Below are 103132 nucleotides of genomic sequence, written 5' to 3'. Positions count from 1 at the left end.
TCAGCTGCCAGGCTTTTAACCAGAACAAAGAAATATGACCACATCACCCCTATTTTAGCTTCATTACACTGGCTCCCAGTATGTTTTAGAATTGACTTTAAAATTCTATTGATCATTTTTAAGGCTCTTCATGGCCTCTCGCCTTGTTATATTTCTGACCTTTTAGTCCCATACACACCAGCACGCACCTTGAGATCCTCGGGCAGAGGTCTGTTGTCTGTTCCAGAGTCTCGACTGAAAACTAAAGGGGACAGAGCGTTTGCTGTCAGGGCCCCGAGGCTCTGGAACAGCCTGCCCGAGGAAATCAGGTCGGCTGAGTCAGTAAACTCTTTTAAGTCCCTTCTTAAAACATACTTTTATAGGAGAGCCTTTCCCGATCTTATTTGACTTTATTTTATCCCTTTTATTTTATTGTATTTTACTAATTTTATATTTATCTTAAACGTGTATTTTAGTCTTTTCAATGTTTTTCATGCTTTTATCTTGTATTGTTTTTGTATTATTGTCTCTTGGGTATTATTGTCTTTACACTTGTTAAAGCACTTTGTAACTTGTTTTTGAAAAGTGCTCTACAAATAAAGATTATTATTATTAGTTCTCAATCCTGTTATTTGTAGTCCCTTCTGTATCTGTTATTTCGTCTGTGTTTTGGTTCCATGTCTTAGTTCTCAGTAAGGTGTTCATGTCTTAGTGTTTACTTTTGGTCTGTGTACTTCTGTGTTATTTTGCCCTTGTCTGCTCTGTGTTCTCTTTAATCCCAGCTTCAGTCTGTTTTCATTGTTGGTTGTAGTTCTTGGTGATCTGTCTGCTTGTGTCTTTATTAGTTTATTTTTATTCCTCTGATCTGTTATGTGTTCAGTAACCTGTGTCATATCTGTTCCCTCCAGTATCCCTCTGCCTGGCTGTCTCACTGTTCTCCCCTGCTCTCTCCCTGCCTGCCTGTGTCTCGTTAGTCTCATGTCTGTCACCTGTGTTGCTCCCGCCCTGCTCGTCAGTCGCTGTGTGTGTGTGTGTGTGTATGTATACCTGGTGTTTCTGTCTAGTCTTTGTCTGGTCATTGTCGCATGCATATGCTCTGTCTCGTGTTGTCGTGTTTAGCCTGCCCTGCTCGACTTGTCACCCTGTTTCCTTGTATTGCTGTTTGGATCACCTTGTTTTTGGACTCTGTTAATCAGCCACTCTGCCATTAAGTGTGCTCGCCTTTTGTTTGTTGGTTTAATAAATCTCTTGAACTGAACCTGCCAGCCGTGTGTCCCGCATTTGGGTCCTCCAACCTGCCTCACCATACACACCTCTGACAGTTTGGCTTTGGGATTTAAAACAGGGGCTAGCTAAATTTAGCATGTTGTTATGGATATGCAATGCATTCTCGCACAATAACATTTTACCCTTTTTTAAAAAGAGAACATTAAGATCAGTGGTGTAAGAGTACTCAGATATTTAACTAAGTAAAAGTACCGTAGTAATACCACAGTGAAGAATAAGTAAAAGTCCGGCATTCAAATATTCCCTATTCCCTTAGTGAAGAAGAAGTATAAAGTAGTGGAAAATGGGAATACTCATTCATACTCAAATAAAGTACAAATACCTCAAGGCTGTACATACAGTATTTACAGTACTGAATGTACTTAGTTACTTTCCACCACTGATTAAGATTTAGCATTAGCTGTGTACAATTCATTCTCTCACCATACCTGGAGTAGCAGGCCACGCTGGTGCAGAAGACAGTGTTGAGCACAGCGATGGGGATGTAGCACTGGTGGAAGAAGCTGTTCACCCACTTGTCCGGGAATACATAAGCTGAATAGATGATTGCTGATCCTGCAGCAGGACACATTAACAAAGTTGTAATTTTAACAGTGTAGGTTTTCTATCAGACAAAATTATCTCTACACTGATGTCAGAGAGATAGTACAGAAGAGATGTTACAGAGAATATTACAAACAGGACAATATTTCTCTTATAAATGCATGTGCAGAAAAACGGTACAGTTAAAAAGTTGGGATTGGCTTCACCACCACCACTAACTACTGCTTTACAACAGAGATTTAATCAGTACCTAACACTGAACTTGAGTTGAATATTATAACCATTCACACCAAAGTGTCACTATTGAGGATGTCTAATTAATTCATGTTGTGATGTGTATTATGATAGACCACCTCTGCTGCTGTGTTTTTCTGAATTATTTGAGATGCTGAACTTTGTTACCTTTAAAATCTTTACACATAAATACAGAATGTTTTGATTTAATTTGTTTTCACTTTTATTGTCAGTTTCCCTAAAATTTGACTTGCACCACAAGGCGTACACTGTTTCACATAACTAAGCACAACATCTGAAGACATTCCTGCCTTATCTACATGCCATATCTGGTTGAGCTACAAATAAAGTTAAGGAACACACCTAGAGATCTCCACTCAACACCATTTCTCACTCTGAGTCCCAGTGAATCGAGTGACAGTGAACCTCATACACTTACCCAGGCTGTAGAAACTGAGGGCACCATAGTCGAAGAAGAAGCAGATGTGGCGTGCCCGTGCTGACATGGTGCTGAAGGTGTGAGCACAACTCGACGCCAGCGGATAAATGCAACAGGAGAGCAGAAAGATCACCAGAGGCCAGGTGTAGGAGTCCTGCCATGCTCTCGTTACTAGCACCACCGTTACTAGTTTCCATAGGAAGTACCTGTCAAGAGAAACAGGTTGCATTAAGTTAATTAGATTGGGTTGGATGCAGCAGATCATTTGATAATATTTTCATCTGAAGAAGAGCAAAATTAAGTTCAATCTTCTAATAAAAACAGGTAATACATGTGGATCGAATTATTAGGAGTTTCTTTAGTTTCTCTGGGCCCAGGACCGGAAGACTTTGCCAGGTGATTAAAACTGCTCAACCGCTATCAGACTTTTCTACTCAAATTCATCCTCAGCACTGCTCCACTGAAAATAGTTTTTTAATGTTTACTATTTTTATAATTGCTTTTGTATTATTGTGTATTGTCTGCTATGTAGCAGAAGGGAGTTACAAACTCAATTTCACTTTACAACCTGTTGTAATGTGACATATAAATCTACCTCGTACCTTGTACCTTTAGCCACACAAACCTAATGACTTAGTTTTGGAATCTGATCATCATATCAACAGTCAAGCAACTGACAGCATACATAATACAAACAGGAGCAGCAAATGAGTGTATAAACATACAGAGGACTGACATATTAAAAGGAAAAATTGTATAAATGAGTGGAGAAACTTGATAAATGGAGATACTTCCAGTCATGAGGGGCCACTGAATGGTTTCAAGCATACATTTTGGAGTATAACAGAGATATAAACCCAAATGAACACCTTTGAGAAATTTTGGAACTTTTGGGAGTTTTTCTTATAATTTGTCACCAATCTGTACATTTATACAGTTAAAGTGTTAACTCTACCCAAAATGGTAACATCCTTAAAGGGGTGGATACAGGAGTAAAACACTGTTCAACGAGATAATTATTACTTTATAAGTCTAGTATCATGAACTCATTAAGAAGTATGAGTAGTCAAAGTAACATGAGAAGGTATCTTGTCAGTGAAATCACTGCTTCAGTACTGAGTTACTGAAGCTAAAACAAGCACCTAACTGAACAGCCTAAACTGATCAGTTCATTTCTCATTAATGTAGGCTGCATGAATGATTATGCTTGATTCATTGCGAAATACGATCACACTGGTTGTACAATAGTAGGCCTATCGCTGGAATATTTGAACATGAGTGAGATAATATAGGTGTAGCTGAAAATGTGGGCGTAAGTACAGGGTAACCTTTTCCCTCCAGAATTCCAAATGCTGACAGAGGAATGTTTACAGCATGTAACTTCTTGTAAAACCACAACTTGTCATTTTTGTATTTCTGTTTGTTTATGGATCAACCAACATGTTAATAACTAAAATTTAGAGCTGTTTGTATTTGTATCTCTGACCTGTAGAGAGAGCCATGCTAGCAGTTTTCTGCTGCTTCCAGTCTTTATGCTAAGCTAAGCTAAGAGCCTCCCAGCTGAACTCCATAGCTCATGCTCATATTTCCCAAAATGTAATTTTTTTTTAACTAACCAAAACAAACTGGAACATGTAAACAGCTCCTTGCTGTGAGCTGACCATGAACACTGAACCATTAAGCCAGTCAGAGAGAGGCTTATTAATGAGCAAAACCACAAAATAACAGAAATGTATAAATCTCCTGTATAAAATCCAGTTACCATCTCTAGCAGGCTTAAACAGAATGCCAACAATGTGATGTAAAGTATGTGTGTATGCCCTACTGTATAACAACGGAGACAGACATTTAATTACTTGCGTTCATGGCATTCAAAAGACATACACTGGGCTTGTCATCTGCGTATCTGTCAGTACCTGTCAGATGTTCATAATCATGTATCATGTAAAGTTTCGCTCAATTAAATCATACTTTTGTCTGCAATTGTCAGCTAGCAGTCTTATCAGGAGGCTATAGTTTGGCTTGTGTGTGTATTCACAGCCACTGTTTCCACGTCTCAGTGCACACCATTAACGAATCAACATAATTTGGGCTTTTCCCCGTCACTGAGCAGTTAACTAATTGTGGCGACTCATATGAAAGCCTTAAGCATAGATCTGATCATTAGTGGCTGCCCTGCAGGTCTACGCCAAGCCCCATGACACAAACACCTGTGTGCCCTGAACATTATCTTCATCATACACCCATCCACACCCATCCACACACACACACACACACACACACACACACACACACACACACACACACACACACACACACACACACACACACACACACACACACACACACACACCATGCAGTCAAAGCAACTGGCATCTCAGTAGGGAGGAAGTGCAGCATGACAAGTGGGAGCAGTGATTTCTGTAGTATCTTTAAATAGTGAGATGTGCTTACGTGAACAATCAACTTTTGTTTAAGAACTTCAATCGACTAGTTAATTCACTTTATCACACGTTCTTCACTTTTTTGTTTAGATAAACTGAAAGTCAAACTTAAGAAACTGAGTTGAGCCAATAAGTGATTAGTTACTATTGTCAATAGTTGTTGTTGAAGTTGTTATCCTGTTTTTAAAATTTTTTATTTTTTTTTATCAAAGATAAGACCATGTGTGCCATCTGAGACACATAAACAAACATACCAAACATCCATCATAACTTTCCTCAAACTTGTAAAAACAATGCTGTCTGAGGATTTTTAAACCAAATGCCAGAAGTTGTGCTAGTAAGCTTACAATGTTTTTTTTTAACAACTTGATTTAAGGAATTACTTAACCGATCAGCTGGACATCCATTTATTGTATAGCAAAAAATTCATGTTGACATTTTTACAGTGTATAGGACAGAGCTGAGGGAATGTTTGAATTGAATAAAGGATAAATACACTGCATAAATGCAACTGTAATATGAGAGTTTAGGCTTGTTGCACATAAAAGGCTGTTGACAGGGAGGCACTGTGAGACTGCAGGTCTATAGAACCCACATGGTTGATGGGATGTATGTCTTCAAAACAAACCCGTTTGTATGTGCAACCCTTCACATATTACTTGAGTCAATCCAGAATGATGGCATTAAGTCCTGTAAGTGATTTGGCATTTACTGTTGGTATCCTGTGACAACTGTGTACAGTATCCACAACAAAGTAAACTGTTCTCCTGGCATCTGTTTAATTTCTTGAAGAGTGCATCCATGGTAATGAATATATATGCATTCAGTGAACAATAATAGGAATGTTAAGTGGACAGATACTGTAAATGGTAGTCTTTAGTCAGTAATATGCAAGAACTGATCTGATAAATCCTCTGTCAGCTACGACTTTAGAAAATGTCATTATGTAAGAATATTCAAGTTCAACAAGCTGTGCAAGATTACCTTTAACATGAAGCAGGCCAAAGAATGCTTCCTGATTCTTAAGAAAGCAGAAGAGAAGAACTCTGATTTGCTTCAGCGAGTATTTGGAAAATCTTTTTTAAAAATGCTTTAACATAAATTTGACCTTGACCTTTAAGTTACTTAACTATCCTATAGGGAGTAGTCCATTTTGATATGCGGTGATAATCCTTTTCCTCTCTGAGTAAAATAAGACTGTACATGTTTGGTGAGCTGTGACCTCTTGCACAAATGAGGCCACTTGCCACAACGACAACTGTATGTAAATGCATTCAAGTCTGTCACATGTAAGTCTGTATTGCAGAAAAAAAACATTTTTCAGCTGTACCAGGTGGGAACAAAGTGTGTCCAGATGTTGAGCGTCTCATTGGTCAGCTGGAAGAGGCTGAGGACGCAGTCGGTGGCTGAGCTGCGGGGGTGTCGGTAGCCGGAGATGATGCCGTCCTCATGGAAAACCTTGAGAAAGAAAACTCTTGGTAAACTTTTGGTAAGTCTTGACAATTCAGTCAGTTTGACAAGTTTGTGAAACTTTTTTTCTCCAACAATGGAACAACAACAAAATACACAAGACTAAGGAAATTCTAAGTCGATCAAGTGTTGCATGTTTAACGTGAAATACCCCAGTGGTCTTTTAAGATAAGATAATAAGAGAGTTATCTGTAATGTTTATTTCATGTAGTGAAATATGAAAATGTAAATCAGTCTGAATGTGTGAGCAAAATGACACTTTTGACTTAAAGTCTTCTTTAAAATAACAACGGGCATTTTATTTAAATTTCTCAACATTCAACATTCAACACTCATTCTCCTACTTGAGTCCAGCTCAGTTTGATTGTGTGAAACCTGAAATGTCCAGTGAAGATACGGTGAAGATGAACTTACTTTGGGAACTTGATTGATAGTGAAGACTCGTGGTAATTTGAAGAGGCTGAGCATGACTACTGCAAGTGGTTCTGCTGCTGCTGCTGCTGTCGGGGAGGAGAGCTGAACTGAGGCCGTCTGCAGGGAGTGCCTCTTTATATGGTTGTGTTGCCATGCTGTCCTCAAGGTTTCTCTCCCTCATCTCCTCCCTCTTCACGCCCAGCGAGAATATCCAGTATACCTGTGCCACTCCTCCTCCTCCTCCTGCCATCTCTCTGTGGTAACAGGGTTTGTGCACACAGGTGTATAATCACACACACAAAGGCATGTACACACACACAAACACAACTGCTGCTTGGCCACAAGAAGTCTAACATTTTTCAAGATTAGACCAAAATCATGGCCACTCTTCTCACATAAGAGACTGTTGTTTGCAAAACAAAGCTGCTCTTCTTGTAATTGCATAATCCTCTCACAAAGAGATGACGGTCTAGCCAGTAAGACAGGTTTCAGTAAAAACAATGTCCCTTCAGTGTACCCCCCCCCCCAGCCCAGCTATGATTGACATGTATGGTCTGCAACTGAAGCTAATATTTTCATCCATTTACCTGCCAAACAACTCTCAGCAAGTGCAGCAGAAGAGGAGTGCTATTGGAGTTTCAGCTGGTCCAGATAAGGCTGACATAATGAATGAAGGATGTGAATTGGTCTGGCTGAAAAGTCAACAGAGGTCCTTTCATGCCACCTTCTTGCACATCTCTCGGTTATGCCTGACATGTCACCATCTGCCCTCATAATGACGACAGCCGTCACACCCAGCAGAGATGGCAGAGCCCAGTCAGAGCGGGCCTGTTATCTTGTTTAAACTCTGAAGCAATGAAAGCAAACACGTCTCACCGCCGCTGCAGAATTAGGAAGTGGAAAGTGGGAAATGTTTTTTGTGGTTTGTTTGAGTTTGCTTGAAAAATCAATTACATTTTGTTGCTGTGCCATATTTTATGTCTTTTGTTTTGAGCTCAGCCATCTATAACAAACCGTCGTGCTTGCTTAAGTTTAAAAAAGAAGTTAATGCTTTATCTCAGGCTTGATGGAAAACCTGAACTATTAAATCCCTAATCCTCTGTACCAAGCTTCTGTTTACAAGTCTATCCAAATTATTGTAGACCAAGTATGTTTAAAGTACATACATTTAATCCGGATCAGCTCTAAATTTAAGTGCAATCTCCAAAACCATCAGCCTTTGCTTTGAAACCACTTTTAGTAATCCACCATGTTGCTGCAATCCCAGCAGCTCAGTGTGATAAACTAATGCACTGCGGCAGAGCACCTTGGGATTTCATTCCACTTTCTCTCAGAGGAGTTGAGCTGCAGTCAGAACCAGAGCAACACCACAGGTTTAGAGCAAAAATAATTAAACAGGAGATGTATGTCTGACTAGAAGTCAGTTCAGTTTGGCTTGGAGTCAGTGAGCGCAGTTAATATGTAAGTTAATACGTAAGTGATTAAGACTTCAGTGGAAACAGAATAAACAAAGCCAAGTGCCTAGAGTTATACCCCTGGAGAGCTGGATGATGAAAAAAAGACAACAACAAAAATATTTGTAGGGACATGGTGAAAAAAAATTTGTCTCTGGAGAGGAACAGATTAGCACACCTTCCTAATTTTATAGTTATGCTAAAGTTGACTGTTTTTTTGTTTTAATATTTTGGTAGTACCATTTATGCTCACCACACTTCCTGTAATGAGTAACTTGACACCAGGCTAAAAACAGTGTATCACTACCCTCTCTGGTTGAAAGTTTCAAGACTGTTGTGCTTCTGATCACACCCAGCCACACCCATCCAGCATTACTGACGTTCAGGAATGTGCTCTGTGGGTGTACTACAAAACCTGATTCGGCGTGGGTTCCACTTCATTTCAGTTCGGACCACAAAACGGCATCACTGTGTACAATTTAAACAAAGCACCATGTGTAGCAACAGCATTGTGAACAATACAGATAAATTAAAACATTTCTCAACATCATACCTGCCACTTCATACACATCCTGCACTCTGTTCATCCAGGTTGCCTATGGAAGATTTTATCGGACTGGTTGTCTCCTGCTGATGACCCTGGGTTCTGAAGTGGATATTCTTACAACTCATGGGAGGCAATGTCGCTACCGCCACCTGCTGGTGTGTAAACTGCTCTCACACTTGCAGATCAGATGTTTACAGATCTCTGTGGTACAGATTCCACAAATGCATAAAAAGGAAGTCACAAATGTAGCGTGACCCACAAATTGACAGGAAAGTATCCACAAATGTGCAAAAACGGTTAGGTGTGTAAAAATAGATCCACAAATGCCTAACACTTTGTATGTGAAATTAAAATACATGTGTACAGAGTAAATTATACATTTTTGAAAATTGTACAGTTTTTTGTGGAAATGATTTTCCAAAACACAAATGTAAAAATACATGTTTTGGGTAGTGAGATCACATTACAACACAGTAATAAAATGAAATGTGTTTTATAACTCCCTTCTGCTACATAACAGACAAAATACAGTATACAAAAACAATCATAGAGTAGTAAGCAGGAGCAAACTGTAAACTATATTCCATGGAGCAGTACCAAGGATGAATTTGAGTTAGTTTCCTTTAATTTGTGACCCATCTGCAGTGTTGGGCAGTAATGCGTTACTCAAGTGAAAGTAATATAGCAATGTAAGGAGTAACGTAACTAGTTACTTTTATACACCAGTAATAAGTAAAGTAATATTAAAACTTTTTTAAGGAGTAATTAGTAACTTATTACAATGTTTGTGTCACGGTCCTGTCCTGAGCTTGTCTGGATTATATTATTTTGGCCATGTCTTCTCTGTGTTTTGATTTTGGTTCCTCTGTGTCTGGGTTTCAGTCCTGTCTGTGTGTCTTGTTGGGGAGTCTGGGTTTTAGTCCATGTCTTTGTTCTTAGTCCTGGTCCTTAGTTCATGTCTTGGTATTTGCTCCTAGTTCTTGTGTACATTAATTTGGTTTAGTCTGCACTGTACTCTGTGTTCTAGTTCTGCGTCCTTGTTTAGGTTCTGGTACTTTGTAATATGTGTTCTGTCTGTGTTTATTTATTTTGCCCCATGTCTGCCTGTCAAGTGTTCTGTCTGTTTCCTCAGTTTTCACTCTGCCTGCCTGCCTCTCTATTTTCCCTGCTGTCTCTCTGCCTGCCTCGTTAGCCTCATGTCCCTCACCTGTGTTGCTCCCGTCCTGCTCCATAGTCCCTGTGTGTGTATATATACCTGGTGTTTCTGTTTAGTCCATGTCCGGTTATTGTCGCATGCATGCTCAGTTGGCTGTTGTATGTACTACCAGTTGCTGCTTTTTTAGATGTTACTAGTTCCTGTACCCATGAGTTCTATTCATGCCTGTTTGTCGTGCCTGGGATAAATAAACCCTGGAACTCAATCTCAGCTCACAGTGTCTTGCGTTTGGGCTCTCACCCCCTCTGCGCACCCCCTCAGCGCACCCAGCGATCCTGACAGACTGAGTAACTTGCCCAACACTGCCCATCTGCATAAATTAAATATTAAAATGAGTGAATATAATCTATTACTGCAACATCCAACGAAGGTTAAAATCAAGGGCAACTGGACTTGCCCTTGATTTTAACCTTCGTTGGGTAACTATGACCTGGATGACTGAGAATCTTCATAGACATATTACTGCAACAGTTTTTCTTGTAAGCAACTGAAGTATTTCTGATCCAGTACCTGCTGATTTATACTTGTACTATCCCATCTCGCCACAAAGTGTCAGTCCTCCCAAACAGAAGCTACACAAGTTTGGGCGTGAACAGGTACTGCGGTTGATTAATAAGATGTATGAGGAGCAAAACCACTGAAAGGTGTTTGCCCACGCAGTTTATTTTTAGCCTGAACTAAATGTTTTCTCAGTGTCCTCAAACATTGTCCTTTGTTTGTATTTCTTATTAATACATTTATTACTTAGTGACCTCAGACTACAAAGCAATTTTTTTTGGAAACATCACATGGAAAATAAAGTGCATCACTGCAGGGACAGAAAGGTCTTGGGGCTCTGCTTGTTTATTTTATGGACTGTTAATGAGAAACAGTAACAAGTTCGCTTCAGGCCAATGCTCTACCCCTCTCTCCCATGTAAGCCAACCTGAGCCTCTTGTGGCAAGCCCTGAATGTTTGTGTAACGTCAGCACTCATTAAGCATTCATTGAGTCATTGTTGCAGATGCAAACGTTGCTTTTAAGAACTTTGTTTTTTGTACTTCAGATGACTGTAAAATGGCCCAAAGGCTTACAGCAAAAATATCAAATTTTGACCTCAAACTTAGATTAAAAAATGCAACAAACATTTCAATTCAAATATATACAGTGGTATATATATATAAGGTAACTTGTGCTTCACTTGAGCATATTCAATTTCTAGTACTAGTACTTTCTAGTACTAGTATGTTGTCATTATATAATTACTATTTCACTACATTTCATGGTAATTATGGTAATAAGAAAATGGTAGTAGTATTCACATCCTGTAATTAAGTAAAATTAGCAATACTGCAATATAAAAATACTCCGTTATGCAAAAGTTCTGAACTGTAAAAACTTAAAGTGTTTCAGAAGTAATTCAGAAAAAGTGACTGTTGATGATTTATGGATTACTGTAACTCTCCAAAGTAACCAGTAACAACAGCTTTCAAAGAAGTGTAGTAGAAGTATTTTCATACAAACTTCTACTCCACTACATTTCAGAGGGAGATATTGTACTTTTTACTTCACTACACTTCAGAAGAAGGAAGAAGGAGCTTTTATATGTGTAAAACACTACTTGGCAAAAAGTAGTTCTTCCTTCTTCCTTCTTCTGAAGTGTAGTGAAGTAAAAAGTACAATATCTCAATATGAATGAAAATACTCAAGTAAACCAGACGTAGGCTACTTAAAATTTGTACTTAAGTATGTGATCATAAATAAGAAAAAACATTAAATGTACACTAACATTTCAGGTGCAAGCACAATTATACTCAATCACGTTATTTGTTTTTTTCTAGCATTCCTTTACATTTGCCATTTTTAATAATAATAAAAATAATGATCTGCCGTGTTTGTGTTGTGATCTGTCGTAGGGACAGATGGGTGGTAGACTTCACTGAACCAGGCTGCTGTGCTGCAGCTGCTCAAAGTGTTGGTGCCTCCCTGGTGTTTTGGTTGATGAAGTGTAGTTTGTGTCTCCAAATGAGAGGCGTGCGTGGCAGACGCCCCCCTGATACATTATTAATAGTTGTTAGACTCCAGATGCTCTTTTCCCTTCTCTGTTGAATTTGAGACCTTTACAGCTTTTTCTCAATCTAATCAAGTCCCCCCACCACAGACGTGCCTTCTGCCTATATCATTTTTTTATTTACTCAAGCACCTACTGCTGCTCTGTCTCCTCATCGTTCTCTTCCAGCACCATCATCATCATCTCTGACTCGGCTGGTGAAACGCTATTAAAGACTTTTATCATCTATACCATGTAAAAGTGTGCTCATGAATGACCAAAAAGCAGCAATTACCAGGTTTGGAAACTGAGACAAAAGATTTATTTAATTTTGGTGTAATGGCTGTTTCTCTGTCTTTGGTGTTCATTTAGAAGAGATGATGACACTGGGCTGAATTTGATAACACTGTTTGCTCAGTAGCACAAATTAAACGAGATAAGAAGTGAAGTTTGAAAAGGATTTTGCAGAGCACAAGGAACGGATTCCTGGATCATTTAGAAAAGCTTTACAGCACACTGCTGAGGTACATGATCTGTTAGTAAGAGAATAGAGTTGGATGGGATGATCCTATTTAATATCAAGCTACAGCCAGCAGCCAGTGTGCTTAGCAAAAAGACCAGATGTAAACAGGCGTCTAGCCAAGCTCTGTCCAAATGTAACAAAATCCACCTACCAGCACCTCTAAGGTTCACGTTATACAGTATTTCATTTGTTTAATCCGTACAAAAACCCAAGTAAAAACTGATATGTAAAATCAACAGTTTGTCTGGCAACCAGCAACCGGTAAGATTCCAGGAAGTTATTGCTCAGAGCCAAGAAATCGACTGCTGAGATGTAACATGTTAATTAGTGAGCTTGTTCCAGTTCTTGTGCAAAGCTAAGCTAAGCCGCTGCTGGCTCCATATGGACAGCTGTATATTCAGCGGACAGATATGAGAGTGGTATTGATTTTCTCATCTCTCATCAAAAAGAGTGTATTTCTCCAAATACCAAACCTTTCCTTTAAAAAGGTCATATCATGCTCATTTTCAGGTTCAAAATTTTGTATAGGGGTTGTACCAGAACAGGTTTACATGGTTTCATTTTCAAAAAACACCAAAAAACTGCTGCAGCTCCTCTTTTCACCCTGTGTGTTGCACATTTCATTTTAGCTATGGAGTGATACATCTTGCCTGTACATGATCGTTGTTGGGAGTTGCACATGCACAATTCCTAGTTAAGGACTAGCCAATCAGAAGCAGAATAGGGCAGGTCCTGAAAAGCTGGTAAACACAGCTGTATATTTTCCCCTTACCAGCTTAGCAACATGGACTGGAGCAAGAGTTTCAGAGAGGTGAGTAATTAATTTGTAACAAATGTGTCTTTCATCCATAAAGTTTTAACTGAGCTCTGTCTACATCACAGTGACAACTTTATGTCCATTGACTGCCTGGAGGGTAGCTAGTGTTTGGAAGGGAGAGGAGAAGCAGCAAGTGACGTCTTGTCACTGTGTGCTGCAGCTCAGAGTGTTTTTCCACCTGTGTTTTTGAGGGCGTGTCTGACTAGTCGATAGGCGAGCCTTATGATGTGCATTTTGTTGTGACGTCACAAGAAAGCAGAAAAAAAGGCTGGACTACAAACGAGCTGTTTTCAGGCAGTTCAGAGCAGTGTTTTCTGTGGGAGATGGGAACTCCCTTTGGGCTGGATTTTGGACTTTTTACATGCACAAAAAAGATATATAACTCAATAAAGGAGAGGGAAAAAGCAAAAAAGCATAATACCACCTCTTTAAGATCAAAGCTTTAGAAGAAAGTCACCCATCAAGTTTAGCAGGTGTATTGTTTTGGTTTTCTTTTTGCTGGATGCCTCCACATTTCTCTTTTCCCACCTCCTCTGAGACCCCCAGACAATACACAACCACATCCAATAATACAGGGTTCAGCAGAGTGTTAATTTCATCAAGTGGGTAAATTTATGGGGACCATAAAGCCTCTGGACGCCGCAGTACCAAGGATTCACTGTAATGTTATCACAGCCATCTCAAAGGCATCTGAATGGCAGCAAAGGAGGTCATGAAGCGACTGAGCTTATCAGGTTTATGTAGGGCTAATTACAGGACTGGGAGACAGACTCACTGTCAGGAGGGACGGTAATATCATTAGCGTCGAGTAAAGGGAAGGAACGAGATGTGTGGGGCGAATAGTGCGGATGTGAGGGAGAAATCATGGCTGGATTGTATAAATGCCAGAAGGTAATGAAAAATGCAAACGGGTGGCGGGAGATACAGTCCTTCTCAGGTGTCTGAGCGTCTCACTGGATCAGAATAGCCTAATTAGGATAAATTATTAATCAGGATTGTTTTTCCTCTCTGCAGTTTCACAGAGACGACGTTCAGTATGAACAAACTGTTTCTCTACTGTAGTCAGTGTTGTTTAACACCGGACATGAGCAGCGGGACTAAAACAAGTACTCCACCTTCTCTTCAGAATTTAAAGTTTACAATGAATAAAATTCTGGGGATAGAGAAAACCTATCAAAGACGAGTAAATGGTTTAATTATGAGGCACACAGGTAAATGATACAGAAGGGTTTGTTATGGGCAGATAAAAACATAGCCTTGAAATTGTATTTACTTCAATACAGCTGATATTTTTATTTAAAAGAAGATTAATATTAATTTACGTTTTTATTCATTTAGCTGACGCTTTTATCCAAAGCGACTTACAATTGCCATTTATGTCAGAGGCTGCACGCCTCTGGAGCAACTAGGGGTTAAGTGTCTTGCTCAGGGACACAATGGTGGATGGGTCCAACGGGGGATTGAACCTGGGTCTCTCACACCAAAGTCATGTGTTTGGTTTCCTTTTTGGCTTTTGTATCGTATGTTTTTTGTTTTATTTTTTGATATAGATATAATGCAATGTAAACAATTTTTTGTGGTCTATTGGAATAAAGCACAGTGTAAAATAATACATCTAATGATTGTTTTTGAGTATCTATTAATTTGACAACTATTTTCTCTATCAATCTTCATATAACAAAAACTTCAAGGTGCCGTCTTCACATTACTTGATTTGTCCGACAAAAACACAAAGCTATTCAGTTTTTGATCACATAAAACAAAGAAACACTGGAAATAATTTCAACCGATAATCTGTTTTGCATATTTCCTACTAAATTAATAAAAAATAATCATTATTAAAAGTACTTGCAGATACATTTTCTGTCGATTGACTAAGCAATTAATTGTATCAGCTCTACAACGGATCTTCATTAAACGGCTGAGTCCCTTTTAAATGTTACAGATATTAAACCACGAGTTTGAGAAAAAATGCTTTTATTTTTTACACCTTTAAAAAGCACATTTTTAAAGCACAATTTACTCTGTATACAAACAACTCTCTTTCTTGGACTAAAAAAATGGTAGCATTTGCACATTGTGCTTTGATTGCAAAGTCTGTACAACCGCTCTGGATCTCCTGTGGTGTCATGACCCCAGTAAACATTTTATTGCATAAATCACATTTGACCTCAGCGGTCATATGTTCAGTCAAAAAGTCAAATAGTGGAAAAACAGAAACAAACCCCACTAAAATGATGAAAAAGAAGTTTCCATAGCTGTAACACAGTGAACAATAATAGCAGCTTCCTTATTGAAGGCGTTGCACATTGTCCTGAAAAGAAAAACAAAGCATGCCTAAAGAAATACAACCAAATCTTGTGACAATAAACGGCAGTTGTGCTTTTATCTATCTAGAAAAACATAGTATTCCTCAGCAAATTATTCCAACAAATGATGAATGATGCAAACAAAACACTTCAAAACAAAGACAAAAGTAAAACTTTCTAGGAGAATTTGCAGCTATTGTCTGCCTTTAACAGTAGCTGACTAAATGCTAATCTCTAGTTGCACACGTCCCCTTTATAATAAGCAAGTTTTACATATCTTAATTTTACTATAATCTATTCAACCTACATCTGAAAAACTAGCATTTCTCAAAAAGACAGTGTCTCTCTGTGACGTCTCCGAGGAGACTTAATGTCATTAAATGCTGAATGGAAATTTGCACAAAAATATACAAATTCCAATATACTTGAATCAATGGCTTTGGTATAAACAAAATGGAGATAGTTGTTCACACGCTTAACTTTCATTCCTGAATGTTCCCTTTAAACTACATATTTCCACGTGTCCTGTTAAAATGGCAAAGAATGAATTATGTAAGTATTCATGGGGAGAAAATGCCACCAGGAAAAGAACAAAGCAAGGTTCAGCAAGTGTACAAAAAAAAAAAAATGGGATTCTCAAAAAGTACACCCAAACCTCTTCTCTCAGAAACTCAATATAATTCCTTCCATCCAAAGTATAAACCTGGAGGAATAGCTCCACTGTTGAAAAAAAAATCTGAGATTTTGAGAATATAGTCAAAATGTTTTAAGAAAAGAAGTCATGATTTAGAAAAGGCGAAAGGCATAATGTTACAAGAAAAAGTCTAGTATTTAAGGAATAAAGTCAGAAACATTTTTAAGTCATATTTTGAGATACAAGTCGCAAGTCATATTATTAGAAAATAAGTCATAGTGGTTGCTTTGAAAACAAAATGCTGTCTATTATGATTAAACGTGGAAGATTGGATTACATGCACTTGTTTTATCTTTTCCTGAAATACAGTATAATGTGCACTATACACACACTGTATTGTAGTTACTATTTTTCCTTGCAAAATATAATGAATCACAATATCATGACTATTCTTGAAATATTACAACTTTTTTCACAAATTCTAAAAATTGTATTTGAGAATTTGTACTCTGTCGTAAATCCTCACTTATTACTTCTGAATGCAATGAGCTGAGTCACAGATGAAGCAAGCTCACACTACAATAACTTCAAGCAGAGCGCTTGGGTAAATGGTTTTATCTCAAAGTTTAGGCCAGTTTTAAGAAAATGAAAAATTCACCACCAACACATTCAGAAGAACAAACCAGCCTGACTCTCCTGCTTCCCATTAATAATCTTTAAGGTAGATCGATGAAAGCCTCATTAATGCCGAGGGATCCACTTTGTTTTATTTGTGAGGGCAATGCCAGTGAATGCTGACTCATCCCTGACTAGCGACTGTACTGTGTTCAGACTCTGCAGCCCATTAAGACAGTTGAATTGTTTGCGTCTTGGCGAGCCTCCGTCTCCTCGTTCAGCGGTCAACAGGGCAGGACGATTAAAAACAATCGGTTCATGCACCCACAACAGCTGACAGGAGCAATGAGAGCCTGCTGGGACTGACAGCCTCTTTATGCATGTCAAGAATTTACCTCAGCCTTCAGCACTCCTGCAATTGTCTATTTAAATGTTATAAATTGACATGTTAGTGAGACACAGCTGTGCCTCTGCTGCCCACACGTCTGTTTACATCTTATACACAACACATACATCTACACCACCTACACTTATATTCAGCAATTATCTGAAAGTGTGAGTTAAGAGTTAAGAAGTGAGTTTCCAAGTTAATATTCTAGGTCAAGAGGGGGCATGACAGTGAATGAAAATGTGGCTACAACTAATGGTGCTGGTGTTCAAACCAAGGGACATAAAAGGATATAAAAGATTTTAATATTTAACAGGCCAAGAGATTCATCAGAAGCTAAAGTTTGTCACTGAAAGAAAGTTTAATAGAAAAACAAGTATTAGTTAGAAAATCATTGCCACACTGTGTCCTGTGTACATTTCTTATGGGATGAAGGGAGCTTAAAAGTGACACTGCAGGGTCCCATTGCAAATGCATGAAGCTTTAATGGTCTACTTGTATTTCTTATTTATCAGAGACATGGCACATTAATTAACATTATTAAAAATGTGTCAGAGTAGGCCATTTGTAGTCTCTTGTCAGATTAGTAAATATAATAAAGATCTGAAGAAATTATTGATCGTTTTATCAGTAGTGGCTCATGTGTGTAGCATAGTCTGCACACTGGGAGTTTCCCATGTCCACTTCAAGGCAACACACCCACAAAAACGTTAAATATAGCTGACTGTGTAATTCCCAAATAGCTTTTCCCAAACGGTGCAAATGAGAAGAACAGAGGAAACGGCGACTCTTGATCAGAGACTCTTGAGGCTCATGTCTCAGCTGCCTTTTTTTTCTTCCAACAAATACTGAGATTCGTGAACAGCCGCGACCACATCGGAGCTGAAAATCACAATACAGCATCTCTGATATAGAAAGCTTAAGCATTACTAACTGAGCTGAACTCAAAGTGATGCAGAATTAACTATTTATAGCTGCACTGGCACATGAATTATTAAGTTTTTTGGGACCAACCGACAGACTGTAGTGGGTTTTGGTTACAGCTAAGATTCGTAGCGCACAGTTTTTCATCTTAAAACATCACATGAAGAAACCAGCTTTATAGAGGGTACCGCCCTGACGACTAATTAGGATAGGCCTGATCTTAGGGAATGTAACACGGACACTCATGTTATAGCAGCGTGCTAGCTGCAGCCGTCCGTGCCTCAACTGAAAACACAAACTGGTCCCCGTGTAAGTCACATTACCCATGATGCAGTCATGCAGACAACTCTGTCCAGATGTGCCTACACAGCAGCTCAGCTAAACACAGTGGAATTGTTGGTAGGAAGCAAAGAGACCTGCTGGTAGCAGAGCTGGTTTATCCATCTGAAATCAAATATGGTGGTTTGAGGTGTTTATTCCTCAGAGCTGATTTGAACTTTTTAAGCAGACACCTAATCCATGGCTTAAAACGGTTATTAAGAGGGAAAAAATATTACTCACTACAACAACATAACACCGCCAAAATTATTTGTAACTATTTAACTGTGGGGCTTCAGAAAACAACTTGGAAGCTGCCAGTTTGCAGGCATAAAGCATCGGACTTTTCAGCATTTCAATAAAATAATTTCTATCACAGCTGTATGGTATAAAAAAATTCTTGATTTAAAACTTATGTTTTGAGGTTTAAAGGATGTAAAAAAAAGTTTGAAGAGGAGAAATAAAATCCAAAATGTTTTAGTATTGTATATCGATAAGATTCATTAATTTTTGGCAAATAATTTATAATATATTCTGTTTTGTTAAAGTTTACTTGTTTAAATAAACTCGAAATGGTAAAAAAATACAATTGGAGAAGAGACCTGTGGTGGATGTGTGTCGGAAATGTGATCCAGTTTAAACACTTCAAGGAGTTTCATCCTACTCTAACGTCATATATTGTTTAACCCCACACACACACACACACACACACACACAGAAACTAGGTCTGTGCATAATTACAAACACTAGCTCAAGGGGAAAGAAAAAACAGGAGAAGAGAGCTACAGTCAGTGTTGCAGAAAATATAAAACCTGCAACAGAGCACACGAGAAATGTTAAGTGGTGAGAGCTGCAGCTGATAAACTCATCCAATAGATTATGTACCTCTAACAGACACACAATGTGAGCATCCACCTCACATTCAATCATCCATTAAGTTCTCACACATAGTATATTCAACTTTTCAGTCATCATTTCAGCTGTATGATATACGTGGGTTAAAGTTTCTCTAGTTGTGCTTGGCACGAATCCCTTTTAAGTAGTTTTTCCAGCGCTTGACCACATCCTTGAAGACGGGAGAGTTGTCTATGGATGCCACCAGCTGTAGCTGGTTAATGTGTGTGGTGTGATAGTCCCAGCGTGCCAGGTTGGGCGCAGTGCCCAACATGAAGTGACGCAGGTCATAGATGCTCCCAGACCCTGTGTCAAAGAGCGGCAGCATGGCCTTCAGTGACTCCATGCCGCGGCTGAACAGCTGCCCAGCCTCCCTGCCAAGCTTCTCTCCGGCTGTCTCAGTCAAGTCAAAGAGTCCCAGCAGGGAGTAGATGAAGCCGTTGAGGACAAAAGAACTGGGTGTGGTGGGGTATTCCTCATACCAGTCGTATTTGTTCATGAACACAGCTTTGACCCCGTGCTGTGCTGAAGGCACCTTGTAGGGTCCTACTGCCTTGAGGGCAGCATTGAGGTAAGCCTGGTCCTTGGTGAGGAGGTAGGCTCTCACAAGGGTGGACATGGCCTGGCCTTGAGCCATGGCAGAGTACCAACCGGGCTCCAGAGGCCGGAAGCCTTCGCCCAGTTTACGGGTGACCATGATGGGCCAACCGCCTCGCTCGTCCTGGTTGCGAAGCAGCCAGTCGCTGGCGGCAAAGAAGGCGGCCATGTGGGCAGTGGTGGAGATAGTGACGTTGTCAACAAAGCCACGGCCATGCAGGACTAATCGTACCACCCGTCTGGGCATGATCTGAGGAGGAAATCAGACGCAAAGGCAGACAAGATGATTAATGACTGGAATTATGATTTGGCATTAATTCATTATTGTTGTTTATCATCTCTACATTTAATAATTTAATGTCACAGCTCTCATAATGACATAACCTGGTTCAAAGTAAATATAATTAACTGAATTTGTTTTGTTCATACATAACAGAAATACAGCATTAAGATGGGAAATTAGTTTTATTAGATTAATTATGCATGGTCCAGTTTAGGGATAAAAAGATGATTATTTATTAATATGTTTATTATTTCCTCCATTAATCGATGAATGGCTTTGTTTATAAAATGTCAGAAAATATTAAAAAATGTCTTGCACAATTTGTTAAAACCCACAGGACATTATCAAATAATGCACATATTTATATGTTTATTCAGTTTACCATGACATAAGATGAAGAAGCAGCAATCCTCACATTTGAATTGTTATTCAAATAGGCATTTTTGCTTGAAAAATGACTTAAATACTCAGTTCATTCAAAATCATAGTTGCCGATTAATTTTCTCCTGATCAATCAACTAATTATTTCAGCTCTAGTGCAGTTACATAGTTATTAGAACACAGGTATTTTATCAAAAAGCTACTTTCAGTACTTAAAGTTTGAAACCAACCTTAGTGGCCTTCACAGCCTTAGTGTTGGACAGCCCAACGCCCTTCCTGAGGTCGGTGAGCAGATCTCGGGTCAGAGTGCTCCAGGCGGTTCGTGGTCCGACACCGTAGGTGATTTCACGGTCTTTGAAGGCAATGAGCTGCGTGCTGGTCACATAGTGGATAGTGAAGGGCGGGCCCTTCTCCGTGGTTTCGAGGATCACAGACACGCTGCCGTTGGAGATGAACTTGACGTCCAAGCTGAGGATGAAGTCTTTGGAGTTGCCCAGCGGGATGGACACACCTTCTGAGGACTCTGTGGTGAGGAGGGTGGGTGCAGCAAATAAATGGGGGAAATGTTAAAAATATGTATAATGAACTGGAATTGCAGGAGAAAGCAAGTTTTGTAGTGCTTCTCAAAGTGCATTTGGATCCTTTGACTGACTGAGAACTCCTGACAATTACCGGATGACAACGGGCTATTTTTAGCAGACTAACTGGTAGCCTTTTAAAGTGCATCTGTTCCCTTTCATACGCTCTCCTTTGATGATGCGTTTCTATGATAGAGGTATTTTTCCTCATCTTTCAAGATTCAATTCATGGTTACATTCACAGTGCAGCTCTTTGCCAGGTGTGCCCGAGTGCATGTGGTTGGAGGACAGAGAGAGCAAGGCAGTCTGTGTGTCCAGTGTGTATGCATGAGAGTAGTGGAATACAGGGGAGAATGTTTTTTTGTATGGTATAAGTTTTCTTATATAGATGTCTACAACGTTTTTAACAAAGTACTTTGTATTGTATAGTGTCTGATTTTTGACTTAATGGTATTGATTGGTATTGTAACCGAGAGTTCTGTGTAACCTAACTGAATTAACTTGATGAGGAATCAATAAACGGGATGAAGTTCAAACATCTGAATTTAGACCTTGTTAGTTACTTACAACAAAATGTTCTAAATAATTAACAATGTTCTAATACAACACACAAAATAAAACCCCTCCCTACCTACTTATCTTGTATCCCAAACAAAAAAGAGCTGAATCTCACTCAATTGTCCCTCCCTCCTTCCATACAGTTAAGATGGCTATAAGGTTAACAAAAACTGGGATATATTCATCTCGCATCGTGCCTACCTTTAGTGGATCGTATATATTGGGTATGGAATTAATCTGCAAATGCTCGGGTTTAAGATGAGACCAAACTTTTCTATGGATGTCCGTTTTTGAGCCACAACAACAGCCAAAATGTGGCCTGCAACAGGCTAGGTAAGACTTGTTTTTAGCCTAGCTATTGCAATGGAAATGTCGTAACGAAAAGCGAAATACTGCTGAAAAGACAAACGTCTAAGCTTTGTGATAGGCTCAGTCAATACAACAGGTTTTTCGAAAATTGTGAATCACCGCAACCACGAGAGGTCCTTACACATACAGTCGCCTGGAGGTAGGGCTGGGCAACAAAACAATAGTGATAATTATCGCAATATAATATTTCTCAATAACAATGTAACAAATGTTCAATATATCGTCAGTAAATGTTTGATTCAATTCATTTGAATCACTAACAATTTTGCATGTAATGTTTCTACTAAAATATTAATTTTGTTGAGGAAAAGGGACTGAAAAAAGTGTTTGTCACATTCTGACCATAAAGAAGTATGATTTCTTCAACTTTTCACTTAGAAACAAAAATCAGCCTTTAAACGTGAAAGAAATAATGATTTGACATTTATCGTGATAATTATCGATATCGAATGATGTGAAATGTTTTTATCGTTATAACATTTTTGGCCATATCTTCCAGCCCTACCTGGAGCAGATAATGATCAATAACAGTCAGATAACTTTAGAAAAATTCTGCACATAAAACTCTAGTCCTCATTACCAAAGAAGTAATTTTGTTAGTGACTGTCTGGTTTGCCAAAGCTGTGTGTGTGTATGAGAGAGTCTCAAACACACACAGGGACAGGCTTCTCATGGGATGTATATTACAGATGTGTCACTGCACACTGAGCTTAATTAGGAAGAGGACAAAAGGGAGGGAATAGAAGGAGGAAAAGAACAGAGTAGTAGGAAGATGGAAAAAGAGAATAAAAGAAGTTGATGCACTGCAGCAACTTTTCTATTTGCATCTCTTCCCTACAAAACTCAGTGAGGATACGAACTCAGATGATATTCAGTTTCCACACTGCCACCGCTCCTCTTACATTCTATCATCTCTATGCCAGGCACTTCAGTTGCTGTTCTGAATTCATTTCAACCCCCTAAAGCACTAACTGCCTCTGGAATGATCTCTCCTTTGGCCTTGTTACTTTGTCTGCACTGCAAAGAAAACCCAAAAAAGCTTTTCTCATCAAGGCTCCCCAAAGGATGAAGAGAAGAAAGGGTGTGGGAGTCAAGAAAAAAGCAGGGTAATGGAATGATGGGTCGCATAAGTGCCTTTAAAGCCTGCCAGAGACAGGAGAGAGTGAAAATGAGCCAATAGTGAGAAGACAATTGAGAATCAGAGACGGCAAGATCTTGCATGACATGAGCTGAAAAAGCAGAAGCAGACGAGGCCGTCTGAGACACAAAGACAGTCGATCACGAGGAGAATGAAGGAGAGAGACAGTCTGGCAGGGGCCTCTGCATGACTACGGCTCTTTAATGCACTCATAAATCCATTACTTAAGGCAATGCAGAGAGTAAGTGGATTTGTACTCTGGCCCCGTGATTACTCTGGCATCAATAAAGGATGGGAAGGGAATATAGACGAGTTTCTACCTCCTCTGCTCTGCTCTGCTCTCTGGCTGTTTAGCAATAAGGCAGGAGACAGATGACATGCAGCTCGAAATATGTCGGCGTAAAACCGTGCTTGTATAGATGAGTGAGCACGTTGAAGGAAGGCTTGAAATCACATGTACAGTAGGTGTTACACACGTGCGGACACAAACGATCCAAGTCACAAGACAACAGTCAATGCACGTATGATTATTAATCCACACCCTTCTGTGACTACATGAGTGTGTCGACAGGACGTACAGTGCCTATAAAAAGTATACACCCTTTTAGCAAGTTTTCATGTTTTAAGGGCCGCAAATACAATTTTTTTGTTACTGATTAATCAGATAATTGATTTCTTGATTAATCGTCAATGAAATGTAGTATTATGCCATATTATAATTTATAATTTCCCAGAGCCCAAGGTGACAAATCGAAATTGCTTGTTTTATACGACTAACAGTCCAAAACTTAAATATATTCAATTTACGATCATATATAACCACATTTAATGAGCTAAAACCATCACATTTTTGGCATTTTTGTTTGAAAAATATAACAATTATCGAATTAGTTGCAGATTAATTTACTGTTGCTCAACAAATTGATCAGTTCTACGTGTTTTATTGTCTTACAACATTGAATCAAAGTAGATTTAATGTGGCTTTTTGACAGTGGTGACTGTCTAAAGGTGGTCTAAATTAATAACAAGTTAATAAAAAGTTAGGCAGCAATTACAGCCACGAGACTGTGCGTTTAGGTTTCTGTTGGCTTTGCGCAAAAGATCTGTTCTCACTTTGACATTGAAGTTATAATTCTTAAAATGTTCATAAAATCAAACTCCATTTTGATACTATTGTATGGTCAGAATTTTCCTGCAATAGCAATTCAATGTATTTAGTAAACTAGAAATAATCGGTCTATATAGTTTTTATTGTCGCTGGATTCAGATTGACTTCCTAAACACAGGGAAATGGTGCATTCATGTAATCCAGTGTTAGACACTCTTTCCTGTTCTCTCTCCTACAGCCGTATCAGAGCTGTATTAAAAAGGTCGAGTGCAGGACCTTTACATATGTTACCTGTTACATTCAAGCCCTTGCCAAATCAGTTCACACAATGCTGATTAAGTCTTTCCCTGCCAGGTTAATCTCTCTGTATTCGTAGCACTGGGAGTGACCAATGTCGAGAACTCCATGGTCCGACACTGATGCTTGTCACTGCGGTTAGCGACGTCCGTGTTAGTTAATTAAAATAAGACTTTGGTCATTTTCTGTATTTTTCTCCAGTGGAGAAATGTTTGCTAGCAGCAGCCACATAGAACTGATATATGAAGAGCTGCAGGCAACAGGCTGCACACCTCCAACTCTTCAGCAAGTTCACCAACTTTAATGTTTCCTGCTGTTGTGTGGAAAACTACTTGCTACGTGCGCAGCATGAAATCAGATCACGGTTGCAATTATTATTGACTGACATCTTTAATCAAACAATGTGAGTTTATTTGGTTGCGTTCTGTTTCTGACACAGGAGCTGCTGAAGGAGTGTGTAGTATTAAATCACTCTTGCTGTTACCCACGACAGGTGTTGTAAAATCAACCTGGACTAAAATCTTTAGACTTACTACATTAAAGTTTCCTTTTCTGTTTATCGGTGTCAAAGAAACTTTAACTCTACTCTGATTGAATCTTGAAGACAATAAAAACAACTCCCAAGGTTGGTGAATACGTTTTAAAGGCATTGTGGCTGGTGACAGCTGTTTCTCCACCGTATCTCCGAACACAGATCACCTTGCTAATTCTGGCAGGGTTTGGTTTGTACAAACTGCATTTCTATCAACTATCACTATCTGAAATATCAACTGACCTCGAGGGGATTCAGAAAATAAAGGTGCTCAGTGGCGGACAGTGTTCGCGCAGGAATGGACAGATGCTAGATGGCAGGTTATTATCAGGGGACAGACAATTGATCCACTTGTCAGAGAATTTGAGAGGCCGTTCAACACCAGTGCCCTAGATACAGTAAGGAGGAAAAAAGGCCCAAACAGAAAGAAGGGAGGAGGAGGAAGTGGAGGGAGGCAAAAGACAGAAAGAGAAACTGACAACAGAGGAAGAAAACAAGAAAAGTTTGGATGAGAGCGTAGAATAAGGCGTTAAAATGGATAGAGGTATTATGATTGCAATGCTTAGGAAGCGCAAGAAGGCTGAGAGGTGATAAGTGGGTGGAAATGAGTAAATAGAAGTGCAAGTCTGACTGAAATCTAGGGATAGACGAGGAAGATTAATGGAGAATGAAGACTGCCGAGGGAGGGCTGAGGAGTGATGATGAAAACATGATGATGTCGAGGAAAGAGAGAGCTATGGTGGCGACTTTGAAGCTGTTAGGTAAGGTGAGCGAGTAGCAGGGAGAGAGAGAAAGAAAAGTGACGAGCAGTGAAATGAAAAGAAATTGTTGACGATGAGGGGTTGAAAGCGTGGGATTTAGGAGGAGGTGATAATTACAGCAGAGGCAGCAGCTCGAGAGAGAGAGAGAGAGAGAGAGAGAGAGAGAGAGAGAGAGAGAGAGAGAGAGAGAAAGAAAGAAAGAAAGAAAGAAAGAGAGAGACAGAGAGAGAGAGAGAAAGAGAGAGAGAGCGAGAGAGAGAGAGAGCGAGAGAGAGAGAAAGAGAGAGAAAGAAAGAGAAAGAAAGAGAGAGAGAGAGAGAGAGAGAGAGAGAGAGAGAGAGAGACAGAGAGAGAGAGAGAAAGAGAGAGAGAGCGAGAGAGAGACAGAGAGTGTGTGTGTGTCCTGGAAATCTCAGCAGGAGATCAAAAGGAGAATAAAAGACAGCTCACAGTGCAAAAGATTTTTACTTCTCCCAATTCCAAAAATAACTATCTCGTGGCCTTGGTCATTTTACATCTGTAAAAACAGGTCAAATTTCCAGTCTCTATTTTTAATAAATAGTCTGATTATATTTATAATTTACATAATTAGACCACTCACAGATATGCACTCATTGCATTTCTAACAACACGACAGAACACAATCTGTTACTCTACGGCTGAACAACAAAATATCTAAAATCAAATTGCAATTATTTTCTACAAATTTAGCTACAGGCCTGTATTTGTGGTCTACATAGTATGAAACAAGAGATCACAAGAATTATAAAACTTATAAATAGAATCATAAAATATGGCTGCTGTTTGTTACTGAGGTCCTCCAAGGTTCAGTTCAGTTAGAGAAAAGTCCACTTCTATGTAAAAATGGCTACATTTTATTAAATTCACAACCTTAAAAGTTGAACTGGTATATTCCAATAAATCTGTTCACCAGCTGTCTTTAGCATTACACTTGACAACTGCAGAGCTAAACGGTAGCTAGTCTGAAATTACTGTGAGGCAATCGCCCAGACTGTTAATGTGGAACAAAAGTTGCCACTCTGTTGGACCTTATTTTTTCAAAAATGACACAGAGTGGTGTTTCTTCTTCCATGCAGAGTGAGCATATTAACCAGGCAGCAGCCACTGTTTTTTTGTTGTTGTTTAACCAACTCACAGAATCAACATTAGTTGACAACAGCTGAGTAAATTTGCCAGAGACAGTTGCAGCTGCTGAAACAAACGGTCACTGGATGAAACTTTAACAAACTCTTGTAATTTAAAAATTCTTTAGACTTTATCATCCCCACCACATACTGCAGCTCCCAATACAATTCTGTTGCATAATGAAAAGGACAATAGGAGTGTAGAGCGGGACAGGTTATTTTTTTCATCTTTTCCTACTTTATAGATAACTTTTTAGATTCATAAAGGAGAAGAGGCTGAACACAATAAACGACTATGCAGTCTGAAGAAGGCTGGAGCAGTGTTTCCTCAGTACCAAATGAGTCTTTGACACAAAGCGAGTGACGTGAATAAAATTAGATTCCTTGGCGTTGAAATAGTACAAAATGGCACTAAGAACCGAGCCATCCTTCAGTCAGTTTAATGTGAGGAGCAATAATCCCCATTTTCTGAAGGCCTATAAACTACGCACAATTAAACAGATAATACGGTGACGATTGATTTGTAAGGATGTCTTAAGTTCTTACTGCAATGTTCAAATCTCAACAAATAAAATAAAAACAACAACAACAAAGGTTTTACTCTACTGACTGCCATCATCAGAAGTCGATTATAACAAGTACATGGTTGGTTAAATATCAAACTTCTTGTAACAGTGATAAGATTACAGATAAATGCCTTTTGATATTATTAAAACTAATGATATCTGACTGATGACCACCAAATGACACTGTTGAGTGCTCTCCACTGTAGCATAACGGGCTAACATTAGCTTTGCTGCTTCACAGCTCTGAATCCTGGAGAACCCGATACAGAGCTATTAGGTTGATTTGCGTTAAATATAAATATAATTAATATGATATGCTTAAAGAAATGATGTGGTGATATTCAATACAACATACAAATACCATGCAAAGACCAAAACTGAATTTATCCTATGCAGCCATCGCAGTCTCCTCTTAGCCATATGCCTTTATTGTTGTCGTCGAACAATTAAAAAAACAGAACTGAGCTACACAGTTGCCATGGATTCCTACATGATAGTGAAAATGTAGTTAATTTTTTAAGACATTCCCACACACACTGTCCTGCAGCTGTAAATTCTCACTAGACCACCAAATGTGTATTAATCAGCAGCTTAAAATAGTCAGAAAAAAAAAAAACACCATTTACTCCATTTGCTGAAATTATTATTTAGCCTTTTTAAAAAGTGAAAGTACATATTTTTTCCCTGTTTTTAACGATTTATAACTCAAGTACGTGACTACCTGACTGAAAATGTGACTTTCCTTACAAGAAAAAGGCACTAGTTATCTACCTTTCATTAAAGCCCATATGGCACATAAGGTACAACGGCTTTCAAAGAGCACACTAACCAGACAACAGCCTAGAGCTTTATTTTGAACAGAATTCAAGGTAATTGGCTACAGCTGATAACATCTGGAGACAACAGTAATGAGTTCATCCACTCATGCTCTGGATAAAAAGAAGACGTCTATAGTGAAACCATAGGTGTTTCTTTCTGCAGCATCAGTGGGAATTTTCACAATGTATTTAGACAGAATAAATGTGACAATGTCTGACTAAGTGAGCTGAACAGGATTAAATGTGTGATGTTGTGTCTGCTGGTTCTTTAATCATCATCATTTTTAGGAATGTGTCATAATGTGGTGGGTCCACTGTAAACCAACACAGTCTGCCAGTATTCTCGCACTGTGGCTGTGACTCACTGCAGACTATTATCCTGTCCTGAGGGCGTAGTTGCATATCGAGCTTCCTACAGCCACAGTTAACAGGAGATAAGCTCCTTGCCCTGAAGCCATCTGGGCGCATGGAAGGCTTACATACCTGGAGCACTGAACTGACGCACGGAGGTACCTCGGGTCCTGTCGTGGACACGGCTGAGACCGCAACCTTTCGGCACACTCCAGGGCGCTGTGCTGGCCCGATTGTCTCTCTCCTCGGCTGTATCATAGATCTCCACGTGGGGAGGGCGCTCCGTCAGGTTTTTGCTGTAATGGCTCAAGCCATACTGAGCAATCTGGATGGCGTAGAAGTAGCCCTGAGGGCCCCACTGAGTGGACAAAGGCACACCTGGGTGGAAAGAGGGGGGTTGAGAAGACAGATAAGAACAGTAATGTTACATAAATACAGAAAATGCCCTCCTTATATGCAAGAGACCATCAACATTGCATTTGTGCGTTGGTTGTCTTTTAGTGATTGCTGTGTACTTTTGTGTACTTTTATTTTAAGTGTATTGAAATGCTTCTAAATTGTGTGTTTACATGATCAGCTTGTAAATGTAAATTTTTAGATGGTAGTTGTCATAACAGTCTGTGGTGTCACACTGATTTCATAACTGTCGTAGCAATAAAACGGGTCCAAAATTAATCATTGATACCAAACCAAATCTGGGCCTATTTTGTATATGCAGACAAAGAAGACAGAAAACAGTCACTGCAAAAAAGAAGCAGAATAAAAGGTTAGAAAAAAAATTCCACCAGCTTTGGTAAATGATTAGATGCTGTGGTGAAATTCAAGCTAAGCTACTGCATTTTACTGGAGGCGACCTTCCCTGTTGATGCAGCCAAAAATAGCACAGGCAGGAGAATCACTCTGATTAACAGATAGTTCACTTAAAGACCTTGTGACAGAGAGAGCATGTGTGCGACCCAAACCCCCTTCGGAGAAGAAGAACATAATATACTCAGATTAGGGCTGCGTGATAATGTGCCTCCTCCTTTCAAACTAATCACCACTGCATATATAGCAGATCTTCTGTTGATGTTCAACTTCGCTTATTGCCATCTGCTCTGCTTTCCCAATAGGACACATCTTGCACAAAAGACTCCATTTTATTATTTGCTATTCTCCAATATACGGGTCCAGTTGCTGACCAAAACTCAGTCAGTCAATGACAGAACACAGAAAGAAAGCTTATCTTTCTTTTTATGACAGAAAAGAGTGTAAATGGGTTTTTATTCTAGCCAATGTGTGTGAAATTCAAAATGGAGGTGAAGAATGAACTAATGGAGATTATGTTCAAGTTGGAAATTTTTCCTGGTCTCTTGTTAAACTGTTTAGGGACCATAAAGCTAGTAATGGTGGGTCAAATAATCATTATAATAATAATCTTAATTTATATAGCACCTTTCATATATAGAATACAGCTCAAAGTGCTTTACAAAACAAAAACAACAGTCAATGTGACAGTAAAAATGACAATGATTGACAATTAATGGCATAAGCATTTACTAACTTTTTGAAAACTAACTTGTGAAAAACAAAATGTGCAGACTCACACTGCAGGGTAAAGTAACTCCCAAATGATGCCATGACTCTTTCAGTTCTTACTAGCAATATTTTTATTTACTTATTATAACAGTTGAACAGCGAAATTCATAGAAATGATCTTATTATTTTCGCATTTTTTCACCAATTTGAAACGTCTAACATCTACTTTTGATCTTCTCATTGTTAAAACATGAAGTAACTTTTCAGCTTCATTAATACCCTCCATCCACCCTGATAAGCTGAGTGCAAAGGACTCCTAAACAACCACAAAGGTAGGAGTCGATGCAGCGACAAGGGCATGATCCCTTACTGATGTCCCATCACTGGTAATTTGTATTCAATGGCTCGGCCAACCATAGCTAGAAGCACTATCACTGAGGATTGAACCCAGCTGCCTGTAGTGGTGGATGTGTGGTCTGCACATCTACACCACCTGGGCAACCCTATTCTACTACTGATATACTAAAGTGGTTAATAGACAGCCGATAATTTTATTTGCATGGACTGTATGTACATTAATGGGATGAACAAAACTAAAACAATTACAGCTTCTTAACAGTAGAGTTGCAGTCACACTGACAAGCAGAAGTAGCACATTTTCCAACTCCTCTCTACCAGTGTTTCCAAAGCAGAGAGCCCATCCAGATAGATTCACTCAAAACCACAAAGATTTTCCATGTGTTTGTATTGATTTGCATTCAAGTGACATACATATCCGTATCAATAAGTTATGTGAGCAGTCGCTCCTCTCTGCACTCTACTATGAGGCGAGGCAGAGCTTAAGTTTAAAAAAACAAAAAAATAAATAAATCTGCACCAGTTACTTGCATGATTTCTCAACGCATGGTTAAGCACCGGGCAGCCTGCTCCATGGCAAACATTCCCAAGTAATGCATTTTCGTCAGTGTGATCACCATTACTAATGGGGCATGAATTCACGCCCCATTTTAATGTTTATTTTTAAAAAGGGACAAGTACATAGCATGGACCAATGCCACATATCACATTAAAGTAGCAAAGTCGTGACAAATTGACACATTTGATTAATGTGTTCATAAAAGAGCACAAAAAATAAATGAAATGAACACACTCATACAGTGCCACACACACACTTTCCAATCTCTTGCCAGACTTTTCTCCATGCCCGTCTTGTTACTGGCATCTCCCTTGACAACTTAAGTCAAATGACTGTCAAAATCCAGACACTGTAACGCTGTGCTACTCTCTAAATAACACTAAAGTAATATACTGTTAAGCCTCCAGATATTTTAATGACTCCAGAGAGTGGACTTTTCCAGAAATCTGAAATACTACCTCTTCTGCCAATTAAAGTACACCCTAATCCTACAGAAGTTAGCGCTGGGGTAGGCAATGTTGGAGAAACTAGTGAGAAAAGAGAAGGGGAATTTTAAACAATTAATTTTATAACAATTATAAATTATAACAAAAAATATTTCCTTTTTATTCATTTATTTTTTACCTCCAGCACGTCAGGAAATTTCTTGAGATCTGGAAGAATATGAGCTGACATTAAAACTCCATTAAGTAATATTTTTAAATATGAACCTTAAACCACATGACTGTAATGTGTCATGTGAAAGGTTCGCTTGTAGTGATGAACCAACTAAGAATTATGACCCAACTCAGTAGATCTTTCAGCTTTTTTATTCAAAAACAGTTTATCTAAAGGAGGCTAAAAGCTGCAGACAATCTCACTGTGAAAGACCAAATTAAATCAGTGGATAAAGTTCAGCTCGTTGCAGCTAAAGGCCCGGATGTTTTCCCTCAGCAGATGGTGGGGGCCAAAGACGAGCTAAAAGCCCACTGAATATTAGACAGACATGTCAGGTGATCCGAAATATGATCCCATGAAATGGATGTATAAGTAAAGTTAGCAATTGTTTGCTAACACATTATCCATAAATAGCAACTTCAACTTTTTTTAGTCTTTCTGCTTCCTAGTGGCCAAAATAGTTTAATGCAGCTTTTACTTTTGCTTTGGGGGTAGGTATTCCAGCTGGGGATACAATGAAACACTTTGGGGGAATAATACTATATTTATTTAGCTGGATATACAACTTAAAAAAAAAAGTTTTTCACAGAGTACAGGTATTTAACAAACTGGCGGTAATCCAGCGGCAGAACGGGTGTAATTATACACAAATCACATGTACTGTTGGTGCAAACCTGTTGGAAGACAGCTCATATGGAAATAGCCTGCCTGCACACTGACTACAAACCACAATTTTATTCAGTTTTTCAGAATTGGGTCTATTTAAATTAATTTGCGGTATAACGTCATTGTAAAGTGGCTGTAACCACAATGGTTTGCTGTAGGTTGAGTGTTAAAAGAGATCGAGATGTGTGTTTGCATCGAGAGTTAACGTGAGAGTATGTGTGTTTTTATCAAGCACTTAAAAGGTTGTAATATGTTTTTTAAAAGAGTGTGTGTGCATATGTGTTTTTGCAAATCTTGATCGTGGTGTGCAATAGATCCCGGAGTGAAGGCAAAGATGGTTCAAGATAAAGAAAGAGACATACAAAAATGAGACATATTGTGATTTAAGATGGTGTTGTTAGAGAGGATTAACTACTTCCACTAATGATATCTCCACAGCTGCTGAAGCTTCATTATTCTCAGCTTTTGTTCTTGATCTCATTGAAGCTCTGGTGCAACAATGAAAAGTTAGAGCTCAATTTCTACAATACAAACACAGCCCTACAGGAGACATGACAAGTAAAGGAATGTTGTAGTGCTGTTTGTATCGCTGTCTAATAATAAAAATATTAAGAAAATACATTTGCATGGCTGATTGTGAATTTCAGTCTAACTAAAATGTTCTCAATCTAAAACACTTTTTAATCCTAATATTATCACAGTTGAAAAGGAGCAAGTGACTGTGTGAGTTTAAGATATCAGTACAATCTGGGTGTGTGTTCAATGCTATACTTTAAGTCTTGACACAAGTTAAATCCCAGCAGAATATGGCAGAGGCTAGAGCGATGTAAAAGGACAATCATGACTTTTAATGATCATTGCTGAGGGTCTTGTTAAATAACTTATCTATGGGTAGCAGGGTGTGTTGGGAGAGAAATGCTCCCATGACCTTGTTTAAGCCCTGCAGTACTCAGACTGTGACAGGCTAATTAATGAACTGCTATTTTCACCTATAAAAATATGCCAAGTTGAAGAGAGATGTGTATGCCTGCACATGTAGAGTGCTAAATAGCAAGGCGCCTTGGGCTTAATTAATGGACCTTAGTAAATTGTGTGCGTTTCCTCTATTTTGCACTAAAATAAACAGTCTACTGAAAATGAGAGGGTGAGAATAACATGGTTCCCAACTGCTCAGCTCAAAAGTACTAGAAGATTTGGCTTGATTCCTGTCTGATCCATTTTCCACTGTTGCATTGTTTGCATTGCATGTTCCCTCCCATACATGAGTTGTAGTGGAGCAGAATTACAATAAAGTGGTAATTTGTCACACAACAAGGTCCTTAAGTGGGACTGCAGTTCAGATAAAAAGTAATAAGAACTTTAAAAATATATATATTACATTTTATTAAAAATCAACCAAACTCTTTGGAACTAATCAACCAAATATGTTACCATGCTTTCTAACCTTCCTCAAAATTTGGTATTCTCTGCATCCATGCGAGTATGCACAGCATCCATGTATGACAGAAAGACACACATGCTTTGTGCAGATTTGAATATAAACACAACTACTCTATTGTTCTATTTGTGTGATTAACAGGAAAGCAGGTTTGTGTCACAACGTGAAAGAAAAAAAAGCCAATGTGGGACACTGAACTATCCATCTCAGCAAAAATGCCTATTGACTGCTGGCAAATTGCTCTTACAGACACTGTCTATGATTATTTTTCAAGTGAACCTCTGCAACTGACATTTTGTCAGTTGCAGAGGTGAATATATCATCTTTTATCACATCTCCCCACCAAAACATAGCTTGCTTCTTGAGTGGAAAAGAACTTCAACTTCGAATCACATCACTTCTGCCATTTTTACTGATCACTGAACACTTTTTAAGCAACTATATTTTGTGTCTAGTGTCTGTTTTCTTTTACTGGCGTATCTGCCTATCTGACAATAAAAGAATGATAATGAATATCTATTTTTGTAATTTACACAGTACACAGGGCCACTCCTTCAAGTGAGCGGGGCGCGGAACTATATTGATGACAATGTGGTTTGAACTAATAGCCTTTTAAAATGAGCTATTGATCATTCCTGGTAATTATTCTTAAAGGAACCTTGTCTGAGTGACTTGACACAAATCACATTTGGTAGTGTACAGTGGGTACGGAAAGTATTCAGACCCCTTTAAATTTTTCACTCTTTGTTTCATTGCAGCCATTTTCCAAAAATCAAAAAAGTTCATTTTATTTCTCAGTAATGTACACTCAGCACCCCATCTTGACAGAAAAAAACAGAAATGTAGAAATTTTTGCAAATTTATTAAAAAAGAAATACTGAAATATCACATGGTCATAAGTATTCAGACCCAAACTGTGTAGGCATGGTTGGCTGAGATTGAGTAGGTGCTTTTAAAATCTGATCTATCTTGTTAATCAAGTTTTCATTCACTTTCTCACAGATCAAATAGAGAATTTACAATGAATCACTCACTTAAAATAGATCTCATTAAGTAAATTATATATTTTTCAGGGCCACTGACTTTATTAAAACACCAAAAGAAACGAGTAAAGGTTTTTCATCAAATACATTGTACGTATTTGGTCTCCATACCATAAATCTATAGACATGGATAAATTAAAGGAAAAAAACAGAATGAAAGAGTGGAGAAACATTTAAAATGGAGAGGCTTCCATGTAGCAAGGCTCACAGAAAGGTTTGGTGAGTATGAAAATGATGTGAATAAAATGCTACGGCTATTTTGGACCACACAATGCTATCCACCACCATCTCCATAAGACCAAATGCTACAATATAATCTTTAAATCTATTTAGTTATGTCTGTTATGTATCTTGTTCTCAATGAGATTACCTGATTAAATACATGTGGCATACATAAATGAGGGAATATATCTTGTGGAGGAACAGTGTTCATCCCTCCAACAGGGTTCCAAAGATTTGGCGAGGAGCAATGAAGCTGTTCCGCATGCTCATGGTGGCCTGACTCCATGCTAAGGTCGCGTTCAGCCTGCAGGCCAAAGTGACCCCAATCTGATTATTTTGCTCATATGTGACTCAGATTTGTTTTGTTTTTTATAACAGTGCAAACAGCCGAGTCACATTGTATCAGATTTTTTTCCAGTTCGATTTGGGCTACTTTCACATGTGAAATGCGACCTCAGTCTGGATAGTCACATCCAAATTCATACAACTCTGACGTCACTCTATAGACTCAGTCGTCACCAGTCAGCGCTACTGGAAGTACCAGGCATCACTCCACAAAATTAAAATTTGGCTTTCTTTCTACTCTTCCTTTAATTCGTCTCATACATTGATGGCGTATTTAACAGAATCAGCGTAGAAACCTGGTTTAATTTGGGTTGCATGGAAGGGAAAATACCATGAAAAGGAAATCAAAACTGTAATGACAAATGCACTTTTGCATGATCATGTTGTAAATTCACTGTGTGTGAATTAAATATTTTATATTAATTTATATTAATTTATATTAATCTTATATTTTATGGGTAAAAAATGCCAGCACACTGACAAAAACCCCAAAACATAGAGGGTCTTCAGATGTGCAATCTGGAATAAATTGAAAAAAAAGGTATATGCAAAAAATGAAAAATGAAATTGTCCCATTTAGAAATATTGACTTTCTGACGACTCAGTTTTGTGTACTGTAGGCACCAATATGTGAGATTTAAGATCTGACACACAGCTGCGTTTCGACCAAAGGAACTCTACCCCAGAACTAGGAACCTTTGGAGGAACTCACTGTTTTTCCACCGGAGGGACCAGGGTCTAAATGTAGTTCTGGGGTCTTCATTTCACCCCCCAAAAAGTCCAAATAACCTTCCAAATGGTCGCGATTTTATTTTTGCTTTGCTTTCTCTGTGATGGAGTTATTTTAAGAACTTGATGGTTTTATCCGGTTTGTTATCCACAAATCTCGTGGATGTCTGCCTGAGATGGTATGTCGGCATTAAATTTATAGCTGGGAAACAGCAGCCAAACTGCAGTGTGTGTTTAAAGTGAACAGCTGATGTAGTTAAGCTAAATACTGGGTCCGAAATTGATGTTTTAAGTTTTCATCAACCAGGAAGTTTCTACATGGAGCCGAAGTCGGTCTCCTCTCCGAAACAAGCAGAACAGCTGATTACAGCAGGTAATTAACGCTTGTTAAACATCCCGTTCCTCCGACGCAGGCGCACACAGAGTGCACGTGAGTGCTGCAGCTGATCTACAGCTTTTGTCGGCTGGAAATGTTTTAATAATCTTCCAAACTGTTGCGATTTTATTTTTGTGTTGCTTTCTCTGGAGTTATTTTAAGAACTTTATGGCTTCATCCAGTTTGTTTGGCTACTATTAAATGTGTAATGAACTTTATTGTGCGTGTCTTCATTATAGCTCCCACACAAAAAAGCTGGTTTAATGGTCAAACACAGCCTGTAGTTTTTCATTATATTCCAGTCAAATCTGATATACATTTGTGTACAAATGTTGCTCACGGATAGTGGTTACAAATAATGATGCCTGTGCATCGCTTTGTATGGCTACAACCTACCTCAGCTGGTTAATTTGCCTAATCGTTGCAGGTCTTTAGACCACGGTGGAAACGCACACAACAGTGAGCTGAAGGAACCTTTTAGTTCCTTGAAAAGAGATCTGGGGACTTAAAAATCCCCAGTACCTTTGGTCGAAAAGCGGCTCAAACATCCCTGAGATGAACATCAATAAAAAAGTCTTACCTTCCACTCCACTTATACACTTGACACGGTCACGAACCTCCACATTGTATCCCTCAAACGACATGAAGACTCCATTGGGGTGGTAGGGCTCACGTTGTGTGTAAACCTTTGAATAGCTGTGCTGAAACTCAAACCGATCATAGCCGTCGTACTGCACTACTTTGCCGTAAACCTCAAAATATTTTTCCATCCAGCTGAAGGGCAGGTAAATCTCGCTGCCTTCTCGCCGGCCTTTGATAGTGGATTCATCATTGATCAGGCAGTCAATTTCTTCATACTTGTTGCCCCCAACAACCCCAACAACAGGCGGGGGCTCTGGAGGCTGTGGAGGGTGTTGCTGGCTGCTGATGCTAGCATCCCCCACCTTGGGACTTGGAACCACCAAGGCAGCTCGGGGCAGGAAGCGCAGGGAGGTGTCACTGGAGCAGCGGTTCCATAGCAACACAGTGATGAGTGTGAAGAGGGCGCAGATAACGATGAGGGTCTTGTAGTTCACCCGAGCAGCCAGGCAGCGCATGATCACAACTTGCCTGCATGACACAGACACAAACACAAGAGGTACATTACAAGAATGTATGATTGATAATTTGGTGAGAAACCAATAAGAAGTCATCTGGTATCAGCATATGAAGAAACAGCCACACCTCTCAGCACTGCAGACTGGCAGCCTGCTGTGAAAAACAGCCTTATTTTTTAAAAGCCCATCAGACAGTATTGCCTCATTATATCCTCCTGAATCACTGTTAGAGAGCATAGGATAATGTGAAAAAGGTGCTAATCTAAATGCAGTGACATAAATTCAATGCATAGCATCTAATGCAACTTGCAAGAGAAATGCAAGAGACCTGTTTACTGGGAGAAATCAGACAGGAACACAGGAAATCGTATGACACTTTATATGAACTTAATGTAATATCTGCCTCTGCATGCAGAGGGTCATTAATAAAATTTCTCATCTACCTGACTTTGAGCCATGGCTTTAAAAGACACTTTTTTTGTTTGAGCATTTGGACTGAGTGCAGCGAGGACAGGCTGTGTTTCTGCGCAGTGCCCAGTTTGTCCTTTGAGCAAAAATGTGTCTGAATTTTACAAATAGTCAAAAGACTAGCAGTGAAAACTGACTCATGTAGACTACTAGAGGCTTCCTTTTAAAAAGCTGAATGTAACCTGGTTACTTAATTGCATATAAATGCACTGAGAAACATAACTGCTCTGCTCTCTACATGAGTATTATCCAGCGATTCTCTCATTCTTTCACCAAACACTACATAAACCAGAGAGAATGCTGCTTGGAACAACTTTCCCAAAATAGTTAACAAGTTGTAATTTCTGTCAAACACACATTTCTTCTCACTTTTGTTTTTGGGAAGAGACTGTCTAGCTGTAAATGAGGTAGAAGCACATGAGGACAGAGTTGGTAAATGTAGAGTCTGTTAATTTAGACAGTTCACTCCTCACAAACCCAAATTTGTTGTTGTTGCACATGCAAAATGGCAGGTTAGTGAACAATAAGAAGTGCTGTATTGTGCCACAGCGTTGCCAGCGTGATCAGGTGGGTTTCATTTACTGACAAACAACCATCGTCTGCAATTGGTAGCATTTTTTCACAGGTTTTTAGGTCCACTTGTCCATTAAGTTTACTTCTTGTTTTGGGTATTCAAGTCACTTCTGCTCCAAATTGCAACTCACAAACCCCTCAGTCTGGCACATCTGAAAATAGTGGAATAGTTCAGTATTTTGTGTAATATGTTTATTTCCTTTCTTGTGGAGAGTTTGGTGAGGACACTGATATTGTCATTAGTAAGTATGAAGCTGATGACAGCAGCTAGACTGGCTCTGTCCAAATGAAACAAAATCCACCTACCAGAACCTCTAAAGCTCACTAATTAACAGTTATAACAAATAGTAAAAATAATCTGTCTAATTTGTGGCAAGAAAGCAATAAACATATTTCCCAAAATGTCCCAACAATTCCTTTAAGCAAATATTCCTCAAGATGTAGTGGTGAGGCAAATCATATCTCCCAACGCTGGGCTCCCATCAGTGCCTACCAGACACATCTTAAAGTTCATTGTTAAAGTTTTTTTGTTTAATTTTAGAGCATTGCATGAAATGGTAGCTGTTTTCATCTCTGACCTGCTCAGTCAGTAAATTACTCTTACAAAAGGTTATCACTCACAATTAAGCTGTGTATTGACATTTCTAAATCGAGTCTTAAGAAACATTTCCTATATTACATTTATATCAGATTATGTGTTCTGTGCATTCCCAATTTATCCATTTATCTATTTTCATTATAATTATCTAGATGTATTTTTAACTTCCCTGTATAGAACTTTGGTCAACATTTGTTTTTAAAGTGAACGGACTTCTTCACAGTAAACAACAATTGAAATTGCACAAACTGCCATTTTATTTATAGGTTTGCTGATGGCCTTCTTCTATATGAATGGAGGCGTCAAACAATGCACCAAGCAAATCAGGCATTTTCACCAAGCCAGCGAGAAATCAATACACATACTGAGGTCTCCTCCTCCACACTAATTACAGTTTACTGCTCATAGAATTTATAATTACAGTGACAACAGAGTTAGGTCCTCTGATGACATAGGAAGGGGAGGAGGAAAATCATCACTCCCCAAGTTCATTTCAATATCTCAGCTTAAACTAGACACTACTAAAAGGTCAGCTCAATTAATGTGCAGTAATTGGACAACAGTAATGTGCTACAGCATTGCAGAGTGAAAAATTGTCCAAGATCCCTCTGGCACTAAGTTAATGTTGTTAATGAGTCTTAAAAATTAGGAAAGTGGACTTCCAGAGCGCAAACTCCGCTTAATAAGCAAATGTTGAGGAAGTGCAAGTTGTAGAAGATGAAGAATGGACTTCCTCTAAAAAAACGCCAAACACCGAATTTTATTCGCTCAATTAGGCACAGAACATCTTTTTACTCCAACACACAACTGAAATAGTTCTTATTAGCTCTATTTTAAAAAACTTTTTGCCGTTGTCTTGCAGCCAGTGGTTTAAAGAAAAGCTCTGGTGCATCTGTGTGCCTGAAAAATTATGGCCATATATAAAAACTATCATTGATATTTAGAGAAATGTCAACCTGGTGATGGGCCAGAGGATAAGACACATGCCTTAGGTGTGAGAGACAGGGGTTTAACCCATTGTTGCACCTCTGGCATGTATAGCAATTGTACGTCGCTTTGGATAAAAGAGTCAGCTAAATGAATAAATGTAAATGGTGAAGGAGTGGACCGCCGTGAACTCTGACAATGCTGAAAATGCGAGGTAGAAGGCCTGGGGACTGCGACTTGAAAGATAAGTAGGTCCGCCCTGTCAAGGAACTATAAATAATTTGCTCTTTTTATATTATGATTTGTTGCTAGTGTTGAGTTCAGACTCAAGGTGGATAGACATGGGCTTAAGCACTGCAGCATGGAGAGCATCCTAATGCCTCACGCGGACTATGATTCGTTTCAAGCCAAGTTCCATTTCCTGAACATATTTTAAACCCTGATGCAGCAACAGTGGCAGTGATTTACTCCTACTCAAGTGTGCTGAAAGAGGAGTTAATGTAAGAAAATTACAAGATGCTGTTTGTTTATGGATCAGAAATCATGAATACAATATATATCAAACTCTGCCTCAAACACATCTAACAAAAGTGTATTTGAAACTAGTTCTAGAGGTTGAAAACAACCAGAAACTAACTGGACATTTCTTGTAAAAAAAAAAAAACAAAAATAAAAAAAAACAAGAGGTGGGAGATATACATATAGAGGAAAGATAGTTTAGCTTACCTGATTTCACAAAATAGAAACTCACTCAGAATAAATTCAAGATTGTAGCAGATAAAACTCATTTACACACACATTTAAAAAAGAATGACAAGATGACACAACACGCTTTTCAGAGACTGATATATTTGGCAACTCCTCTTGCAAATATTATCTTTCATTATGACAGACCTCATTCAAGACACAGTCAAAAGAACTTGCAAAACAGGGGCTAAATCCTCTCACTGCAAGATGGTGACATGGCCGAGTCAAAAGGAGGCCAACTAAAACCTGACCTAAACCAGTCCTGTCTGTAATTGGGTCCTGGCTCTTTATCAGTGAGTTAAATGCAGCATGAGCTTGGCCCAATACCTCTTATGTTGTTACATATCTATATTAGTTCATGTTCCATATAAGACTTAATGCTGTTTATGTTGTGGTGGCAGCCCGGCTGACGGTGAGTGTCCTGGTTATTTCTCCCTTTTTTTGTCTGTGATTCTGTTTTTCTCTGTACTCTGCCTGCCTCCCTGTGTCTCCTCCCGTGTGTGTTCTCTCTCTCTCTCTCTCTCTCTCTCCCTCCGCTCCTGAGCCCAGCCAACGACCCACACCTGCACCTCGTCAGCCACCTCCTCTGCCTGCCACACCTGCCAGCAATCAGCCTCATCTCCAACAGTACTTCTATCCCACTGATCATCCAAGCACTTGAAAAACCTGCACGATCTCTTTTTCCCTGAGTCACTGACCCTGTTTGTCTGTCTCTCTCCAGGTTCACTCACCCTCGTCCTCAGTCAAGTCGGCTGGGCTCGCTCACCTGCCCTCTCCCCTCGGACTTCCCCCACAGCGTCCTCCCAGCTCTCCCTCGTGCCTCCCCAGTCAGCCTGCCACCACACTCCTCCACCAACCCCGTGATCCGTTCCCCTGTGCCCCTTTCCCTCGGCTCTCTGTCTCCTCGGTTCCCCGTGCCTGTGTTTCCCTGGCATCCACCTGTCCCTCAACTCCAGTCCCTCAACCCCTTCTTTCCCCTAATTAAACCTGTTAATCCCCCAGAGTTGCGTTTGGGTCCACTCTGTCCCCACACCACACCTCAACAGTTGATGGCGGAGGACACACTTCTCCCATCTCTCTAAATTCAAATAAACTTTTTGGAAATTCTCAAAGATTAATAAACCTCTGTTTCCATGTCCTCTCAAAGCTTCCACTAACAATTTAATGTAATAATGTTGTTAATGTCCTCTTGACTGTGTTTCCTCTAATGAACATGTTAGTAAAATCGTCTCTGCTGCGGTACACAAGTTAATTAAGAGACCAACATCTGGCTGGTTGCTTAAAAGGTAGCTGCTCTGTCTCAGGTGTATTTTGACTCAAATTCCCTTGCATCTATTAGGAGTCTGTTCTCAGCAGAAAAACAGCATTGGTTGTTTATTTGAAAGCTTACAATGACTTATGTTGATTTTCCTGACAAGTTGTTCGAATAATGACTGTTCTCGCTCAGTAGCAAAGACAGAAGTTATGTTTTCCTGTTACTTAACCACAAGATCTGTTAGGGAGGAGGTCAGATGGATAGTTGAGTACAAAGTATGTGAATTCAACACCACACTGCAGTTTGTGTTGTGATGTGAGACTTCATCAAACATTAATCAGAGGCAGAAGATCAGAAAATACTTTTGAGAGTAATTTTTGGAGCAGTCACATGCATCATTTTTATTGTCGTTTTGGTTTGAGGACTTCTTTATAAAGTTATGGATGGACCTTTGTGTAATCCACAATACAGCTCAACTGAGGAAGTGCTGCATAGATAAGATTTGATCTGGAAGGAAAGCTACACTGACATGAAATATATAAAAAAGACAGATGCAACTGGACAGGAGGTGAAAGACAATCCTGTTCGAGGATAAAAGCCTCCCATGCTTGACAGATTAAGGAAAACAAAAGCAGCTTTTCAGTTTACATGCTCCCAGTGTCCTGTCTCAGGAAATTGAAAAGTGCCTGAAATAGCAATGACTTGTTGAGACTACATTTTTATGGGATGAAATCGTTCTTTGTGAATAGCTAAATGATCAAACTTGACTGTATGTATGCACGGCGGAGAAAGGAATGAAGAAAGGCTGTGTCATATTGCAAGGCATATTGCTTCTATCGTTCAGTTTTTTTTGTAAATCAAACCCAGTTCCCCTTGGGCTTTGGGGACAATGCTCTGCCAAATAGTTTCTTGAATGAAACTGATCACAGAAATGTGTTATCTTTCGTAATAAAAAAATGCCCACATTGTCAACATTTGTGTGTTACAATGATGTTGACTAAACAGAACTAACTATAACAATACCTTAAAATCTATCACTGATCTCTTGATAGACAAAGTGGAGATGTGTGACTTTATCAAGTGCATCTTAAGTAATTTCTCCTCACTCAAGATAAGCACATTCTTGTATAGTTAGTTCGGGCAACTTAATGACTTAAACACTATATAAAGAAAAGATACATTTACAATTAGCACAAGCATACATTTTCAGGCTGTGTGTGGTGCCATGTTTAGGTTAACACAAAAGACAAGAGGCAAGGGGAAAAGGAAGTACTTTATTTCAAAGTAACCTCACTTTATCAATAGAAAATGGCCCAGATTAGCTATATACTGTAGCTATTTGGAAACATATTACATGATGATGAAGCAATTAACTGATTAATAGATTGGTCGAAAGATTTAGATAAATGATTAATTATTTGAGTCATTTATGCCAAAACTGTCTAACAGTTGCTAGTTTAAGCTTCTGCAAGATGAATTTGCTAGATGCCTTTGTTTGATGTGATATTAAACTAACAACTTTGTTAGTTAGTAATATCACATGAAACTAAACATTGAGTTTTGGACTGCTGGCCAGACAAAACCAGACATTAGAAGACATCACCTGGGGCTGGGATCAACATTTTTCCCCGTTTCCTGAAATTTTATAGACTAAACAATTAATCAGTTGAGAAAATGATCATAAGATTCACCCATAATGACAACAGTCATTAGTTGATGCCCTGCTGGTATAATTAACATTAAGCAATAATTGTCAAATAATCATCTGGGCATTGAACATAGGCATTATATTAACGAATAACTAAATACAAAACGGTCCACTTATAGTATGATAACAATGACAAACTGCTGGCAAGTCACATATGACTTGGTAAAAGCTTAATGATCTCTGACTGACAAGTCCTACATGAAATTGCTGACAGCTCCCAACTGTAGCTGAGCAGACATCGGCTTCACAAACTGACAGGAAATTCAACTTCACAGTGTTGAATTCCCAGGATGCTCACATGTTCCTTAATACACAGCTATCTTGTTCCTTCTGAAGATCATCAAATGTTTCAGACTTTGATTGTGATCATTTGCCTTTGAACTGTGATGGACTGTAACAAATGAAGGATGCCCTGATGGTTGCTTTAGCATATGCAGCAAGAGATGACCTGGTTTAAACAGCAGGTATTAATTCTGCTTGATATAGATAACAACTAGACTTTTTTCCAAATAAACATCCAAATATTTTGTCTTTATCCCCCAAATCTCCAGTAACAAGGCTGGGAAAATCCGATCAAACACCTAATACTATGCTTGTTTGTTATTGATGAGAAAGTGTTAGGTGTCATGAAATTAAATCTTTTCAACAATGAAAAAACCTTGTGACGTTGTAAAATGCACTTGAAGTCAAACTCACTGCTAATCTCTGTCCTGGTCCCCATTGCAGAATGAACAACATTTACAACATGTCAAAACTGCTGCAGCAGTGAGCATAGGGATGGGTGAATGGAGTAGTTTTTCTTCTCCTGCTGTCCTCTGGCGTAAAAATCACAAGCAGTCATCACAGCAATAAAAGCGAGTGCTCGTGAGCCACCCTTGGGGAGCTATTGGAGCAGAACCCCGGCATATGCGCGAGATGCAGGTGTTGTAGCCCTAACTAAACTCCTGACATTTTCACTGCTCTCTTCCACGGGTGAAGTAAGATAGAGGCTTGACACTCTCTGTAAAGGCTGAGCTTATGGCTGAAGCTGTGAGGCATGTTAGCTCCTGTGGAGCTGAGATGGTGTGTGTGTGTGCTTCTGTGTGTGCATATGTACTGTGGGTGTACATATGATTATGATACTATGAAGGCATCAGGGTGAATTCAAAGCAACACCTGACAGGGAAAAAAATAACTTGCATCTTTATACCACAACTATTTAGTATGTGAGAAGAGTTACAATAAATCTCTTCTTCATTCTGCTAGAATGTAAGCGTGTGCTACAATTATGTACTAACACTCATGAACAAAATATCTATGCAAAATGACGTCTAAATGATAACTTTTGTTCTGTGTATGCTTAATAATGGGGTACCTTGAATATGAATATATGTTGCCCTGAATGGAGGACTGCAATGATATCAATACTGACCTCTAATCCATTCACAAAGAAACGGCCAACACGCTGGACATCCTGCCGACACTCACCACCAAGTCTTTCCACAACTGGTTCTTCTGGTACTTTCTGCCTGCAGTTTCCTCAGCACCTATACACGACAGAGGAGAAAGTGGATTTCAATTATTGTGGCTTAAAGTTATCTATAAGAAAGGTACATAAAACATGCATACATATCAGTTATTTTGAAAAACATCCTCTATACTTAGACCATTAATATTGCATATTTGTCTAAATATGAAAATATACAAACGTACACGAACATGCATGAAGATATTGTTGTTCACTGGTTTTGTTCATGCCGTTTAAATTTGTTTATCTTTTCCATTTGTGAAAGATGTGCATCTGTAAATCAAGTATCCACTATCATTTTACATTTGATTTGATTTAAAGTGATGAGATTACCGAAGTCTTATCATTTGTCATTAAGGAATGAAAATATCCAGCTAGCAGCCCCTAGAACAGTGATTCCCTTGTTTTGCTTGTGATCCTTAATTTGAAACCATATCTACCTATGCCTCCTCCTCACAAGTTGCATGTCCATGAGTTGGGAGCTGTTGAGTTGAGGAGTCATTTTCTCTTCTCAGATTGTTTTATTTGAATACATTTTTGTCTAAAGAGGTAAAACTATACTGTAGTTCACAAGGAACAGAAGATAATAGTTCTGCTACAAATAAACATTTGTAGCAGAATTTTGTGTTGTATTATTTTCTACCCGACCTTGCAACCCCTAGATTCCCCTTGTTACTCCATCCATCAATTTCAAATGCCAGGTTGAGTCACAGCAGGGTGGATAATGGCAGGTTTGGTCCAGGTTTATCCCAGCATGCAGTTGGGGAAAGTTTGAAACAGTGGACAGGTTGCTGGTCCATCATACCTTAAATATTCACATGGCTGACATGTTTTATTAGTTACAGTTGCTGATCAGTTGAAAATCATGCAGAATGATACATTTCTCAGTACTGTGCCCATCTTGGTCTAAACAGGCTGCACATTCTTCACATGAAATCATTTAACAGGCTAAATGTTTCTGGAGGTAAATTATGATCGATTGTTCCTGCGTGCTAAGCAGCTTTTCAATAAAAAATTTTCAGAGGGAAACAAAATTATTAATGGTTGTAATTATTTTTCAATGTGGCAAATTATAACCTTAAATCAATCTCTGACACTGATGCTCTATAAATTAAGACGAGGAAACAAATACATATTTGTAGTTGCAGCCATGATGAATTTATCGGCTTTCTGACAGCAGGGTCATTAATGTACAATTAATCCATCAGTGCAAATATGCAGAGATTGACATGGATACTTTACTCTGCAATTAATCTCACCAATGTATTCCTATCCCTGCTGAAAAAGGCTATTAAACTAATGAAGGTGCTAAATCGCCACATCAAATAAAGTGCATTGATCTTTTTATGAATTGTTCTCATTGACAAAGCATTTAAAAGAGATATTATAGAAATTAAACTAGCTGGGCTCCTTCTGTCATTGCATGGCCCACTGCAGTTTTGCAATGCTTAAAAAGACAATAGACAGAGAGAGCCAAGAATAAGACAAGGTGAAACAGACAAAACAACAGGAACATCTTATAATACAGCCATCCATCGTCAACCGCTTATCCTGCATACAGGGTCGCGGGGGGCTGGAGCCAATCCCAGCTGGCGAAAAACGGGGTACACCCTGGACAGGTCACCAGTCCATTGCAGGGCCACACATTGACAAATAACCATTCACACTCACATTCACACCCAAGGACAATTTTAGAGACACCAATTAACCTAGCCTGCACGTCTTTGGATGGTGGGAGGAAGCCGGAGCACCTGGAGAGAACCCACGCGGAGGACATGCAAACTCCACACAGAAAGGCCGGGGCAACCAGGGTTTGAACCCACGACCTTCTTGCTGTGAGGAGACAGTGCTAACCACTGCATCACCGCGCCGCCTCTTATATTACAATACAATCCAATTAAGAATAAGTCAAAGCCTCATTAGTTAATCCCAAATCAATATCTGAAACTTAATGTTGTTCTTCAGGGTATTCTGCCTCAACTACAGGTTGAAGACAAATGTGAAAAACGTAACAGTGCTAATGGCAAAACTCGTTCCAGCCTTTTTGTCCATTATCAGATTTAGTGTACCCCAATATGTTATATAATATTCTAATGAATTATTTCTAACATTACGTTGTGATAACAAAAAGGGGAAGTGTGTGTGTTTGTTAGTAACCTGACTTCTTCCAAATGATGACACATGTTGTGCCCAGCCAGAGTGAAAAGGAAGTAGAAATGTCAGCAGTCTTTATCAATATTCCCTGGCTACTGTATGGGCATACTGATGCTTTTTTGAGGCAGGTGTGCTGCAGGCAGATGGTGAGAAGTAGAAAATGAGAGTAAACGTCAGCCTAGAGAAGCTCATTCTTCCTGGAGCTTATCCTGCACCACTCCTGCCATCTAGGCACAATTTCATCTAGATATCGCCTCTTTCTGAATATAGAACTTGCTTAAACTCAGTTGGAGACACTGCACAGGCACGCACTTGTACAGAAGCCAAAATCAGACGGTCAAGAATAACATACCTACCTATACAGTTATGTGTAGACATACAAAATAACACGCATCTGTGTAAATCCAGAAAGGACCATCACACAAGCAGTGTGACTGAGTGTGTAGAAATGCCATCAGGGTTATCGATCAGAAATCAGTTACAGGTGCTCCGATCAGTATTTTTTAAGCAGTATCGGCTGATACCGATCACCACGTTATACAGTATACTGTATATTTATTTAATTAGTCCTAAAAAAAAAATCTATTAAGTATTAAAATTAACAGATGATAAATTATCATGAAATGACAACTGTTTATTTTATTGCCAGGAAACATAGGCAACAAATTCCACTCCCTCTGTCTTAGACTTAAATCATAGCAGCCTTTGCCTGGTTAGGGGGAACATCTTATATTACTCCTGTGGAATAAACTACAAACAGCATCTTTATAAATTTACTTCAGCTATAAAAACTGCAACAAAAAAGACTGAAGCCAAAATATTTAGGAGATAAAGGAGCTCAGGCATCCTGAGTCGATGATAAACTCTGAAGTAGCTGCTTTTTGTTCTGGAAAGCTAAGGCAGGTTCTGTGGGCTTTAGGAGGGAGAGAGAGGAGCAGAGAGAAGGAGAGGGGGCTACAGAAAGGATTCAAAACTGTCATCAATGACATTTGAAAATAAATAAAAGTACAATGTTAATCCCATATTAAACTGTTAGTATATTGTTAATATTACTTATAGTTACTATATTCATTATAATTTCATATGGTTTACAGGCTATAGGCCTTATATTATTTTAGTGGGTTGTTTTTATTCATTAAATCCTTGTCCAAGAAGCACAGTCTACATCTTTTACATAGGCCTACTGCCACTGGCTTTACCAGAGAGAGAAGCAAACACTTTAAATTCGGCCCGCAGGTTTTTATTTGATTTTATAAAGGTTAAAGATACGGGAGATTTATAGGGATACATTTAAACGGGAGCATAGCAGGTGAGAACGGAAAAATACGGAAGAATCCCAGGGAAAACGAGAGGGTTGACATGAGAGGAGTGGGGTAATGTGAGGCTACATCCACACTAATACCGTTTTTTAAACAGTTTAATAACGAATACGATCTTCTCCGTCCACAGCAGCGTTTTAGCTGCGTATCAGAGTTGAACTCTGACCATATTAAAACCACTGAAAACGCACATATAGTGACCGTTCAGGTACACTGGGCATGTGCGAGCCGATGTAAACACGAAGCAGATTGACTACTCCGCAGCTGCAGAACATTTGGCGAAAGAAGAAAGTAATACAGACGAAGAATACACAGTATATTGTAATAAAAGTACCGAAACTAAAACTCTGTCAGTAGCATCGTGTTTTGCTTTGCATGACTGATGAGACCGAATCAGAAAGCCAAATGTGAGTCTGTCTGTGTCATCGTTTTAAGTTATTTTAAAGGCAGTGTAGGTTAGTTTGAGAAACTAGCCAGAAACTGGATTTTGAAAGTATCCAACAGAGAAACTCCCACCCCCTCCCTTCTGGCCTGCTTCCAAAGCCACGCCCCCAAAACACGTGAACGCGCGTTGCCGACACCGCAGGAGGACGAGGACAGTGTGACGAGCTGCGCGCCGCGGCTCACATCAGGGGTAAGAAAACATCTAACTTTATCATTGTGAAAATAAACAACTAACCCGGCTGTTAGTGCTCACTATCAAGCTAACATGTTATTATTGGATAGGTTTAAAAAGACCGAGTTTTAATCAGTAACGAGCTGGCTAGCTAACTGTTAGCATCAGGTAGCTGTGCCAACAGCTGCGGTAACATTTTACATTTCAACAAAGCTAAAAACAGGCTGATACACATTTTCTCGTTTCCATCAGTTACACTACACGTATTTCGTGTTAGATGCATAACATGTACGTTGTTTTGCATGCTAGAGCTTCCATGGTGACAGCATTATTGTCTCTGATGAGGACTGCACCCCAGAGCCAAGCACAAACCGGGACAGGCCCGGGATCGAGGCGAAACAGTGGAGGGGGGCTGCCGGGGTCCGACGACGAAGAGGCAGGACGGGGTGCAAGCCAAGGAGCACATCTTCTAGGACCTGCGTCGAGCTTCACGCTCCAACAACAGCATATAAACAGGTATAGCTATACATATATATTTTAATATTACTCTATTATCTCCCAGTGTACTTGTCTAAAAAGTTTCTCTGGTGTTTCCCCCTAAGCCCTTTGACTGTAAAAAATAAAGTGCTTTATAAATGTAATCATCACTATTGTTATTACTTTTTTTTTTTTTATTATTATCGTTTACTGATTACAACAACTAACTACAGCTCTGCTTCAGCCATCGGCTCATCTGTGTCATGTACATTGACCTGGTGTGTAATGTAGACACAGAAGTCCTGTTAGAGAACAACCTGCCCCTGTTCAATAAAAATATCTGATCATGTTGATGAATGTTCGGTCCTATTACACAGATCTTTCCAATTTGGGGTTCTAACAACTATATATTCCTTTACAGACCAGAATCTGAGGACTGTGGACACCATCCAGACTACAGTGTTTCCATGCACCACACAAGGCTGACCTTCCAGACCCAGGACAGAGTAACAGACAGTTCAGTCAGGCAGCATACAGACAGTTTGTAGTGTGGCAGTGTGGTGCACTTCTGGAAGAAATGCAACGGTTATCCTGATCCACCAGGACAATACAGAGGTTTAATCCTAGCAGGGTGTAAGATGTAATGTCACCAACTGCTACACAAATAATTCCCTCCACTGTGTGAATGAATACCTGTACATTGTTTTCTTTTTATGCCCAGGAGGGTAGAGAAAATACAAAGACATTTTTCCCTGTTCTGGATATTATTTTCATTCTTTTTAAAATAAAACATTGAAAATGATAAATGCCTTTTCTTTACACTTGCAGCATAAACAATCAAGCAACTACACTTATGTCTTATGTCTGAAATAATGACATCCAAATGTGGTATAACACTTGTTTATTGTTATTATATACTACTAAAACTACAACCTATATCACAAATAGATCATTTTTAAAACATCAATAAAAAGTATATACAGGAAGAGACCAGGTGTGTCCAGATGTATCGACTGATTATGAAGACAGTTCAGACTTTACTCGTAGAATCGTATCGCTGCTGTGGAGATGATTAAATATATCACAGTCACCTCACTGACATGATTACCACATTTCAAAACCAACCATATTACTTTTTGGTTTTATATTTTGCTGTATCTAGCAACGCAGTTGGGGCAGGGACACCTGACTGAACCCCATGTTGACAGGGATCATCAGGTCTCCTGGTTCTGCTTCTAGGCATCTCCTCAGTAGTAGGCAACCAGAGGAGGAGGAGGACGATGGCACTGCGGTTTGCGATGTAACTGTAGTCTTTATCCACCTTCAATGAGTACAAACTCCACTTCCTGGACTTTTTGTTGTACACCTTGCTGTACCTGATAATACAGAAAGGAGGATCAGCTTAGTGAAAAGTTTCTAACACCTGACATTGTTCTGTTATAGAATAATTAGTAAACTATTTCCACATAAAATGCAATCAGTAACAATAAATTAGCACCATCTATCTGTATTCCTCATACTGTTTAATATATTTTGACTCATCACTTATAAATGTATTGAGTAAAATGCACAAGAGTACTCATAATGCAACATACTGAATTATGTCATCAGCTTTTCTCCTGGCTGGTCTGTGGACACGGTGGTTGTAATCCTGGCCAGCCAGCGTGGTCTGATCAGTGTACTGGTGAGAAGCACAGGGTGTTGGAAGACTGCAGGTGACCTGAGGGCGCAGTAGAAATAAAACATACAGGATTTTTTACTTCTGGTAAAATAAGTGATGGCATAACACCAATTACAGTAAAAGGTTTTCACCCAGTAGGTTTAGCTATGAACAATGTCGAACTATATTATAGGTAGCTTATATACCAGAAACACAGATACTTGGGGACCTTTAGCCATCATTGTTTATGTACACTAATGTTGAAATGTCTTTCTCGTAACTACAAACACACAGCTACATCATTTGTAAAAGAGTAATAGTCAAACAACGCCTGCAGACACAAGATAATTACACAAACAGATTAGACACAAGGTGTAAAGATAGGTGTAAACATAGTATAATAAACCTAGATGGTGAATAACTAAACCAGCGCAGTCTACACCTACATTGTCTTACCTAATATCTAGCTCACCTACAGCTAGATATAATTCACTCTACTCTGGCTCCTACACCAGCCTGCACTCGTAGCAACAGTTAGCTCTATGCTAAGTAGATAGCTACATTTGCTAGCGATGAAAGTAACAAATTACCATCAAAATGATAAAAGCCAGATTACCTGTCCAGCAGAAATAAAGCCACCACGGTGTAACTTTTCAGCCCCTTGGTGTTCCTCAGTTGTCAGTCACTGTCGTTGAAAAGCCACGCAGATACTACCTCTGGTCTGACCGATTCGCTCGTCAGGTCTGAGCGAGCTGACCGGATGTGCGCACGGGGGCAGCTCCTGTAGCAGCAGGGCTGGTAGCCATGGCAGCGAGGGAGCGTGACAGTCACCCAGCCAATCATTGCATTCGGTCCAAATGAAACGAGTGGCTGTGTTTACTGCAGCCCTGAGAGGACTACAGACAGACAATTTTTATACTCTCTTTTTCAGAGCACCTAACTTTTTAATATGCATTGGTGTATAAAGACAGTTTCAACAAATATGACAAAAAGTGTTTCAGAAGCAACTTGCCTACCCTGCCTTTAAGTCCACTGTTTTTGTCCACTGGGTCAGCAGCGTTTTCAAAAAAAACAAAAACAAAAAAAAACAAACAAAAAAAAACAACACCTTCTGATTCGCCGTTTTAATGTGGACGGGAGGCGGAAACATAGCAAAAGGTCTCCATTTCATAACAAAAACGGAGAGACAGAGAGCCAGTCAGCTGATTGAGTGGCGCCTCTCTTCAGGAATAAGGAAACTTACACTGAAGGATCAGTCTCTCGCTGCCTGATGCGCTGAGTGTCTAGTAGGGCTGGACCGAATATTCGGCCGTTAGGTACACATTCGATTTTCAATTATGACATTCGATAATCCGCCGACAGCAGTGAACTTAACGCTCTAGTTCACATCAAAGGGAAAACTAAATGAAGCCCTCAGCTGTGTGGGAGCACTTCAAACTGAGTGATCACAGCAGTAGTGTGGCAGTTATGGCGTTTATTAATTTTACAATTGCTTAATTTCATTACAGATCAAAACAGTCAAATTTCCCACATTTTAAAATGAATCAGTGAACTGTAGGCTGGAAACAAATAAACAAAAACATAATTAACACATTTAAATAAGCCTAATTATATTAGGTCGATTGTAGAAGAAGAGCATTTTGTCGCTATAATTAAAATTAAAAGTTAATTTCGCATAATAACGTGTTAGATTTTGTTCTGCTACCGGAAATACCGCTCCTCCCATCTGCTCTCTGCCTGGACCCTTGCCGGGCAAAACTATTCCCAGATTCTGCTCTGGACCTGCTCGGATCAGACTCTCACTCTGGACTTTCAGATACGGTTCCCCCTGCTCTGTACAGCAGCCACCAACCCGGTTCGGCATGCATCGGTTTTCACTCTGCCTGCTCTTCCCCGTCTCACCGCGTAGTGAAACCACTTTAGCTGCTGCTGAAAATTTGTCTGGCGAGTATTGCATCATCTGATCGGCTTTTCTTATCGCCCTTTTTAGCGACCACCGATCAAACTAGTTAAAGCTGTTATCGGCCGATTATGATCGGTGACGAACAATCGGACCACCCTTAATAAGAGTGTCAATAAGTATAAAATAAAAATAAGTTTCCCCCTTAGGGTATTATTGTGTATGTATTGTGTGTATTTAATAAATGAGGTGACCATTTAGATATCATAACTACATTGACAATGAGATGTAATGCTTCAGGATCTGTCTGATTTAGTTCATCAGGGGATTTATTTCCAATTCTGCTAACCAGTGTCCTGGAGGAAACCCTGAATATAGAAAAATCTTTTAAAACAAAGTTTAAAATACTGAATCTGAAAATTTGGTCTGGTTTTATTAAAAAAAACAAAACAACAACAACAAAAAAAACTTTCCTTAAAAAAACGCTTATACAAAAATGGGTGTTGCCAAAAAATAAAAAAGCAAAAAGGAGTTGATGGACTATGTTTGAGGTGTTGTGATGAAAAGTATGCTATATAATACTTTACTTTATATATATTTTATCAGAAATGAGCACCTTGTGGCTGTAGTATAAACTATAGTTAATCACTACAGCAGAAAACAAAACAACATATTTGCTAATACAACAAAAGAAATTGCAATTACATGAGACTGGATGATGAAGAGCTTCCTTTTCAAGAGATTGTTATATCTGAATGTCTAAGAAGTTTAATTTCTAAAGTTGAAGTATGAGTTTTAGAAATAATCTCTTAAGGATGTGTAATCAAGGGTGGTGAAAGCCAAGAACTCCAGTTCCTCCTCAAGGTGGCTTAGCATGTGGCTCTCAAGGCTTAGCACTGCGCTGACACCATTTTCATAGCCTTTACATATTGTCTCATTTCATCGACCTTTTTTAAAGCAAGGAGTTGACACCTCGCATATGAATCATGAACGTCAACTTAATGGCTGTTTCCTGTGAATACATTTTGAACATTAGGCTGAGAACATTTCTTTTACAGCAGTTTGACTGAGAACAATATTAGGCCATTCATTATTTTAGTCGCTCCTCATTTGCTGCCATCCTGACACAAGCAGCCATCTATTAGGACGTGTAGTCTGAGTAAAAAGAGAGACAGAGACCCATCTGTTGGGTATTCATAATACATCCATTTTCTCTGGGGAACCAATGGCTGGCCAAACATTGAATGATGGCACCAATGGTGCCACCATGGTGCCAGTGGTCACTGACCATCTGATGCCCAGAGCAATATCCAAGAATTCTGAGTCTGCAAAGTGAAGAGCTCGTTTAATTGAGATTTCTGCTTGCAGCGCAGGAGTGAACTCATTAAATGTGATCACTTCTTATTAGATTTCACACACACACACACACACACACACACACACACACACACACACACTCAATACAACTGTCAGTTTTAAAGGCATCATTACAATTTGAGTTTAGGGTGGGAAATTAGCACAAGCCAACAGCCAAATACTGGACACAAGATTACTTGAGTTACTATGAATGAGTTATTATTCACTGTCTGGTGAATTTGAACATTTATCTGTTAGTGGCTGGATGATGTTCACATTTTAAAAAGTTAATTTCCCATTCCAAACTGTAGATTCTCCCCCCTCACACTTTAATTAGTCTAGTCTAAAATGTTACAAAATAGTGAATAAATAAAAATTTACAATTTCTCCAACCCAAGTGGAATGTCTTCACTTTGCTGGTTTTGTCCAACCAACAGTCCAACACCTAAAGATAATAAATTTACTGTTGTATGGCAAAGAATGAATTCTTTCAGAATCTATGACACATCATAATCAATTGTGTGGTCCACTTGTTTTGTGTGTGTGTGCACAGAGATATAAAAACATAACATAAAGCTACATTTATAAGATTTAATTTGTCATTGGAGACAAAACAGAAAACTCTTAAGTGCTAATTTATATTCATTCAATCATGTTTTATACCAAAGGTTAAAATATGCACTCTTGACATCTTATAAACTGCAATGAAAGAATACAATACTTCTACGTTAATACTGGTCTAATTAAATAAAATTTTTTTGCATAGAACAAAAATCAAAACAAAAGATCTGAAGAGCCCCAATGACTGCTTTACGAACATCTTATTGCAGCCAACGTAATTTAATTTTTAAACCAGAGTTCAATCAATGAGCACACTTTAGAAGACACAAACCTGGAGGCCCAAGCTAGTCACTAATGCTTGGGATATTCTCCCAAAGCATGGGCCCCATGCCAACCTCTCGCAACTCTCAAAACATTAGGGAAATTTTCACACTGGATTTGTGCAAACAAAGAGGGTTTCAGTGGGCCTGCATCACATGCTGAGAGATGCGTCGTGGTTGTCACAAGTGTTCAGCAATATAGACAGTAAATTCTGATGTTATTTAGTGGTGCTTTGCATATATTTAAGGGGTCTGTTGCTCCCTTTTTGTGCCTGTGAAGAAATGTGGGTCTGTTGCAGAGACTTGCATCCAGACTGGGTGCAGCTGTTCACCCACGGTTTGCTCTCTTCTTTCCCATGCAGAAACAATTTTCCATTTTTGAATTCCCTAAAATTAATAAATTACAGACTTCCACACCCGTATCATCATAAGTTAGTTACTCTTTAAATAAATATGCGCTCTAAGCTACTTTTTTCAGTCATAAGATCACAGTAATATCGTGTTGGAGTGACACAGCAAAAGGCAACAAGCACAAACAGGCTCTGTGGGAGGCAGGTGGAGTCAGTGCACAAAGTCAGTTCAAAACAGAGCTCAGAGAAACTAAAGTGTCTGAGAGCCACTCCTGCTTTGCACTCCAACACTAAACTGAAGAAACAGGATGAGAGGATAAGTCTTGGAGTGGGAGGCAGCAAAGGCAAGCTTGCAAGAGGAAGAGGATGAAAGTAAATAAGAGTTTGGAAGTTTTTGGAAGCTGAGTAAATACCCTTGGTGCCTGTCAAGACTCTGTGGTACTCTCTGCAGTGAACTCTGCTTTCATGCTTGAAGGCAAAAGCTGGCGATGGAAATACTATACCATCATATTCTAGCAATAAGTCAGCAGCAAATAAATATACACACACACAACTTCAGCAACAGCTATAAACCAGTTAAGGCACGAGAATTATTCATAATCTCAAAGTATGCGAAAGCCTACACACCACAAGAAACTTCATTTACCACATTTATTTTAGTGCTAGCCTAGAGTTGAAGCACATCATATCATGTTTGGCTTTACCTAGTTTTTGTAATGGAGTAGGGCTGCAACTAACAATTATTTAAATTATTTATAATATGCGGATTATTTTCTTGCATAATGGATTAATAGTTTAGTCTAGTTTAGCCCAAAATGATGTCTTCAAATTGCTTGTTTTGTGCGACCAATAGTCCAAAAACTAAAGGCATTCAGTTTAGTTACACAAACAGACAAAAGCACCCAAACCTTCAAATTTGAGAAGCTGGAACCAGTGAATGTGGACATTGTGACTGAAACAATTAATCAAAATAGCTGCCAACTAATTTGCTGTTAATCATATAAATCAATTAATCAACTAAATGGTTGAGCTCTACAGGGTACCCCCCCCCCAGGATTCTCAAAGTTAAATTTAAGACTTGTAAAGACCTTTTTAAGACCAGCTAGGATGAAATTTAATACCAACTTCACTGCCGTATAATGAAAAATCTGTATGGATTTTAAGCCCAAGAAAATAATTTTCAAAGTTACATGAATTTTAATAAAACATTTGATTGTAATACATTCATATTTAACACACTTTTGGGGTGTGAATCAAGGATGTCACTTTGTGTTGAAAAGTGGTGGGGACAAAGGGGTTCAAATTAGGGGTGTGACGATACACTTAGCTCACATGCACGATTTACAATATTGGGTTCACAAGAACAAGAAGATATTTTAACACTATTTTGATGAAATATTCAATGCTGAAATATATATATTATTATAATATATAATTTAGGGAATAACTGTCTTTATTTTTATAAAGTGATTCAGATGACAATTCAAAACACATGAAAACACAATGCACATTTGTTTCTTCTATATTTAAATGGCATTGCATGTTTTCTTATTGTGCAAATAAAGTATTTTCATTATTTTTTGTTTATTTATCTTGTTTCAAGCCATTTTTCAAAACATATTTAACAAATGCTTCAAAAAAAGTGATGGAGACATGTCCCCAGTATCCCCAGCGTAAATTACACCTATGAAATGAATCCAATATTTGTGCACTAAGAACTCTTAAAAGGTTCAGTGTGTAATATTTCTGAGGATCTATTGACAGAAATGCAATATAATATCCATAACTAGGTTTTCAGTGGTGCATAAAGACCTTACATAATGAACCGTTATGTTTTTATTACCTTAGAATAATCCATTTTTATCTACATAACTGCAGGCACCCCCTCCTATGGAGTTCGCTATATTTTGTCGTCATGTTTCTACCGTAGCCGACAACGGACAAACAGCGCGACAGAGTGTGTTTCGTCATCACGGCTTTCTTCTTCTACTTGTATAATTCCGGTAGTGTAGACGCCCGTCACTACATTGAATACAAAGAAGAAGAAGAGGAAATAATAATAGTAATTTACAGTCTCTTAGTAGTCTTCTGGTTTATTAGAAGAGAAGTGACATTTGGACAAATGAAGGAGCACACACATTATTTAGCACGAGAGCCGACAGCCTGTGGATCTTTATACCATGAAGCCAGACGAGTCTGGACAGATACAAACAGCTGACGGCAGAAATCACCCATGTTGTGGATTTTCCCAGATGAAAGACTATAACAGATGTTTTCAAAGTGGTGCTGAAGTTGTCTGTTTTTTGCTGGACAGGTAAATAAGTTTGTCAGACTTTATCGATGCAAAAGAAAGCTGATGTTTGATAGCTTTAGCTATTAGCTGGCCATAATCATGAGAGACTTGACATGTTTCCCCTGTCAGTGGTGTGAAATATGGATTAATTTCATGTTGCCTACTTATTCTCCAGCCTGTGGTTTGGCTTTGCCGGTTACGGTTACGTTAGTGAGACAATCAGCTAAAACCAAAACGTTAGCTTAGAGCAGTGGTTCTTAACCTGGGGGTCGGGACCTCCCTGGGGGTTGCGAGAATGCTGCTATAGTCACAAAATAGAAAAAAATAACTAGACGGACTATGGTTGTGAATGGAATCACTGTAAGAACACAGTAAATATTTTGCACTGTTTTATCCAGTAGGTGGCGGTAATACCAACCGCTGTAAAACGACAAAGAAGACTCCGGCTCCGATCAGGCAGAAAGCGCTTTGCAGGTTCGAAAAACACGAGGCGCATTTGGTTGAATTTAGAAAAGAGAGGCAGTTTTTAAATGTTGCTAGGCAACCACTGAATCAGCTGTCCTGTCAGTTTAATCAAAGATTATAGTGCCAGCAAGTGGTATGCCTCATATTAGCGGAAACTTGATCACAACTCACAGGTCTGTGTCTTTTGTTGCTAAAAACATCTGCCAAACGCAGAGCTCCGTGTGGGCACATGAGACTCTCAGAAAGGGGAGACACCGCTGGTCCAGGAGCTTCGTCTTAATGATGGTTGGTTTAAGGCTTATTTTAGGATGAGTCAGTAACAGTTAGTTGCAGTCTCCGGACAATTCAAGCAACTATGAACTTCCGTCAGCACAACTACCTGTCTCTCCATTCATTAGCTTGGACAATTGGAAAAAAAACGCGATTGACATCAGACACGAGTTGAATTTTGTTCAACTCCTTGCGCTCATTCAAAAACACAAGGCGCAGCAGGTGCCAAAACACGAGGCGCCCAGGGCGCATTAACAGCGCGCAGAACTGCCAAAAGATAACAATTTAAAAAGGCGCCTCTCACTACAAAAAAACATTTTCTGTCTGACCCGTGGAGGTGGGGGTATATTTTCAACTTCAAAAAGGCCAGAAAGGTTAAGAACCCCTGGCTTAGAGCATGGAAGCATCAGCCAGCTAAACGTTTACAGCACTGGTAGAAAAATATGTAACATTAGTTGGATTGGTTTATTCTCCAGCGCTGGCTTTTGCTTGTGGTGTAAACTTCATGTAGTTACTCTCTCTCTCAATTCAATTCAAATTAGCTTTACTGGCATGAATGTAACAACAACATTGCCAAAGCATCATATATATATACACACAACATAAGAACAATCAGCCCCATACATTTCATTAAACAATTAAAGCATAAAGTTATCAAAGCGTATATGTGTTTGTGTTAAAAAAAAAGGAAATATTAAAAATTAAAATAAAATAAATAAATAAAACAGTAAGCGTGTGTGTTTGTGTGTGTGACAGCTGATGAATATTATTGGCAATAAAACGTAACAGCAGGGAAGCTCATATCAGCAGCTAAGCTTCACATTTTACTGCCCTGGTGGAAAACATGTATTTCTTTTTACTGCTAATGGTGAAATGTAACAAGACCGCGTGCCTATCAAGTGACCCATAATGAATACTTTCTGAATTTGCATTAAAAATTAAAAAGAAGCATGTTTTTGGATATTGCTTCCCCACTGTGCACACAAATGTTTAATTTTAATTGTACTTTCAATTCATGATAAATGCCAATTAAAAACGAGCTAGCGTTAGCTTGTTAGTAGCCTGTCAGACGTTTTGTTTTCTTTCCTAACTGACCGATTCGCCCAGAGCTTGGATGCCAGAGCTCGTGCGTAAAGCTGAACACTGACGTAAACAGTAACGTTACCTGTACTGCCGTATAACATCAGAGTCACACCAAACGCAGTAAATTATAAAGTCACACAAATAAAAAGTGTTTGATGTTACGGCATTTATTTAATCCTACGAAAGGACAAGAACAAATTTAAGACCTTGGTAAACGAAATTGAATACTTTTAAGGCCTTATTTTTGGAATATGAAATTTAACTTTTTTCATACTTTTAAGACCCCAATGGGTACCCTGCTCTAAAATGGAGCAGATCTGTTTAAACCAAAGAATATTTTTTTAACAAATCAAACCAAACAAACCAAAATAAAATAAAAAGCCATACTTGGAGTACATGAACACATATTTTGTCTTTGAATAGACAAAGGATGGGCACTCTTGCAGACAAAGTAGAGAGAGACCACTGACACGAGAACAAGTCCTACCGGCCTCTGTGTATCTGACGAACAGCTTTGAACTTGTTAGCAGCACACCTCGGAGTGAGCTCTGAAAAAGCAGAGGGCTGTGCCCCAGCTGCCTTTCACATGAAGACAAGACTTGCATCTTCAGAACCTTGTTAGTTCTCTGAAAAGGCCACCGACTAGTTTGGAATATTAAGCAGCTCATGCTGTCGGAAATCAAAAGGATTTTGGAAGAGAGTGGGAAGCTTCAAAAAGGCTTTGATGGTATATATCGCTCAATCTCCAGCAGATATGACAGAATGAAGAAATAAAGACAGGGGAACAAAGGGCTTCTGAGAGAGTAGAGAGGCAGAGGTTATTCTTCTCTCAGAATTCTGCATATGCATATATCATTTTTCCTCTATCAGAGTCTTGCTCTTAAAATGTCAAGACGTCTGACTGAAAAGACAGTTAGAGAGATGAAAATAGAAACAAGGAAAAGGAAAGTGGGACACCAAAATATTTCAGGTCATTAATCACAACAGTCACACTCAAATAAGGCATATAGTTGTCTTGCTTCCAGAAATTTTCAAATGCACACCACATTTACAGCATTACCGCCTGGCACAACAGCGTCTTTAAGCAGCGATCAGACAGCATACAGTTTTCTCTAGGCAGTAAGTGTTTTGTACACTGCTAATGCGCCTTGGGCACATCACGTTAGATGCTAGGAATGGCTCCAGTTGAAAAAACCTCAACTCAGAGCAGAAAAGTGCCCGATATCATTGGCGGGGTTTCCCTGTTGTCCAATCGGATGACTGCCACCTCGGCTGTTGCTGAATACCGAGAGCTATATCATTTAACCATTTACTACACAGCAAAATAAGGCTTGGTCTAAGGACAGATGATTTGCGGCAATAAAAAAAACAAACTGAAGACAACACTGAAGAGAGAGAGAATCATCAATATTAACTGCATCATCACTGCGCTCGCCAGACAGGCCAGCAACAGAATGCTTTATATTTTACAATTTCTGTACGTTAGTAAAGTTGAAACGTTTTAACTTAAATCAAGAAACAGCTGGTGTGTGTGGATCACGGGTGTGGGTCGCGTTGAACATAACATCGCGGCAGTTTTGTGAGGCGTTGCTATGATGACCAGCTACATTGAAGGGGTACCATCTGCGATGGAAAACAGAGGAAGGCGGGCCAAAACCGAGTCGCGTCTTTAGGTGTTTTTTTCCTTTCCTATAGAGTTGGATTGGGGATTCTTAAACTGGTGTGTCTCCTCTTAAAATGTCTCTGGCGCAGTGCACCGTGTTTTGCAAACTGCACAGGAAGCTCTGTCTGATCAGGAGGAAACTCAAGATACACTTTCTTTTTCCGTTCTGTCCTCTGCTGGGAGGGGAACAGTAATGAGTGTGTGGGTATGAAGAGATACCGTTTCCTTATGAGGAAAAAGAGGGGGCAGGAATCAGAGTAGAAATCCTTGCGAGGATTTCTGTGTGGGAGAGAAAGAGTTTCATTCAATTCTCTCCAGAGAAATCTAAGGTCAGGATCCTAATGAAATGATTAGATCACCAGCCTTTGCAGGAATAATTACAGAAACAGCAAGTTCCTGCTGTAAGATTTAAAGACAAATTCACACCGTTTTATCTTACGACTCTTAGACAAACACGTTGATTTAATAGCGGCACTCGTGTCATGGTAAGAAAATCAATCATAATTTTGACATTAGATTTCGCCTTACATGTCTCTTGCAATACTCCCTTCCTTAAGTCACAAAAAAAAAAGGTTTTTGACCTTAAGGCAGGCTTTAATCCAGTCTTTTCTTAAAACATCTTAGACTTCCATATTCAACCTGAAAAATACAAGTCAAGACCTCTGTACCTTAGTAGAGATAATCAAGAGTCTGTTGTGAGATTTAGGGGGCTTTCACACCTGAAAGTCTGCACCAAGGTCCGAACCAAAGTTCATGTTTTCAAACTTTTTGATCGACAGGAAAGGAGGAGAAGACAGCAAGGTCCGTGGGAGGTTTCACACCTGCATTTTGGTTCAGAAGTCCAAAAGTCCGGACCAAACGAGGTAGGTGTGAAAGTCCCCTTAATTTGTAAATGCTGTAGCTCGGTGAGCCATGGTGCTTTTAAATGTCACGAGTTTGTAGGCCATCCAGCGACAAGGTTGAACATGTCTGGTAACGAGAAAGGTAAAAGCCTTGAGGTGATGTAAAAAGACCTTGTCTTTTCTATATTCTGCAGGGTTACTTTCAAGTGGCCTTTCCAAGCAAATTATTACTCCAGTCAGGGCAGTGTCCTGTCAGTCTTCTGTTGTCTCTCTACCCTGTAATTGTTCTCGGATAAATCCCTTCAAGCTCTCTGTAGCTCTTAAGCTATTTCCTTTCGTTTCAGTCTATCACATCATGCATGTGTACATGGTCACACAGTGAATATGAAAGGGCATTAGGCTATTGTATAACAACTGTTTGCTTGTAATTTTGGTGATTCAGAATTGTAATCTTCTAGTTTTACAGATTGTACAAGGCACTGCCAATTCTTTGACACTGTTCACAAGTCTTGTTTGTAACCCAGATTGTCCATGTGGCTTGGCTGCAACACATAGTCCAAATGTCCATTGGAAGCATTTCAGAAGACGTCTCTCTTTCTCTGTGTTTGGTAACATGATTAGTTACCTTTAATGTAACCACATGAAATGGATGATGAATTTGTTTTGCATTAGTCATGAATAATTTTAAGATGTGAGCCAATCTGGTAAAAAAACAAATAAGGGGGCAGATGCATTTACTCTATAAAAGGTTCATGACTAAAACTTGCCAAATTTATAAAAGCTGTCCATCCACATGTTTCAGTTTTATCAATATCAGTCATTGTGAAACTGATCACCTGTGTGGGAATCAAATTTCCTCTCCAAATTTAAGCCATAAACAGATGTAGACACAACCTTAATGTACATCAGTACGTCTGCTTGCTCCACCAACCTTGTAAAACATGAAAAGAAGAGACAAATAAGCAGTACCATTCCACCAACTGTGTCACATTGGTGAGGTTCTCTAACAAATAAACAAAAGGTAATAAATTATTTATTGTATGTTGCTCATATTGAAACATACTTTACAAAAGTGCTTCATAATGAAGGTAAAATTACTTCTACCATATCATTTCACCTGTAGCTCACTCTTGAAATCGATGTGTGCACATTATCTGAAGTATGTGTGAAATAAGCTCAGTCCCTAAGCACATGCTCTTTTTATAAATAGTACTTCATGTGTTTGAAACGGGGCATGCACGTCTTTTGTTCATATGCATCGTTTATACATCTGGTCCCAAGTGTGTGTTGCTCACGGCTCTGGCATAGCTCTTTTCTCCATTCTCGTGGTTGGTGGACACTGACACATTAGACAGAATTGTTAAAAATATAATTTCAGTTTGGACCCTTTAGCGCTAGCAAAAGACAGCTTTCTTCATTGTGTGGTTTTATTTTGGATTTAAGAGGACAGACCTAAAGTGAAAAAACAAATCACAGGCTGTCTTAAATCACTCCCTATTTACTATACACTAATCCTGTGCAGTCTGGCAAAATCCATTCTTTAGCATCCAAGTAGAAAGCATAATGTTACAGTCTATGCAACCAGTCCACAGAGGGGCCCCGACATAAGATATATGAAGCAAAGTAAAGAATATAGGTTATGTTAATTATAGTTATATGTAATGGCTAGTTAACAATGTAACTCAGTGTGGTGGCTAAATATGATGTCCCTAAGTGAGCTAGATTTTGTTCCAGATATTAACCCCAGAAATTAAAATGCTGCACTCAATTTGTGAAAGCCTGAGCTTCATTTGTTTTATTTATTATTATGATAGTCACAGTTTCTGTCTGCTCATTTTGGCCTCCTTATAATGCCACAAAGAAGAAAGTAAAGGCTTATGTTACGCCTGAGCAGTGGTCAGGTCTGTCAGGTTGAAGCTTATAGTTCTGAAACTTAACTATTTATTCCTTTTTTAAAGCAAAAGATTTATTTATGCACTTCAATATTTTATTCTTTAAGGGTGTAACTCACACTAGGTGATCCGTACCGTGCCCAAGCACGTTTAACTCCCAAAGACCGTTTGGTTTGACCAGTGTGATCGCTCCGTGCGGTGCCCGGGCACAGTGCACTTAACCGTGCCCGTGCCCATGCCCACTTGAAGAGGTGGGCCCAGGGACGCTAAGGCCCATTTATAGTCCTGCGTAGGGTCTACGTGCGTACCTACACCGTTGGCTATGCACGTAGCCATGCATTTATACTTGTGCGTCCATGTGTCCGTCATTCTGCAATTACACCCCCAAACGCTAGTCGGCAGTCGCGCTACAGCGTCCACTGTGTTGACTTTTGCTGGCCGAGCAGGCTAACTTCCGGTTTAGCGCTCCGCTAACGCAAATGGGGGTAAAATTGTATACGTGCGGCTGGTGTAGCCTATTCAAATGTTACCGACCGAATGGATCACGTTCTGATAGCGAAATGAGTCATTTCGTTCGGGTTGCAACGGTCAAATATATTGATTCACTGTGTTACAGCCGCCGTTTCGGCCGCTAGTAAATGTTACTTGAAAGCGTGGGGTACTTCCGGTTGGCTCGGAGGCATTGCGAGGCTACCCAGCCGACCAATCACAGAGCTTATGGCCTGCATCAACTCGACGTGTAGTTACATTTTTGAGGAGGTGCACATCAGGTGACGGCGTAGCCTCTGCGTAGCCCCGTAGCCTACGGCGTCGACTTTTTTTAAGGTGGGAGTCTGACATTGACTGTTGTGTTGGACAGATTTGTGCAGCGGTGTTCATATATATAAAAGTATATATGTGAGTGAGTGAGTGAGTGAGTGAGTGAGTGAGTGTGAGTGAGAGAGGAATATATGCGCAGCACTCTGCAAAAACTACGATTTTAAATAGGCCTAGTAAAAAAACATCAATATATGGCAGCACTGATTGCCTACTGTGGCAGGCCGCCACAAACAAATCAATGTATGGGAAACACTGAGTGATGACGTAAACATGCTACTGCTTGGATCGATAGGCGCAGTGTGAGCGCAGGCCAGCGAGGGAGTGGGGAGAAGGGACAATCATGCTTGGGGACGATACAAGGCACGGTATAAACTGACTCTTATTTATCAAAACTTTAATATATTTGTTGTACTTTTGTTCAAAGTACTATTTCTAACAATACAAGTTTATTTTTAAACTGCATTATGTTATGGTATCTTGGTGAGGTCTCAACATAACAAATGTTAGGGATAATTTTTGTTTATGTTACGCGTTTTTTAAAATAAGGGGGAAAAGAATATCGGCCAATATATCGGCTATCGGTCGGGCTCTGTTATATATATATATATATATATATATACACACACACACACACACACACACACACACACACACACACACAGCTTTGTATAGATGCAAAATTTACTGTCATGCAACACTGCACCCAAGAGCAATTATGCAAAAATAATGATGATTCATAAGTATGCAGAATCTGAAATGTACTGTTCACTATAAACTACTGAGTGTATAATATATATGGAGTATCTAGAGACCTACAAAGTTGTGCTGCATACCTGTCTTTACTGCAGGTGGCAACGTTAACGACCTCATTCACTACATGAAGACAGAAACTAGCCTCTGTAGTAGGTAATGATGCAAAACCAAACAAATGAGTCCAAAAGTCCATTAAACAAAACCCTAAACAACAAACAGCAAAACAGAGCTTGAAATGTTCCAACTGACAATTGCTTGATTACTTTTTCTTATACCTATAATAACCCATCAATATGTACAGTATCATCCCATTATATCATCCCACAAAAATAAGGCTCTTCCCTTTGTTGTCCCTTTTACATTAGATGGATAAAGCTGGTTGGAGATATGACATTGAGATAACCATGGTCCATCAAATTCGTCATTGCTAACAGGGCTGTCAGAGCTGAGCTGAATTGCAAATGTGCTACTCAGGCATGCGGGTATACAGTACAGTGTGGAGAAGCAGAGGAGATGTCTATACTTTGATGGTACAGCAAAGCCTATTTATTCAGCAGCACTTCTTCATATGTGGAGCTCTACGGGGACAGCAAATTCACTCCCTTTTCTGCAGTCAGCATTCCTGGGGCTTATAGACTTCAGCAGCATTCATAATCACAGGGCAGAAAAATGTAAATGACACAACAGGAATCATTAAACTCTCATGCAGCTCATGTAGTCTCCTAGATCGGCACTCACATTAACGAACACAGGAAATGATGACTGGCGTAAGAGAGAAAACAGGTGCTACATGCCATCTTACAAACATTTTACAAAGTACAATTCTACTTGTGGCTTCTACTTGGGTACTTGTGGATTGATGTGAGACATTACTATAAGTGACTGAATTTTGAGTTTATTATTTTACCAACCATGAAACTGATGGAAACTGACTTTAAAATTTGAGAATTACATGCCTTTGCCCAATCAGATGAGGAATTCTAAAATCAGGCTCAGCTATAAAAATTCTGATGTTAAAACCTTTGTTCATCTCTTTCGAAGCTCTCTTTGTGTTTGCCTGATCGACTAAAGTCTGCTTAAAACTTTGAGAACAAAGGCACTTTTACTGCGCAACTCTAACCCACACCTGATCTCCTCTACCAGCCAGCACTGATTTACAACATTCATCTGGGACTCTGCTGAAACTTCCAGTACAAGGAGAATAATTCATCGAATGTTTGATTCTTGTGAGGGGTAATTTAGAGTTTCCAGTTCACCTAACCTGTACGTCTTTGGACTGTGGGAGGAAATCAGAGCACTCAGAGGAGCCCCACTCATGGGGAGAACGAGCAAACTATTAAACTAATATTTAAACAAAGTTGTCTGAATTCGACCAGTTAGCTTCAACTTAAATCCTCTTTGGCCTGAAAGTTTGAGCTGAAGCTCATTAGTAAAGAAAATGCGGAAATTACAAAGGAATTCCTGCTCAGTTGGGACAAGAGTAATAGAAAGTAAAATAGCAAGATTACCACTAATGGTCTATTGCAGAAAATAAAATAAATAAACTCCAGTTTACAGACACCAGATAATTAGGTCAAATTACATAAAATACCCCCTCTGCCCCATTTGGTGATTTAAGACAATGTCACATATCCATCGTTAAGGGGCCATGTTTCAGATTGCAACTACTAGGTCTACCATTCCAAGCGTGTGCTCCTACGCATGCCCAAACTAATAAGTGAGCACCCGGCATCAGTCAAAACAAAGGCCGACACACTGGAGACAGCATCACACAAAGTGCTGGAAACTCAGGTAAACTCACACTGTAATGTTACAGTAATATTTTTAATCGGCTTGACATTGAACCAGTCCTTTGACTTTAGTATAACAGACCGTAACTAACGTTACTGTACAGAATAGGTCTTCAAATGTGTTGTCGTCCTGCACCATTATGATGCAATATCATTAAAATGGGAATCTTTTCACCTCAAGTAGTTTCTTTATCTCATGTACGGGATGCTACCAAGTGACTAGACTTAGCTACAAAAGAGCCATGAAGAAAAGCTGAAACAAGTCCTGATGAAGCATGCACATTGGCTGCAGCAACATACTGCAGGGACATCCTCCTAGTTTAATATGTCCAGCCAATCCAATAAAGACTTAACAGGTCTCTGGGGCCAAGGTCATGTCTCCTACCTTAAAAGAAGGAAAACTTCATTTGCAAGCCTAATCAAGTGTGAATGTCACAGAGGCACAGCAAAGCAGGGTCGTGGAAGGCTAATTTTGTTCAGGGAAGATGAGAGAGCTTCCAAGTCTCCCAGTTTTGCAATATTGGAGGGTGTCAAGTTGTAAAGATGGCTATTAAAACAATTAACTAAGACATCCTTTATCCACTTTGGGTAGTAAGAGTGGATGGCTCTTATGAGGGTGACCGTAAAATGGCAGCCCAGAGGAATTTCACTACACAAGTTTCATGCACTGAGCTCTTCAATTATCAAACGGTGTGGAAAATAACTCCTTCATATATAAAATATAATTTTTAGGCTTCTGGCCAACTTCTTTCCTGCTTTAACAAAGGACCAAAAAAAAAAAAAAAAAAAAAAAAAAAACACACAGTAGAGTCTAACACACCCTTAGGTTCTGCTTGGAAACAGGGCCAAAGCATGACTGTGTCCACCCTCAACTGAGCTGTACTGACATCATGTCCAACTGCTCAAAAAATGCGGGTGTTACTGTCATTTGGAAACTTTTACACTTCATATCTGTTCCCATTTTTAATGCCCTATTCAGAGCGAAACAGTGACGCGGGTCTAATCTGCACTGGCGGTCTATCTGAAAGGATCAACACAAATCATCTGACAACATAGAGCACTTTGAATTATTATTTATTCAAGTGAAATATTATAGTGCCTTGTTCTTTTTCTTAATTGTGGGTCATGCCCTATGCAGTTACTTACTGCAGATACTACAGGTGGCTACTTTCTGTGTTAACTTTCAGTCAGACCAAGAGGTGAGCATTTTGAATAATGCTAAACTGAAGCTGCCTGTCTAGATAAATGTTGTTTTGCAGAGGGTGTCCATGTGTCCCACATCTTTACAGCAGAACTGGTAAGTGGGTGGTGATGGAACAATGGAAAAGACATACCTCTGGTGTGAGAGACCCGGGTTCAATTCCCAACTATGACACATCCATCAATGTGTCCCCTGAGCAAGACACTTAGGCCCCACTACTGAGCTTTTGTTTTAAAACGGAGACTTTTTGCTACGTTTGCACCTCCCGTCCAGACTAAAATGGCAAAAACGAAGACCTAAAACAGAAGTTTGAAAATGCTGCTGACCCCGTTTTAATTTTTAAAACTCCGAAGAGCGTTTTAGTGCGGACAGGCAAAAATGGAGGACTTTAGAAACGATGAGGCAAATGCTCACGTTTGGCTCTCTGACTGGGTATCATAAGTCCTTCAAAGCAGAAACACGATGCTACTGACAGAATGTTTGATTTAGTATTTTTATTAAAATGTTTTGTACCGTGCAAATAACACTTTAGGCTATAGCCTACACTTGTACTGTGTATTTTGCCATATTTACTTTGCGACAACTCCCACCCTGTTTTCCGCTGCTACAGCCGATTTTAATTCTCGTGCGACATTCAGTAACAGTCCCAGCTCGTTACTGGTCCATGCAAAATAAAATCTGGTGTGGTTCTTCGGCTGTAGTACTTTATTATTCTTTCGCCATATCTTCTTTAACTACGGAATAGACCATCTGCTTAATGTTTACATCGGCACGCGCATGCCCATGCACGGCCACTAGATGTGCGTTTTCAGTTGTTTTAGTATAGACAAAACATTGATGTGGACGGAGATTGTATTTGTTTTAAAGCTCCGTTTTTAAACTAAAACGGAGTAGTGTAGATGGGGCCTTAACCCCTAGTTGCTCCAGAGGCGTGCAACTTCTGATATAGAACAATTGTAAGTCGCTTTGGATAAAAGCATCAGTATGTAATGTAATGTGGTAAGGGCACAGGTAGCATGACCCATGATCACAATGTCTGCAATTTTAGCCCAGGTAGGAAATAACAGGAATTTTACTTTGAATGCATAATGAGTACAAAGCAACAGAAAAAAAAATAAACAATGAAAAGTCAATATATACAGTCCATAGTCACAGACAACAACAACCAAGGACAGGGTAGACAAACATGCTGTTTGTGTAGCTGGTGCCAAGTTACATTTTTTTAAACCTCAATTCCACTGTGGACTAATTGTTTGAACAAGTGAATGACAGCGGAAGTCTATTGTAAGTAAAAACTGAAGTTAGAAGCATTCGGCGTGTCAGTATAACACAAGGGGCGTTATTAACTTAAAAGACAAACTGAGAGAGACAACACAGTGGAATCTCTATTCACTACCACTGAATACGACACTTGCATGTCGGACTGTCGCAAGAGACAATTGTGGCTGAGAAGAACAAAACTACATGATTGGCTTCACTATGTGGTTAACCCATGTGTATGAAGGCGCAGGGCAGTGGGGTTCTTGGGTTTGGGTACCAACGCTGTGACAGACGGTAAAGGTACAAGCACTCCACACATGATCATGAGCCAGCCAACCAGAGCATCTCGCTCCCCGTAGAGTGTTACAATTCCTTGGAAAGCCAGTTTGGACCAACAAGCTCTTAATCCTGACTACATCCACAATACAAAAATCTGTGTTAGACATGTTCACTGAAAGCCAAAAAGTACAGCGAATAATGAGACTGGAGCATAGGCGCATCTGTTTTATCTGTCTGCATGCCACTTTCTTTTGTTGTATGGTTGGGTTGATATTTAGCATAGAGGAGGGGTAGAGAGGAAGGTGCCTGGGGTAGGGTTATGGCTCCAAAGTATGCAGACATAAGCTGTCTGCGTGCTGCCTTTGAAGCAGGCTATGGTTGGTTGCACTGAGGGTCACAGGGCAGGGGTTTACAACAGCAGTGTCCCACAGAGAGGCTGCACTCATCCAACCCCCCTCAAACCACTGCCAGGAATTAACAAAGAATGTAGGCTAGAAAGACTAAATGTTAACAAAAGAAGCCATTATGATGTGCTTGTTGGGTTGTGAACTTTTGGGTCATCAGAAATTTGAAGTAGAACAAAGTGATCAGAATGTCAGTTGATTATTTTGACAATTACAATAGCACCGTAACACCCATCAACTACATAACCTGAATTTATAAAATGTGTAATGTCAGCTCGTTTGTAATGGCAGAGCAACTGTGTTCCAAATCGTGAGTACGTTCTGGGACGGGTTGACAGTGTCCCTAAAGCATCATCAAGCTGTAACTTGGAAAAAAAATTATCCTGCAAAATACAATACAAACATCATCTTACAAATACTTACTTTGTAAAGTTTATAATGTTGAATTCATGTGAGATCGACCTTGAATTCATAGAGAAGAACAGCTTGATCCTCCACTTGCTGGCTCATTAACCCCAATATTAAGTAGTTATCTGAAAAGGGAACTGTAACAATCACTCTGACCTGGGAATTTTAATGTTAGGTTTTAGGAAGTGTTAGCTCTTTGTCCGTTAGCCTGTTATTAAGCAAAGGAACAAACTGGCTTTTGACTGCATGCGAGACAAAAATCTCAGCATGAGTAAGTTCAAGCAGCTACAGCAGCGGGGCGGACATTACTACCACTACTAATGCCCTCCTGTAGGAGAGACCGTTAACCAACCAAGAACAGCTTGAGGTCAGCAACTTAAGTCCATTATAGCTCTTGGTATTCTTATGGAAAACAAGTTAACCAACTAATGCAGCATTCTCCTTTCTTTCTCGCTTCCCTTTGTGCTCCCAGCATTTCCTTAATGCAATTAAGTATTTGTAAGATGATGTTTGTATTGTATTTTGCAGGATAATTTTTTTTCCCAAGTTACAGCTTGATGATGCTTTAGGGATAATAGGAGTGTGGACTCTTAGAGAACAGCTTGCATGTGACACTTCCAATGCCTTGGAATTTTAAACCTGTACATTTATGCAAATTCTGAGCTACATTAGTTTTTTTTTTGCAGTACAGCTACTCTATAAGATTACGATTTTATATGTACAAGAATAAATCTTTATCATGCTTTTACACTTGCCATATGTTACAATTTTTATTTTACAATGTTCACTTGAGCTTTATTGAGATTATTATTATTTTTTTTAAATGTATCTGGTAACAAATTACATAACTTGAATCTGCCTTGCTGCTGCAAACATCCTATAGCTGACAATTTCCCCATCTGACTGGCCACTCAAAAACTCCCTGCACAGGTCAACAGGAAGACTAACGAGTACCAGATGGGCCAGCCTGCTGCTGGGAAAAGCATCTAAACAGAGGTCCTTGGTGTAAAGTGGATATAAACTGGCCTGTTTTATCAATATCCAACATCCACTCAGCAGGCTATTGAAGAGTACAAATGAATCATGGCAATAAAAGGTCTCAAAAGGACTAACCTACATGAGACAGCAGGTTTGACTGCTTCCATGTTAAGATGGCGGGATTGGAGGAGCAAGAAAATTGCTAATTTAAAGAGGATTTTCTGGTCAACTTCAACAAGAAAAGGAGCATCAACAGGAGAACTGCCATCTGCCGGCTTGGTCACAAACAACCCACATCTGATAATCTTCCTTCTGCCACTAGGTGCGGGCAATATGGATCAAGTCTTATGTTGGGTATATGTGATTTATATCAGAATAGTATTATACTGTATGTCAGGATATATAGTCAGTAGGACATATTCTGGAAGTTTAATTGAGGAAATGATACAAAAACCAGATTGAAATGTACTTTTTGCAAATCCTGTGAATGAAGATTCTGACAAGGTACTTCTTTACACTGATACAAAAATCCCCTAACCCCAATATTGCAATAAAGCAGTCCTGCTCACAGCACAATAATAAAAAATATATTAAAAGGGATAACGACTTTAGTAGAAATGTTATAGTAAAATACAGTACATCGCAATACATTACAGTAAATCTCTCCCAACACATCATTACAAAACTGGAAAAAAGAAACAGCGGGTATGTTTTCGTTACAATTATGTGCTAAGTGTGGGGCAGCATATACAAGCATACAGGGATCAAAAGTTAATTTATGTAGCCCACTAAGAATGGTTGCTGTTGACTCAACATGAATGCTGAGGACAACACAGAACCATAAAATGAAGTCTAATGTAAGATATTTGTCTTCTGTTAATATATTTGGAGCCTTGACTACTTTTATCATGTTTGTCCACCGACTGTCTGTGCAATGTGTGTCAACATGGATGCCCTTTCGGTCTACTGCAAACCAAACCAAAAATACTCAGTATACTCTTTTTAGGCTGCTGGTAGAAAACAGATGGGAAAGCCTTAAGAGTGTGACAAAAGACTTAAGAAAAGAGACTGATAAACACATTCCAAAAAGAGGTCTTGTAAACACAGATGAGAATAAATGTTACATTTGCTTTCTAACTAATTAGTTGATAATAATAGATAGAAAATTACACTTTTTTTTAAGGCCTGTATCCTGCTGCTGGTTCTTGTTGGGACAGACATGTTTAAGCTTGGCAAAAAACTGCAACAGTGCACCGATGTGGAATGCTATTCTTTCAGAGGCAACTGCATAACTCAGAGAGCAGAAACAGAAAGACAATAACCAATGTTTTCAGGTTTAAAGCTAGTAATTACTACATTGTGTACACAGCAAGGGACTGGACATGCTACAAGTTGCATATCCAGTGTCTACTTTGCTCCCACTCTATAGTACAAATGCCACAGAAAAGGGATAAAAGTGAGTAGAGGTTAATATAAAACACCATTTAACAGGTTTCTGTTCTGTGCTCATCAAAAGGACCACAAAATCTGAAACAAGGAAAGAGAACTTCAGCCACAATGACACTTGACTGTTTCATGCAGTGTGGTGAAATGTGCTGATTAAGGGCACTTATCAGAGAAGAGACTGAAATGGAATTGGAAGGACATTTATCAACAATAAATCAAAGCACATAGCACAAAACTGCCTTCTGCCAAATTCAGCCAATAGCTCTAGATGAGGTCCTATGATTAAAATTTACTGGAGATGACAAACTGAATGGGAGAATATAGGTTTAAGACTGTGACATGTTAAATACCACAGAATCATGAGGATTTGTAGTGCAAGTAGAATCTGCCATTGAAAGAACTCAAAAATTGAAAGAAAGAAGAAGACCAAAATAAAGTACTGTGTTTATAAATACACAAGTGAAATCATAATTATATTGTTTAACAACCCATAACATAATACAGTATATGGAACACAACTGTACCGTGAACATGGATAAAAAAACATCTTAAAACATAGTGTTTTGTGTAGGAGGTGTAACTTTCGAAAAAGTGCATTTTGCACCACAGCAGGAAATGGCCTTAATACATCTAAGAGGGGTGGACAGAGCTGTTGATCAATACCAGTGACTAAAGGATTACTTTGCGAGATGCTGAGATTTATGGATTTCAATGGTCTTTGTTAGGCTCTAAATTAGTTGTTGGTATTTCAAGCAATTTTGAAGACCGATTTACTGTATTCTGTCTTCTCTAGGCATTTCTATCAATTCTGATTAACTAACTGCATAATTAGTAAGATGCCATCTTCTGCCAGTGTTACCTGCCACCAATCAAAAATAGTACAAATACACACTCAAAGGAACAAGTCTTTGTTAGCACATTTCTGCACACCTTCCTCGGATATTTTTCCACTTGTTTCCACCAGCCAGCTGGTACAAATCATTGCATTGGTTAGTTTTAAGCGGCATTAGTCATTAACTTGTTAGTCCTAAATCCTAACTTTAAAGCTTGCAAACCAAGAAAACCCCCCCCAATACATTGTTAAATTAATTAAAACAAAACTTATTTTTATACATGTACTGCTTAAAACGAGCACCACATTCTAATTCTTATTAGATGTAACTCATAACATTTAGACAGTATTTACTACAAAATCAACTACTGCTGTATTTAAAAATAATAATAAATAAAAAAGTACTTTATTGTCACATACACGTAGCGAAATTCATCCTCTGCATTTAACCCATCCCTGAAGGGAGCGGGGGGCAGCTACTGTACAGTGCCAGGATTGGAATGCCATGCCAGGTCAAACGACACTGATTGGAGAACCTACCTAACATGTTTTTGACGCTGGGGGAAACCGACGCAGACACGAGGAGAACATGCAAACTCCACACAGAAAGGCCGGGGCAACCGGGGTTTTAACCCACGACTTTCCACTGTACCACCATGCCAACCCAAACAGTAAAAGAAGGTATCGTATGACTGTTTAAGCTCTCATAATGACAGTGCAACTGTGGTGGAAGCAGCTGGTGGGGTGGGATAGCAGTGTATAACATATTTGTATTGAGAGTAGGATATTCTATGTAATTTTCCACCTTATTTTAGTGTTTATTCAGTGTGAAGATTAAGTGCGAAGATTATGTGTATGTAGGAGACAAAGAGACTGTAAGAAAGATTTCAATGTAAATATGTTCATGCAAAAACACCCATTACACAAATAAATAATTTATTATTTGTTGATTTGATATTCAAATATTTCAGTCTAAGTTGCAATGTACATATTCTCAAGAGCAACTAGGGGTTAAGTATCTTGCTCAGGGACACATTGGTAGACGTGTCATAGTGGGGGCTCTCTCACACCAGGTCTTATCCATTGGGCCATCACCACCACATGTTTTAGCTTCTTTTTCATTTGGGTGGAGCTGCTTCAGTGTTAATAATACTGATTACCGCTGACCCCACGTATACTTTGAGATTCACCATATCTGATAGAGTAAATCAGTGTAACAATGAAACTTTTATTTGTCTGGGTAGAGGATTCAACACAAACTGGCAGATTCAATGGGTTTTTAAATAGACAAAAATCAGTTGTAAACAGCATGAACCAGACTAAAGAAAATGATTAATGTGGTCTAAATCCAGAATCTGTTGGTCTAGCCAATGCCAGACAAAATCTCGGTGGTTTAATTGGGTTATGCTTACACCGATTATGAGTGCAACACAGCTCAGATATATATATTACAATCCAGCATACATGACAATTTCCATAGTCAGAGGCATGTGTAAGCAAAGAAGTAAGGTTGTTCAAGAAATATTTAAACATGTTATAGCTGGCTCTCAAGCGAAATGTGAAGCATTTAAGGTATTCAGTCACTTGGTTTAGCCTGTGGTATAGTTTGACATATGACATACAAATCATAGCAGTTTGCAGACAGACCTAGTGTAAAACATTCATCATAATTTGAAACTTAATCTCGTTGAACCAACCATAAAAGTTAAGCTGTTCAACTCACTCCTTTCATTCAATTGGCTATTTGTTAGCATAGGTCTTTATACCTGGCATTAACATGCATCTTGGGAGATCTGATCACAAGTGTACAGCTCCAAGTACGTCAGTTCACACCAAGCATTAAAATGCATCTTCAGATGCATCTTGAGTGACCACTTGTGATTGAATCCCACTTCCCAGCTCTGCAAAAATGAATACCGCCCGCCCCGAACAGATAGCTTTATTTGTTGCTAAAGTAACTTCTAACTGTAGCTGCCATTATCTAGTAAGTTCAGTTAGGCATACAGCTAGCGGTCCTACTAGCTTTAACATTTAAATAAATCTTTATTAAACCTCCAACATAGGAGCACTTTCAGCAATAGACTGACACAGCCAAACTGCACCACTTAATATGCAGGGCTCAACAATAACGATAACGAAGTAAAATGCCACATTGGACTACGCTCGTTACTAGTGGTGGGAGAAATAATTGATTCTTAGATGCATCGCGATGCGGACGATTATTAATCCATTAGCAAATGTCAAATAAATCGATTTTCTAAATGTTAATTGATAACGTAATGTTAACGGTGCGAAAAAGACGGAACAAAACAGGCGGAACTTGAGAGGGCGGAAGTGCAGCGCCCAGACAGTCTTTGCCCTGCACACAACAGAGACACAAGATGGCGGCGAGGGAAATACAACCTGCACCCCCTGCATTAAAAATCAAGCATATGGAAGCACTTTGGCTTCTATGAAGTTGAAGGGAAAAATGAACTGGACAAGACCTACACTATATGCAAATTGTGTCAAACTAAACAGAAATATTTTGGAAAAACGACAAATATGAGAAACCAACGGCCGGTTGGAATTGCAGTTAACCAGAGGACCATCGAGCAGGTGCTGTCAAAGCATCCACCGAACTCGGAAAAAGTGAAGCGAATTACGAACTCTATTACAGATTTGCGTCTGTATTCAGTCGTTGAGAACCAGGGCTTTTGTGCTATGCTTCGCATGTTGGAGCCGAGATACAACGTCCCATCTCGAAAATATTTTACTGAAACAGCGATCCCCACACTCTACAATGAGACCAAAACTGAAGTCATGGAATCACTGAAGAAAGCGGGTAGAATAGCTTTAACATGTGATGCGTGGACATCCATTGCCCAGAATCATATGTCACCGTAACTGTGCATTTTAATTACAGATGAGTGGCAGCTAGTGTCTCATGTGCTCCAAAACAGAGAAGTTAATAAGAGCCGCACTGGTGCAAATATGGCTGAACTGTTAAAGAATGTAGCAGAGGAATGGAATATCACTAAGAAACATTTAGTTTTAGTTACTGATAACGCATCCAACATGGTTGTTGCTGCTGAGCTGGGTAAATTCCTACATGTGAAGTGCTATGCCCACACGCTAAACCTGGCCTCTCAGCGAGCGCTCAAGTTGCCCACTGTGTCAAGGCTACTAGGGAGTGTGAGACGTATTACTACAGTTTTTCACCACAGCACCACTGCAAAACACCAGCTTGAGGAGAAGCAGAAGCTACTTGGTCTGCCGAGACACTAGCTGAAAACAGACGTGAGCACCAGATGGAACAGTGCGTACGAGATGGTTGACAGGTTTCTGGAGCAACAGCCTGCAGTCTGCGCTGCCTTACGGTCTCCTCAGGTAAGGAGAGGAGAGTCTGACATCTGCACTCTCAGTGAAGCAGACATCTCAAATGTAGAGGATATTATCAAGGCCCTAAAGCCAATGAAAGATGCAACTACTCTCATGTCAGAGGTGAGGACCCCCACCATCTCTCTGATTGCTCCTTTGCAAGCTCAACTCATCCAGGACACTAAGCACAGCATTGGAGAGTCATCAATGGTCCGGGATAAAGCAGGCCATCAGTGGAGACCTCAGCAAGAGATACACTAGCGAGCAGGACAGAAACACTCTTCACAGCCTCTGCTCTGGACCCGCGATTCAAGACCCTGCCTTTCCTTTCTGTGGAGGAGAGGGGAGACGTATGGAAGAGTGATTGCTGAGGCTGCATCTATGGAGGTAATTCTATTATTTTGCTCCATGCAAAATGTCCCTCTGGGCTTAAGACATTATTTAACATTATCCAGTTGACTAAATAACAATATTACATAATAACTCAAGGTTGTGGATGTTGAGTAGAACAAGTAAATTTGTGTTTTCTTAGTAATTTTGTTCAAATCTGTTTTGGATTAAAGATACTGACATTGTGATGTAAAATTTAAGGCTTTTGTGTTTACCTGTCTTTCTCATTATGTTTGCCTACAGCAAGAGGTGAGAGTAGAAGAGGAAGAAAACCAAGAGCACAACACATTGAGGGAAGAAGACACCCTGAGCACTGAAGAGGAGCAACACCAAAACCCTGCTTCCAAAAGAAGGTCATCTTCTTCTCTGTTAGAGAATTTGCTGGGTCAGACCTTTACTTGTGCTAGAGTTCAGCAGCAGCCTATGTCTGCCTATGCCACAGCTAAGGAGGAAGTGACCAGGTACTGTAGTGCTCCATCACTCTCTCTCGCTCTGAGGACCCTCTCAACTGGTGGAGTAAGAACCAGGAGGTGTTTCCTCTGTTTTCCAAGTTGGCCAAGAGATACTTGTGTATTCCCGGCACCAGTGTCTCTGCGGATAGTGTCTTTTCTACGGCAGGAGATATAGTAACTGCACAGCGGAGTACAATTGCATCTGACCATGTAGACCAGCTCCTGTTCTTACACAAGAACTTACACATTAGCGCTCACTAGCTAAGCACATTTGCACTGCCACACATAGGCATGGTTTAATTGTGACTTATTTCTTTTTGCATATGAGCTGCTTTCTGTATTGTTTAGCTTTGCCGTTGTAAACTGATCTGAAAGTAAACCCTGAGTCTTAAGTAGGTTTGCTCTACTCCCCTCCACAGAGTGTTTTAATGCAGCCATTTACAAAATATTTGGACTGTCCTTTCTGTAGATGTTCAATTAGTGCCCAAGATCTTTTTTGTAGTAAAGTTGTTTTTGATTGCGGTATACAAAAAATGTTTATGTGTGAGGGATTCTAGGTCTTAGACTCCTATTATTAATTTGTGAATAAGGGCAGCATTTTATGTTATTCAGAATATGCAGAAGTCCATAAGCATTACTGTCAGCTGGTACAGAATTCTCTGTTTTTGTATAAAAGCTGTTTGATTTTTATACAGCAAATTGTTTGTGGTTTTTTGAAGGATTATAGTGCACATTGCACATAACAGGAGGATGTTGATAAGAAGTCTATTAATATATGTTAGTGATTCAGAATGTGCTGAAGTCTGTATCAATTTAAGTATGCTGCTACAACTTTTCGTTTCCTGTTGGTCCTTTGCAATGCTGGGATATATGCTGGCAAATGTAACCTTCCAGTTGGCTGTCACTTCCGTTATTTTTGATAATAAAAGGATATTTGAAGTAAATTTAATATGGATCATGAGAAATGTTGTGAGTCTTTGAAAGTACCAAGTTGTCCCACAGTGAGAGAAAAAAACCCTGTTTAGAAAAAAAGTGATGCATCTAGATGTATCGATAATCGTTCTATAATCGAATCGCAGCCCTCTGAATCCTAATCAAATCGTGAGGTGCCCAGAGATTCCCGCCCCTACTCGTTACGGCAAGTACGTGCAATAAAAATCCATCACGAGTAAAATACCAATACACCTGTTCAACAAGCACAAGCATGTAGACAGCAATATTTCAGTCTGCCTATCTGCAGCCTTGAGCGAGCACAGTGCGCTAGCTCGGCTAATGGCAAATTGTTAAAAAGAAAGACGTGACACAAAATGCAGTCTTGGCAAATTCTTGTAAACTTAGCTGCTGGCTGAGACAAACCAGCCCTCCTCTCGCTACCAGCAGTACCGGCAGTCAGTGAATCACATCAGCAGCAGAAAGAAAAACGGAGGACAGGAGGGAGGACTAATACTAACTGAAGTCTGCGTTCTTCTTTCTTTCTAAACATCACTCAGTATTTTGATGATTTATTTTATTGACATTTTAGATTTGTTTCCATTGAGAAATGATTGAGTTTATATATTGGCTTTGCTCTTGTAAATGTTACTGTTGCTGCCGTATAAACATGTGGTTATATTTAAATATTCAACTGTAATTCTCATTCTTTTTTAAATAATATATATATTTAATATCAATTATTCATTAATGAAAAAGAAACAATAAGAGTATCAATAAGAGTAGTAGTGTCGATGAAATCCTAATGATACCCATCCCTACTTACAAGAAAATGGCAGCAGGTGAAGACTGTTGATGAAAATTGATCACTCACAGTTAAGGAGTCCATCTCTGGGGAGAAGTAGGGACGATTGTCATACCATTTTCGATATGCAAGAATGTTGGTTGCTTCTTATCTATGGCACACTGTATTCTTGTTCTGATTCATTTCACTTTAGTATTTATAAAGATTAAACATGGCAATTAACTTAAGTCTTAATGTTTTATTGGATAACCACTAATAAATAAAACGATTTGTATAGGGGCAGGATCTAAAGATACTTAATAGTAAATAGACAGCATTTATATTTTCTACCTTAACAGACTCAGCGCATAACAATTTAGCCTCTTCATTCAAATATTGTAACTGGTAACCCACGCTTTAATTAATGCATTGCTCTCTCAGTTGTCCATTGCATTTTTATTTCTATATTTTTCCCCCTTGTATTTTATTTTATTTTGGTATATATGTACATTTTATTTTACTATGTAACGTTATGTGCGTACAAGCCTAGTACATTTGAACTAAGTATATGCTTTTCTTGTTTACCTTGTATCATGGGCACAAAAACGTCTATCAGCAGGAATATTATCTTCTTTGTAAAAAATTAGGGGGATATATTGGCACATAACTAAATGTCAGTCTCCTAAAAATAACCTAAAAGTGAACAAAGTAGATCCTTAACAATGCGCACAGTTAACAGCTGTGTAGTCACCACCAAATAACGGGATTAGACTGTAAATGACTGCTATGGCTAGACAGTTCAAGGATAGTGTGTTGATACATAAGTGGTCTTTTACCTTCAGTCTGCTTGTTAGTGAATGAGGGTGGATAAGTGCCGGAACATTAGAAAGAGACACTATCCATTAGACACTGAGGAGTCCCAGAGTAAACCAGCAATTAAAAGTAACAATTATGTTGTGAAAACACATCTTTACTGGAAACCAACAGCAAAACTGCCTTGAAAACCAAAGATGACTGAACGTTAGCTAACCGGTGCCACAAGTTAAGTTTGTTAGTTTCTGGTCCACGCACAAAAGAAACATGTTATGGCTTTCTCGCGTAGCCACCTCAACACAACCCCTACAACAGCACAATAATGTAAACAAACGCTGATATTTTTGTGTTGAGCTGGAAGGCGACCTAGCCAGCTAGCTAGTGAGCCAGCCGACAGCTACTTTATACTAAACAGATGTATCGTTAGCATGCAAGCTAACAGGGGTTTGCATTCCAGAGAAAGAGTCAACAGTGAGCTTTGAAGTTCCTGCAATCCCCCTCTGGTTCCGTTAACACAAGCCGGCAAGGTGAAAGGCTGTATTAAACACTTAACAATAAAAGTATTTCACGAGGCTAAGATGTGACAGAAGAGGAAACGAAGACTGGTGGGATTTAAATGTTGCTTTGCTGGTGTGAAACTGAACTGTAAAAATATCAGCTAGCACTGCATATGAGTGTCTGGACAGCGGGGAAGCCAACAAGACGAAACGTTAGCAACCTTACCTGCAGGATTAAAGGTGTCGTGCGAAGTTTGTTCGTGGGGACACCAGTAGTAGTTGTTTTCGGTAGGTCGGTCAGTTTAAAAGACTCCTCCTGTTTAACCTCAGGCTGAATCACGGTTCAACCAAGGCGGCTGGTTGTGCTGCCTCCCAGCCACAACAGCGACTGAGCACAGTGCAGGATCAGCGTCTCACTGGGAAGGATCTTCAGTATCGCGAGATAGGACGAGAGCTCGGAGATATCTACGGACCAATCAAATTAGCCGGCTGGAGCAAAGCATTTGTTTTGTTAGTATATTCACCTGTGTTGAGTTTGTCAAAATGATACATACAGAGAAAACCAGACTGAGACCAGAGTATCTTTTTAGGCTTTGCCCTGTGTACACAAGTTAACATGTACAGTAGATGCACAATTAAGTGAAGATATAAAAAGTACTTAGAACCAAGAAGTTAAATTCAAGAGAAACAAATTCAACCAACATCATAATGATTCTCCATTAAATTTCTAAAATGGGTAAGTGGCATGGGTAAGTGTTTAACTTGAGTTTGGTCTGCAGTTTGTTCCATAAATATGGAGCCAAGGACTTGAAAGCAGTCCTACCCAACTCTGTGGAGACTGGTGGAGTCTCTAAGGCAATCAATGTCTGTGATCCTGTGTTTATATGTGTTTATGCTTTATATTTATTTCTCTAGTGGAAATTATATATAGAGAGAGGTAATTTTAAAATAAGTGCTTTATAAATAAATAAAAGAGCCATCCATCCCACATGTTGATATAAAGTACAATGGTGTGTTCTAAAACTGTCACTGGTATTTTAAGGTATATTTAAGCATTTTCAGAAAGAACTCATGGGAACAGGGGCCTTATTTTCCATGTGTGCTGAGTTTAAATAATAAAAACAAAACAACTTCAAAAACGTAATAAGCAGTTATAAAAGAAGGTAAGATAACAAGCAATAAAAGAGATACCATTGTAATAAGAATAAGTATTAATCAAAAGCATCAATGTATTAGTCAAGATTATAATCACTTTCCATATTGTCCACATGTTTGTGTGGGTTTCCTAACAGTGTTTTGTTTTGTATCTTCCTGTACATTTGTTCCTAGAACTGAGTGTGAGAACCCTGGAGAACCAATGGAAACTGAAGTAAAATATACATGGCCAATAATGTTGATTCTTATTGTGATTTCAAAGAGTAGCCTGAGGTATAATTTATTCGTGGTTATGATTTTCAATGTGGAATCAGCTTTGTGACAGATTTCTATTCAATGTATCCTACGCTTCCCTGCAACCCTGAAAAAGAATACAGGAAATAAATGCCTCTGTCTTACGTTATTGTGAATGATTAGGTCAGAGTGTACTGCCGGATTTTTTGTCAAGAATGAGGAAACACTGTTGAAAGGCTCAAATGCGTTACATAAAGTGCAATTTCAAGCTTTGCTCTGAGCTCTAATGTCTTTTGCATGAGTCTGCATGAGGGCATTTCAGCAAAGACTCAAATAAATGAGAAATTCTGTATTCAGTATATGCTGATGCCAAAGCTTATGAAATACACCATGAGTAAGAATGTAGGAAGATGATATCATTTCAGGCAAAAAGAACTCGTATATTATGCAGCACGTGCATAATGCAAGACAAGCAACATTTAGCCTTGAAAACACTCTGTAAATGCTTTCACACGTTCACTGTGAGTGATAAAGCAATAAGTACTGATTCACCAGCCTGCTGGTGTTCTTTTGGGAATAGTTTAAGGTCAAAGTTGTACATCTGTTTGTGTTTGATGCATTGCCAATACAGTCATTCAAGGTCCCCAGAGGATGAATCCTAAGCTGCGGTTGAAAAGTCCAAAAAATCTCCTTTCCTAACCACTTTTCCTTGACCTCAATGGAAAATGTCATGAGGTCAAGGAAAGATGAAAAGGAGAATTCATGAGGACTTAGGAAAAGATGAACGCGGGGCTCAGAGAATCCGGCTGCCTTTTTTTAGGCGACGTAATTATGCAAAGGCGGATGTTACTGACGTGGCCTGCTGTGATACAATATAAAGACTACAATGTTCCGAAGATGGACTACAAAAAGCGCATCTTTGACACTGCACCCTGTGTTGTTTTAATGCGGACCATCCCATCTAAATGCGGACAACACGGTGGAATATATTAGATAACCAAGATAGCAAAAAGGCATAGGCCTTTCGGGTACCAGTCACCAAATAATGGAAAGTGTGAGAATGCTTGCTCACACTCACCCTCCTGCCCACCCATATTTATCAACATGAATCCCAATTATTATATGTAAACACAGTGTTTCCCACAGAATGACAGCGTAACTGTGGCGAGAGAGAGAGCAAGCGGGGGAGCGAGAGGAGATGCTGAGGGAATATACGCGCTGTGCGCAGCTCTGTAATTAAATACGATTTCACCCATTTTAAATAGTAAAAAATAAATAAATCAATAATCAATATGTGGCAGTCAGTGTTGATAATCTTTTTAAAAATAAATCAATGTGTGGGAAACACTGAAATAATAAGTTACATTTACTGCTTTGCATGATTCAGAGGTCAAAAATCTAACACTGGCCCTTCATGTAGGCCTTCATTTCAGCCTCTGTCTGAAACAAGTTGTATATGCTTCTGTCTCTTTAAGCCCCTGAACTACTGAACTAATACTCCAGTTCACATCAAAGGGAAAAGGAAATGAAGCCCTCAGCTGTGTGGGAGCACTTTAAACTGAGTGATGACAGCAGTAGTGTGGAAGTTATGGTGTTTATTAATTTTACAATTGCTTAATTTCATTACAGATCAAAACAGTCAAATCTCAAAAATCAGTATCAAACTGTAGGCTGGAAACAAACAACACAATGAACGCATTTAAATAAGCAGTTTAAATAATTATATTAGGCTGAAGAAGAGCATTTTGTCGCTATAATTAAAATTAAAAGTGAATTTTGCATAATAAGGTGTTATTATGGTGAAACTATTCCCGGATTCTGCTCTACAACTGCTCGGATCAGACTCTCTCACTCTGTACTCTCAGCTACGGTTCCCCCTGCTCTGTACAGCAGCCACCAACCCGGTTCGGCACGCAGCAATTTTCACTTTGCCTGCTCTTTACCTGCTCAATATGGGCCTATGATCCTTTTAACCCTACAAGAAATATTTCTCCCTTTCTTAGTCCTGCACTTGGGTCTGCTAATAAAGATTTGGTAATAATCACTCAGTTAGCCTAGCTATGAGAATAAATAAAGGGAGCGCCCTTCACAATATGTATGTGTATGTGACAATAAAGGTTTCTTCTTTTTCTTCTTCTCTCTTTTTCTTTCTCTCTCACACACGCACACACAGACAGACTTGCGAAGCTTCGATTATTCGCTCTTAATTACTATCAAAGCGTCAAAGCTCAAAAAATGACATTTGGGCCAGCCCTACTATTTACTGTTATCAACCTCTGTAATATAATTTCAAGTGATAACAGGTGTTGCGGTAATGGGGCTGGTAACAGATAGAAATGTAAAGGAAATGTAACTTCACAGCTCATTTCTCCACTCAACATGCATACAGTATGCAAATCCAGTCATTCCATTTGAGCAGAGTAATATTCTAGCACTTAATCACATTTCCGGTTGTCAAGCAGTAGCAGTCGTCTCCATCAAACCTCACTTGCTGAGGAATAACTGAGGAATTTCATGGAAATTTAACAGGTTCTTTTTTAAAATTTACATCAAAGCCTGATTAAACACATCACAGCTGAAGAGATTTCTGGGTGTGTTTTGTGGCTCAAACTCTCAAAGTGTCGCAGATTGCTCCTCAGTCCCTCTGTTCAGCCAGACTCAATCATCCCCAGCCCTCTGCATTGCTCTCTGTCCTTATCTCTAACTCAATCTGAAAACGGGGTGCACCGTTTTGCTATGGTTTCCAGGTCGAACAACATGTTTACTCGAAACTGTGTGCAAAGGGCATTGAGGTAAGTTTTCTGTGATTTATTTGGTGTGTCAGAGGTGTTACCCAATCAGAAGAAATGTACACTAAACAAAATTATAAACATATTTGTTTTTGCCAACATTCATCATGAGCTGAACTCAAAAGATCTAAGACTTTCTTTATGTATACAAGAGGCCTATTTCCCTCAAATATTGTTCACAAATCTGTCAAAATCTGTGTTAGTGAGCACTTTTCCTTTGCCGAGATAATCCATCCACATCACAGGTGTGGCATATCAAGATGCTGATCAGACAGCATAGGTATTGCACAGGTGTGCCTTAGGAGAAGTGCTCACTAACACAGATTTTGACAGATTTGTTAATAATATTTGAGAGAAATGGGCCTGTTGTGTACATAGAGACAGTCTTAGATCTTTGAGTTCAGCTCATGATGAATGGGGACAAAAACAAAAGTGTTAGCCCCGCTATTATAAAGGCAGTACACTTGCATACACAACAGGGTGTTCAAGACACCAATGTTTTTGTTTAAATAAACATTTTGGTAAGTTTTGTCAGGACTGAACACTGTTGTCACTTCCCTCATCTACTCTGCATTTAAGTGGCCACCTCTGCCCACTCCTCACCTGCAACTCATTCCCTCATCAGCCACTCACCTGTGCACTAAAGCTGGGCATACACTGTACAACTTGAGCCTGTTTTAATAATTTTACAGTTGGGCCGAATATCAACTTTGGGCGCTGTAGTGAACAGGGGGAGTGAGGGCTGATCAACTGCTCTTAAATGGCCTTGGATGGTCGGATGAATTTCTGACACAAATCAGGAGTCGATTCCCCATGATCAGCGCCATTTCTTTTTCTCACAGCACCATGTGCGAAGTGGTGAACGGCATCTGACATTGCCATGGCGACACAGCACTAGAAGTCAAGTTAACAATCTATACAGTAAAATCTAGCTAGCTTACCTGCAATTCTCTCTGAAAATGGACAGAGAGAACTAGGTCTCTCCACGTCTTCCTAGCCACCTAGTCAATGTACAACTATGCCTCTGTTTTTTAGAAGTTATGGCACACAGGATGGCACAGATGATCAAGGCAGCACATTTCTGCATGGTTAGCATCATTGCTTAGCAAATAAACATCTACCTGCCTCGTAGCTTTCAAATGAATCTTTATTGACAATTGTCAATAGCCAGAATGGGCCGATGTGCCATTTTATGCACATACAGCGTGAGCACTCTGGTTGTGGCTGACCATCGGACCGTAGCCTACAGAGTGAGCAAGTAAACCCAGAGCTTTGGCTTTACATCACAGATGATTTACTTGTACAGTGTGAGTTGGAATTAAACAACAAAATTTCTAAAATCGTACAGTGTATGCCTAGCTTAACTCACTTGTGGCACTTGTTCATTGCCAGTTCATTAAAGTTGCCATGTCCCTGGTTTTTGCTTTTGCTACCTGGCCTGCCTGTGTTTGTTGTCTGCCTATGTTCCTCTCCACCTGCCGGCCTGTAAGCTAATCACCTAAAAATCACTGAACTGAACCAGTCTGCCTGTTCTGTCTGTGTTTTGGCCCAATGCCTGTTGTTCGGTATAACCCACCTTACATAAAGTCTACATTTACCTCCAAGTTCAAAATATAGAGGCACTGAAGCTATTAAAAATAAATGGTCCTACTTTTAACATCTGTCGGAAACTAATTCCAGAGCAATAGCAGCAGCAGAAAATAGGGATTAGCTGGTTTAATGCTCTGTCTTAAGAGCATTGGCAAAATACAGTGGGTAGAAAGTAGAAAAAATATTTTAAAATAGCTATCAAAATATAGTAAAATACTGTTTGTGCACGTGTACCTGTTTCCCCTGCACCCAGAGGGATAGCTGGGAGGATCTCTGAGGCCAGAGACCTCTCTGGGTCTTTTGTAGCAGGCGCCAGCTCCAAACTGACTGACTGAGGGAGATAAGGCGCTCAAAATCCCTACTATTCATTTGATCGAAGGCTATTGGTATTCTATCTCCGTTTCTCATTTTAACTTTTGGAAAAGGAGAGTAGGTGTGGCGCATTAATGTGTTGCTCTCTGTGTCTCACATCAACCTCAGGCACAAGAAAGAGAAATGAATTGACTGACAGTGCTATGTGGACAGAGGTAGAGGGAGAGGGACGAGGTCTCACTGTTGAGAGATTCAAAATAAACATCTCTTATACACCTATATCACTGTGACAACATCTAGCCATTTCTTTTCCAAAGCCTTGGAATGTCACTTAGCGATTTGTGTGCTTAATATTGAGGATGTGTTTGCAATATCATATCTTGCACCAGACTAAGTTTTGCTGAGTGTAATATCATTTACACTAATGAAGAGTGGTTTCACTGCCGCATAAAATACACAAAAACCCATAGAGACTCTTCAGATTTATAATACTTTGTTAGTTAGATTGCTAATTTACATTCTTAGTCCTTGAGAACGATAAAGTTGTGTTGCTAATGGAAGACAAAGGAGAGCAAAGGGAAATAATCAAATGCTAATTTACACACAAGGCACCCTGGGACATAACTGATACAGGCCTGGATGCATTTGGCTTTAGAAAATTAATTCTCTGCAAGCTGTCCTGTTTATATTATTTCTGTGGTGCATTGAAATGGATTCATCAAGTAAAAAAGTGGGACTGAGGGAGTTAGTTACTGTTGGAAAAGTGAGTGTGATCTATAGTATGTGTGACCATAGTTAGTTATATTATTTATTATGCACATTCAACCGCTTATCCTGCGTACACAGTTGTGGGGGGCTGGAGCCCAGCTGACATCGGGCAAAAGGCAGGGTACACCCTGGACAGGTCACCAGTCCATCACATAGACAAACAACCATTCACACCTAAGGACAATTTTAGAGACACCCGGAGAGAACATGCAAACTCCACACAGAAAGGCCGGAGCAACCGGGGTTTGAACCCTCAACCTTCTTGCTGGGAAGCAATAGTGCTACTCACTGCACCACCACACAGATACAGTCTAAGACACAGTTTACCCAGAAGAACTCATTAAAGGACATTTTACTAAGAAGTGTAGTCCTTAAATCATATAATAAGGGAGACCAGTAAACCCACATTTCTATTGCTGATGCAGAAGTATCTGTGAGTGCATACATCTTTGACTTTTTGTCTAATTCTGCTTCACATAAGGGTCTATGGTATAGTTGTTTTTCAAGAGACAATATGTTTGTAATTTTGGTTTATCCTTACATAAACAAACTTTCCTTGTACATCAAGAACTATTTGTACTGAGCATCATGAATACTCTCTCTTTCTTCATCCAATCATTGATCTGGATCTTCGTCCCCCAGGAGATTCTGCCTCTTCCTTTCTCTCCCTAGTTTGCATGTTATCATTCCTCTCTCTCCCTCTGTTTGTTTGTTTCTCCTCTCAGTGTGAATGCTGTTCTCATCTTCTGTGTTTGTGTGGCCTGTCCCCCTTTCCAGGACTCTATGATGGAGAGAAGGTGGTGTGGCTCAGATCCTACTTAGTGGGTGTCTGAAGTTAATTGTCCTCCTGGATCAATCCTCTTCACTTCACAATCTACATTTTGTCATCATAATTGTATATACTATGACTTTCTGTTGTGAATCTATTCTGTACACACAACATTTGTTCCATGTCTGTCCCTCCTGGGAGAAGGATTTCTCCTCTGTTACTCTTCCTGTTAAAAGGGTTCTTTAGGGGGAGTCATTTGAGTTGAGGGTCTAAGGACAGAGGATGTTGTATGCTGTACAGCTTGTAAAGCATCTTGATTGTGATGTGATATTGGGCTATATAAATAAAATTGACATGACTCTGCGTAATCTGTTAAATAAAATTAAATAAATTAATCATACAAAAAATAGATTTTAACTGATTAAACCATCAATGTCCATGCAAAATGCCGCAGATCTTTATAGAGAGCTGCATTTCAGACATATTCACAGGTTTATTCCAAAGTCACATTTATATCTGACTATACGACGATATTCTTAAATGTAATTTATGTTGACATATCAGTAAAAGAGGAACACTCCATGTAGGAAAGTGAGTGTTAAACATACCTGCAGTTCAGCAAAACAACTCATAATAGTATTTCATTACTGGCCCTTTGCATGTAACAACTGCAGTTGACACTGCACTCTCCTCAAAGGCACTGACTGAGTCACAGACGCTCAGATTTAGATTCCACACAGAGAGAGTCTGTCTGACCGACATTTGATTGATCTGAGCATCCTGAGTGCACTATGAGCAGAGCTTCTTTTGTCTTTCACTTTATCAGCTCCCTTAAGGTCATAAAAGATTCATGTGCCATGGCTTCCAATGTTTTTTAAATTAACTTTAAGTAGAGCAGCACAGAGAGACACCAAGAGAGAACAGTGGTTTGTTGATTTTATAAATATTTTCTAAGCCTTCCTCCTTCCCCGAGAAAGTTCTGTATAACCAGAGAACAAATTGAAAGAAAGATGGCAGATGAGTGAGGAAAACAAGCTCCTTAAACGTATCCAAGGAGAAATCTGAGTTTTTTAATCTTTAGATGCAAATCTACTTCTTCTACATCTTCCCATACTTTAAATTAATGCAAACAAACCCACCAGTTGTGAAGTTGATTGTATTCCGCAGCATCTCCAGTGCAGCTAACCATTCTACAGATTCAGAGATTTTTAATTATATTTTTAAATCTGAAATCAAAAGTGATGACATGTTTTGTGAAACATTCATATTGGCCAACTGGCATAAAATAAAAATGTAAATAGAAAGCAGCTCACAAATGTAATACTTTACCATAAGCATGTGTCTCAACATTATCATCAATACAGCAATTTATGTCAAGGCAAAACTCAACAACGCTAATGTGACAAAGCTGTCATCCCAACTAATTTGAATGTGATTTCTTGCTTTTGTTAAAACACGTCAAAAACAGCATTTGTTATTTATTACCTTAATACTTCTGTGGCAATTACCATAAAGCTGCTCAATTTTAAAGAGGTTAAAGAACTGCTGAAGCAGGCAGCTTCTCCTGACAGCCGAATGAAAGCTCAGCTTTTTCAGTTGCAATCTATCACTGAGCTAAAGCGTGCACTGACAAATTTGAGTCTGTGCCCTGTTCAGTGGATGCAGATGTTGCATCATCTACAGTTTCACCAAAAGGAAACTTGTGGTGATTTTTTTAAAGAGCTAGAGTCAGAGAAGACAACTTGCTTTCAAGTCACCTATTATGTATAGAGGGAGTCCACTATGCTCAACAGGTGTCAACTTACTTCAGCACTAATTAAAATATATAACTATCTGATAGCAGAACAGTAGATGTTCTGCACATTAAAACAGCTACAGTTCCACCAATAATCTCAAGGTAATACATACTTTCGTAATCGAGGTAGGTGGTGCAGTTGATTTGTAGCGGGATACAGTAACTATCGCTCATGGCTCATTGTCACCATGCCCCACCCTCCATCAGAGCCCTGTCAATACACACATGCATTTTATAATTTTCATTGTATACAGAGCCAAAGACACACATAGTTAAATCAGTCATGTACTGTATATGCATATAACAGAAGTTTGCAGCAGTGTGTGAAGGGTAGCTTTTCATGGATGAGCTTTTGGTTCACTCCCAGTTTACAGGGGATCTCCACCGATATTATAGCACATGGTTCAGGTCTTGGGGAGCACAACTTCATATATAAAAAAAGTTGTACAAAGATTTTTGTGGCTTCAGAGGGAGCTGTGTGAAATCTGATAAATCTGGGGGCGTGGAATTAGAAAAGAAGTACCAGACCTCTGTGGTCCACTCCTAATCTCTGCTTAAGGCTAGTGGCTTGTTAGCAGTTAGCATAACACACCAGAATCTCAGACAGAACTGTCGGGGGTCAAGGTGCATAGAGTGTAACGTAGGCGGCAGTTTTTGATAAGGTAAGATAAGTAAAAACGACATCTCTGGTTCTGCTGCATTAATTTTGTTCTTGTCCATCATGAGACCAACAATGTTACAGGAGTGCAAGGCAAAATCAAAGGAGCACTCTTTTAATATCTATATTAAATTAATAGTTTAGTATTTTAGGAAATACATGTATTTGCTTTCTTGCCAAGAGCTAGATGAGAAGCTCAATTCCACTCTCGAGGCTTTTTCTAAGGCTACACCCAGCAGCTGGACAGTTTAGCTTAGCATAGAGATTGGAAGCAGGGGGAAACAGCTAGCCTAACTCTGTCCAAAGGTAACAAAATCTGCCTACCAGCACCTCTAAAGCTCACTTATTGACATGTTATATCTTGTTTGTTTAATCTTTACAAAAACTGAAGGTTGAGGTTTTACTGGGAGTTACAGTAATTACTTAGCTTTCAATGTGCTGGTAGCCTATGTTTTGTTTTGACGTGTGAACAAAGCCAGGCTAGTTGTTTCCCTATTTTCAGGATTTTTAACTCATAAACAATACAACTATGTCCTTCCTCATTAAAATTAAGTGAGCAGACCATTTTCTACAAGAGGAAAATAGGAACTGTGATGTGAAAAAAGAGAGCAGAAGCTGGAACCACTATTTATGGGATAATGTGAATTATGCAAATGAGGTCTGGACTTTAAGTCATGCAAATTACAAAAGTTCTTCATTCCAGATAAATTATACTTTCTTTTATCTCCAAAGCTTCTCTTTTTTACTGCAGTGATTTTTAGGAGTAGTTCAACGATTATTTTCTTAGGAGACTGAGATGACATGACTGAGACACTATGCTTCTTTCTGAGAGGAATAAGTGGTTGCCTTCATGAATGTCAATCATGTTTGGCTGCAGATGTGGCAAGACTTTGACAAAAAAATCCAGAAAGAAATAAGGGTCTGTGAAGGCCATTACAGTTGAGGATAAAGACTGAACTGTAAACAAAACAGTTGCTACAGCCATGCTAGCGAAAGATAAGTTTTATTTTGTAGATCATCATATTTTGTTAAATGAGACGATTAACAAGCTAACTGCCTGTGCTATTTCTGCTAACGTGCTGATGTTTAGCAGGTATAATGTTTACCATGTTCACCATCTTAGTTTAGTTGTTGAGACTCAAAATCAAAAATGTTGACATGCTGGTGGTGATAGAAGAAGATCCCCAGATAATTCCCAAAGTCTAGGTGCACCGTCTGCGAACCATGACAATCTTTACCAAATTGTATGCCAATCCATTTAGTAGATTTCACTAGATTAGTGAAAACGTTGAGAAAAGCCAAGCTGAATAAAAAGTCAGCACAGTGGATACCTGTACCAAACTTAATGGCAATCCATGCAATAATTGTCGAGACATTTCACTAAAAAATAAAAATGTCAACCTTGTAGTGGCACTAAAGGAAAGGTCAGTGGATCACTAAAATCAATAGCCTTCAGCTGTCTTTCTGTACAACTGTTGAGATATTTCAGTCTAGACCAAAGAGGTGGGCTGACATTCATAGAGCTAACATGGCTAAAAACACTATAGTCACTACAGAGTCTGCAGAAACTACTTGCTCAAGGAAAATACGCCTCAGCTGCTGCAATTGAGCCCCTTTGCCTCATTCCAGCGTGTACAGATTACAAGATCTGTGTCAAATGCTCCTCCACCTCATAATAAACATGAGGACACTGTTGCAGATTAGCACTCAGCGAATATGTAATTATACATTATCCACCGGGTTGAAATACGATTAGGCACAAGCAGGGATGTTTTCTGTGAATGTGTGTGTGAGAGCGAGAGATACAGAGAGATGGATGTAGTGACGATAGGTATTTACGTGTATTCAGGACTAAAGATGCACAGACGAATGTATCAGGTGCTGTTTCAATACCAGAAAGGATGTTCTTTCCCTGATTAATACTCCTGTCTCATATGTCTCTGCTACCGTAAACCAAAGAGAAGGAGATTTAAAATCTTACCTTTTTATGTGAACTAGACCTCACATTGATCATTTAAAGAAATATCATGCTTCAGCAGATGAAACTCAAGCACCATGTCCAAAGATCAAGATTAGTCTGAGCAGGAATTCTTTTTTAAGAAGCCTGTATATTGTTTTTCATGTGGTTTGTTGTAAAATTGCCTGCCAGTGGAAAAACGCTAGTAAGTGACGGGAAGGGAGAGGCTGAAGAGCAGAGAGTCTGCACAGTAACATTTGACTGCTCTGGTTGAGCAGAATGGAGAGGTCTCATTAAATTTTAATTGCAGCACGATGCTGAGTGCATTGCCATTCACATCAAGATGCATGTGACCTTCTTTTTTCTCATTTCACTTCTACAAAATGAGTGTTTACAGCTCATCTGTCCCCTTGCAGCTTAGCAGCCTTGTGATTAAATAAAAGAATGTCAAAGAAAACACTGACTTCATTTTTGCAATTTAGATCTCTAAAATAACACTCAAGACTTTCAGTATCCCACAAGAATAAGCTGCATTTCATTTTTTTTTGTGTTTGTGGATATGGGCATCTTTTGGGCTTATCATGGAAACTGTTGCACATGTGTGCGGCATGGGAAATTCTGCTTATAGCAAACAGATATCGGACCAGTCTTCCTGAGGTATGAAAAACTGTTTAGCTAAATTCATAAATGAAAAACTGCACCCATAATCCTCACAAAAGGGTCCAATTATTTTTAACTGCCTAATAAGTGTTTCAATGTGAACAATCTCCCACTTGTATGTACACAATAAACATCATTATGCTCTAACAATACAAATCACAGGAATAAAACCTGAGTCACACGGTTTCTCACAGTCCCTGTTGATTTGAGAAGGAGTCACGTGAGCAGGAAGCAACTTCTTCAGTATTTATGCTAGAGGAGATTAGTGCGTGTTTATCATCTTCCTGTCCTGGATGGGTGTTGCATTACAAGGTATTGTCTCCAAACTGCCAGAATCAATTAAAATGAATAATGAATGCGTACTGACGCTGTTGGTTGTGAGTGCTCATTTTGTTCTAGCTCCCACTGTTCTCGCACATGCAGAGTGGTTTAATTTTGCAGGAGGTACAAGAAGCTTATTCTTTTATATATAAAAGTCTGTCTTTGTCAGGTTAACGGCACTGCATGTCCTCAACAAGCCTCACACCACAAACTCTGCACTCCTTAGCTCCACAATAATAATAATAATAATAATAATAATAATAATAATAATAATAATCCTTATTTGTAGAGCACTTTTCAAAAACAAGTTACAAAGTGCTTTAACAAGTGTAAAGAATAATACAAAAAAAAAAAAAAGAAAAAAAAAAGATAAGAGCATGACAATTTTATATAAAATTAGTAAAATACAATAAAATAAAAGGGATAAAATAAAGTCAAATAAGATCGGGAAAAGCTCTCCTATAAAAGTATGTTTTAAGAAGGGACTTAAAAGAGTTCACTGACTCAGCCGCCTTGATTTCCTCGGGCAGGCTGTTCCAGAGCCTCGGGGCCCTGTAGCTAAACATGTACCATCCTGGCTCTTAAAAGGCAATTTCGTACAGACAGTTAGAGAGTTATTAAATCAAGAGTCATCGATGGCATTACTCACCTTACTAAGATCACTTTACCCATTTCAGCAACCGCAGTTGGAGGGCTCACACAAGCAGGAACTAACCAGTGGTCACCAAGCACCAGCAGACATTGGGCTCTTTACAGCTAGCTGCACTATGCTGATTTTCTACTCAGTGTACTGTAAGACCAAAAATGTAGAATATACTAATCCAATCCATTATTGAAAAGGTTTCATTGAGTCATTAAAGTAAGTAAATGCTGCAAATGGAAAAATGACTGCATCCAAATATTCCTGAGACTCTGAAAGTAAATCATTGCATGTAATGATTAAGTGACACAAATATGATTACAAAGAAAAGGCTAAGTAAAGAGAGTATACAGTCATGCTAGTGGCTCTGTGAGGCTCCACTTAGGCACAGCGGTGCTTTGAGCTAAATGCTAATATCGGCATGCTAACATGCTGATGTTAAGCAGGTTTAATGTTTACTATATAAACGATCTTAGCTTAGTGTGTTAACATGCTATGCAAATTAGCACCAAACACAGGGTACAGTGAGACTGCAGTATTTTGGTCATAAACCAAAGAATTATACAAATTTGGATAATCAGGAAAAAAACGGGATAATCAATTAAGCATTCATTGCCTGGAAACCTCCAAAATGTTGTTCTAATCCAGCTAATAAATATTGAAATATTTCACTGATAAGTGAGAAAGTCAGTAGGCTCCATCCTCTGGGGACCAGGAATTTCTGTACAAAGATTCGTGTCAATCCATCCAGTGGTCTTTGGGATATTCAGTCTTGACTGCTTGAGAGACCAACATTGCCATTCCTAAAGCCACACTGTAAACGTGACCTTCCTGCCTAATGTTGCCCTGAACCCTGTCAGAGTAAAAAATAGGCTTCCTTGTGTGTTGCTATGGCAATCATCCAGCATGTGTCACACTTACCTGAAGTAGGGTAAGAAGTTTTAAAGAATTGCCAGAGTAATGTTAATGGTTATCGTTCTGTTATAAATAGTTGACATTCAAGGTGTTGATCCTGTGAAATCAGAAAAGTTAGTGGCCTGGTTTGATTTGAGCAAAAGTTAAATAAAAGTTACATCCAGTTAAATTTTGTCTTAGGTTACAGCTTTGGAATTCTGATAAATGCATTTTGTTGTTTTTGTAGACCAACCTAAATACTGCTGTAAAATGCAATTATTCAAATCAAATACATCTTCATTTTCAACAGCTTGTGCAAATGTGCAACACATACATATGACACAGACTGTATGTGACACAGACTGTATGTAAATGTTGATAAATGGTGGAAATAAAACTAAACTAGATATTTGGCCATTAACTGAAATGGTTGAAAGGCAATTTTTCCCATTTGAATTGATTAATGGGGGCAATGTATGGCTTCGTTTTTGCAACCGTGCAGGTTATAGCTAAATCAATCTATTAGCATTTGCATTATTGAATTTATGTCAATGAGCAATTAACTAGTCTGTAAAGACTAAACCAAGAGCTCCAAATATTATGAGGTGTATGAGGTGCCAGATCCAAATCCCAAACAACTCTTCTCTTGACATTCTGCTCTCAGAATATGCACTCTGCTATAAGAATATGTATCTTATACACCAACAGAGTAAACAAGTATTTTTCACCTTTTAACTTACAACATCAATTCATTATTTTCCTATTTCTATTTCCTGATGCAGTGTTGTTTTGACACTTAAAAAACTTTTATGCTTCATAGAGTATAACTCTGTAAAATGATGTCTAGACAGTACAGCTGCTGTTTTCACTGTACACAGTAGATAACATCTGCCTGAATTCTGCATCTAAAAACCTGGTTTCTGCCCAGGAAAGCTGCCAAATTATACCAAACTCCAGCAGAGGACCTTCAGTCTAATCAAGTCTTTTCAGGCTTTTTAAAATTTTGCAGGCAGCTGCTGGTGGGAGAGGAGTTAATTAGAACCCGACAACAAAGTAACATTATGAGAAAGATTTAATGCAAAATCGTCCGTGTGTGAGCACGGGGTTACGGCAGCCATAAATTGATGCCATGTGGAGAAAAGTGGAAGAGCTTGATTACTTCTGCAGTAACTGTCATCACTGGCAGGACAATATGTTCACTTTTAATTTGCCTTGTTGAATCGTGATTAAATAAATGCATTTAAAAGAAAATGTTTTGTGACAAGATAACTAAAGGTGATGAACTGTTCTTAAAAGTTGAATACAAATAGAATATTTTAATATATTAATTTTCTTTACAGACACATGCTTTAGTTTTTCCAGTGAAGCTTTATGTCAGCAGTTTCTATTGTGACTTTTTCTCTTTCAATCCAAAGTGTTAAACATATTAACAATAGATATCTTCCATCTCCATTATTTCAAAAACATACAAAAGGACTGTTGATGCTATCTCTTCTTAACAAATATCACCCTCTTGTGGTACATGAACGTAAGCACATTTTCAACAAGCCTTCAGTGCTATTTTTCAGAATCAGCTGTATGGCCAAGTAGTATTACATATAAAAGGAATTTGCTTTGGTATTTTGGTGCGTAACAAAAATGTAGGTAGTTCTTGTGGATGAAACTGCAAAACTCAACAAAAGGAATGTTTTATTTAGATCATCCCTCATTTCTCACACCTGGTTTGTGCACTTAAATTGATATTTTTCTTAAAATAGTTCTAGAGAGTAAAAGCACTGTGCACTCACACAGGTGAGACATGCTCAGGTTGAAATCCACCTTTTTTCATCTATGACTCATCATAATAGGAAAAGCAAACATGTCACTAATAAAATTAATGATGGCTCTGTTGTATTCAAGTGTCCCAGTAAGCCATATAATTTTCATTTAATTAGGTAATCTCAAGATCTCCCTTGCAGGAGAGACCTGATGACAGCAGATAAAAAGAAAAAACAAACATAGCCAGACATAACAAAAGTACATACAGCTCAGAGACAATCACAGACATCACTAAATAGATGTGTTTTGACAACATGACAGTGCATGCAGAATAATAGGACCCTGAAGCAGCCAAAAAACATTCAGCCATCTATTTAATTATGTGTGCTTTTCCTGAGTGACATGTCAAAATGTCTTCTATGAAATAGACCCATAAGGCAAAGCTTTGGTGGAATTGATGGACACAAGGTAATCAAACATTGGGGCGGCACGGTGATCCAGTGGATAGCGCTGTGGCCTCGCAGCAAGAAGGTTCAAACCCTTGCCCTGGCCTTTCTGTGTGGAGTTTGCATGTTCTCCCCGTGTCTGCGTGGGTTCTCTCCGGGTGCTCCGGCTTCCACCCACCGTCCAAAGACATGCGGACTAGGTTGATTGGTCACCCTAAATTGTCCTTAGGTGTGAATGTGAGTGTGAGTGGTTGTTTGTATATGTGGCCCTCCAATGGATTGGCGACCCGTCCAGGGTGTACCACGCCTTTTGCCCGATATCAGCTGGGATTGGCTCCTGTCATCTTTGTCAGTGAAAGGCTCTCCTTGTCACCAGAATTGAAAACACAATCAGAATTTTAAGTTTTCATTATATATGTGAAACAGTGGTTTAAATGACAACAAAAATATTATAAACACAGCATGACTTTTAAATGGATTCACTTGTTACATGTGGGCCTATGCATCATTGCACTCACACACAGCTATATGTTAATGTATAATACATGCTGTACACACATAAAAACACATGCACACAGTGTGTTTTATCAGTTCTTATTATTATTCTGAATCTGTTTAATCCACTTATTTTAACTGTTTTAACCTAAGCAGGTGTATAGTGCATCTGTTGCATTGCTTCTTCCTATGATTATCTGTTGTTCGTCTTAGTAGCCTATAGGCTAAATCTTTTAGCAATTTATGTTATGTTCTGTCTAACTATTTGACCAGAGTAGCAGCCCATGAAAACAAATATAATAGTGTTTCAGAGTTGTTGTACAACATTACTTTGTAATGCCACAAGATGGTGTAACTTGTTTTATTGCACACATGTGTGCCTTATTGTCATGAACGGCGCTGCATTCGCCACTTGTGTTTGTTGAAGCTCACATGATGGAAATAGGACCATTACCAAACAACTTACTAAATCTGAATACAGTATAAGTCATTAAAAATCTGTGATTTCATGGTACCTTGGAAAAGTATTTTTAGTATTTTTGAAATACAAAAATACAGTAGTTTATTTTGATATGTGGTAAGGCTGCTGTAGTTTATTTTGATACACTTAAAATTAGATATTTGGTAGCCTATTTTAAAATACATTTGATGTATTTTTGCCCATCCCTGCTTATTGTTCCTGCTTAATACACTAACAAATAAAAATAAACATTACCTATACCATCTACACAGGAGACAGATGTAGCATGATCAAAACACCACAGCATCACACATCAAACGTAGAAAATTCACAAATCATTCTAAATATAATGAATATATTAATCTAAATCATGTAAAATTTATAATAGTGAATTTTATAGTTTCACTGGGTAGTTTGCATTTACAAGTAATCAGAGGGCCACGGTTGCTTGAAAGATCCAAGATTGCACAAAAAACGATTTGCCTCGCCGGCATTTCCTAAAAATACAAGTCTCAAGATTCTGTCTTAAACAAGTTGTTTTGATGGAGGAGTCCACAACCCGAGAGAACGCCTGCATAGAAAATCAGAAGATTTATCTCAAACAGAATTATAGAAACATATCTTCATAAAGACTGTGCTTTTTAGTGTCTGTGTTCTCCAGTAGCAACAACTTGTGAGTTAAATCCATTTGGGATTATTTGGATTTGGATGAGCCACATATTTCGCTATCTAATCTAAACAAGAATTACTCTCCTGTGATAAAGAACAGCCCCAGGCATATTAAAACATTTTTTTAATTATTTCACTGATACAATTTCTGAGATCATAAAACACCAGGGGTAGCGGTGAATCAACTGATATAACAAAGCAATCAGATATCAGTAGATTTCTGTTACGTATCCTGAAGTAATAAGGTTAAAGAGACATTCCTAGTGTTCCAGTATTCAAGATAAGTTACTTAGTTTAAGGCAGACCACTCTAATATGTGTCCTAACATGATTCCAGGCAGAAAGATCAGGTTAGCAGCAAAAACACATAAAAGATATGTAATATTATATTTGTCTTTCTGGCAAGTTATCAAAGATTTACACAAACAATGCTGAGTTTATCATTGAGGGAAGTGTACAAACCCAAGCCCAAGAATGCTAAACAGCTATGTGCCAAGCAATTGATCTCAAAAAGTTGTCTGTCAGACAAGTTATTCAAGCCATCTCCTCATAAAGCCACACGCCAAGGAAAAACAATCATCAAATCTCACGTGTCTGTCTTTTCTTCAAGGTGTACACAACTACACCTGCAGCTTATGAACTTGATGAATACTGACATAAACACCTCATTCCTTTAATTATACACTAACCAGGTAGCTAGTTGATTCAGATATCCACACCTATCCTATAGCTGCATAACACTGCATGGCCCAAGATGTCTGCAGTTGCTACAAATTAGATTTACAGTGGAAGTCAGCTGTGTGTCTTACAGTGTGGTGAATGCTGCACAAACACATCACCACACATCAAGTTCACACACTGCTGATGACCTGTCAGCCTGACATGTGATCCACGACCATGAGAATGTGAAAATTGGAGGAGCTGGATGTGATGAGGAGAGGACATCTGCTGAGCTTGAACTGGGACTGGATCTGATGAAGTGAATGGGGTGGAGGAGGGCCGCAGCGATTTTTACCAAAATGACAGCAGAGGAGATCATCAGATTGTGCGCAGCAGGTCCAAAGACTCTCTGAAGAGCGCCTGGGCATGACAAACCTGTTCCTAAAAGAGCTTTCTAAAACCACTAGATGATCCTCATTTTGCATAACACTCTTGGGCTTTCCACCAATTCTTTGTACCCAGAATTACTGTATCAAATGAAAAAAGTACTCAGTATTCAGAAAAAATATACCTGTGTACCATTATATTATAATTACTGGTTTCATGAAATTTAAATACTCAAGAACCTCCAACAGAAGGTAGCCAACAGAACAAAAATATATAACTGTTTAAATACTTATAGAGTGAACTCTGGAGTTTTAAGAGCTTTAAGAGTTACCCATGGAGCCATGTAAGGACAAGTCCTTAAAACAACATGGGAGGTTTAATCCCATGCCATTTGAGCTGAACCTGTGCATCCTCCCCAAACATGATGTACTACAGAGGATTCCCTGTTGTGTCATCGCTGCGTTTTTTAATTGACAAAGATGGGAAACATTAGTGGTAAATTCAGATGACAACTTTAATGGCCTGGGTCTAAATAGTCACAGACCATAATGATATCAGGACACACGGCTGACAAACTACGGCGGTTTACTGTCAGAGGTCGGAAAGAATTAAAAGGTCAGCAGTCACTTTGTTATTTTTTATCTTAAAGAGGTCATATTATGCTCATTTTCAGGTTCAAAATCTTATTTAGGGGTTGTACCAGAACAGGTTAACATGGTTTCATTTTCAGAAAACACATTATTTTTTTTATGCTGCACATAGCTGTAGCTCCTCTTTTCACCCTGCATGTTGAAAGTTTCATTTTAGCTATGGAGTGATGCATCTTACCTCTACAAGATCTTTGTTGGGAGTTGCACATGCTCGGTTAAACATGGCATTTCTTTTCATATTTATGCTGATGACACACAAATATACTTGCCCGTCAGATCCACAGACCCTGGAATGCTGAGTTCACTTAACAACTGCCTTTGTGAAGTTAAGAAATGGATGTCAAATAATTTCCTCCAGCTGAACTCAGACAAAACAGAAATCCTGGTCATTGGGTCTCAGCAGATGGCAAATCAAATACTGCCATCTGCTGGTTCCCTAGTAAATCACATTAAGCCTGTGGCAAAGAACCTTGGTGTTTGGTTTGATAGTAATTTAAATTTCGAGCAGCACACCACAAAGCTTGTTCAATCATGTTTTTATCAACTTAGAAATATAGCTAAAATTCGATCTATGTTAACTTTTAAGGACACCGAGACCATTTTACACGCCTTCATCTCATCATGCCTGGATTATTGCAACAGCCTTTTCACCTGTTTAACCCAAAAATCTATTGATCGACTCCAGACTGTCCAGAACTCA

General features: G+C 39.1%; 2 protein-coding genes across 10 annotated transcripts in view; both read right to left on the bottom strand.

Annotated features, from left to right (window-relative positions):
• The window catches only part of paqr5b (progestin and adipoQ receptor family member Vb), a 15955-nt gene extending 7057 nt beyond the window's left edge, over positions 1 to 8898 (bottom strand). The window contains exons 1-5 of one of the 4 annotated variants that reach the window (XM_046032780.1): positions 8818 to 8898; positions 6811 to 7064; positions 6257 to 6384; positions 2483 to 2688; positions 1695 to 1821 (exon numbers count right to left, since the gene is read on the bottom strand). In XM_046032780.1, the coding sequence (XP_045888736.1) occupies positions 1695 to 1821; positions 2483 to 2688; positions 6257 to 6384; positions 6811 to 6864 (515 nt within the window). In that variant the 5' untranslated portion in view covers positions 6865 to 7064; positions 8818 to 8898. Of the gene's footprint in view, positions 1 to 1694; positions 1822 to 2482; positions 2689 to 6256; positions 6385 to 6810; positions 7065 to 7397; positions 7758 to 8679; positions 8752 to 8817 lie in introns of those variants that run through there. The other 3 variants (XM_046032781.1, XM_046032779.1, XM_046032782.1) reach the window with 3 other exon arrangements.
• Positions 8899 to 15355: 6457 nt separating this feature from the next.
• On the bottom strand, positions 15356 to 82761 carry glceb (glucuronic acid epimerase b). 6 transcript variants are annotated; one of them, XM_046032226.1, is made up of 6 exons: positions 82593 to 82761; positions 45654 to 45768; positions 37450 to 37979; positions 29092 to 29337; positions 20969 to 21261; positions 15356 to 20324 (listed from the first exon to the last, which is right to left on the bottom strand). In XM_046032226.1, exons 3-6 carry the CDS (start codon positions 37964 to 37966, stop codon positions 19593 to 19595), a joined length of 1788 nt encoding a protein of 595 aa, XP_045888182.1. In that variant the 5' UTR covers positions 37967 to 37979; positions 45654 to 45768; positions 82593 to 82761; the 3' UTR covers positions 15356 to 19592. The 6 variants fall into 6 exon arrangements, with proteins under 6 accessions (XP_045888182.1, XP_045888186.1, XP_045888187.1 ...); XM_046032230.1 differs by having other exon boundaries at positions 45710 to 45768; XM_046032231.1 differs by lacking the exon at positions 82593 to 82761 and adding an exon at positions 53219 to 53414 and having other exon boundaries at positions 45710 to 45768.
• Positions 82762 to 103132: the final 20371 nt, after the last annotated feature.

Source organism: Micropterus dolomieu, linkage group LG20, assembly GCF_021292245.1.
Source record: "Micropterus dolomieu isolate WLL.071019.BEF.003 ecotype Adirondacks linkage group LG20, ASM2129224v1, whole genome shotgun sequence".
Lineage (NCBI taxonomy): Eukaryota > Metazoa > Chordata > Actinopteri > Centrarchiformes > Centrarchidae > Micropterus > Micropterus dolomieu.
This window is presented reverse-complemented; position numbering and strand designations above follow the sequence as displayed.

Coding starts and splice junctions, on each gene's coding strand:
- glceb (XM_046032226.1), bottom strand. CDS start 37,966: ATGCGCTGCCTGGCTGCTCGGGTGAACTACAAGACCCTCATCGTTATC. Junction 29,338..37,449: donor GTGTATAAGTGGAGTGGAAG/GTAAGACTTTTT, acceptor CTTTCCACCCAG/GTGTGCCTTTGTCCACTCAG. Junction 21,262..29,091: donor GCGTCAGTTCAGTGCTCCAG/GTATGTAAGCCT, acceptor TCCTCACCACAG/AGTCCTCAGAAGGTGTGTCC.